The sequence below is a fragment of the Panicum virgatum genome, chromosome 2K (assembly GCF_016808335.1).
Source record: "Panicum virgatum strain AP13 chromosome 2K, P.virgatum_v5, whole genome shotgun sequence".
Taxonomy (NCBI): Eukaryota; Viridiplantae; Streptophyta; class Magnoliopsida; order Poales; family Poaceae; genus Panicum; species Panicum virgatum.
This window is the reverse complement of record NC_053137.1, coordinates 12761559-12902246: the sequence shown is the minus strand read 5'-3', so window position 1 is coordinate 12902246 and position 140688 is coordinate 12761559. Positions and strand designations below refer to the sequence as shown.

The window sequence follows — 140688 nt, the reverse complement described above, 5'->3', positions numbered from 1 at the left end:
AGACATGATTATCATTACTCACATAATAGATGTGTTTGTGTCATCACCGCCGTGTGCACACCATCGATGAATCCAACTAGCTCATGAACTCCGCCATGGCACAACCACGCAGGGAGGCCATGGCGGCTAGGGGCGGCCTAAGCCATCTCCTAGACAACTTCGAAGACTTGCGGCGGCCGTCATCTCCCTCCGATCTTGGCCCTAGGTTTTTGTCGAGTTCTGGGTGGATGGATGCCTCGAGTTGAATAAGGTGTGAGCTATTTATGAGCCGAGGAAGCCACCGGTCGAAGGGGAGGCCGAACCGCCTCGGAAACGGGCTAGGCCGGCCGGCCTACCCTCTTTCGGGTGCGCCTCGGTCTCATCTTTTGCCTGTAGACTCCTTGCATCTTCTAGAGTTTATGTCCTTCACGATTGCACCCCTTTGGACGTCGTTATCTTGGAGATATCTTCGAGGAAAGAATAGGATAGGGAATCCTTCCTTAAATCTTCATTTGGTTTGCTTAATTCCGAAGTATCTTGATCTCATCTTGTGGGTTTGGTCCTTTGGGCTCTCTTGGAGGATGGATGTGTATGAATGGGCTTTGAATCAACATGGGCTTTGGTCCTTCCTTTGGGCTTTGGCCTTCGTCTTTCTCCGTGTTAGCGCTCGATCACGGGCCTCGTCATTTCATGCTCCAAAATAGGCCAAAAACCTGCAAAAACGAAGTTCCTCCAAAATATATGTGCAAATGTGAAAATGACCAATAATTAGGCCAGGGTTAGGATGGTTAGTGATTTTGATATTACATTCATGCCATTATCAAGGATAAACATGGGATAAAATGGGTACTTAAGAAGCGCCAACATTCCCCCATGCTTAAACCTTGCTCGTCCTCGAGTAAGTCCAAGAGCTTTGCTTATAAAGAAATCAGCGTTGCCCCTCAATGTCTTCTCTACACTTAGTGATACATAACAAGACATATTGCTCTCTCAAGTATTTAGCATTTAAGTTCATATTGTGACCGGCTATTTTTTCATTATGGAAGATAGACTAACAATTAAAGAACAAGCCACAATAATAAATAAATGAAATGCTCTCAAACTTAAGCAAACTTCAAACCTTTATCTTGTTTCATCGTGAAGAGTTTTCAAAAGAATGTATATCAAACATAAGTGAGGTTCTCTTGCAAAAGATCATGGAAACACTCATCTCATCAAGTCGCTCAAGCCTACATTAGATTGTCTTCAACCTATTCTACTCATATATAAAAGTGGAAGGCTTATGTGGAGCTTGGTAGGTAAAAACAATCCTAGCAAAATATTATACTTAAAATATCATCAAACTAAGAGAGAGATCTAATGGAATTACCTTGACTAGTCAAAAAGGCCATTGGAAAATAATGTTGGAGAGGGAGAAAGATGAAATACACATATTTAGATAGGTGGACATGTGCAAGTGGCAAATGGATGATCCCGAGACACAAATGAAGTTCTCGTTATCGGATTGCACATGGTTGGAAGATTTGAGTATGGAATAATTCTTCAAAGTAACTTGGAAAATTAATGAAGCCAAAAAGAGCTAAGGAACATTTTATTCTTCTCTTTTTTTTCTTTCATTTTTCTTTTATTTTCTCCTTTTTTTCATTTTTCTATTTTTCTCTTTCTTTCTTTCTTTTTTTCTTTTTGCTCCTTAGAACTTTTGATAACATAGAATATTTACCCAGCCATCCCCCCATGCTTGAACGAATGCTCGTCCTCGAGTATGAAAAGTGGGAGAACCAACTAGCTAGGGTAAGTATCTCAAATTCACCTTCTTCTTCGTAGAACCGCTTGAATCTCCGGGGAGCCTTGTCTCCCAAAACTTTTCTTTATATGGTGCCCTTGATTCTTTTGATTCCGTCGAAATGATAATCCATACTCAAATTGGGTTGTGGTCAAGGAGGTAATCACAAAAAGATATTTTTGGTTTAGGGTGGATATCCAGCGAGGTTTGTAAAATTCCCGAAGTAGAAACTCACAATGCATGGATAAATAGGCTAGCAAAAAGAAGGTTACACAAAAAAAACGGAATGACCAGTTTCTTAGTCTCATACCAAAGAAATCAATCTTAATCTAATTCATCAAAATATAAGTTTGCAATCTAAAGGTTTCATCATGAAAGAATATGTATGTATAGGCTTTGGTAGGCAGAACTTTACAAAAGATTCACAAATGTAGATAGCATATGAATTAAGTTTTCAAATTAAACAACACAAGGTATAAGGTCATCGGTAGACTTAAATCAAAGAGCAACATAGAATACGTGGGTCTAGAATTTAGTCATTTAACCTCCACAAATAAAAGAGCCGGTATTTAATCATTTTAATTCCATTTAATTGAGAGCAAATGGTCAAGTCATATACAACATAGCGTAGGTAAAACAAAGCAGCAACTTTCATCATTTTTCCATAAGCAAAAGGCATTGCCAAAATATATCAATGTGGTGAGCACAATTATGGTGATCCTACAAAAACAAAACTAGGTTGTCCTCCTAGAAGCCATGTGATAGGTTCAGAGATATATACAAAGGTTGCATCTATGGTTGAATGCATATATGTACAAGCATTTAGAAAAAGAGAGAGTTGAGGAAGAATTACCGTCCTTCTCGATGATCGTAATGAAGTGTAGCGTGGCCTCCCCCATACTTAAGCATTATGCTAAGCATAGAAGAAAAATCATGAGCATCTTGTGGCAACCGTGATTATCTTACACCATGAGATCTTTCTTCCTTGTCCACGAAATTCTCCCCCATGCTTAGCATGATGCAAGGCGTGAAAGTAGAAGATGGACCATCTTGCAATTCTTGAAGTCCTTCCCTCATGTGTATGAAAATCATCTTCAATGTGTCTTCACCTTTGTTGCCTTAATTTCCTTCAAGTTCTTCTTGTACTAAGTCATGGTCCCAATCATTGCTTCACGTCGTCGCCGCCTCCTTCAATTCCTCGTTTTTCCATTGCTGCCTCATCTTCACGAATTTTTCTTTCAATTTCCAGAACAGAACATGTACTGAAACATTGCTCCATTGCGAAGTGCACGAATTTTCCTTTCCAATGAGTCCTCATTCGCCCAAAATTGATTCCGAACAAGAGAGTTATGTCCATTTCATCCCAGCGCTGCAATCTGTCCCGACGAATTTCAGAACGCGCAACGTCCAATGTTCTTGCCATATCTCCTTGTACGGGTCATCAAATTCATTGATCTTGGATGCGTTGGAATAGGAATTTCATGGAGCTTCTGAATATCAACTTTTTCTTCCTTGTATGTCTATGTCCATGTGTAAAATTTGATAAAACAGCGGGGCTTGCTCTCGAACTTTGGAGATGTTGACGAATTTGATTTCTTCTTTGATCACGAATTCATGGGAACACTTTGTCATGCCTACAAAACAATCAAGTGCACACGCTACCCCCGGGGTGACGGTCAGGAGTAGAGACAAATGCCAACAGACCAACCATCCCTAGAATCTCAACTTGTGGGATAGCTAGCTTAGCGAAATCTGATGAGTGTACGTGTGTGCAAGTGTAAATGCAGATGAAAGGAAGATATATAAATAATGACAATGTTTGCACCAAGTTCTAAACACCATGTTTACAATTAGGTTGCTTAATTTTTTATATAGCCATAAAGATATAACCGAGGTCAAAACACCATGTTCATTTCAAGGTTAAAAATTCTTCATGACGCAAGAAAGGTAAAGCGCATTACAAAGCTTATAAATCAAGCTAAAGCAACATGAGAACAAAATGGATTGCTATCTTGGTCAAAAGAGCTTAATGATGGAGGTCCACAAACAAATTTAAACACCACGTTTACACAAGATTGCAAAAGGTAAATGCTATCATGATAAGCATTACATGGATATGAAAGCATACATCAATAAGATTGAGACCAAGCTAGCAAAATGAGGGCATGAACAATGAAATGGATGCAAAGTGTAAATGCAAAGTTAGCAAAAACAAGTGTTAGCAAGGTTGAAAGAACCTTTCGATGTTGTTCGACAACTAGATTATCCAAAAATAATTGCTAAGAGTGACAAAAAGCCTCCGCGACACTTCATAAGAAGTGAGGCTTTTGTCAATGAAAAGATTATTTATCGAAAAGGACCAAGCAATCGAGCTAACAAGGTTTTAGAAGTAGGTTTATGGGTTTCCTATATCTTTGGTTTAAAACAAAAATTTTGAAGAGAGAGTGTTGGGTATAGAAATTCTATCTAAGGTGGTTTTAAAAAAATTAGAGAGAAACAAAAGTTAGATTTTTTTTGAATGAAAAACATAACCTATGATTTTAGGATTGCTCTATGAGTGGTTTTCCTAAGGGTTTTAGGATCTCAAAAGTGAGGCTAGTCAATGTTTTTAGAAAAAAGTTTTTTTATGCAACATGCAATACAATGCAAGGGTGAGACGAACAACATGGTATGCAATGCAACACGGGGTGGGTGAACAAAATGATATGACATGATGAGGTGGTCTAAAATAAAACAAAAAGTTAGCCTAAGTTAACTAGCCAGAAGTTTAGAATCAAAGAGTGGTGCAAAGCTTCAAAAATCTCTCTAAAAAGACTCAAAACACTAATAGGCACACAAAAAGGTCTACAAGTTTCCCAAGATCAAATAACAAAGTGCTCCCTCAATAACATTTAGAATGAACAACATGAAGTTGTGGTTTTTGTTAGAGCAATGGTACAATGTTACTTGATATTCCGATTAAAGAGTACAATGTAGACGGTCATATTAATATATATAAAATAAAAGATCGGGTTGCCTCCCGCAAAGCGCTTCATTGAAAGTCATAGATCTCAACTTTCTTACCTTCAAATTGATGCGAAGCCATGGTCTTTCATGCAAGAGGTGAAGGTGTTCCATGCAGCTCTTATTCCAATCAATCACGCTTAATGGAAAACTTGCCCAATCGTCTCTCACATCATCGTCGCCTCCTTCTTTGTTGTCCTTCATCGCTACCTTTCTTTTCACATTTTTCCTCTCTGTCCAGATTGGGAGTTGCGCCAACCAATTGATCCAATGCAAGGTGCATGAAATCTTATTTCTAACAAGTCTTCATTTGCCCAAAACGCATTCCAATTGAGGGAGTTATGCCCCTTTTTCTCTGTCACTGCAATCTGCCCCGTGCTGATTTCAGCACGTGCATCTCCGATGTTTGAGACATAGCTCCTCCCGTGGGTCTTCAATTGTATCGAGCATGGATGCGTTGAACCGAGGACTTGATGGAGATCCTGAATATTCAACTTTCTTGCATTGTAAATTTTTGGACTTGTGCACAAAATTGATGAGGCTTAGCGACGTCCGTTCTTGAAACTTGAAGATGTTGATGATGGTGTTCAAAATTTTGGGCACGGTTTCCCTCCTCATCATTTGAGTTTCATGTCCTGCATGGTTAGTGAAATTCGGGGCTTCTCCCGACATGTGCTCTTTTAGGGTCATAAGCTTGACCAAGCGCAAAACAAGATCGAGATTTGCAATTATTTGTAAACATATGCAACATAATCATATCCTCAATTAAATTTCATCAACAAGGCATGGTGTAATTAAATGCAGCATGTGTTTCTTGCATAGTCCGGAGCTCATTATTAGGCAGAGGTTCTTTAAGCATGAAATCAACATTCTCAAGAAAGTCTAGCCTATCATCATGAAAAGAACAAGGCATAGAATTTAAACTTTCATTCCGACTATCGGTTCGAGCATGAGATTTTTAAAGATTATCAACAAAACCAATAGAAGTTTGAGAATTCAATGTATACCTTAGCCTCGGACCTTTTTCATACTCATTGGAGTCATGGTGCTTTGTGCGAGATGTCATCTTGATGCACTCTTTGTGGTCCATCGTGGTTTGCTTCTCACGTCTCCATGTGTTGAATGTTGCACTCTTGTAATCCGTCGTGGTTTGTTTGCAACATCTTCGTTTGTCGAAGGTCGACCGCTTGTGCCTTCATTTGCCAATGTCATTGGGGTTCTTCCTCTTCTCCAAGCCTCTGAATTTTATCATGTATGCTTGATGAAAGCATCGCCCAAGCTCCCCTTCATTGTTGTCATCGTCATCTTCTCTATCTTGTTCTCATCGCGTTGCTCCTGCCTCTTCTTCGTGGAATATCTCCTGTATGCTCAAGAGAACATATACCAAAATATAGATCTATTGAAATGTTTATGAAATTACCTTTCGAACGAGTGGTCATTCATCTTAAACCGAGTCCAAATGAGGGAGTTATGCCCATTTCACTTTTGGCGCTGCGTGCTGTCCAGAAATTTTCAGAGTGCACAACCTTCAATGTTTTGGCCATACCCGCTTGTAGGAATCTCCGATTGACTTGGTTCTTGATTCGTTGGAATGGGAACTTCATGGAGCTTTTGAATATCCAAAAATATGCTGCTATTTGCTTCTGAGGTCGAGCTGGACATTGATGAGAACAATATCTTCTTGTGAATTCATCCGAAGATGTCAATGATCTTGATCATGTGGTCTTTGGAGCATAGTGTCGTGCGTCCCTAGGCTTCAAGGTCATCACCATTGATTACCAGCATATTACGGCTTCAATGATGTGTCTTCTCTATTGTTCTTGCTGTACCCAAGGTGTCGGGATTGGAAGATGCTCATGTGCTTCGTGTTGATGATCCGAACGGTTTCCTTCCTTGATAGCATCACTCGATTAGAAGTATATCGAGCATCCCACTCGAGAAGATAGGTGGTGTTGTGGTTCTTCTAATCTTGTTACCTCCAGCTTTGGTCAACTTCAAATCATCATCTTTTGCGTACACAGTCTTCCAATCATCCTTTGACATCGTCATCACCTTCTTCGTCGGTTGCTACTGCCTCTGTCCTCATTGAATTCCTCTTCATCCAGTGCAGAACATATACCAAACTTCTACTCCATTGCAAGGTGCATCAAATTATCTTTCCAACAAGTGGTCATTCGCCCCAATTGGACTCCGGATAAAGAAGTTATGCTTGTTTTATTACGGCCCAGCAATCTGTCCAGATGGATTTCAGAACGCGCAGCATTGAAAGATTTTACCATAACTCTTCACACCGATCTCCAAAGTTGACGGTTCTTGATCCGTTGGAAAGAAGACTTGATGTAGCTTCAAAATAATCTATTATTTTCTCATGGTACTTCTCTGATCTTAGACGAAAAACTCATCACAATAGTAACACTTCATAGATGATGATGATCGCATGATTTTCTTCGCGGGCATACTTCATACCTATTGCTTGAACAAACAATTCTTCCCAAAATCATTAGTCTTTAAAATTAATTGACACAGCGGTGTACCTTATTTATCATCTTTTGCTTTGGGGAGTGGGGACTCGATAGCGGATGCTGGGCCACTAACAAAAGTTAGCACCTACCACTAAAGAGCGAATCTTGATGTCATTGCGGTCATGTCGATGTGGACGTTGTCGATGTTCCATGTCGAGGCTCCTCGATCATCTTGTTGCCGATTATTGGAATTTGTTGAAGTGGATTATGGAATTCTCGTAGTCCAAGTTTGGTGTCTAGCTTTTTCGACCTGCTTTTAAGGACACAAACAAGAAAACAAGGGTATATGCAATAATAAAAATTAGGGTTAGTCCAAAAAACTAGATAGATCGCCCTAGGGTTCGAGTTGCCGATCCCCGGCAACGGCGCCAGAAAAGCTTGTTGACGCTCCTTAGTGTCCCAATTTATGTACCGCAAGCGCACAGAACGTGGTAGCTTTTCCCTTAGAGTACTTCCCCAAGGTTTATCAATCCGTGGATCGACAAAGAACTATCTAAGGTTTTCCATCTAATCTAACGGATCTATCCTAACATGAAGCATGAATTGCACATATAGAGTAAACCTTTGATAGATATGAGTGTTGTGTAAAGGTTGATCTCATCCATGAACATAGGCGTAACCATAGCAAAACCAAAGACATGACTAGGCCTATCGTCATCTAGTTGTAGTTCATGCTAACGAGCAAATAAATCATGCATCTCAATCAATAGCATCCTTAAATCAAAACCTCCAATCCAACCCCTCGGGAACCCCTCTACTCAGGCCATGCCCTGTCACGACGCTCCCTTTGGACAAAAGCACCCCGAAGCACGCTAGACGTGTCGAACCCCCTTGGGTAGATCCGGTATGAACTCCTAGCCACCATAGCTACAAGAACACCCCATGCAATCTATCTCGAGAATAGATCTAGGAATAAGCGCACTCAAGGCAAGAACAAAATCAAAAAGGAGAGACATGATCGCTAATAGATTCGGAAGACATGATTATCATTACTCACATAATAGATGTGTTTGGGTCATCACCGCCATGTGCACACCATCGATGAATCCAACTAGCTCATGAACTCCACCATGGCACAACCACACAGCGAGGCCATGGCGGCTAGGGGCGGCCTAAGCCATCTCTTGGAGGATGGATGTGTATGAATGAGCTTTGAATCAACATGGGCTTTGGTCCTTCCTTTGGGCTTTGGCCTTCGTCTTTCTCCGTGTTAGCGCTCGATCACGGGCCTCGTCATTTCATGCTCCAAAATAGGCCAAAAACCTGCAAAAACGAAGTTCCTCCAAAATATATGTGCAAATGTGAAAATGACCAATAATTAGGCCGGGGTTAGGACGGTTAGTGATTTTGATATTACATTCATGCCATTATCAAGGATAAACAAGGGATAAAATGGGTACTTAAGGAGCGCCGACACTCGGCGCTCCTCCAATTAAAAAAACTAGACTTAAGCATCAAATAAAGGGTCTGAAAAGAATAAAACTAAAAGAAAAACTTTGCTTTCTTGACGGCCCAGAAACTAATGCAGCCCATGGCCCATGCGCGCGCTGCTTCCTTGCATCCCAAGCCGCAATCTGGGCCAGGGCCGGGAAACCTTTCCCACACATGGGCCAAAACCAGCTTGAAACTGCCTGGGCAGCCGTTGGCCATTAGATGAGATCCGATGGCTTCCTTTGATTTTTGCCGGATCAAAAACTCGGCGTTGGCCGGTTCACCACAAAACCCTAGTTCATTTTCTCTTCTCCCTCCTTTCTTTCCGCCGCATCAGACGGAGCGGCGGCGGCCGGTTCGGCTCACCGGGGAAGGAGATGGTGCGGCGCCGCCGCCAGCCCCCTCGCCGGCGCGCGCGCTCGCCCGTGTGGGAGCGTGCCGCCATCGAGCGGCCTGGCGGCGGTGCCCTGAGCCCGCACGCCCACCGCGGCGAGCCGCCGGGAGTAGCGGTCTGGCTCTCTGACCCGCACACGGTGGTGGTATGCCGGCAAGCCGACGCTTTGGGGTGGCTCGCCCGCACGGCAACGGCCGACGGTGGTGCGTTCCGGCGAGGAACATGTAAGTCCCCCCCGGATCTAGGGTTAGGGTTTGACTCTCTTTGATTTGATTCGAAATCTTTCTATCTCCTTCTCTAGTTCTTTCCCCTACTAGATCTACACTTAGATCTAGGCGACTGATACTAGTATTAGACTCAATTGGATCGACTAGGGTAGATCAGTGGGTATTCTTGACTAACTTGGATAAACAAGAAGTTCTTGATACAACTATGCGAGAGAGATAGAGGGGCGGGAGTACACAGACCAGTTGCCGAAGAGCTGGATGCCTCGGCGTTGTGGGCCATGACGGAGTCGTGGACGACGCTGGAGTCGGGGACGATGATGCAGAGGCGAAGACACGTGACGAATACGTCTGTGTATGGGCGGCGACGAGATCCAGAAGGGGCTGCGGCTTCCCGTTGCTGGCAGTGCTCCCTCAGATCGGGTTGGGGCTAGGTCTGTAGGTGGGGTTGTGGTGGCGACGATGAACCTCGTGTCTCGCACCCGGCCCCCCACCTAACGTTATATGGCACTGTGCAACGGGGGCCCACCCACCATGATTTAGCAGGGCGCCCCCGATCAGGGCGCAAATCAAGAGTTGACCCAGCCATTGGACTGGGTCCGAGATCAAATCCTAACAACCACCACCACCAGTTCCGGGCAAGTTCATGTGTCCTCCTGCACATCAAGATAATTATGGCAAGGTTGCTGGTTTGTACACCTACTATTCCACTCTCAACAGAATGTTCAAGAAGAAAATTTATATGAGAGTTGGAGACAAAAAAAACTGTGGTGAGAGAAACTTGCTTGCAAGAATGAAAGAAGGAGCTAGCAGATTCAATTTCTTTGCTTTTGTTTGGGATGAGATGAAGGATATATCTTGTAGCCCTCTGAAAATTCAGTAAGGGTGAGGGATGATAGTGAAACTTCATATGTGCGAGAGGGAATATAGTAGTGTTTTATTAAGTCGTATGCCAAAAATATGATGAGGGAATAATGTCTTTGATATCCTCTCGCAAACCCCTATAGGTAAAGTAGAAGATATGTCATATTATATGTTTTGATCGAGTATCTACTTTAAAAATTATATTAACCTCGATGAGGAAACATGATGCCAGTTTAGACCCAGCAGTGATCCATGAATCCGGAGTTTGATAAACTTGTCCATTTTTCTCCCCACAATTGTGGCTTTATATATTCTTAGCTAAGGATGGCTGAAGCCGTAACAAACCAGACACCTGTGTGAAAGATGAGAACGTACTGCATGCAAGGCCGGCCTGTGTGAAAGCTTAAAGCTAACAAGCCAAACGCCTTTGGTTATTTCTTTTTTCTCATTCAAGATTGTCTCTGGATCGGAGGCACGAGAGGAACACCCACACACACACTATCGATCTCTCTCTCGTGATAAAAAAAACAGCTTTAATCATGCATGCACGTTTCTGAAGCCTTGCTTGCGTTTAGTCTCAGGTATTATTCTATATAGCTGGCAAGGTACGAAAGATTTCCTAGACAGCTTGTCGTATAGAAAAGCTATACGCAAGTGTACGTGTATGCACTTATATATAAACAAAATCAGTGCCTCAACGCTGATGAAACAGTGCATATGCCTGCCTGACTGCTAGGAGATAACCATGGATTCATCTGCTGACCGTGATGAGGAAATCAAATTTATGTGCAAACTAGTTGGAGCTTTAGGTTAAGATTCTTAAGTTGCCTAATTCACCTCTTCCCCCTCCCAGTCTGTGAGCATCTGATTCGTTTCAGTCTGTCTAGAGAGGAGATCGTCGTCGTCCCTGGCAATGGCACGGCGGCGGCAGCGGCCGAGCCGTGCTACCACCTCACCGTGGCATCTCGCCTCCTGGTTGACGACGGCGCTAGCGGAGGCCGCAATTGCGTCTCCCAGCTCCTGACCCTCACTGCTAGAAAACGGGGCATTCGTCCTTGCACGTTAGTACCGGTCGCACTTTCGACCGGTACTAACGGCGCCTTTTTGTACCAGTCAAAAAAATCGGAACCTCTTAGTACCGGCTCGTGGCTCCAGCCAGTACTAAAGAGCCGGCACAGACATCGGTGCGCAACGTCTAAGAGCCATTTAGTACCGGCTGGAGACACGAGCCGGTACTAAATGGCTCCGAGGAAATTTAGTATCGGCTGGTGGCTCCAGCCGGTACTAAATGAGAGATTTAGTACCGGCTGGTGTCTTCAGCCGGTACTAACTTGCCCACTATAAATCAGCTCGCCTTCTTTCTCTCCGAGCCTGAGCCAACCATTTCTTCACCGAGCTCGGGGTGCTTCCATGGCGTGAGAGAGGAGGTGCTGCCCATTTTTTCAATTTTTGTGGGGATTTCACTCATCCAAGTGTGTCAAAGGTTTGCAACTTCATCCTCTCTTGTTTGATGGTCTTTATTCTTTGTTTAATGCTCCATATGTAGAGAAATTTAGAATTTTAAGAAAGAGTGAGTATGAGCTTGATTTTTTTGATTTATACATTGTTTTCAGATGTATAGAAGTGATAAATTGAACATAGAGAAGATTTATTAGATAGTTTGAATATGCCTAATTTCTAATGTTTTTTTTCAATTATTTTCAAATGTCATGGTTAGTTTGTTAGTTTGTTTCCTTTTAGGTAGATAATTTTTTGATTTGTAAATTAGTTTTATTCAGTACTTTACATGTATTATGATGACATTAATTTTATTCATTAATTAATTTAGTTTAGTATTTGAACTGACATTAGAAATAAATGTTTATTTGTTAATGCGACTTTTACGTCGATTATTTTGACACTCTAATGATGTATATATTCGGGCTCATATTGGAAACCATCGAGAAGTTTAAAAAATCTTTGTTTTCATTATGGTTTACAATTTATGTTTTCATTTTAATTCTAATAATTTGTTTATTTTTTAGAATTATTTGATTAGTGTACTGAAATTAGTTTTGTAGTGTAATCTATATTTATTAATTTGGACTTTTATTTATCATGTTATTTAGTTTAAGCATGTTATGTGATGGATATTCGGACCTTTTGTATTTCAATGTTAAATTTGTGGAAATGGCAATTGTATTTCATTATGTTATGTGCCAATTGATATGAATACAAGTAAAATAATATTGTTACTTAATACAAAGTTGTAGATCGATGGACCGATAATGGATGTACGGCGACCGGTGCACCATGGTGTGGATTAATGGTCTAAAGTCTTTTCTTGATGCAGCGGAGGCCCACAAGTCATCGAAAGGTTTCATGTGTTGTCCATGCCGCCTTTGTCAAAATAAAAAGGAATACTCTAAGAGAAGCACTCTACACGCCCACATTTATGAAAAAGGTTTCATGGATAACTATACTCTTTGGACCAAGCACGGTGAACCTGGAGTTGTGATGCAAGACGGTGAAGGAGATGATGATGATAATATTGCAGACTAGGCTCACTTATATGAAGCGGGAGCCTTTGAAGGTGAACTCATGGACGATGCTGAAGAAATGGACGAGGCTGGAGAAAATGCAGAAGAAGACCAACCACCTGACGAATTAGGTCAGGTTCTAGTGGATTCACAAAGAGACAGTGAAACTTTGAAGGAGTCAAAGAAGTTTGAGAAGATGTTGGAGGATCACAAAAAATTATTGTATCCAGATTGCAAGCAAAGACTGAAAAAGTTGGGTACGACACTTGAAATGTGCAGTGGAAGGCAGCCAATGGTGTCACCGATAAGGGATTTGAGGAGCTATTAGGAATCGTAAAGAGCATGCTTCCAGAGGGGAATGAACTGCCCTCTACAACATACGAAGCAAAGAAGGTTGTTTGCCCTCTTGGATTGGAGGTTCAGAAAATTCACGCATGTCCTAACAACTGTATTCTCTATCGTGATGAATATGAGAAACTGGATGCTTGTCCTGTCTGTGATGCGAAATAGTACAAGATCAGGCAAAATGATCCTGGTGATGTCGACAGGGAGCCCGTTAAAAAAAGTTCCCGCAAAGGTGATTTGGTATTTCCCAATAATACCACGTTTGAAGCGCCTTTTCAGAAATAAGGACCATGCTAAGTTGATGTGGTGGCAAAAAGAAGAGCGTAAGCAAGATCAGATGCTGAGACACCCCGCTGATGGGTCCCAGTGGAGAAATGTGGATAGAGAATTTCCAGATTTTGATATGGACCCAAGGAACATAAGGTTTGGTTTAAGTACGGATGGAATGAATCCTTTCGGCGAGTGGGGCAGCAGTCATAGTATATGGCCTGTGACCCTATGTATATTTAACCTTCCTTCTTGGCTATGCATGAAGCGGAAGTACATATTGATGCCGGTGCTTATTCAAGACCCGAAACAACCTGGCATTGACATTGACGTGTACCTAAGACCGCTGGTTGATGAACTTTTACTGTTGTGGAAGAATGAATGTGTACGTGTGTGGGATGAGTACAAACAGGAGAATTTTGACCTCCGAGCATTGCTTTTCGTAAACATCAATGATTGGCATGCACTTAGTAATCTCTCCGGTTAGTCGAATAAGGGGTACCAGGCGTGCACCCATTGCCTTGATGAAACTGATAGCTTTTATTTGAAAAATTGTCGGAAGGTCGTATATATGGGTCATCGTCGATTCCTGCCCCTAAACCACCCCTTGAGAAAGAAAGGGAAGCATTTCAAAGGGGAACTAGAAACTCGTGCTAAGCCTATGTTCCGTGACAGAAAACGTGTTTACTCGATGATAAAGGATGTTCGTGTAGTGTTTGGAAAGGGCCGTGGCAGCCAACAAATTTCGAATGATGAAAGCAGACGTGCTCCAATGTGGAAGAAGAAGTCAATATTGTGGGGAGCTACCTTACTGGGAAGTCCTGGAGGTACGCAATGCAATTGATATGATGCACTTGACAAAGAATCTTTGCGTGAACCTGCTAGGTTTCCTGGGTACGTATGGGCAGGCAAAAGATACCTTAGAAGTAAGACGTGATCTAAAAGAAATGAAACAACGAGAAGACATTAGTCCCGAAAAGAGAGAGAAAGGACAACACTACTTGCACCCTGATAGTTACACTCTCGGCAAATAGGAGAAGTAAAGTTTGTTTGATTGCTTGAATAGTATGAAGTACCGTCTGGGTACTCCTCGAATATACAAGGAAGAATAAATATGAAAGAGAAAAAGTTCATAAACTTAAAGTCTCATGACTGCCACGTCCTAATGATGCAATTGCTTCCGGTTGCGCTAAGGGGTATTCTACCAGAGAATGTCAGATTGGCGATTGTTAAGCTATGTGCCTTCCTCAATGAAATTTCGCAAAAGGCTATCGATCCAAATAAACTCACAAAGCTACAAAATGACGTGGTCCAATGTCTTGTTAGCTTTGAGATGGTGTTTCCACCTTCGTTCTTTAATATTACGACACATCTCCTGGTTCATATTGTGAAAGAGATAAACATTCTAGGCCCTGTATTCCTGCACAATATGTTCCCTTTGGAGAGGTACATGATAGTCCTAAAGAAATACGTTCGCAACCGGTCTAACCCAGAGGGAAGTATCGCTAAGGGCTATGGAACAGAGGAGGTCATTGAGTTTTGTGTTGACTTTATTGATGATCTAAGTCCAATTGGAGTTCCCACGTCACGCCATGAGGGGAGACTGAAGGGAAAGGGTACACTAGGGAAGAAATCTAATATGCAAATCCCCGAAAGTGAAATCCGAAAAGCAAACTTCACCGTTTTACAGAATTCAACTCTCATGGCTCCATATATGGACGAGCACATGAATATTGTACGTTTCGAAAACCCACAGAAGTCTGAGGCCTGGATTACACGTCATCACATAGATAGCTTTGATGTTTGGCTCAGACGAAAACTCATGGGTGACAGAACAATTGATGAACAACTTCACTGGCTGGCTAGGAGACCATCGATGATCACAGTAATGCAATACCAAGGGTACGAGATGAATGGATATACATTTTACACAAGAGGCCAAGACGAAAAGAGCACGAACCAAAATAGCAGTGTGCGTATTGATGCAATAGGCAATGATGGGAATAAAGACAGCTACTTTGGTGTCATTGAGGAGATATGTGAGCTTGACTATGGGCCTTTGAAGATTCCTTTGTTTCGGTGCCAATGAGTGAAACGAGCAGGAGGCGGCGTAACAACAGAACAGTACGGGATGACAATAGTGGACTTTAAAAAAGTTGGATATAAAGACAAACCATTCGTCCTCGCCAAGGATGTCGCGCAGGTGTTCTATGTGAAGGACATGTCTAGCAAACCTAAGAAAAATCAAGGCAAATCCGACGACGAGCCAAAACGCCACATAGTTCTTCCAGGAAAAAGAAAAATTATTGGAGTTGAAGACATTTCGGATAAGTCAGAAGACTTTGATCAGTTTGATGACCGTCCTCCATTCTCTGTCGATGTTGACACCAGCATCCTGTTATCCAAAGATGACGCTCCTTACTTACGTCGCAATCACGATCAAGGCACTTTTGTAAAAAGAAAAGTTATCAATGTTCCATTAAATAATGATGTGTAATCATTATGATGTACTTTAATGTTCATGTGATCAAATGATTTATGTAATATATTTGCAAGGACAAACTCACAAATTTTATTTACACTAGGTATATGTAATCGTTTTCGACTAAAGATGATGAAATTAAGTGCGTAAATGTATATTCAAATTAACAAAATGATAAAAATTACAAAAAATTTAATTAAATTATTTAAGTTACTACTTACGGAACACATTTCAAATTATTTTTTTTGACTCAAATAATTTATGTAATATTTATGTAATATGTTTGAAACAACTTCAATGAAATAACTTATATGTAAACACAATTGAAACCCATATTGAAAAAATATTGGACTCAATATGATAAATTAAGTGTATAAACAGTAAATATATCTAGTTTTATCCTTTTATTTAATTTATTGAACTTAAAATAAAGTTAAATGAATTGAAAACTATAATTAATTTAGTATCAATATTTTAAATTTAGTAAAAAAACTAACATGGAAATTTAACATAGTGACCTAAACTACAAAAATATAATTTTGCATGGTGAAAACAACATATATTTGTATTTACAATTAATTTATTACACATAAACATCACTTTATGGCCACAATGAAAACATTTTTGGCTCTTCAGTACCGGGCCGTGTCAATGCCCGGTACTAAATGGCCACAATGAAAATTTCCCGCCAGATGGGCCGATTTAATACCGGTCGTAGACACGGCCCGGTACTAAATGTGTATATTTATTACCGGGCCCTGTCTACGACCGGTATTAAACTGCACCGAAGCCAGTTTAGTACCGGTTGTAGACAAGGCCCGGTACTAAACTGGCGACTCTATATAAACCAACACTTGGGGAATTTCGATCTCCAGTTCGTTGTTCTTGTTGCGCCGCCGCTCCTCCTCCTCCGCGCCGTCGCCGTCGCTCCGCCTCCGCGCCGCTCCACCTCGGCTCCATTGGCATTGGTCCCCCTCCTCCTCGGCACCCCGGATCTGCCGCCTCTCCCCTCCGGTCCTCGCGCGCCGCCGCCCCCCGGCCTCCTCGACGTCTGCACCCAGGCCTCCTCGGCGCCGCCCTCATCCTCTCGTGCAGGCATCGCCTCGGCGCACCGGATCCGCCGCTGCTACCCGCCGGGCTCGTGCGGGTGTCGCCCCCGACCGCCATCCTCGTCGCCGTCGCCCCGGCCGCCACGCCCTCCTCCTCCGCGTGTCTCCGCCTCCACATCCGCGCCACCTGCCGGCTGCCGCGCCGTCCTCATCCCGCACGCGCCCCCACCTCCGGCTCGCTCGATCCGCACCACCGCCAGCCACCACGCCGAGCGTCGCGCGCATAAGCCCTTAGGTGACGTCAGCACACCAGGGCTGACGCCATTTTTTTCATTTTTAGATATATGTATTAAACGGTAGAAAAAATTAGAAAAACAGTAGAAAAAACATAAAAAAATGGTAGAAAAATTTATGATGGACAATTTGTTAGAAAAATAGTATTGTTAGAAAAATTGACAAAAATTTAGAAAACCTTAGAAATCTCAAGTAATTCTATAAATTTTGATATAAACTTAGAAATAGTTAGTAATTCTATAAATGGTAGAAAAATTGACGAAAATAGTATTGTTAGAAATTTTGTTATTTATGTACAAAATAGTTAGTAACTATAAATTGGGAATATTTTGTTAAAAATTCTATAAATTACAGAACATTTGTAGGAATTGGTGAAAATAGTAGAAAAATAGTAGATTTTTGGTCAGGTGGCACATTGTATACAATTGGAGGACACTTTGTGCGAATTAGATTGTTGATTGTTTCCATGAATATTGTAAACTTCATGTCTTTGAATCTTGACAGTTATTGTATGAGTTGTTTTATATGTGTTGACTTATGTGGTATTGTAGAAAATTATAAGAAATTAGAACATTTTGTAAGAAATACTATAAACTATTTAATACTTGTTTAAATTGTTATCTATTTAAAATAAATTAGAAAATTGTAGAAATGGTCGAGTAAATTAGAAAAAATGGTAGAATAAATTAGCAAAATGGTAGGATAATTTAGAAAAATAGTAAAAAATGGTAGAAATAAGAATATTTTGCAAGAAATACTATAAATTGTTTAATACTTGTTTAAATGGTAGATACATTAGAAAATTCAAGAAATGTTAGAATATTTTTTTCATGAAATTGTAGAGAATTGTGAGGCACATTGTATAGAATTTCATGGCGCATTGGATATTGTAAGCTTTATGTATATGTATCTTGATATTTATTGTAATAAATGTTGTATTATATGAATTTGTTGCATACCGAACAAATGTTATTTCACGTAGACATCAAAATGGAACCTTTTCGGCGTGAGGACGATGACTCATTCCTTGAAGAAATAATTTGTCAAAGCAGAGAAGATATCGAGTATGATGGCAGCCAGTATTTGAACGATACTGGTGAAGGCGATGCTGACCAGTCAGAGCAAATGATTGCGCAAGACGATACAGCCGAAGTTAGTATTGAAATTCGTACATACATATATATGTTCTACTTCATGATGAATTCTGTTCCTGAAAAACTTCAACGTGTATGAAATATCTATTTCTCCAGGCATCCGAATCGAGGAAGCTGAAACGGAAACGAGGCTCAAAGAAAAGGATGGAGGGGCATACCACCATCACCTCATTGTACCCGGATGGTGAACCAAAGTCTCCCAAGGGTGCTAAGACAACAGTCGTCAATCAATGCAGGTATTATGTGCGTGAGAATATCCCCATCAGCTTCGAGTTATGGAAGAAAAGCAAAGCCACCGACAATTACAATGACATCGTCCCAGACACAGAAAAGGAAATGTTATGGGCAGATGTGAAACGACACTTCAGTGTTCCGGAGGAGCACGAACAACTATTTAAGGATTGGGTCATGAAGAAGATGGGTATTGCGTTTTAGACGTTCAAGAAAAACTTGAACAAAGACTACGTTAAAAAGGGCCTCACCCTAGACTTTGAGAAGGACTTCAAGAAACAACATCCTTACTGGGATGCATTTGTGCAATACAAATCATCCGAGGACAGCGAACAGCAAACAACACAAGCCAAAGAGAATGCAAGCAAGAAAAAACACTTCCATCATCTTGGCCAGGGAGGTTACAAGGCGGATATTCCGAAGTGGCAGAAGATGGAAGAGGACCTCATTGCAAGAGGAATCCTACCGGCAACCTTCAACTGGCCACTGCGAGCAAAATATTACTTTTATGCTCACGGAGGCACATTGAACATGGAAGATGGCTCGTTTGTCACTAGCGACGCCATAAGAGAAGCGGCCAACAAGCTCGATGACACACTCAAGGCCATGTCAGAAGGCAGTTTTTAAACCTGATAGAGAGAAAGACGAGCTGACGTACGCTCTCGGGACACCCAAACATACGGGACGTGTCCGAGGCATGGGCGTAGTTCCATGAAAGCATGGCTTCAGTGGCGACATAGATACATATCGAAGTCGACAGAGAAAAAAGCTGAAGCCGCAGAGAAGTTGCATGCCCTAAAAGAACGGGTTGCTTCGATCAAAGGTGCAATTGCAGCTAACCAGCAGCAATAACCAGAAGCCAGTTCAATGGTTTAGTTGGAGACTAGCCCCGTCGGCTCGCAGCGTCGTAGCAGCGTCTCTTCAACGGAACACTCAACCGCAGATCGAGAGGAAACAGTTGCGGAACATTACCCCATGGACGACATCGCCGTGAGGACCCCTGTGAGCTTCTATATCAGCTCAGGAAAAAACTAAAAGTAGTCACTCACGGGGTTGCTGAAGTCCCTGTTTAAGGCGGGACAATCCATGACATGGCAATCCCAGAAGGATATGCTAGAGTCATGGTTGACCGTGTCGAGAAAGGATGGGAAGACCTCGACCTCGAGATCCCTGGAGGCGATGGAGAAGAGGAGTTAGGACAGGCCCTCCACAGTTGGATCTGTTGGAAGAAACAATATATACGAATTGCAAGTAGGGATCCTAGCCCGTCTCCGAGGTCACCAGCTGCTCAAGGGTCTCCGAGGCCCATTGTGGATCCACCGTCACCGCCCGCAGCCCAGGACCCCAGCGTTAGTCCATCGCCGTCACAGGCCGCTTCCGGGGAGCCGAGTGTTAGTCCGCCTCCGCCACCTCCTCGCCTCGCAAAGAAGAAGGAATCTGCTTGGGTGCCGCCACCGCCACCTCCAAGGACGAAGAAGACCCAAGAACGAAAGAAGAAAGAGAAGCCCCCGCTAGAGAAGTTAGGTCACGAAATGACTGATGAGGAATTGACTGCTTGGGTGCAAGAAGACGTGCGCAAGCAGTTGAAGCCAAAGAAGCCTCCGCCAAAGGAACCAGTGGATCCAGCAGCGAAGAAATTCTTTATATCCATGATGTGCCAACCAAAGCAAAAAAAATTGATGTCAGACTACGACCGCTCGATTACAAAATCATGGGAGAAGAAGAGTAATCGGAGGTACAACCAAGTCCCCCAGCTTAGCGAACAACCCAAATAAAGGGTACCCGATCTCAAGGTCCTTTCAAAAGAGAATGCGGCACTTGCAGAGTTTGTGGCTGAAACCGGGCTCACAAAAGCTCAGCTAGAAGAGAAAGAAAAAGTCCCAGTTCATGAAGGAGCAGACAGAAAACCATTTGTACCGGGACAACCTCTTATGTGGCCAGAGTTGATAGACATGCTACCAACGAGAATGCGTGAGTTGCATAACTGGTACTTGAAATATTCTTCAGAGGGAAATATTATGTTCGCTGCTCGGATTAAAGATAACCATTTTCATCGGGGGATGGACGATGTATGGATTGAACTTGTAAATCTATGGGATCTATACCATCAAGATGCTCTAGACAAGTCCCTCCTCAGTACATTCTGCATGTAAGTGTTTTCTCTCTCATTTCTATACTCTCTAGCTATACTAAGTCTGTGGTTTCTCATCCCATCCTCATATTTCTAATTGAGTAGGATGAAGGTGCAAGAATGCCGAAAAAAGGGGATCTACAACATCGGCTTCATTGATCCACATGTCGTAAATGAAGAGTCGGTACGCAAATAGCCAAATCGCACCACGAATATTATATTCACAGTCATGGATAGGCAGCATGCTTGCACATTCATTCTATTGCCGTACAACTTCAAGTGAGTCATTTAACCTTTTACATCACTTCAATTTATCGTAAAAATTTAAGCGAGTCCTTTAATTAACTTCTTTTCATCACTTCAATTTCAACAGCTTCCACTGGATCTTGCTCTCTATCGAGACCGATCGGTCCCGAGTTGTGGTGTTCGACTCCTTGCGGAAACCAAAAGAAGAGTATCAATCTCTCATAGACATCCTTCAAAAAGCATGGGCTCGGTTTATCCGTAATCACATAGGAGTCGCGACACCGCCTTCTGATCTTTATATCAAAACTGACTTTCCGGTATGTATACATACCGCGCATCTAATGTGATTTCATTAAACGTCATGAATATTTCATAACTCACATCTATATATAGGCCCTGTTTGTTTCCCCCCGAAGCGTCCCGGACCTCGCGTACCTAGTAAGCGAGCGATTTTTCCCTCACTGCCCCCTCTCACCCTCAGCCCTCTCCTCTTGACGCCACTGCCGTGCACTACTTCTCCGCTGCCCCTCTCCTTCTCCGCCGCCCCTATCCTTGCGCCGCCTCTGCTCGAGCTCCGGTGCCTACTCCGTGCCCCTGCCCATGACTTTGGATCTGCGACGCCGTCGAGCAGAGCCGCGCCGCCATCCCTGAGCAGAGCTACGCCATCGCCCTCTTTCCCCTGACTGGAGCAACACCGCCGGCCCCTGACTCCCGCCCCTATCCTCTCCGATGTGGAGCAGTACCGCTGCCGGCCCTTCCGTCCCCCAACCAAGCAAGCAAGCTTCAAGCTTGGTGAATGCTTGTCTTGTTGCTTGTCTGCGGGTGCCATGTTTAATTTGTGCTCATTGCTTCTTGTCTTGTTGCCTCTGTTCTAGTAGTTTAGTTCGGTGCTTGCCTTGGTTCTACTGTAATTCATGAAAATTTGGACATGATGTTTCCTTTCTCATTTCTAACGGTGTGAATTATAATTTGTAATATAATTATATGGTCAAAATATTAAAAAATATATAAGAAGTATTGAATTATGTTTGTATTCCGTACAAAATAATATCATCAGCCTCAAGAGCATTTCAGACATTTTACTACTCAACTTAGATAATCGACTCAGAATAATCAGAGTTGTCAAACACTCAGCTTATTTAGATAGTCGATTCTTCAGACAGCAGACTTATCTCAGAATCTTGCTTCTCAGAAAAGCAAGATCCAGAAAAGCGGAAACAAACAGGGCCGTAGTGTTTCAGACAGAATTAAGGAACCAACCTATGTGGTTACTATGTATGTGAGCACATACAGGGTTTTTGCTCCTCCACCAAGAGGATGACACAGCACCAATTCGATGTACGTGTTACATTAATATATAATAATTTCTTTCATTTAATTCCATGGAGGTACTAATAGAAAATTTTGATATTTGCACTTGACATATTTGGTGTATGAAGGAGGACCTCATCCAACCGGAAAGAATAAGGGCAATTCAAGAATCACTCTGTGGATTCCTGCTAGATGAGGTCATAAATCGAAAAGGAGAATTTTATTCAGATCAAAGGATAAGCGTGGGTCGACTTGACAGAAACAACCGCGGGGGCGGCGGCGACGATGACTAGTATTATTCTCCTTTTTGGATACTTGTCGGAAAAAAACTAATCATTATGGCTACTTGTAAATATTTTTGTACTCCAAATTACTAGTATAAGTACTTGTAATTAATGAAGTGTATATCAATATAATATGTATATATAATTGCTTTTGTTTTGCACGAACAATATATATGAATGCTAGATACGAATGCAAATACGCAAATGGCTACAAAATACGAATACTAATTAACTAAAACTAAAATAATAAGAGGAGAAACACAATTAAAAAGAACAAACCAAAATAACACTTAGTACCGGTTGGTTCGGTATTAAACTGCCTGCCACGTCGCAGACGTGGCGAGGCAGACGTCGCAGATGTTGGTTTTACCAACCGGTACTAAACTGCGCATTTTTGTACCGGTCAGCCCAGCCGGTACTAAACGCAGGCGCGTTTAGTACCGATGGGGCGGTACCGGTTCTCCTGCATTTAGTACCGATGGGGCGGTACCAGTCGGAGGACTAGTACAAATCGGGTTCCCCACCGGTACTAAAGGTCTCTTTTCTTGCTGTGCCTGTCCAGCTCGCCGTACGTTCTACACTTGTACTTTGCGGCGTCCCAGAACTTGGCGCACGGCGCGGGGTCCATTCTACGACGTTCGGACGCGGCGTTCGCCGCGTGCTTCGACGAGGCGATGGGCTCGGACAGCCGCTTCGTGTCGGAGTCTCGGAGATCGTCGTCCGCGAGTACGGCGAGGTGCTGGCCTGGGTGACGTCCCTGGTGGACGTCGGAGGCCACAACGGGACGACGGCGAGGGCCATCGCCAGGGCATTCCCTCACGTGAGGTGCTCGGTGGTGGAGCTACGTACCCCGCGTGGTGGACGCCATGCCGTCTGATGGCACGGTTGAGTTCGTTGCACAGGCGACATGAGGGAGTTCATCCCTCCGACCCTCCGGCTGATGCTGTGTTATTTAAGGTACGGATAATAGTACTACTTCTATCCTAGTTCTTTATAGACTTTCTTTAAATCAAACCTTTTAAACTTTGACTATGGATAAAAAATATAAAGATTGGCAACATAAAATGGTATTAGTTTATTCATAATGAAATCAACTATCATAACATGTAACTTTTTTTATTTAAAAATAATTATTAAAGATATTATTGGTTAAAGTTGAAAATGTTTGACTTTGACCAATTTTAAAAGTTGCTATATTTTGGGAGAGAGGTAGTACTTAGTAATGAAAGATTATAGTTATTTATTAAGGTACACGTACTGGGAGAGTCTAAATTTTCATGCATAACTAAAACTTTTATTACTTTCTGTTTACTTTTTTTTGGTTTTTTGGCAAAACATGTTTTGAATCTATAGATTAATGTTTTTTCGGAACACAGACACTAGCAATCATATCCTCCATAGTAATTCAGACATTATATACTTTTTAAGTCACATATGCAATTGTACTTTTAGGTCTCTAAGACAAGAAATTTTCCATTGATTGATGATTAGCTAAGTTCTTTTTTAATTATTATTTTTACATTATATAGGTTTATTTTATAGCAATTTATGCCACATAACCCAGACATTATGATGTCTAATGATAGGTGATTATGTACTTATGTGATTAGTGAACTTAGTTCCCAATCTTAAAACAGTCCAAGGATGCTTTTTCTACTCTAGAACCAAAGGGGAAGGTAATAATCACAGAAGTTGTCCTAGGATGTCCGTCTAAACAAACACTGGAAGCCCAACTTTTGATGGATCTATGCATGATGGTGGTATTAGAAGGCAAAGAGAGAGCGGAGGAGACATGGCACAAGATTTTCCTAGATGCAGGGTTCACTCAGTACAAGATTACTCCCATCTCGGGAACGACCCGGTCACTCATTGAGTTCTTTCCATAGCTGGTCTGCTGATATGACCATATCGCCTATCAAGAGTACTGAAGGCCAACCCTTATGCATTGCACCACATATTGATCTTTTTTTTACTATCAAGCCTTTGCATTGTAATAAAAGATTTGTAATATCAATAATTTGCAATTATATTAATGTTTTCCTTTGAGGATTGGAGTGAGAATATTAAGTTAATATGGTTGCCACCACCCTAACAAGTCTGTAATAATATGTTGTTACAAGTCTATACTTGGTTACATGCTCTGCCCTTGCTTTTTTTTTTTTGAAATTGTGGCAGAAGAAAATGGCCACCGAGATTAGGCAAGTTGTACCATATTTGTGAGCATCTTGCACATTATGAATTTGGGGTGTGTTTGAATATGATGGATTGCCTTCTGAAAATTTGAATTTAATTGTTTGAATTGAAGCCAGAGGTTGCATCCTCCAAAATCTCCGCGTCCAAGAGCTGAGCAAAAGGTTGCATTTGGAATTTTTATCCGTACTGAAGGAGAGGGAGAGAGCAAGAATGGGAAGGGGAGAAGGATGAAGGAGCGGATTTCTAATTCCACACATTCTCTTAGAGTGATTGCCCCGAAATGCGTCGTCAAGAGACTACAAAAGAATAAGCTTGCAAACTTGTTAGTCTTAAAAATCACAAACCATAGGATGAGCTTCTCTAAATGTGTGCATTTAGTGTCTGAATCACCAAGCAAATGTATGCATATTGTTTTTGACAACAGTGGAAGCTTACCCTATAGCTTGTGTTCATGGTACACAAATGAAATACATACCTTATGCAGTCTATGTACCATGAAAGCAAACTATGTGTCACTTTCTACACACTTATCAAACCATATAGGTTGCTCATGGGTTAGAGTGGAAGACACAAGCAAACCCACCATATGTAAGAAACACTAGGAGATGCAACACATGCAAACATCCTAGACAAAGCAATGGACGAGCTACATGGCCTAATGGGGCCATGTTCCTTACAATTTCCTCAACCTTGAGTTTCCTAGGCTTCATACTGAGCTGCCACCACCACCAGTTCCGGGCAAGTTCATGCGTCCTCCTGCACTTCAAGATAATTATGGCAAGATTGCTGGTTTGTACACCTACTATTCCACTCTCAACAGAATGTTCAAGAAGAAAATTGACATGAGAGTTGGAGACAAAAAAAAAACTGTGGTGAGAGAAACTTGCTTGCAAGGATGAAAGAAGGAGCTAGCAGATTCAATGTCTTTGCTTTTTTTTGGGATGAGATCAAGGATATATCTTGTAGCCCTCTGAAAATTCAGCAAGGTTGAGTGATGATAGTGGAACTTCATATGTGCAAGAGGGAATATAGTAGTGTTTTAAGTCGTATGCCAAAAATATCGATGTCTTTGATATCCTCTCGCAAACCCCTATAGGTAAAGTAGAAGATATATGTCATATTATACGTTTTGATCGAGTATCCCCTTTAAAAATTAACCTCGATGAGGAAATATGATGCCAGTTTAGACCCAGCAGTGATCCATGAATCCGGAGTTTGCTAAACTTGTCCATTTTTCTCCCCACAATTGTGGTTTTATGTATTCTTAGCAAAGGATGGCTGAAGCCGTAACAAATCAGACACCTGTCACCTGTGTGAAAGATGAGAACGTATGCATGCAAGGCCTGTGTGAAAGCTTAAAGCTAACAAGCCAAACGCCTTTGGTTATTTCTTTTTTCTCATTCAAGATTGTCTCTGGATCGGAGGCACGAGAGGAACACACACACAACACACACACTATCGATCTCTCTCTCGTGATAAAAAAAAAGCTTTAATCATGCATGCACGTTTCTGAAGCCTTGCTTGCGTTTAGTCTCAGGTATTATTCTATATAGCTGGCAAGGTACGAAAGATTTCCTAGACAGCTTGTCGTATAGAAAAGCTATACGCAAGTGTACATGTATATAAAATCAGTGTTGTCCGTGGCCTCAACGCTGATAAAACAGTGCATATGCCTGCCTGCCTGCCTGCCTTCGCCTGACTGCCAGGAGATAACCATGGATTCATCTGCTGACCGCGATGAGGAAAACAACCCGCAGCTGCAGGCGATCAGCCTGCCGGAAGAGTGTCTCAACATCGTCATTCTGTGCACCGCCTTTATTTACAAGGCCATGAATGCCCTTGGAACGCTTGCGACTATCTGGGCGACCGTAGTCCTGCTCGGTGGATTCTCCACCCTTGTCAAGGAGCAGGACTTTTGGTATGTCACCGTCATCGCCTTCGTCCAATCGATCGGGTACGTATATGCATACGCACACACAGACACATGTTTACATACCCTGGGGTTGTTAATTATATAGTACAGAATTAGTAGTTATTGTACGTTTTCGTTCTCTTCTGGAACACGCTCTGCCGTGTTAAGTTCTCTTCTGAGAATTGCACAATTTCCAAGTTATTATTTATCTCCAAGGCGAGAACTAAGATTTGTGCGCCATGTGAAATTATTGCTGGAACATATTTTAATTATTATCAAGTATAAACTGTACATTAATTTGACATGCACAAAGTGGCAACACGAACATGATTTTTTTATGTTAAGTTGTTATAAAGTTCAAATCCAATGCATCAAGTCATGAGTCAGGTACACTACTACAAAACATGCACATAATCCATGGCGGTCACCGCCAAATAATTAAACGTGCGTTAATTGATAAGCGGGAAAAGCCTATCACTGAGGATGGAAACGTATCGGATACTGGAAACAGATTCGGATGTCTCGGATATCTGTCTTCATGTTTCCTTCCAAGGATCGGATACTCATGGATCTTACCTATCACCATCAGGTTTTAAAACCAACCGACACTGATGTATAGTTATCATTGTCGGGTTGCTAAATACCAAGGCAGTGATTTCTACCCAAAATTATTATTCAAACCTTATCCTCTCACTTTTGCCTTTCCATCCCAAACTTATCATCGATAATTCTGTCCCCTCGCTCTAACTCTCCCTTCCGTTGTCTATCCCACCCTCTCCTTGTCTCTCCCCCTCCCATCTCTTTGGTCCTCACTCCTCCCGGTATGGAGCGTGGGCGGTTGCCCTGGCCCCATGGCGCTCCAGGCTCCTTCTCCTACCGCAAGACAACATCTATGTATGGGCGCAAGATGCAGAAGCTGAGCTGAGTGTGGTGACTGCATGCACGGGCGCCTTCCTCTCTTCGGCATGGGGCGTAGCCATGGTCGGAGTGTGGTGTTTTAATTTTCTCTCCTTTTTTATAAAAAACTAGAAGCATACACCGGCCCGCACGTTGCCGCGTAATGATTTGGAACAAAATTACTTACACAAAGGGACAACTAAATGCATGTTAGTGGATGATGCGCCTTTCTGTTATGTAGATCATAATTGCGATTAGTTGATAATTTCTATACATACATCTGATAGTGGACTAGTGAGGTGGATAGCTTGCATGTTGAGATTAAACTTTAATAGAGTTTAGAATTATAAGATAAGATATATAAATATAAATATAGATGGCAGGTATATATCACTATCGAGTAAGCAACGAACTAACAGGTATATATCACTATCGAGTAAGCAACGAACTAACAGTCAAAGGCTAAGGCTAACAATATTGATTATCCGCCGCCAGATCAAAATCTGGCAGTAAAATCTGGTTGGTGGATCCAACAACGATTACTTGGTTTTAGGGAGTGGTACCAGCAAGTGGATTAGGATTTTTCAGAATTTTATTTGCTTTCTCCAAAAACTAGATCAATGGGTACTTTAGTGTCACGGGGCTCAAGTGGTGGCAGATGGCAATAGCTAGGTGGCGCTTGATGATGGGTTTGCTGTCTGAATCTTGTGGAAAGGAAAGTGGGAAACACAAGTATAATTGAGGACTGTGAGTAGACTGAATGATGAGGAGATGGAGGAGAGATGAGAGGAAAGAGGAAAGAAGTAGGCTAACTTTACAACCAACTTATATATAGGAACTAAGACAGTTTGTGAGAGAGAAAACTGAGTCCTAAGTGAGGCCACTAGTATATGAGTGGGCTCATAGGTGAGCTGCAAATGGACATGCAGCCAGCTGAAGGCTATATTCATTAGTCTTGCTCTTAGGCATACTTCTAGAGAATTCTGTATTAGTATCGGTCAGGAACCCCTATTTAGTACTGGGTGCCCAACCGGTACCAGTTGTTTGGTACTAAATGAGATGCCATTTTGTACCGGCCAGAATGCCCGGGGCCGCACACGTAAATTTTTTTACGCGTAAATGCGTGTGCGCGGTCACGAGGATTCAAACCACCTCCGGCCTCATGCGTAGCTTCCGTACCATCCCACCTACACATCACATGTGATTGAGTGGGAGATGCTTTTCTTTTGAAGTAACCCATGGAGGACCGTTTAATACCGGCCCAAGACACCGATCGGTACTAAATGGATACTTAGTACCAGTCGATGTTATTGGCTGGTACTAATAAATGGTCGTGCCATTTTAGTACTAGGTCGAAACATCAACCTGTACTAAAAGGTGACTTTTAGTACCAAATGATGTTATGACCCGATACTAAAATGATTTCGGAGGCTTTCAAATTTGAATCCGGTACTAAAAATGGCTTCGTACCAATTTTACCGGACCAAATTATGACCGGTACTAATTTGCAGTCATTTTTCTTGTAGTGGCAAGTGGGCCATAGCCATTCCATGAGAGCATGATGCTAGGTGCCTAGCGATGATGCCGTGGTAGTTGATACCGGATAAAATCAATTTAACTCCTTAAACTATTGGTAGTTGTCTACCTTAACTTCTCACTTATAAAATCATGTATTTTACCACTTAAGTAATTAAATTGTCTAAACAACCTCTTAAGACGATTTCGAAAGTGGTTTTGCTGAAATGCTAAAAAGTCTACATAACCCCAAACATATATTCCTTTCTCGGCTTGTGTGCACTAGGAACCTCTAGTGCGAACCAAACAAGGCCATGGGATTGGGATGAAAAGAGAGAGAGAGGAGGCGGGTGCCGGGTGGGACCTTGCAAAACGAAAGGATAAGGCGTGCTGCTGGAAAATTTTGGGTCTCATCCCGCCCGCTGACGGCGTATACTCCCCCCTTGTTTTGCGTCGCTGTTTCCCTAGTGGAGAAGCTTACGCTCGGGAAAACATGAATTCCCCGAGGGTAATATCCTTTCCCAAGTGTTTATTTAGCACTCGGCGAACTCCCCGAGTGTTTTTAGTATAACACTCAGGATAATTTTCTACACTCGAGAGCTTTGCTGATTCTGGTAGTACGCACTTGCTAAGACTACCTAAGATTATATATAACCCTCGATATATATGTTAGGGGGTTATATAGATTCTTTAATATGCCATGTCAGTAAAACCACCTTCAAACTACATCAGGGTGTTATTCAGATGGGTTTCAGTAGACGACCACCAATAATTGAGGGATTAAGTAGACTCTTTTCATTTCCAATAGGTGTTTGTTAAGCTAAAATCTTTCTAATAGGTGAAGATTTAAACCCGTGGCCTCCTTGTCATCACTGCACTAGAAACTCATTTACGAGCACATATAGGATGTCATCTTTTATCAAAATTTAGTAATGTCGTATTGATTGTTTTTTCTACTAAATAAATTCAAATGAAAAAAGTTTTAAATTTTGTCAAGTACTGCAAAATCTTTATTTGAGATTGTTTAAAAAATTCGAAGATCTGAATATCCAAATATGTAAACCTAAAACAAATATTTGAGACTATAAATAATTTCAAATAAAAAATTTATCAACAACAAACTTGTATATCTGGTTGACCCCTACAACTTTGGTGTTAACCATATGATCATTCAAGGTTGTTTGAAAATTCTAAATTTTGAATTTCAAATTTTAAGAAATTAAAACATATATTTGGGACATCAAACAATTCCAAATAAAAAGTTTTGCAACTACAAAGTTGTAGATTATATTGAGAACTTTAACTTTGGTATAAACCATGTCAACATCCAAGGTAATTTAAAGATGTAAATTTTAAATCTAATAAGTTGGACGAAAAATTATTAGTGGCAGAAATTTTGCCTCTTTATTATTATAGGTATAGATATGCTGCTACCGTTGATTCGGTACACCCGAGAGCTCGGAGTTGGTCATAAAAGCATATGCTAGGTTTTTTTAACTGTCATCATCGGAGGATTAAATCCTCACCTGAATATGTATTGATATATCATGGTATAACCACATCAACAACCTCATTTTTAGGAAAAACGAGATTTTGGAAAATCAGATTAAAACCAACACAGCAGCCCCCTACAGGGGGTCTCTTCCAACATGGAAAGCGGGGCAAAGACGGATAAGATCAAACACAAGAATAAGAAGCATTTAAGACGCCTTTTTTATCATTTTGATAGAGGGGATGGATAAAGTGGGGAAAACAGAATCACATTTTTCAATCAAAAAGGTGGGTTCCTTCTTCATCTCAATATATAAAGAAAGAATCATCTTGAAAACGCTCCTAACCCTTCGTAGGGCCGTGTATGTCGGTGTTTTTACCGCCAACCTATCTAGGAATACCCCAAGGTAGGAGATTGTTTGGTGGGATCGTCGAGATCTGGAACTTGAAGGTAAACGTGAAGACATATAAGACACAAATTTAGATAGATTAGGGCCGCCAGAGTATTGTAATAACCTACATCCTGTTTGGGGTTTTGTATATTGCACCCTGCGTTTTGGTGTTGTGTTGCCTGTTGGCTGCTCTGTTGAGCCTGCCGATCTAGGTACCCGTGCCCTCCTTTATATACTCCAGGGGTGGGATATTAAACGGTTACAAGGTAGGAGTTCTAGTAGGATTACAAGAGGATTACAGAGAAATCCTAGTAGGAGTCCGACTTCTTTCTTTCTTCCGGATACCCGGAGATCTATCTCTGACAATGTATAGTAAGTTATCCGAATCTGCCCGGAGCAAGCCCCCTTAGAGGCAAATGAAGTTTAACCTGGTCCTATTACAATGTTGGCTTTGGTAGGATTCTGGGAGGCTACGAAGATCCGGGGCATCAGATTTTCATGCGCGCACCACAAGCACTGAATAAGGGCAGCAAGACCGCAGATCGCGAGCGGCAACGTAGCTGGTGGAGGCGGAGAAAGACCCAACCTCAGCTTCACCAAGACGGAGGCATAATAAGAAGAAGGTTAAGTACTATGAGGATGAGCAAGCAAGAACGACTCAAAAGGAAGCAAGAGGAGGACAGGTGGAGGTTGAACATGTTGTACGAGTGTCAGACATTATTCGGGATGGCCATCTATGTCGTCCTGCGGCTGTGCCAAGTCGCGGCCGTGACCATCTGCATGGTCTTGTCCTTGAAGCGTCTCCGGAAGCAAGACTACGTGGAACCCCAGCAGCTTCAGCAAGGCGACCACCGGAACATCAGCCAGTCCCTCAACATTTTCTACGGCCTGGTTGTTGCCCAGGGGATCATCTTCATCTGCATGCTGCTCAACGTGCTGGTGTTTGGCCTCAAGATGGTGGCCCTGAAGCAGTACAGGCTATTTGGGCCCTCGGGCCACCGGATCCTCAACCGTTACGAGAAGGAGAACTACCTGGAGTTCATCACCGGGAATGTTCGCGCCACCCTCAACACGGACCTGATCACCTTTGCCAACAACCTGGCGGTTTCCAACTCGGTGGATGACCAGCTAGATGGCGTTCGGGCCATGGACCGCATCCTCAGGGCAGTCAGGTACAGAAACCTGACCCTTCTGAGGCTTCGAGCTTCCCTCGATGATGACACTTTGAAGAAGCTGGTCAGCATGTTGGGCTTCGTCAGGACCACAGAGGAGCAAGATATCAGAGGCCACGCTGCAAGAGTAGTGCTGAAACTCACCCCAGACCTTCTGGTGCAGAAGTTCCCTGAAGTCCTCTATCTCATATCTTCTTCCTTGCTCACCAGCACATCATCTAACAAGATGGATGCCGACCTACTCTGGTTCGGTCTCCGGATTCTCGACAAGCTCACGGACAACCCGGAAAACTGTAGGCAGGCAAGAGGCGACGATGGTGACCTACTACTGCTGAAGATTATAGGCCTCATCACCAACCTTTGCGGTCATGGCGGCACGAGCAACACAATTTCCAACTCTTGGATTGAACAAGAGATTATTCCTATACTTGAGAAAGAAGACGACTTTCCTCCTCATTTCCTACAGAAGATTGACCATGAGATTATTCTTGGCATGTCACTCAATATCTTGAGCAAGCTGCTGGCCGCTTCACCGGTTACTGGTGCTGCGGTATTTATGAGGGAAAGCTCATCACAAGATTTTCACTTCCTGACCAACTCTGGGATGATCTGGAATCATTTCGAAGCAACAAGAGTGATATCGTGCTTAGCAGTGCATGAGGCAGCTAGGGAAGAAGTTGGCAAGTTGCCTGACATCATTAAGAATCTGAAGGACTGTCTACTTTCCAAGGCTTCATACCTGAATCTCAGTAAAGTGGCTGCAAAGTTGTTGCTTCTGGAGTACACCGCCAGCGACCACCTGGACCAGCTTAAGCTGTTCATTCACGAAAATAATATCTTACTACATGATCAAAGCTTTTCATTACCAGTGTCAGCCTTCATACAAGAACTTCATATGCATGAACATTCGACAACGATGCAAGGCGTGGTACAAGGCCTTGATCTGGAAGATGTACTTTCAGCGTCACCGGTGAATCACTCGGAAGAAGCTGCTAAAGCATTAATTCTGCTGACTACAGAGTGCGAAAACAATGTCGAAGCTTTCCTACAAGAAATCAGTCCACAAGAGTTAGAGAAGATAGTGAAGGTGCTTTCTTCTTCTGAAGGAGAGAAAGATAAGAGAAAGATGATGGCCTACTTTGAAGGACGTAATCTAGACAAGGAAACATTGTGCATCATCAGACAAATAATCTGTGCAGAGGGTGAAGAACCCAAAAGAAGTATGCATGCAAAACTCCTGCAGAATTTGCGTGCCTATTCTGGAACAAAAAATTTTAATCAGCACATGCAAGTAATTGACCAAGCGCTGCCAATGGTAATTTTTCTTGACTCATTCTTTGGATGCAGTCTACTCTATTTATTGTGTTTGCATCAGCTCACTACGTTGCTCATCATAATTTTTTTTTACCGCAACCACTTCCATTGACTAAACTAATTTGGAAACAATAACATGTCTCTCTGAAACTTGGACTAGGTTGTCAAAGCAATCTCCGATGAAGTGTTGAGATTGGAGGATCAATCATCTACTAATGAAAATCTTTCCCATGTAAGAGAATGACAGTTGTTTCTTTGATTCTTTCCATTTGGTATTTTCTACTTCATTTTTAGTTAACATCGCACTGCACATTTTTTTCTTTCTTTGGACATATATAGGAAAATAACCTGTGGGTTAAAGAAGGCAAAGTAATAGAGAGCTTTATGGGACTCGCGGTGCAGATTTGTTTTTCCCAGAATGCAATTGATTTTGCCACAACACTGGATGATGCCAATGTTGCTGCAGACACATTGGTCAAGAGGCTGAAAAAGATATTGGAACTGTACAAGTGCCCAACTATTGATTTTCCACGCATAAGGAGATCCACACTTGAACTACTGACTTGGATAGTAGAATACAACAGCAAGAACATAGAAATACTCCTGCAGTGTGGTGTGTATGAGCAACTGAATGAAGTGGCAAAGACTGCCAGAAAACTTGAGAGCTTCAAGTTGTTTCATAGTGGTGTCGGAGTTCCTACTAAGCCTAGTATCTCATGCATCTCTTCCCTTGCAACTGAATTACGGCAACAGCTTCAATGCAGCCCCAGTTTCAAAGAAAGGTACTATTTTTGCCCGACCACATTTAGATTCCTCCTTTAGAATCCATTGTTTTCATCTTAATTTTGTCATCACTCTTCCAATTGTCATCACTCGTTTTTTGGTTGTTGCAGATCCTGCTGCTATAGAGAACGTTCAAGGACCATATCAGTTTTAATTGATTAAAGTCACACCCTTGGATTGTTTTCTGTCATGAACATCATCATCCTCTTCACTTATGCCACAATGTAATTTCGAGTCTGCGAGGTTGTATTTTTGTTTGGATTGTCTATTTGAATGGTTGTGCTTTTAAAGCGAGAGTCAGGGTTGTTAAAATAATTGCCGTGGGTACCATAACCACGGTACGGTATACTACAAGGTTGCGCAAGTGTGTCATGCATATGCGGTGCTTGTATAAGTTTTGTTTGTACCACATCTATCAGGTGTCCAAAATACTTCAGTAAGTATGGTGTTATATTGCATAAAAAGCATGATATTGAACAACTAGTACCCTTGTATAATCTGTTCTTTGTTTTTGCAAAATCTAATTCTACATCTGGATGCTGCAGCTTCTATTAGAGAATAAGAAACTGTAAAAGAAAAACTCTATGGTCATTGAGATGGAACTTTGACCGTAACTTATTATAACTTTAGGTTAATGTTATTGCACCCCTTGTGATTCAACCGTAGAGGGTTTAAAGAATCCAATATCGCGCATGAACAGTGGTAATGGAATATCAAATCATTATGTGACTTGTCCTGTGTTAGAATCTGATACCCCTATTTATGCACAGCAGCCCTCAGATATTTGAAAGAATATTGCGCGTATGACACAAGCTTGCACCCATATCAGGAACAATAATGTACTTGAATCACGTAGAAAATTCTAGATGACTTGAACAACCATAGGGGGCATGACGGAAATGAACCATCCTGAACTCGAATCCCTCTCGTGTTCCTCTTCTAGCTGCTGTTCTTCCTCCCTTCCCTGCTGATTTCTCCCTTTCTACCCTATAATCCTAAGCGGGATTCTTACACTCTAGGACCCAAGTATTGCCCATTTACGGGAAAATAAACTTTTGCAGACATGAGGAGATTATACAGAGCTTAAAGAATCTTAACACGCGGACCTACATGCTAGCGCAAAGCATTGCTGAGCCAGCCCAGGCAGCACAACAGGCGGCTCAGGGAGATTAACAGTGCCTTCAATTCTTCATAGTTTTCGGCGGCAAGAATGACGAGTACTCCGTACTTTGTGTGGAGACAGGCTTTCTTTAATTTTTGGAGTAGTATAGTAGGGTTCATAGCAAGGAGTAAAAAAAAATGATAGGAAAGGGAGATGCAGGAAAGCAAATGATTGGAAAAAATATAGGACATTTGTAAGAACGTGTGTAAAAAAAGAAAAAGAAATGACGAGGGCTTGGAACATTTCGCACTTGAACTATAAGCCCAGTCTAGACCCAGCCCAACTCATGTTTGAGCCCGTGTGCCCAACTCATGTAAAGCCATGGATATTTCCCAAAGCTCCGGCGACAGACTAGACTTATCCGAAGCTCGGTTTGCCGTCGGAAAGACTATGCATCACTCGTGCTACAAATTTTGTATCTATCGTCTGAAAGAGCAAAGTAGTCTCGGTGGAGCGAATCGGCCCAATATAGAAATTATAGTTCTGACATACTAGCTGGGCGCCAATCGTGATTACATACGTGAGCTAGGCAATATGCAACTAGCGACCTATTAGCCGCAGCAGCATGTGGCCACTGGCCACGTGATTAACACACATAGTGTTTGCTACCCAAAAGCTGAGGTGTATCTTTTTATTACTGTTTTTCTTTTCTTTCGTCTATTTCTTTTGGGTTCTAATTTTCCTTTTTTTCTTTTTTCTTTCTATTTTATTTTTCTTTTTCCTTTGTATATTAACTTCTTTTAGTTGAACACAGTAGCTCATGTGGTGCTGGATGATGGAATTTTTGTTACTAACGTTGTGGGTCCAATACAACCTGCTAGGTTGCTAGGGGGTTTGCTTCCTAATGTTTCTATTAGCGGACTAGTGAGTAGCTAGGATGGCAGAGAGACGGTATAACTTTTTGTACTATATATTCATACCACTAGATTTTTATGTACAATTTTCTTTCCATCGTTATTTTCTTTTTCTCATTCTATTATTTTATTCTAAGCCTACATTTATAAAAAATTATGTCTTTTTCTCCATTTATTTATACTTATTTTTCTTTTGTATTCTTATCTTAATTTATCCTTTTTCTTTTAAACTAGTTTTTACTTTTTTCTTCTCGTGTATTCTTATTCTATTCTATATTTTCTTTCTTTGATTTTATTCCATTTTTTTACCTATTCTTCTTATATTTATTTGATATGTTTCTATTGCTCTCTGTCATAATATAAAAGTTCGAGGCGTATAATTTATTTGTTCACTATGTAGATTAAATTGTTCTGCCATATTAGCTCATTTGTTCGTGATGTTTAATATTTTGTTCATTCTACATTATTATTTGTTTGTTATGTGTAAAAAATTTGTTCGTAAAAATAATTATTTGTTCGTGTTGTTAAATTATTTGTTCCTAGTATTCGAAACTAATTATTTAGTATTAAAGAAAATGATTTTTTAAAAAAATATTGTGCAAATATAGGCAAGTGTGGTTTTGTTTTGAAGATATTGTCATGAAAAAGATAATGATGAAATCCAAATTTAATATAGATGCTCGGTTTAATATTTATAGTTTTTTTTATTTCTCAAATCTGTGTGCATGTGGCTGACGTGAGTATTATCTTTTCCTGCATGCATGTATCCTTTGATTAGCTGGCAATATCCTCATCACAATAGTTAAATTATCTAATAGGCCGACCTAAATCAATACTCTACAAAATAATTACCGTTGTAGCCTTTTCAGGTGATGGGTTGTGAAACTATCACCCATGCGCGTTGCCGCCACCCCAGCTGCATCTCCCCGCCTCGCCGGCGGCGGAGAGCTCAGCACGCGCCGCCCGCACCCTCGGGGGCGCTCGCCGCCATCCTGCGCTCGCGCGTCATCGCGTGCCTCCGCGCGGAAGAGTAAGAACCGCCGATAACGCACGCTAATAGCTCGCTATTGTCCGCTATTAGCTTTTTAAGAGATCTCCCGCTACGCTATACAATATTTGTCCGCTATAGGGGTTTTTTATAGGATTTAGTGATAATAAATGTCCGCTACTTCCGCTAAAGATGTAGCCAAAAGAAATAAAGAATCAATATAACTAGGGTGGACTATAGACAAAGCATCACGGGCACAGTTAGGCAGTCAAGAGACGTGTTGAGTCTATTTTAGAATGTTAGACCAATGATGCTTCTAATTTTATATGTATTATGGACGTATGGCTATGAAAAATTTGCTGAAATTGGTTGCATTACTGATGTTATTGGCCACATTATGCATATTTTTTTTGCAAACCGCTAAATGGATAGCTCCGCTATAGCTTTCGCTATAGCTCTTTTAGCTTTTTGGAAGGGCTTCCGCTAAACGTCTTAGCCCGCGATTTTATACCTTGATGTTGCGTTTTGTCTAATCATGTGTACCATATTTTTGCACGAAATTTGCTTAATGTCCATATTACTCATGATTATTTTTTGTGTCTGAACTTGCAAGCTGTATAGTTATATTCTTGTGTTTGACCGCAGTAAACTATACAAGCATCACTATATTTGTAGTTGAAGTGATAGCCAGTAGTCAAACTCTGTTACAGCTGTCCTGTACCACAATCATTTTAATTCTAAAGCACATAGGCAAGCAATTCATAATCCTTGCCACTTTTTCACCTACTGATGTTCTTCTAATTAGGTTGGCACGGTCTTAAATGCTGCTGATGCAAGGAAAGCCATAGGAGCTGGTGCACAGTTTCTGATGAGTCCTGGCACAGTCATGGTAAGTGATCACTCTGTTGGCAATGAGAGCTGGCGCACAGTTTCTGATGTGTCCTGTCACGTTTGTAATATCACTTCATTTTCTCTTAATCATGTGCCTGCTTTCCATGTTCTGCTCTTTAACATCATTAATTGTGCTGATTGATTCATGCACATTGTACTTTTTTAATGTGGTTAGCTAACATCATGAATTTTTACTAGATGCTTATTGAATTCATGCACCTATTCTGTATTTTAGTGCACTTCTTCAAGGTCATAAGCTGTAACTAGATATTGATTATTCATGCACATTGTACTTCTTTAACACATTTCATTAACATCATCAGTTCTAACTTGATTCTGATTAATTTGCGCACACTGTATTCTTAGGAAATACTCCATGATCTTGAAGAAAGAAAGTAAGGTTCTATACATCCCTGGAGTGCTGACACCAACTGAAGTATGTATCACATGACAACTGTCAACTTCCATAGAATTGGAGTATAGCAGTCCTGTGTTGCGTCAAGTTTTTTTTTCACTGACATATTTTTATCTGATACAGGTTTTATCTGCCTGTAGTGCTGGTGCAGAAGTTGTTAAGGTTTGATAACTGCACATTTCTTCTCATAGGCATGTTTACCTTGTAGATTCGAGAGATTTAGCAGAAAATTAACCAAACATGACTGTGAATGAGCCTTTTCATCATATGGTTTACACAAATCAATTTAATCTGCTAATTGGTTTCCTAATAAAGTAGTAGGTACTTTAATGTTTGTATTTACTGGTCATCTGACATTAGTTAGTTTGTGTTCTAATTTTATAAGGTGTATCCAGTGTCAGCGATGGGTGGTGAGGTGTACATGTCTGCTCTGAAGAAACCATTTCCTCATGTACCGATGGTTGCTTCTCAAGGAATCCAAATAGGTAAGAAGCCTTGTTCAGCATTTACATCTCCAGTGATGCCTAGATAAACAATTCTGTTCAGTATCAAATGAAACATCGACAGCTGAATGGAGTAAATACACATTCCATAGCAACATCTAAGGATGTCATTTGGATTATTCACAGTTTAGTTAGCACGAAGGAATTGTTTTCCAATATTGGTTTTTGATTGAAATTGAAGTATGAGCCATTCCAATTTGATGATGTTATGCCTGTCTTAGGTTCAATCAAGGGGTATGTGGAGGCAGGGGCATCCGCAGTGGTGTTGTCTGATGCCATTTTTGACAAAGAATTGATGAGGAAGGGAAATTTCAGAACTTGCAAGTCTAGCCACATTTGAGGCGTTGCAGTCCATAAAGTGAGACACATCTGACAATGCATAGCAGATTTGTGGCCTAGAATGTGAGGCACATATCCTTTGGCTAGCCATTGCGCTATATGATCTTCTCCGGTGGAGCACATATCAGGCCCTAACACTGCCAACGAAATGGAAATCAATGAATACCGCCCTTTTGCAGAAGAAGTGATTCCATCTCCCAAATACAGCCATATAGAAGTAGTACCGCTGTGTGCTTGTAACAGTGCAGCAAAATTGTGCTCGATGAACAAGGATCTTCACTGCTAGCAGAAGCGTGTTCGTTCTCAGTCCAGATCAGAAGTGTGAAGAGCAGGGGCGGATACAGGAGGGGGGCTAGGGGGGCTCAAGCCCCCCCTAAGCTCCCCTAATTACACGTAAAACATTGTAGCAAGACCTCCAAATCACCATTAAATCTTCACACAAATCAACATCTCTATTGTTTCAGCCCCCTCTTGCCTCCAATCCTACATCCGCCACTGGTGAAGAGTGTTGTGATGTCAAGAAGCCAACCACACATTCAGCTGCGGTGGAATCACCACAATTCATACAAGAACAGAGGCAAATGAGAGGGAGATTAAGGTTTCTTGTGCTGCCCCGAGATGATCAATGATCAGGGTGCCTGAACCCATGCTCTGTGCAAGACTGCCAGTAGGCCTACTTCTCTCGAGCAAAATGGATATCACATGTTGATGAACAGATTTGGATTTTTTTATGTAATTATACTGGTGCAAACAGTACTTTTTTTAGCTGCCTAAACAATGAATTTGAGCCTGTCAGACAGGGAGAAAGAAAAATGCCACCCAAAAGCACTGCGATTTTTTAGAATTATATTGCAATTAACATGTCTAATGGATCCAATAGAAAAAATTATGACATACTTTAAGCACGAAACATGACCATTCTTTCGGATATGGGCAATTTAAACTTTTTATTTTGGGTAGAAATGTTTAAACATTTTGCATAGATCTTTTCCTTAAATAATAGTTGCAATTTAGGGACAAGCACGGACTTCATCTCGTATCTATTTTTTTCTCGTCTTTGTTTTTTCCTATATTTTTTTTATGGGTCCTATATGCATTACTAGTAGGGTGCACGTGCGGCACGCACGTGTTCAAAGAACAATGTTGCGAAAAAAATAACCACACTAAATTTTAGCTACCACAAACATTTTTAGAAACTATATTCGGTGACAACAAGTAACGAGGTCTCAGTAGTGGTGAAAATAGATAAAATATTCAAAATATGGAAAAAGCATATAATTATAAAAAAAATAGGTAAATGATATGTATAAGGTAGTAACAAGCACGTAGAAAAATGTTTTTTTAAAAATAATTTCATTACAAGAAATGACTACTAAAGAAATTAACCTTGTTTATTGATACTGGACCAATCACTCTATATAAACTAAATGGACTTTTGCAAATATTCCTTAGTTTTTATATTCCTAAAAGACTCGAGCTGCTAGTTATGTACTCGCGCATATATTTTGCTGTAGAATTTTAATCTTCAGAACTTGAGCGTGGTACATCATATAACTCTGTTTAGCTCCTCAGCTCGAGCCACAACCGCAAATTTGATGCCATCATGCAAGACAATATCTGTGTGTATGCTAATCTAACATCTGCAATAAAAAACTATAAGTGTTGATGACGTAGCATGAATATTTTTTTAACAAATATCAATAATCAATAATAATACTAAATCACCATCTAGTGCTGACCCTATAGGTATCCTCCAGCATTGATCAAAGAGATTGAAGTTTGTTCAGATGCCGCCAAACATCCAGTAAGTGTATGGTTTGAAAAAAAAATACATATTGCATATATGTACGAGTAAACAAATAAATGATTAATATTTGATAAAATTGTACTCGTCAGCAATGAAATTAGTTGCCATAATAATATGGTCCTGGGTGTCCGCTCGATGAATAGTTTACATCTCTCATCTTCATAATGGGTACAAGGTGCTAGGGCTCTATGATACATGAAGAGTATTGTGTTATAGAAAAGTAAAAATTATGATATCAGTGGAAAAAACAAAAAACCAACTTGGTATCCTTATTCTATTGTTCCACACAGATTAAGCAACCTGTAATCCGCTGGACCAATCTAAATTACTACAGATACAACATCGACCATCAAGCTGTGCCATAGCAGATTTATAGATATAGAAAAGAATGACAGTGGGGTTATTTTTAAGTGGCCTGTTAGCAACACCTGAATACAGAGGAGGGGGATGGTAACTAAAATCCTTAAGCTTTCAAAATCTTGTACAATTATCTCCACATATCATCAAAATCTCAAAAAAAAAATTGAATTTTTCTAGTAGGGTGCAGCACACACGTGTTACTAAAAACTTAGTAAAGAATAATTTTATATTTATCAAGCGTCTTCAAAAACTATAAATAGGCATAAGTTATTATTAAACACACAAAGCTATGCATTTATTATTTAAGTGCTAATGCTACGAGTTAAAAAAATAAATATATTTAAGTGCAGCATCACATAATTCTATTCAAAAAAAATAAACAATTATTACATAATCAATAACTAATCAAAAGAACTTATCAAAAGCATACAAACAAGCAGCATGCATTGAATTCTTCCAGAAATTTCCCATTTGTTACCATGAGGTAAAATTTTAATTTTTATGCCATAATTAGCAGACAGTAAGTTGAATAGTGATATGCAAAATGCTTTTAAGAAAAAGGTAAGAAAAACTATGTGAGTGCACAACAAAATATCCATAAAAAATATAGGTAACTTTGATCAATTTAAACTGCTATTATAAATGGGTCTAGTTATCAATCTTTGATCCAGGTGGTTGCACTATCAGAGTGCAAACCAGCCATGGATGGTCAATTTAAACTGCTATTTATAAATGGGTCTAGTTATCCATTACTTGTAGCAATGGATAAGGAACAGATCTCGCAGCGTGTGTTTCTCTCGGCATGGCCAGACATGTTCAGCTGTTGCAAAGAAATTCATGATCCGCAAAAGAACATTGGAGTTATATAAGAAATTCATGATCCGCAAAAGAACATTGGAGTTATATGAGCATCGATGATTAGGCCTTGTCTTAGTTATTACATCAGATCAGAGGCATATATTTAAATATTTATTTATAATCGCCTCCCTTCTAATAGGCCTTGGAAGCAAAACATGTCATTATGCAATCAAAAGTAGAGATACAACTAATATCTAGCTCACAGATGGTCACTCCCATAAGAGAATGCACCTGGCCTACTCTGCCAAAGCATTATTATGATATTTTCTAAGAGACCCATGTAGCACATAGCAAGAAGCAACCTGGATCTTTGCTTGGCTCTATTCTTATCCAGTAGCACACTGCTTACTGCTACCATCTTCTATCTCGATCAAGCAGAAACCAGGAAAAAACTTTACCTTAAGTTTTTTCTTCTATAAAATCTGATCCACTCAAAGCTGTATACCCTCAACCTTAGGTTTCTTTCATTTCCAGCAGCACAACAGATAGCTATTGTTCATAGCCTAAAAAAAACTGATGAGTTAATCAAATGTTATGGGAAATATCTCGTCAGCCTTGTTTACTTCCTCCTTCTCCTTCCACTCCCTTTGCATCCATCTCTTTGTCCCAAGCGAGAACTCCATCTGGGGAATGGAAATGAAAAATGAAACAAGGTGTTACTTTGCGCCCAAAACCCATCCAAAAACCTGCACCCAAAACCTCACCTTGTTCCTGTACCGGGACGATGAGCTTGAGGATGGCATCGGGCTCTGAGCTCTCCAGCAGCTTGGGATCAAACTTGCCGAAGTATTCATGAACTCATTTGGTGCTATCCATGCACATCAAGTGAGTGTAAACTACTACATGTGCTAAAATGTGTAGTAGTATTTATCTGGTTGGAGAAGATATGGAGAAATTTCAGTACAACCGCAATTGTTTGTAAGAGACAACAAAGTGTTGTTGAATAAAAAATACTTTGGCCATACCACAATAGTTTGATGCCTGTGCTAATGCTATGGCAACGTTCCGTAATAAATGAAATCAAACAACCAACTGGTTAGGTGCCAAGTTGGATTAGACATTGCAAAAGTCATTACATATTTATGGTTCAGGAAAAAAAAAGTAATTCTCTTTTTGTCAACTTGAGCAAATAGTGTAATGCTCGTGCTAACGCTACGAGTATCATTTTAAGTAACGAAAAGTGCTAAAAGCTGTGGGCATCACTTTTCAATAGTTCCACTTAATTTCTGAACAAAGTCTAATATGTACCTTGTCGAAGAGGAGAAGGTTTATAAAGAATAATCAAGCAAAGGTTCAGAAGGATATATATATATATATATATATATATATATATATATATATATATATATATATATATATATATATATATCAACAAGCTCTGAATTTTTAGGTAAAAATAATATTTCTAAGTGTCATAGTTGAATGTTTAGAGTGATCTCTGGGTAAAAATAGGTATGTATGAAGCATGAAAATAAAGCGCAACAAATTAACAGTGCTTATGGAGAGTATTAGTAACCTTTGTAAAAGGGTGTTTGTTTTCTTCTTTGTTGGAGTAGTAATCAACCGAAAGCATCAACTGCAAGTGATGTTTCAAATTAACGTATTCAGAAATGAGCAGTAATAACTGAGATGGTAAATTTAAATGTACCAAAAAATCTAACACAATTCATTCTTCATTGTTTTTAGTCTCATGGACTCATGGTTCATTAGGCATCTCATCGAATGGCTGGAGGGCTGCTCCCATCCGTGCTGGGTGTGCTTCTCTGCCGCATCGTCACAGGGCTAGCTGCATTGGCACAAGAGCCTAAACACATCAGCTAGCTGCAGCCTGCATACCCAAGTTCAGTGAGGCACATCACAGGGCTGTTGGCAATGACATCGACACCACAACAAATAGCTCAATTGTGCACAAAGCACTACCTATGGTTGATTTGCGGTGGTTGCATGTACAAAGCTTATGCTATGGTACTGTCCCAAGCAATCATTCAGACATGGTTTCCATTGCAGCCTGGCAGGTGATATATCATGTTTTAGGTTACAAACTGAACACACAAGTCAACTGATACTAAAATGCATTAGTACTGGAATTTCAGTTGCATTGCAATAAACATCAGGATTTGTCCCTAATCAGCTAAAAAAATAGAAGAACCAAGTGATTTCCCACATCAAGGTTTCATATGATTGTCTGAAATTGTCATCTGATTGGAAGGGTTGCAAAGCACAGAAGTACTTTAGGCACAATTGACAACACAAATTGGAGCGTCCAATTCTGTAAAAAATTAATGAGGGAAAATGCAAGCAAGAAACATTTGGATCTCTCATCTCGATATTAGCACAGTGAGCGATGTCTGTGAATATTAAAAAGGAAGTACTATTTGGCTTGATTCATGGAGATGCAGTTTACCTCTAATTAAGCACCTGGTTGATGAGAATGTGTTGCCATAGCAAGGAAACACAGATGGGCAGATGCTGACTGAGTAGCTGAAGCATCACCGATCTCAGCTGCCGTCTGCATAGATCAGCTCCACTGCACTGGGCAGCGGAAGAAGTAGATCCAAGGGAGAGCAAGGGCCATAGAATTGAGGAAACAGAGTATTAACCTTCCGGTGTGGAACCGGAAAGGGCTTCGACAGCACAATAGAGGAATATGCAAAAACATGCAAGTTGTATGGTAGAATTATAAAACAGATTACTTATCAACCGGGCAACAACATTTTATTCAAATATGGTAGTGTCCAATCAATATATTAAGTTGGAAACATAAAAGTAATTTCGGAAACCTGATACTTCTAGAGGCAGAGTAATTTGAAAGCACATATGAAATATCTAAACATATGTAGAGTAGGCTATGAAACTAAGCATAGTAACCTATTTTTTTTATTTTTACACAACGATCGCTAGTGAGTAAACAAATGAAACTATTATGAGCCAAAATTATCAAGGATATACCTCCAATTGTCTGGTATGTGAAGCACTGACCAAATGTACACCTTTTAGCCACTACAAATGGATCCCCGGCAAAATAAAAATAATTTTGGCTGGGAGAAAATGATAGAAGCAAAAAAAAGACTGCAAAATTACTGCCCAGATTTGGTCTGGAAAAAAGTGCATGCTATTTAATATGAAACGGCTATCCCTATAGATTTTAGGATGGTAGTGCTACCACTATTTTATCTGAGTAGATGGCTAAGCATACCTTAGAAAGATAGAGTGATATTCAGCATCTTCCATGTAAGTTCCAAACTGATCCTAACCTGTAAAAAATCCAAAAGGTAAGAAGATAATTAGAGAATGCAATATGAACATACATTAGCTTGTCTGAAATGGTACCATACTCTAGCAATCTCATGGGCAAACCAACCTTGAAATTAATCATCTCCCAGATAAGCAAATTCTTACAGAAATTGAGCATAGATGATAATTTCAAGCATATGTTTTAGTCCCTCCTATTTTCTACTGGTGGAATACGGTAACAAGCTGAAATATTCAGTATCATTCGAATACTCAAAGAAAATGTATCTAGAACTCTATTAAACTTAATATTAAACACCAAATAAAGTGAAGCACCATCCTGGTTTGTGCCATACTGAATTCAGAAGCCATACAGATCAACTTTGAAATAATTTGTACATCCAAATTAATTCAACAAAATTCAGAAACACCTGATGAGATTTACCCAGTAAACACCTGATGAGACTTCCTGCATGTCAACCCTTCAAATCACGGATAGAGGGCAGCTGAGCCACTAACCTTTTTAGTTTCATCTTTTCTCTTCGGAAGAAGAAATCCCATCCAACAAGATAACACACCTCTTCTGAAAAAACTTGACCTATGACTCAGTGACTACGAGAAGACAAGCTGAACGAATCCCTCAATGTCCCCGAGCAGGTACCCAAGTCAGGAAGCAACAAAGCGAATATATAGTTAGAGGATATTAATATTCAGAATTAAAACCACTTCCATCCAAAAAGCACTTTTGGCAAATTCAGGAACTGATATAGCACGCGAACTCCAATAAGCACACACAAAGCAAAAGCTCTTCATCACATATGTCACATCTGGCTTCTGCAAGTAAGCGCAATCTATCGGGAGACGCAATAATCAGCCAACCGAAGTATAGATCCGAAATCACTAGCATTATGAGTAATTTAAGATTCATATGACTGATTGAATAAAAGTCATTGTGTGTCGGATAAATAGCTTATCTTAACCGTACTGTAGATGGAACAAATTGGTCAAGACCTGGCACTTGCGGTGACCTGCTCGATGTCCCTCCATCATTGTAGCACTGTTCACAGCAACAACAACAAAATGGTCATGGCACTCTGAAAATTGTACAGGAAAATGTGGGTGTGCTATGACACTCTTGAATTCTTGTGCTTCTACCAATCCTGTACCAAGATTTATGGAAGTGATATAAAATTAAAGGATCGCCAAACAAAGAACAAAGAAGTAAGGAGTAACATAGCACATTGTCATATTATCGAACACCTAGCAGGCATGCAAAAGGCAGCCGGCCTCCTGATAAACAAGATGGAGGCACAATCGGAAAGTCAGTCCTCACCGGCAGCAGAAGTTGAATGGCAGGCGGCAAGGACGGGGTCTTGCAGACCTCCGGATCGGCGACCGAGCTGGGCCACCTTGGAGGGCGTGAAGTGGAGGGGCGTCGCTGCCTTGTAGAGGGCCACCAATGTGTTTTTTTCTTATAATTAATCTTTCCTTACTATCTTGTTTGCTGTATCTTGTTGCAGTTCTTGGAAGCTTTCTTGCAGCACTGAACAAATTTATTGCTGATCGTTATTCTTGGAATCACACAGTATCTGATTACCATGTGTATGATGAGTTCTTTAGGGTGAGCATACACTCCCACCTTCCTTAAAAGATACTCAAATCCTGCAGTTACTTTTCTTCAGTTAGTCACATTTTCATTTCAGTTTAGTCCAACGGGGGAGTTCTAACTTTTTTTTTATATAAAAAATTCTATCCAGATATGGGACTGTTCTCGTGAAAGAGGTGAGTCCTGGTGCTACTTATTTTTATTTCATTTGGAATTACACTTCTTGGCCTCTTAAATATACAATTCACCATATGAAATTGGGCATTGCTTTGATACTCTGCAGCAATGTTCTTACGGCGTTAAGGCGAGTTGTGGCGAGTCACCACCGCCTAGCCGCCTAGGCGGGCTAAGGCGACGCCTAGGCGGGCCAAAATAGGGGAGCGCCTTGTCGCCTAGGCGATGCCATAAGAACATTGCTCTGCAGCTAATTATCTTGTCCACGAGTTTTTCACAACTCATTATTTCCAAGATGGTATACAGCCTATCCCCGGTGCTCGATACGCTCTCGAAAATCTTTCTTCATTCTGTAGCTTGTCTGTAGTAACGTAAGTCCTTCCCAATAATTTGATTTAAAAGACTTAATCAATTTTCCTTGTCTTATATGAGTTAGCCTAATGGGATCCTATTTTGCAAAGATCTCGGCAGGTTGCAATTAAGAATCACACATTAGAGTGGATCAAGAAGTATTATCCAGGCCTATTTGAGCAAATCCATTTCGGGAACCATTTTGCTTTGGAGGGCAAGTCAAGACCAAAATCAGAGATTTGCAGGTAAGACACTGGCTCACTGAGGGAGGATGCTTTCTCAATCATATTAGAGATCAGAGATTTGCAGGTAAGACACTGGCTCACTGAGGGAGGATGCTTTCTCAATCATATTAGAGATTGTAGTAACATTATAACCTGGCTCCACATACCCTAAATGCACAGCAGTGGTTAGAACTGCGGCAGGCTTGTCTTTTTTTTGCATGTCTGTTTTAGATTATTTCTGAGGCAACATGCCTCAGCAGTATTTCGCATATCTTGTCTGCCGAGAACTGTTTCAAGTGGTAGTTTTTCTGTTTCTATTTATAAGACTAACTTGTTTGCCATTGCAATTCCTCCTTGCAGATCTTTTGGCGCTCAGGTTTTAATAGATGACAACCCAAGATATGCTATGGAGTGCGCTAATGATGGCATGAGGGTGCTGCTATTCGATTATGATAACTCATACCCTTGGTGCAAGACTGGTGACCACTGGTGACCAAGGTCCACAACTGGAAAGAAGTGCAGGAGAAACTTCTTTCTTGGGTAGTACCTGAGAGCTGACATTCTTCTCCAGTGTGAGAAGAACCGCTTAAGATCAGCAAGGGCTTCCTATTTCTTGATTTATCAAGAAACGTGTTAGGGGTGAATAGAACTTTATTTTTGATACACAAAGCTGTCAGCGCAGGCTAGGGCATTTCATATCTTTGCTAAGGGACTGGCGAGTGAACATTGTTTCATTGCCACATGCTGGTCAAGGCAAACCAGTTTTAACATTGTCCTAGGTCTAATCAAGGCATAGACGCTTCTATTGGCAGAAATTAGATTTGTTCTTTTTCATCCATATGCCCTAAGGTGGGTGTAGTATGTATATATTGACATTGCCATATGGTAAGATGAATTTAGATGCTAATAATGGATCATTCACATGCCGTTCAGATGAATGCATTGAAGGTAGTAGGTATAAGGTCGATGAATGATTCCTTTATGTTGAGTAGGTATAAGGTCGATGGAGCAATATTTCATTGTTGGTCAGGTAAGTATTATACAGGTAGTCGTTTTTTGTTTGATTTGCATCACCAAATGCAACTGTATCGTTGCACTGCACTATATCAGTAAATAGCTTGCGTATTTCATATATATCATTTGTGTCTTAGAAGTTGGCCGGTTACCATAACATATATCATCTTTTTGTTTGGTTGGGTGATTATATTGTTTTTTTAATGTCTGAAATGCACCTGTAGCGTTCGCACGGGGCACACTTACCAGTACCTATTGAAGTACTAGCGCTGTGTGCTTGTAACAATGCACTAAAATTGTGCTCTCCGAACAAGGATCTTCACAGCAGCAGAAGCGTGTTTGTTCTCGGTCCAGATCAGAAGCGTGAAGAGTCTGTTGTGATGCCAAGAAGCCAACCACACATTCAGCTGCGGTGGAATCACCACAATTCATACAAGAACAGAGGCAAATGAAAGGGAGACTGCAAGGTTTCTTGTGCTGCCCCGAGATGATCAGGGTTACTGAACGGTTGAACCCGTGTTCTGTGCCAGACTCTGCCAGCAGGCCTACTTCTCTCGAGCAAAATGGACATCACATGTTGATGAACAGATTTGGATTTTTTTTATGTAATTATAGTGGTGCAAACATTACTCTTTTTTAGCTGCCAAAACAATGACTATGAGCTTGCTCAAAAAAAAAAAAACAATGACTTCACGCCTCCTGAGTTTGGGGTGTGAATGAGCACCAACCTGTCAGACAGGGAGAAAGGAAAATGCCACCCAAAAGAACTGCGATTTTGTAGAATTATATTGCAATTAACATGTCTAATGGATTCAAGAGAAAAATTTATGACATACTTTAAACACAAAACATGACTATTCTTTCGGCTATGCGCAATCTAAACTTTTTAATTTGGGTAGAATGTTTAAACAATTTGCACATATTTTTCCTTTAAATAAATTTGCATTTTAGGGCTAGGCATGGACTTCCTCTCATATCTAACTCTTTTTTCTCGCCATCTCACGTGTTACTCATGTTCAGGGTAAGGGTTTAGAACGCTAAAAGCCTAAAACCCTAGTGGGGGTAAAACCGGAAAAAGCCGCAGCATCTCCTCCCTCCCCTCCCCTCCCCTTCCCCGCGCCGCCCATCATCGGCACCTCACCGCCGGCGACGGGAGGACGCGGCGAACCCCGGATAGCATCGCGCGGCGTCAACTCGGCCTTCTCCCCGCTCTCACCGGTACGTACCGGCGCGGAGGGGCGGTCCTCCCTGACCGGATTGATGTCGTAACCCTAGCTTGCTCCGGCGGGTTATTCTGCCAAATCTCTACTTTGCTGTGATTCGGAGCGTTGATTTAGTCGGGGGTTTGATTGTAGCTAACTTAAATCTTCCATTCCTGCATCGACTAGGTTCTTCTGCTTGACCTCGCAAGATCATTCTGCGCAAGGTGCCTGATCCCCCGCCCAGCGATAGGGAATGTAAGATGATTGTATAGCAAGGCCGATTTTTGTTATCACAATTTTAGTTTGGGATCCAAGTCTCCAATTTTCAGCATTGGTTGCTTTTGTCAGGTTGAAGACTGCTTCTTTGAGATTGTTGCGAGATGGGGGTTTCCGGCAATCTTCCCAAGTACTCCTGGCTGGGTATTCTGAAATGGTTGACCCTTTGATGCGGAGGTTTTGCTCCATGCCCATTGAGAGCCTCACAAGCAGCGAAGTTGATGGTGATGCCTCGTATCAGGATGCTGCTGATCAGCCTCATGACGACTCTGATTGTGGTAGTGAGCACAGTCATGGCATCAGGGCAGTGAGGAAACAAGGCAAGTATCAAGGACCCAAGAAGAAACATGGACCTTCTAAGAGGGGCCGCCGTGGAAAGAAATCGCCAGGAGGTGATGGACCTTCTCGGGAGGGCTTTCATCATGAAATGAGATTTCCAGGCAGGGAAGGACCTTTTCAGAGAGGCCGCCATCATGAAAAGAAATTGCCAGACACGCCTGTCCAACCTTTTCTTTTCCAGATGGTATTGGATACTCCTATGAGTACTCTTATAACTGTACTTGACACATGGGTGCGAGCCGGTAACTGTCTGGAAAGAAGCGAAGTCTTGTTGGTTTTGTTCCATCTGAGGAAGCAGAGACTGTATAGCAAGGCTTTGAAGGTACCTTTCCTTTTTCTGTCTGCTGGGTTGTATTGCATTAAACTTGTTTTTTTAGTGAAATGCATTCAGGTTTACAGCTATTGGTTAGTCCAGTAGTCTGCAGAGTTTAGTCTGGCTTACCATTTCCATTAGCCCCCATATCTAACAGCTTTGATCTAATATTCTTGACAAATTTTACTCTTTCCGTTTCTCCCTTTGTTTAATATGTTCCACTTAGTATTCTTGGCATGGTTTTCCTACTAGGGTGTTTGTCCATTGTGGAGTGTAGAACTATACTTCTCTCTATTTTCTAAGAATCATATGAAGCTGAAATTTCTCAAGTTTTGTCTGAAATTTCTCAAGTTTTGTCTGTGCCATTCTTGTTTCTAATCTTTGTATCTAGCAAATTATTAACGCACCCAGTAAAAGCTGAAACAAAGATGGTATTTGTTTATTAACTCATGAGCATGAATTTCATGAGTAACAAGTTTTGGATTTGATTCCTTAATCATCTTTTGAAACATTTGTCTTGACTTGCGGAAGTGTGACATCTTCAAATAAACCTGTACTCTGGATTCTTCTTGTCTTCTCATTTTCGACATGCTGTCCTCTGGGACCTTGGTACTGAATAGTATAATTGTTTATTTTGAGAATCTGGTGGATACAAGTAACGATTGTAACGATTAACCATCATGCTATCGAGGATCTGGGAAATTTTGACCCGCATCTATCTATGAACCCCCCTTCCCAACCATTCTTTATAATTGTTAAGTTTTCCAGAGGCAACTAATATTCAAATTTCTTAGTCTTTTTATGTTTGGATTCAATTTGACATTACTCATTTACAGCTTTAGCTGGAATGATCCCCTGTACTTGCTATTTATTATAGAAAACATGAGCTTTCTTTTGAGTACAGAATTACAAGCCATCGTTGGAACAGGCAACTTGCCTGAAAGTGTAAAACAAGTTTCATATTTCACATAGAGATATGAAGAAAGGATGAACATTAAGTTGCCGTACAGCCACTGTCATTGTTTTTATGTAGAATAAAATATGGCCTTGATTCCTTGCTTTTTGGTGACTGTATTCTTCAAAGGTAGCAGTTGAACAGATCAATAATTCAAACATATTCAATTGGTGTTTAGTATCATTTTTTCTCTTTTCCGTTGCAATGTTACAAAGAAGGGATACTGCACAGAGGGAGCAAGGGGTTAAGTTATTTCCTGTTCTCATTTCTTCTTCGGTTATGGCTTGTTAAATGAGCCAGACTAGGCTTGTAAAGCCTCTGGCAGCATGTGTTCCTTTTGCTTTTGTATTCTATTTTATATATCATATTGTATTTGTTTATGTGGAAGGGCGGGCCTGGTGCAGCGGTAGAGCCTACCGTCTGTAACCGGAAGGTCCCGGGTTCGAGCCCCAGTCTCTACACATTTGTGTGGGTAAGGCTTGAGGCTTAAAGACAACCCTTCTCCAGACCCCGCACAGTGCGGGAACCCTACGGCACTGGGTACGCCCTTTTTTATTGTATTTGTTTATGTACTTTTTGATAGTAGAGATAAACTTATCAGGACATTTTTTATTATAATCATAACCCTCCCTTTTTTATGCGAGTGAAGCATTTTTTTCATGTGGAGATACACTTACTATTCCTCACAGTATTCTGCGCCAGGAGCACTTCGGCTACACAATGTTTTGACCTATAGTATTACCTATGTTTAGGACAATTTTACTACCTTTGCTTTAGTTCATTGATGAATTATTATGTATGATTTCTGGATCGTTGCATGCATGTATTCTATTTTTCTAATCTACACGTTCATCTGGCACATGCCACCTTTGCATATTTTAAATCTGTAGATCTAGATAGCAGAATTGCACCTATATTTTGATGATTTATTTCTGAATATATCTGCAGTTCATGGATTGGATCGAAAGAAGAAAACTACTAAATTTTGAAGATCGTGATTATGCTTGCCATCTTGATTTGATAGCACGGAACCAGGGTTTTGAAGCTGCTCAAAAGTACATTGAGAGGGTCCCTACACCCTTCAGGAATGAGGTGCTCTATGAAACTCTACTTGTTAACTGTGTATGTCAGGATGATGTCCGGAACGCACAGCAAGTCTTCAACGAAATAAGGGAACTCTCTTTACCTTTAACTGTTTCTGCTTGCAACCAAATGATATTGCTGTACAAGAGGGTTGCTCGTAGTAAGGTAGTTGACATTCTCACTTTGATGGAAAAAGAAAATATAAAGTTTTCTCATTTTACATACAAGCTCCTGATTGACATGAAAGGGCGGGCAAATGACCCATTAGGCATGGAGTCGGTCTTAAATATTATGAAGGACAATGGTCTTGAGCCAGATTTTGCCACACAGACAATGGTTGCTAAATTCTACATATCTTGGGGCCTCATGGAGAAAGCAGAAGAGGTTATAAGGGCTATGGAAGTATCTGTAAAGGATAGTCGTAATGCCACCAGGTCTCTTCTTGACCTCTATGCTATTCTTGGCAGGCCAGATGATGTAGAGAGAATATGGAACTCATACACCACCCCGAAGTTGGAGGACTTCTTGGCTGCTATTGAGGCATGGAGTAAACTTGGACGTATCAAACAAGCGGAAGAGACCTTTGAAGCGCTGGTAAAAACATCACCAAAGCTCACCTCCAAGTACTTAAATGCCATGCTGAACGTGTATGCAGAACACAAACTTCTGGCCAAGGGCAAAGAGTTTCTAGAAAGGATGCATTTGGATGGTTGTCCAATCAGCCCTCTAACCTGGGATGCAATTGTTAAGCTCTATGCAAATTCAGGTGAGTTAGCGAAAGCGGACTCATTTCTGGCGAATGTGACAGAAGAGAATCCTGACAGAAATCCCCTCTTTGGTTCATACACTACCTTACTGAGGGCCTATGCAAAAAAGGGCGACATACATAACTCCGAGAAAATATTTGATAGGCTAAAGCAGATCAGGTACCCAGGGAGGAAGCCGCCTTATTATTTGTTACTTGCAGCCTATGCCAGTGCCCATGTTACACCGTACGGGTTCAGAGAAAGGATGAAAGCTGACAAGGTGCGCCTGACCAAGACTGGTATAGAATGTTTGAGGCGTCTCGATGGCTTGCAAACGATAGAGTATTAGAGTGTTTTTGGTTTCCTTTTCATCCCTTTGCCATGGACCACCCCTGCCCGAAGAGGTGGCCTGAAGCTGTGTAGGATAGAAGAATCTATTACCAGGCTGCTGCTGTCTTTCCAGCATGGAATTAATTTGGAATCTGTTGTCCTAGGATGCTTGGTTTGGGAAGATTATCAAAGTTTTAGGCGAGTTGCTATTTTTGGATTACAAAAATGGAGATCTTCAGTTTGGGATTGGATTCTAGATCTTGTCCTTTTGTAACATGAATCTCAAGGCCTGCAATATAAGCTATACTCCCTCCATCCATTTTTGATTGATATATTTTCAAATGGCACAATGATAAGTGTGCTTATCAATCTACTATCCTTTACTGAGGGAGACTTCTCGTTTTACGCAACGTAGCTCACATTGAAAACCGACGGACCAATCAAATTGCGAAGAGGAAGCGAAATGAGTTATTGCTTTGGGGAAACTCCAAGGTGGAGACTAAATACATCAGTCAAATTTGGATTTCTCAATTTTGATAATATATCTATTAAAATTGGATGGAGGGAGTATTTATTTATAAAATACTGTGCGGTCGCACACGCTCACATATATGTACACTCTCTTCCCTATGAAGCACACACGCAATCCACAAAGTTGTTTATGATAAGATTGTTATGTACAACTTTTCAGAAAAAAAATTCCCCCCTCTGTCGATGATTCCTGGCCGTATCACAGCAGCAGCATCACATACCAAAATACAAAAGGTTTTTTTAGTAGGTTCAGACCTGATAACTGGCTGCATTATTAGTTTGTTACCAACCTGGCAACATGACATGAAGCCGCAGTCCATGACGAACGAGGCTGCTGGATCAATGCTGATTTCCTGCATTGTTGATGAGCCAGTTGAACAGCAAGGTCGGCAGCATGGCGATGCAGCTGGCGAAACCCATCCCCGCGGCGGCTCTGAACCCCGCGCAGGGCAGCGCTGCGCATAGCTTGAGATCGCCGCCGACCATCGTGGCCACGCCGGAGGCTGCAGATGCCGCGAAGAAGCTCAGTGCTGCGGCGACCTGCATGCGTAGATTTACTTGGGACGATGATGAACAGCAGATCTACATTTACCTGGGATGATGAACAATAGATTTACATTTACTTACTCGGTCGCCGGTGATCGCAGCAATTCCGGCGATCCAGTGGTGGTTCTCTAGAGGCCATTGGCCTGACAGCAGCGTGTAAACGTTCAGAAGCGCCAGCGGCACCGTCCAGACGCATTGCAACGTAGATGTTGCAGCGAGGAAACTGTTCAGCCAAATAAACGGTTGGTCAGTTTTTTCTTCATGGTGATAGTTTTTTTTTTTGTTGAAAAGTTCATGGTGTGAGTTTCAAAGAAAAGAAAAGGAATTTATAGATAGTGATTGTTAGTGATGAGCAGTGAGTGACAGTTTGCATGATGGGAAAAAGAAGGCAGCTCCAAGGACGAGAAGCGGAGCAGGAAACGAACCAGAGAGCAGGGTGCGAGGAGAAAGCGCCGGTGGTGGCCGTGGTGGCAAGCGCGGCAAGGGCGCACATGAGCTGCCCGATGCGAAGGCCGAGGCTGCCGGCGGTGGCCGTCCTAGCCCACGGCAGCGCTTGCGGTTGCGGCATGGCCTCGACGACCTCCATCTCCATGGTGTTGTAGCCGCTAAGAGCAACTCCAGCAATATCTCTATTTGAACCCTTGCTCAACAAATAGGGAGCGAGTGTAAAAAAAATTGACTCCAACATACAGGGTCGGCAGAGGCCGAGCTAGAGGCATATAGAAGGGGGGTGCGGCACTTCATAACACATGTATAAAATTAAGACAAATATGGTAAAAATTTAGAGATTATAAGTGTATGAAAATTTTGTAGGTGGAGCCGCACCCACAATCCTCAACGTAGCTCCGCCTCGTCGCCTGTTCCTCTCCCTCACATGTAATACACACTGAATGAATTGATACAAGTAAGGCGATGTGTTAGAGAACGCATGCACATAAGTAAAGGAAACAACATTTTATAAATATAACTGATCATCCAGCAAAGATCAAGGCTTTAGTAAAAGAGGCAGACCAAAAGGCCAGCATCCTAGTTACTTGTATCTAAAAACAGAAGGGCGGCACATATCAGTTGTTGCTAATTGATCACTTATCATTTTACAAATAATCAAGATATATGTCTGGACACGTAAGAGACTACAAATCAATCGCTACACATGACTTCATAACAAAATTAAGATAGATGATTCTTATCTATCAACTAATTACAAGTCATCCTAGGGCATCACACTACTAGTCAAAAGCAGTAGAAATATCTCTTTTGGATTCACAATCCTCATGAACCTATAAAACTGTTGTTAATTAAATGGTAACTCTCATAAACAAATCAGGAGAGAGAGAGAGAGATATGAAAAATTGGGATACCGATCAGTATGTAGATCAAACAGAAGGAACTACGTACATACAAAGCGAGGAGCCTGAGCTTTGGGTGACTGCGTGCACGTACGCACACGTGTTTCGCTCACCTTTTTAAGAGAACAAGAACATGGAGGATGAGAGGGAAGAGGGAGACTGGGAGGGGGTATTTGTAGGCTATAGCGGGCGGCCACCTAACCAACCCTCGCTCACTTTATCAATATGAATTCCTTCTATTTCCAAAAAAAAACAGATAACTATATTCATAATGCAAACAGTTTTCATTTTAAATGCTGGCTAAACATGGTAACCAAGGTCAATATCATCCAACGTTATTAGGGCAATATACACTTTTATTTGACTGAAAGATCATACGTCGATGTGCATCGTCGCAACTAGCAAGTTTGTCGCAAAGAGCTGGTTTGCGTCTCTCTCATCTGCATTGGACCAATGGCATGCTATGGCTGACTTGTCCTTGTTGGAGAAGCCCAACTGCAAATCCCGCCTCCACCAGCTAATTAATTAATGGTCTCAGCACAGAGTGATATACATGCATCACAATCCACTAACGCTCCTCTTTCTTCCCCGTCACAAAAACTCTAACAATCTTGCTCTCAATCTTCTTTCTACTAGCTATTTTCTCTCTCAAACTTTTGTAGATACGTACCCTTCACTGCACGTGGCTTTCTTCCCCGCCATTGTTGCTAGTACCTAGACGTCACTGCTTGGCCTTCAGACATATCCGAGACTCCACCTTTCATGGAAAGTTAACCAGTCTGGAGCGGTGGAGGAAAGGAAAGGGAAAGGAAAGGACTGTATGTGTTGGCACAATCTTAATTGTGCTGTGAATTTCTTTTTAACTTGTCTTGTTGATGCGGGTTCTTTTTCTTTTTGTGGAATTTACAGGACACTGCACATGATGCGACAAGTTTAGGGAAAATAGGCTTCAATACGAAGATTTTACTTACATTTGGTGACATATATTGTAATGTGATGCCCCTTGGCCACTGGTGATCAACTGCGAAGTGAGATCAAGCACAAGGACACCGGATTCAATTGGGGAGGGCGATGAACCCTAAACCCCTTCTCTGTTTGGGAGTATTTTCGTAAAGCAAAAGTCTGATCCACATGTTATAACTTGGCACAGTACATAGCACTCGCCTGTCACTGACCCATGGGGTCCTCAACGCAATACATTACAGAATAAGCAAAATGTACTACACCATTACGCCACCGCCATGACATTTGCCCCCGCTGGAACACTTGCTTGTCCCCAAGCAAGGGCATCATGAAACTTCATCTTGGTCACGTAGAAATCTTCCCAGGATGCTGAAGTAGCAGTCACATGCGTTCACTTGATGAGAACCTGCAGCACCGCCCGACTCCCCTTCCTGACGAGGTGTCTGTCCAGGATAGCTTCCGGCACGATGTCTTCGGTATCCAAGTGTAGCTGAGGAGGAAGAACCGCGAAGACAGGAGTATGATATGGTACAAAAGCTTTCAACTGCGACACATGAAAAGTTGGGTGAATCAAAGAAGGAGGAAGATCCAGCTTGTATGCCGTGGAGCCAATGCGCTCCAACACTGTATATGGGCCGAAATACTTCATAGCTAGATTTGGAAAAGGACAAGGACCACGCATATGGTTGCAATTTCAATAGAACTCTGTCGCCCACCTGGAACACCACGTCTGAACGATCAGCAACTTGTTTCATACGATTCTCAGCCCTAAACAATTGTTCTTTCAGAATGTCCAAATGAGTGTCCCTGTCTTTCATAAACTCTATCATTGACTGGTGATCAGCTGTCGGGGTAGGAGAAATCCCCAGATCCGGCTCATAACCATATAAAAGCTTTAAAGGGTGAACACCCTAAAGCAGTGTGGAAATTTGTGTTGTACCAAAATTCTGCTTGTGCAAATTAACTAGGAGTGTCATTTCTTAGGAGCATCACCCACTGCACAATGCAAATACATCTCCAAACACTGATTCACACGCTCGGTCTATCCATCGGTTTGTGGATAGGAAGCTGTACTGAACCACAGTTGTACTCCGACTAACTTGAAAAGTTCAGTCCACACGCTACTTGTAAAGATCTTATCACGGACACTGTAATTTACACCCCATCACATAGCACCCGAGCCACTGTAATAGCAGAGAAATGATGTTTCAAGGAGAAGAAGTGTGCATACTTTGTCAGCCGGTCGACCACTACTAGGATCATAGAAAAACCATCTGACTTGGGCAAATGTGACATCCGGCCCAATTTGAATGTGTCCCAGTTGTGGCCCATGAGTGCTGTGTGCACATATTTAGTACCACCTTGCTAGTTGAGCAAGGGTGGAGCCAACTTATAAGTCTTTGTCCTCTAGCCATAGCACCTTCGGGTTGACCCTTTTACGCGAAGCGAGGACGAAAGCGTAAGTGAGGTGCTATGTGTAAGCGGGCTCGCCCCTCGGAAGGGCTGGGTTGTGCGGTGTTGGGGGCGGGGTGTTACAAATGGTATCAGAGCCGACCCTCGCAGTTACACTTACGGGTCAGTGTGCGGGCATATGGCGTCGGCACTGGACGTGCGGGTGTGCCCCAAGGGGGAACATTCCTGGACATTTGCCCAGTGTGGGTGAGTTGGACCTACGAGAACGTCGGGTTCTTTGGGGGGGTGTGACATCCGGCCCAATTTGGATGTGACACAGTTGTGATCCGTGAGTGCTGTGTGCACATATTTAGTACCATCTTGCTAGTTGAGCAAGGATTGAGCCAACTTATAAGCCTTTGTCCTCTAGCCATAGCACCTTTGGGTTGACCCTTTTACATGAATCGAGGACGAAAGCGTAAGTGAGGTGCTATGTGTAAACGGACTCGCCCCTCGGAAGGGCTAGGTTGTGCGGTGCTGGGGGCGGGGTGTTATAGCAAACCTTCTATGAAGTCGAGAGATATGTCTAGCCAAACATCCTTGGGAATAGGCAAAGGTTGAAGTAGCCCTGCAGGTTTAGTAGTCAAATGTTTTGCTTGCTGGCAAACAGAATATTGCTGGATGAAAGTTTCCACGTGATGCTTGATGCCTTTCCAATAAAACATTCTTTTGACTCGCTGATAAGTTGCCTTCTGACCAAAATGGCCCCCCATTGCACTAGAGTGTAATGCTGAAATGATCTTATCTGCAAACCAAAGTTATTGCCCACCCATATCCAGTCTTTGAATCTGATGACACCCTACTTCAAAGAATAGCCCTGTGAATCAGGAGTACGGACAGCCAATCGAAATGCTATTGGTTGTCCCTTCTGCACAAGAGCTACACACTAGTGACATCGGCACAAAGACCATCATGTTGTAGGAGGGTGATCCATCCAAGATAGCCCTGATTGGCACAGGGCTGGGTGACAAATAGGATTGAAAACACGCTCATCAATTTTCTTAGGGCTAACCAAGATATATCCATGTGGAAACCAGTGAATATACCAAGTGTGCCCAAGGAACTGATCGAGCATTCCTTAAACATCGATCCCAAGGCCACTCCGAAGAAGTAATGATTATGTCGATTCGCTCCTAACAAGTGGTAGGCCATCAAGAAGGAAATAGCAAAACTACTCACAACTGGCTTCATCAAAGAAGTTTACCATCCAAAGTGGCTAGCTAATTCTCCAGTTTGCTCAACACATCTCCAATGGCTACGCTAGTTCCTAGGCTCAGGGGTTGGGCATCAATAACTACTCGACGTGGCTTCTACGACTTTCCTGGCTTATAGGCATGAGGGTTAGACACCACAAAACTACTCGGAAGATGGCTTAATTACCTGAAGAATGAAGGTGTAAATATTCTACAAAATTCTACAATGCATGCGCATTCTTTTGGATCCTTTTTTTTCAAATGTGGGATTTGGATTCAAAGCTCGGAGGCTGTGGGATACATTGTCATCAGCAATTTTTTTAATCTATTTGGAAGACAAAAGAAAGAAGATTCAAACTCAAGATGGATCCTCAGCTTGATTCTTCGATTCATCCTAAGGGTCGAGGCCTACTCTATATGGGGTGCGATTTTTGTTGCAACCCATATATGAAGATGATTTTTTGAAGATTTGAAAATCTACTTGGGCAAAAGCACCATGCATTCTCGAAGCAGCCATGAAGGTATTCGGAAGATATATTCATGATGAAGCTCTCGAAGATGACTCCAAAAGCTACCTGCAAGGAAGGAAAAAGTTAGTCCCCTATTAGGACCAACTTTATAATCTCACTAGGACTCCTACCTTGTAACCACCAGATCTAGTGATCTCCCACCAAACAATGTCCTACCTTGGGTATCGCTAGGTAGGCTGACGGTAAAAATACCAACAAATGCGGAGGTCCTCTTCCTTAGCATCGATGATGCGGTCAAGGCCAAGGCGCACGATGTAGTGGCATGTCGATGAGCTGGTGGTGCCGGTGCATAAGGGATCAGGGGAGCAGGCGGCGCTAATTTTGCGGGAAGGGGAGCGGGCGGTGCTGGTGCCAGAGGGACTGAGGGGGAGCGGTGGCGCCTATGTGAGAGTGGGAGCAGGTGGCGCTACAGTGTTGGAGGGACCGAGGAGGACCGTGCAGAGGGGGTTGGATAAAGCTCATATGGGGTAGGGGTATGTGCATCATTTCATATCGAGATTTTATGCTCAAAAGAGATGACAGAAACATTCCAGTGAATGAAATCTAATGGACTAGTATTTTCGGGTAACATTTGCATTTTTCTGTGGTATTTTATGGGGACGAACACTTTCAGTGATATTTTACGGAAGTTGTGATCTTTCGATGCTACAGAACCAATTTTTTCCTTAGAATTATTGAGTCCCAATGGCACCATCATATTTTGCTATGATGATTAGTTTCTGATTTTTCAATAGTTCTGATAATTCTAAGCACAAAAATTATGAAACTAAATTTCTAGCCTAAATTATATTAATGAAACTAAGGCCATGTTTGGCAGGGCTCCAAAAAGAGCTCCAGCTTCGGCTCCATGCGGAGCCCTACCAAACAGGGTGGAGCACCGCGGCTCTGGGGATGGAGCCCCAAAATTTCCACTCTCTGGAGCGGAACGGCGGAGATGGAGCCACAAATTGTGGCTCCATGCGGCTCTGTGGAGCTTCTCTCATCCCTTGGACCGCCTTGCCCTCGCCAGGGCCCAAGAGGAGGAGGTGCTGACGGACGCCGCACAGGCGGAGGCCGGTGGCGGCGAGGAGGCGCAATGAGGCGGGGCAGAGGAGGCGCAATGAGGTGAGGAAGGTGGGCGATTGGATAAGGAGGAGAGGAGGAAAAAAGAAAAGGAAGAGAAAAAGAAAAGGAGAGGGAAAAAGGAAAAGAAAGAAAAGAAAAAAGGAAATAAAAAAGAAGAAATGGTAAAAGAAATATATATAGGAAATGTCAATTTAGACATTTCACAACCTCAATCCAATAGTGAAGCCATTTTGCCAAACGTTTTCTAAAACGGCTCCAGCTCCACCAGAGAAGCTGCTCCACCAGAAAAGCTGAAGCCAAAGCCGTTTTTAGAGGAGCCGGAGCTCTACCAAACAGACCCTAAATGATTCTAGCTCTCTGGTTGGAGTGATTGTTAGCATCATGTGTAAAAGTATGTAATTATATGATAATAGAAGGAACTCATTTATAGAAACCTATCACGCATAGAAGGAAACCAGAAGTTTATACTATTTATAAGTATGGCTGACCTATCTATGATTAATAGTTACCTTTTAAGATCTTAACAAAGAAGGCATACATTGTTAACATGTCACAAAATTAGAAGAATATCAATCACTACTCATTGTGGAATGACTCGAGTATCTATGATCAATAGTTACCATTTATAATGCTAGGCTCCACCTCTATAGATATAGATGGGTGTCCATATCATGCATCCAGAACAGAAACTCTTCCAACATCACAAAGCATTGCATTGATAATATTCCTACATGGGGAACACAAAGCACATTGATGCACTAGTGCTGCTTCTGATTCTTCTCCTCGGATACTATGCAGTACATGCACAACGTAAGTGAAACTACAAAAATATTGCTTACATTTATTCCCAAAATGCATTTATGATGCATTTATGTGCAGGCTTATGCTAGATAGGAAAAAGTTTTCCTCTTCACCTTTAAAAATATGGCACAGTGCATGGTTGGTTTCTTGTATGATCTTTGCGTGTGCCTAATGTTTTATTCTTTATCTTTTGTAAATAGGCAGAGGCATGGATGAATTAGATGGCCACCACAAACCTATAATTCCATCGGGGATATGCTATGAACAAAAACATCCATGCATAGGTCCGTGCTGGTGCTGTTTAGGAGATGACTACAAGTGCTACTCTACACAGGATGAATGCAAAGGAAACTGCACTGAAATATAAGTTACAATTGTAGAACATTTTCATATTAGGAAACATTATAATAATAATGAGTGTAAACATGATGATGAAAAATTAACCCAGCATAATATGAGGATACTACTGAAATGTCTTTGGGTAAGTATCTGAAAATCTGGAAGCACTAGCAGGGGTGTGCATGCCACTAGGCACACTAGCCTCAATAAAGGATGTCTCCTCCCATGCTTTGCTTGTTCCTTCTTCATCATTTCCTAATGTTCCATTTTTCTTCTTCGACTTTCCATTAATTTTATTCTCTTTTGATAACTTTTTTGTCCATGCATTCTCTTTGACGGAGCTCCATAATACCAACTCTGATCCCCCATTGCCATCCGATGGCGTCATCATTGGCATCATGGCCTCCTGCCACATTCATATTGACCATGACACCTAAAACAGATTTTCCAATGAGAAAATATAAAATTGTGAGGAATATGCAAAAAAACACCCATGAGGTTTTTCTATAAACCTCCATATAAATAATTTTGTTAGTTTCACATATGTAAATTTCACTTGTGTTTGTATCCCCTTAGCTGCATTGACCATCTACATATTACTTGTACAGATCTTCTATATGGATCATCTAAATGTTGATCTTTTAAGTGATAGTACCCGATATCAGACCCTCTACTAAAGCCTTATTTTGGGGAGGCCTCCAAATCTCTTTTCTCCGCCCTCTATTCCTGGATGATCTCTAGGGAGCCCCATATCCATAGACAAACAGGTCCCACCCTTTAGATTAAAAGGAGAGGGTGGAATTTAGAGGCCATTGCTGAAGTTGAGGTTAAAAAAACTAGCACTCAAAAAATAGAGAGAACCCTTAATCAGAAAATAGAGGGTCTAATTTAAGTGCCTTTGCTGGAGTATGTACCATTGGCACAGTCGGCGTGCATTTGGGAGAATTTGAAAATAATAAAAATTTGCAAGTATGAGAACCTAACAAAATCACATGGAGGTGAGTTTTTCCAGAACGGGCGAACCCCAAATTTCATTACCCAATGAGCAACCAAATTATAGATTTTGGTGTGATCGTTTCAATTTGGGGTGTACTGCTAAAAGTACAAAGCGACAGCACTCAGGGCTGCAAAAAATACTCGAACGCACTGCAAGTTTCTGCTAGCACATAAAAACGAGAAATAGAAGTCGCCACTGGGAGCTAAACTGGACTTTGTAAACAGCAACCTGGCCACTTCGGTTAGTACTGGATCAGGTTGCCTCTTCCTTCGCCACGAGCGTAGACTAGTGAGTGGAACTCCAGATTCGCCGTCTTAAGGATCTCTGCTTCAAGAAGTACACGGTCTTCCAGCGTCTGGAGACCTGGCCGGTAAGTTAAAACGGAACAAGCAAGACAGATCCTTCAGTCAGTAAACGAACAATTTTATTTCTGAATGATATGTTATTTGGAAACATATTAAGTGTAAACCAACTTCTTCGTGCAAATCGTGCAAACTTCAATCTGTACCACCGGATCAATATCCAAGGGGCATGAGGATTGAGTAATTGTACAATTAACCGTCCATCTCTAATCACACTTTTGCAAAGGACACTATTAACAATTAACAGCTCATCTCTTTTACAATTAATAATGTTGCTACACTATTAAACGCGAGGACACGCGCAGTTCTGGTTGCCGTCCGTGCAAATCCGGCCGCCGCACGCGAGGATCTTGCCACCGGCCAAGGTGACGCCCCAACCGTGGAGTGGCATGCTCCGCCCAAGCGCCGGGGGCGCAACACTGTCAGGGGCTCGAGATCGGGCCTAGGAGAGGACAGATTTAGGCACCAGAGCTCTATGGACGACTGCTCCGGGGCAGAGCCCAGTGAGGCTAGGGGCATGGACCGAGGCGGGGGAATGGTGGGGTGGCGAAGAGGCCCCGGCGCTGTCGTCCTGGCATCCGCAGGGGTGCCCCGGCGGCGGCGAGGGGCGGGGATGGGAGGCAACCTACCCGCCCACGCGCCATACCCGCCTCCTTGATTGCAGCGTTTTCCGTGATTTCAGCGTCTTCCGTGATTGCTTCCCTCCCACCGTGGCGCTGCTCCCCTTCCTTCCCCTCCTTCCTGCCTCGCTGCGCCGGCCCTCCTCACTCCCCCCTCCCCCACTGCGGACCCCTCCTCCCTCCCCTGCGCGGAGCGGCAGCGGGGCTGGCGCGGGGCTTGCTGCAGCGGCAGCAGGGCCGATGCGGGCGTGGGGCGATGGTGGGGCCTTGTTTTCTCCTTCCCTCCTCCTCCTCTCTCTCTCTCTCTCTCTCTCTCAACAACGGCGGGCGCTCGGTGTCGTCTGCTGGCCCCGCATGCGGCCACCACGCCGGATCCGCGCGGGTGGTGGGAGCGCACGGCGGGGCGGCCCGGAGGTGGCGGTGGCGAGGCCAAGCGGCCGCGGCTGCGCGGAGGTGGAGGCGGAGGCACGGCGCGCAGCGGGGCGAAGGCGCAGCGTGCGGCGGCCAGGCTGCCGCGGCGCACCGTCCACAAGAAAGCGCATCGCGCCGAGATGCGTCAGCCGGGGATGGCGGCGGCACGGCTCGCCGTGACCTCATCTGAGGCAGCGGCTTCATCAGCTCATGGCCTGTCTGCTTCCTCCTCGACCGCGGCTACACTGTCCACACCACCGTCAATAACATCGTTGACATGCCCCCTCTCTCCTCCAAGCGCCAGATGCAATGGTACGAGATGATCTCTTGTTCTTGACGGATTTTCTCCCCCTTGCAGATGATGAGGACTTCTACGAAGCACTTGCTGGCCCTGATCTACTCGACCCTGCTTCCGGCCGGTCGGCGATTGACGGCGCCCACGGCAAGCTCAGCAAAGACGATATCATCAATAAAGGTGTTCCAAGCATAGCCAGCTGTTGTTTCAAAGAGAGTCAGGTGCTATTTTAGTTTCCCTAATCAAAATATTTGTTTCTCTGTATTGATGCATATACATATTAATTGATTTGGTATTAGAATGCAAGAAGTATCTGAAAAAGAAACAAAACATGATTTTCAATACTCTATATGGCATTTATTTTTTTTCGTGTCTTTATAGTGCTCACAATTTTTTCTATCTAATCTACAAGCACCAGGGATCTGAGAAAATGCCTTTGCACTCACTGCTCACAAAGCAATGGCAGATGTCCAAGTGCAGAGAAGTCTATGACCATGGACATGCTATCTCAGTCTCACCAGGTACAAAGAGAACCATGACAACTTGACGGCCAGCCCTATGGGCAGATGCAATCTCTATCTGCCAGTGCCAGGTACGGATTCGATCTACCTGTTGGTAAATTCACAATTTCCCTGAATTTTCTTACAGAAGTTTGTTTCTTCAGATATGTGGCATAACGATGCCATCATTTATTCCTGACATCAAAAATGGGCTTTTATAATCCATATTTTTGCTTACTATGAGAAGAAGGTATGACCAAATGTATTGATCTGTTGAAAGCAAACCATGTTCATCGGCAAGTTGCTTGGATATACTGATTCTCATGGGAACCAATGCATTTAGGTCTTATCATTATTTACAAAGGATTGTGCTGATATAGGATTATCTACTACTATTTACAAAGTACAAACTAATTGTTCATACCTTCAGAGGCTTCCAGGTTCAGCCATGGTCATCATGAGTACAAGCTGCTGAGAGCAACATCCGTATGGAGCATTACAGGTTCTGTGAATTGTGCTAATAAATAATGGGTTAACAAGCATGCCGTGGTAATCATGGGTCAAGCTGCTGAGAGCAACAACCATATGGAGCATTGCAGGTTCTGTGAATTGTGCTAATAAATAATTTGTTAACAAGCTGACCGTGTTCAGTATTGAGTTCATCCACCTATTTGTTCTTGCTGCCATTCTAAGAAGATTTGGAGAGGAAGGCTGTTTGTGGTTCCTGCTATTCCAAGAAGAGGTGGAGAGGAAGGCTGAGGTGCTCGAGAAGAAAATCTTTCTATTTTGGGGCCATGTAAAACACAAAATCAAGTTAGCATAAATTATTGGGGGCTTATGGTTCCTTTTTTTGACTAATTTCAGGTTTTCACACTGATAGCAGCAGGTTTGACTAATTTCAGGTTTGATTTGATTATTCTATTCTCTTCTCGACTTAATGAATGCTTTGATATTTTCCACTAATTAAAGGTGGGTTGTGATTGATCCAGGAAGAGTATTAGTGATGGGGTTAAATACTAAGACCTTAGCTAAGTTGTCTCTATATAAATGGAGGGTTTTTTTTCCTTTGGGTGTTTTTTCATTCATTGAGTTTAGCTTTTTTATTGTTGTATGTACCCAACTGAATGCCATACATGAGCTCCTGTATGTCTGTTCTAAGAGATTTACCTGATAATACTATATGCCAATATTAAGTTATTTTGGGTACAGTCAAGGACACAGTTCAAATGCTTGCATGGTAGAGCTGACGAGTTCAGGCAATATGGCTACAACGCAGTTCTTATGCAATCTGATTCTGTCAAGTATGCTTTTATGCAACATGTGATATTTTTTTTCTTCTTCTGCGGTCATTTGTGGAGAGTTTATCTAAAAGGCTGAAGCATGGACTTCACAAACCGCTTAATGCAAGATCAAAGTATCTAAATGCCTTTTCAGTATGCTTTATTCTGTTTTGATTATCTGACATATTGTCCCTCAAAATTTGATAGCAATCGAGGACAAGGGCACCTAGGTTTGCAGATCAGCTATGTTGCTGCTAGGTATGTGAGGCTTTAATACAGATTGACATTTTTAAGTATGCTTCTTTGTCCCTTTTTCATTTGCCTCATTGCTGACTGCATTTATGTGAAGCTTAATTAACATTTGCGACCTTCCACTATGGCACAGCCTGAGGAGAATGTTGACTTCTGCCTTGTTCGGCTGGCTGGCTGGCTGGATGGCTGGCTGATTTGGCGTGAAAGGAAAACACTGCTGGTTGGCTGGCTGGCTGGCTGGCTGACTGATTTGGCGTGAGAGGAAAATACTGTTGAGACTGGCTGAATCTCCCAGCCGAACAAGGCGATGTGTCTGATAGCTGGAGTTATGCTTTGCGACGTGTCAGATCTGTACAGCCGTCAACACCTGCCAACACGCTGTGCACACCATCTTATGTTTTGCAGTTCGACATATCAATTATTTAAAACCCGTGTATCAAATCAATACCACGCTTTCTATTTTCCCCTTTCTAATAAGCAATTGTTTTCTATTTCCCCCCATCTAATAAGCAATTGCTTGAATCCATGGTTCTAAATAAATTCTTGTTTATAAGCTTTTTATAAATTTAAAGTTTTTATAAATCACGTGTGTTTTGCATGTACGTCTCTACTAGAAATCTCTTGATTTTAAAACATGTGCGTGCCGCACTGGGCACTACTAACCTTAATAGAAACCCGTGGAAATAATATGTAGGTATGTTTTAAAATTCTTGACTTGCAGTTAGTATTTTTTCCAATAAAAAATTCATTATGCTTCTAGACATTCTCGAACCATTATACCCTTCTGATTTGAACAAGAATCAAGAAGATTATAGAGCAAATTAAGACCTTGTTTGTTTCCAAGGTTTTTTTAAGTCTCTGTCACATTAAAAGAAATTTTACTATTTTAGAGTATCAAATAAACTTTGTTTATAAATTCTTTTTGACAGTTAAGTACTAATTCGCGAGACGAATCTAATGAGTCTAATTAATTCATAATTTGCTACAGTGATGCTACAGTAACCATCCGGTGATCATGGATTAATATACCTTATTAGATTCGTCTCGCAGTTTAGCTCTAGAGTTTTGCAGTTAGTTTTATAATTAATTTTTATTTAATACTTCTAAATATTAAAAAAATTTTTGATATAATATAGACTAAAATTTAGCTTCTGAAACCAAACAAAACTCCCATCTCCCGAAAAAGAATCGATAAAGGTACATTTTGGCCCGGACGAATTTCATACCAACCCGAAGCCCAAATCAGTAAAATCACACCACACCCGTAAAGCCCAAACCACTCGACTCTTGCACGGCGGCACAGCGCGGCGTCCGCTCCTGCTCCTCCATCCCGGGCGAGCCGAGTCAAATCCGAAGCCACACAGCGAGAGGAAATGGCGGCGGCGGCGCTCCGTCCGGCGATCCTCCGCCGCATCCGCCTCTCCCCCTCCCCGGCGCTCCCCCTCGCCGCCGCGGCGTCCCACCCGCACGCCCTGGCGCGGTGGCTCGCGCGGCCCATGTCCTCCCACGACGCGCACCTCACCCGCGAGGAGGTCGTCGACCGCGTCCTCGACGTCCTCAAGAGCCACCCCAAGGTGGATCCCTCCAAGGTAGCACCGCCGCCCCTCCCCCGCCGAGTCCGCGTCTCGGCGGCGCCGGATCCCTCCCCCAAAGGTTCCTTAACCCTAGGTCGTGGCAGGTGACTCCCGAGGCGCACTTCGAGAAGGATCTGGGGCTGGACAGCCTGGACACCGTCGAGGTGGTGATGGCCATCGAGGAGGAGTTCAAGCTCGAGATCCCGGACAAGGAGGCCGACAAGATCGACTCGCTCCCGCTCGCCATCGAGTACGTCGCCAACCACCCCATGGCCGGCTGAGCCTCAGCTCGCCGGAGGTGAGGTCTCTTGGTTTTTTTTTTTCCCGAGGGCAAATAATTGGCCGGAGCGGCTGAGGAAAGCGCGTCCCTGGCGCTCCGCATTGCTTCGCGGGCGGACGATGATGTCGAAATGGAACATTAACATTTTGTTTCTCAGACGATGCAATGTTAGATTGCTGTTTTCGGTGTGTGTTATATCTAAACGGTGTTGTTGACAAACTAGTTTGGTCGGTTACGAGCCTGCCTATTGTTCCACTATCTGATTGTTCAAATTGGGTTCATAATAGTTTATTACGCTTATGTACCAGTTTTCTTCCATCTGTTCTTTTGAAACAACACAGAATTTGTTGTCGGTGCCTTGAGATTCAGTACCAGACTCTGCAGGTTCACATGCCTCTTGTAGGTTTTTGTTGTCGGTTCTGTTAGTTCTTGGTACTAACCAAGCTTTGTGTACACACGACACGACCTCTGTCCTGGCTTTCCTACTTGAGTTCACCCTGACTAATTTAGCACAAATTGACTTGGGAGTTGTTGACTGAAAATCTATTGTATTCTGCTGAATTTAATGGAAATATTTGTGCCATGCACATCTTTCATGTCTTCCAAATAGTAACAGAACGTTTGTAGCACCTTGTCGTTGACTTACTTTGTTTCTGTGCATGATGTCTTGGTTTGTATTGCTTGAGGATAAAGTGTCATGTGTTTTTTGGTTTGTACACCCTCCATTCCCCTATGTTTATCCATTTTATTCCCAGTTGCTGCTTCATAGTGCTTGATCATTGAAGTAAACAAGAGTATAGTAGTTAACAAGTTTGCCTATAAACCATCAGTTTCTTGCTGAAACCAAATGCTCCCACCCTTTGCCACATTAAATCAGCCTGATTTAGAATGAAACTGATCATATTTCGATGTTACTTGGTGTTGATCCGTAAACTAGCATTTTCGTGTCTACTGAGAGTCACCACTGAGAACCTCGGTACATTTTCTACACAATGTGGTGCCCCTTTTCATGTATAGCTGACCAAGCCATATCCTTTGTTTCTCTTAGTCCTGCTCACCCTGTCTACATCTATGCGAGCCTTTCACTGAGACTTTGGGGTATTAATTTTCCCATTATTGAAGGTGTTTCGTTTTAGCTGAATTTTTCTTTTTTCTGAAAATCTATTTTTTGCTGTTGCAACCTTCTGATTAGTAGGAATCGTGCAGTCTAGAATTATTTGCTGCTATGTATGACTTATTCCCATCTGACTGTTTACTCTAAAATAATGCTTAGCCACAAGTTATTTTTACTTTTTAGACACATACAGGACTGCCAAATGTTGGTTCAGTATTTGCAATATTCTGGAACAGTTGCTTGTTTTCAGTTTCTCTTGTGGTTGCCCGTGTAGTATGTGTGATCCCGATGTGATGAGTTTATTTGTATCAGCTAAGACGGAACTGGGTTGCCTGTTTAGGTAGTGTGCAATAGTAGCTGAGAAATAAGATCCAAGTGTTGTGTAGCAGGACCTTCAGACATCTATAAGCATGCTATATAACTGTGACCTATGGCAGGCATTGACTTCTTGATGGGTGACACTGTCAAACAAAAAAAATTGAAAAGTAGTTGAACAAAATATTAATTTGTTAGCTCCAAATGTCAACTAACCTTGTTGAAAAGCTCCCCTGAGTGATTTTTGCATTTCTTTTGTTAGTATCTGCTGCCTATGCAAACTGCACTTGGACGTCTTTGTTGTCATGAGAAACTTATATGTTCTAATGGCTTCTCACATCACACCACTATCATGATCGGTGCCATGTAATCATAGCATGAATTGGATGAATCTTGGAATTGAGAAACTTTGCCTTGATCCATTCTATGTGCATCTGTTGTGGTGCTGAGTGCTTTTTGCAGTTCCAATGTGTCAGCCACAACTAGGGATGTAAAGCAGGTAGATTAGATAAATATATTTTTATTTAATCTTGTAATTATCCAGTTTCGTCGAGTTGGACAAAACTGTCTGGTTCTGGTTGAAACTAAAAGCCCTTACCTTCTACACTGCAAAATCACCTTGTTTTGGGATGTAACTGTTTGTATTTAGTGTGGACTGACGTTCAATACCAAGGCTAGCTTTCTAGTTAACTCAGAGGTCACCACTGAGGCGCTGAGGTCCTGGAACCCTGTCTAAACAATGTCGTGCGACTCACGCCCCACTTTTGAGCATGGCTGAGCAGGCAATGTCCGTACTTTTTGTGAGTGGTACTCTTTCTATCTACATGACTACATCTGGATAAGGTTTTGATTGAGATCTTGTGGTAGCTGCCTAGATGGCCACATTATATTTTTTTTGAGGGAGATGGCCACATTATATTGCTATGCCACTTCACAGGAATCCCTATAGGCTTTTGTTTTGTTTAACCCCCGTCACCCAACTACGTTGGTTTTATGCATCTCAATTGTAACATTTGAAACATGCTAGGTATTCACAATCTGAATCCAAAACATTCTGAATCCAAAACATTACCAAATATAGCTACTACATATGGGGCAGCATCTTTTTTATTTGGGATATATTTGGCAACTGGTGAAGGGGAGCTTTCTTAAGGTGAGTTCCTTTGGCTAGCAATCTAGTTTGTCTGCTGTTGTAACCTCCAGATTATATACAACCGATACAGCCTAGAATGTGGTGTTATGAAATCTGTGATATTTTCTGGCAAATTAAATAGCATTGGCAATTACAGTTTCATACAAAATTTTGGGATCCTTGTTTCTGTGATTGTGCTTGTTCGGGTAGTCTGCTGTAGTAGCTGGGAGATGAGATCGCAGTTTGTTGTGTGGCTTGGACCTTCAGGCAGTCATTGGCATGTTTTTGAGAGAAACTAGCAAAGTTCTGAATATAGAAGTTGATTTGCAAAAGTTCAAATTTTCACGAGGGACCATCTTGAAAGCTCTCATTAATCATGGTAGCATCGTATTAAGTGTGTTACCACGTGCAAACCGCCTGTGGGTGACACTACTGGACTCAGATTCGGTGACGTGCGGTTGGCATGTCAAGGCGTGACATCTCGCTGATCCGGGCCGCTCCAAACCAATCGAACGGCTCCCGGTCGTCTGCCGCGCACACGCCGTTTTCACCCGCCAACAGGCCTGACGGCGTCAATCCTGCGCATCCCCCTAGGCTCGCGCTCGACCTCCGCAGTGCGAGCTGTGAGGCAGGCCCGTTGCCGCGAGTGGGGGAGGCGGGCAGCCGCCGCGCGTGTGAAGGCAGGCGTGCCGCCCCTGCCGCGCGGGCAGCCGTGAGTGGAGATGCAGCAGGCTGCCGGACCCGTCGCCGGCGAGCGCCTCCGAAGTGCCGAGGTCTTGCGGACCAAGGAGGAAGACGAGCGGAGCAGCTGGTGGCTGACCAAGGAGGAAGACGAGCGGAGCAGCTGGTGGCCTACATCCGGGCGCACGGGGAAGGCTCCTGGCGCGCGCTGGCCAAGGCCGCCGGGTTGCTGCGCTGCGGCAAGAGCTGCCGCTGCGCTGGATGAACTACCTCCGCCCCGATCTGGCAACTACACCAACGACGAGGACGAGCTCATCATCTGCCTCCACGCCCTCCTCGGCAACAAGTACGTACTAGCATGCCTCCAGGCTCTGCTCTGTGTGTGCTCTGGTTCGTCCTTTTGCATGGCGCCTGGCTAACGTGCCTGCCCCTGCGCTCCTCACGCACAGGCGTGGTCTCTCATCGCCGGCCAGCTCCCGGGCCGCACCGACAACGAGATCAAGAACTACTGAAACTGGTACATCAAATGCAAGCTCCTCGCCCGCATCATCGACCCGCAGACGCACCGCCCGGTCGGCCGAGACTCCGTTCCCGTCGCCACGCACCCTGACTCCTGCGGCCGCGCTGCCACTGCACCCCGCATCCGCCCCCCGCTGCTCCGGCAGCCGCCAAGTTCACCGCGGCGGAGTCCTTGGACGACGGCGGCGGCCGCAGCACGACCTCGCCATGGCGTTCCTCGTCGCGAGGCTGTCCGCACGACCTCAGCGCCGCGGAGGCGCTCGCCGGCGACGGGCCCGGTAGCCTGCTGCATCTCCGCTCGTGGCGGCCCGACGGCAGGGGCGGCGCGCCTGCCTCCACACGCGTGGCGGCTGCCCGCCTCCCCACTCGCGGCGACGGGCCTGCCTCCCAGCTCGCACGATGGCCGGGCGACAGAGCCCCCTCGCCTCTCCTGCGCAAGATTCGGCGAGTGCGGCGGCAGGGGCGACGACGCCCGGACGCGCGGGCGCGAGCCCGGGATGTGCAGGATTGGGCGCCGTCAGGGGCGGATTCTATTCGTCGCGCGCGCTGTTAGATAAAAGCTGTCGCAGAAGACCGTGGAGGGAGCCGTGCAGGCCTAATTTTGCATGCGCACGTCATTGGCCGGTTGCTTTTTGTTTCTTCTTTCATTTCATTCGCTGGCATCGCTGGCAGGCAGAAGCTAGCAGTCAGTGTTGTCCCGCGAGGAAGCGTTGATTCAGTGATTCTCGTACAAACAGGATTCAACTAAACAACGTAGTTTATAAAATATAATTATCCAAATCAGATTTCTATCTTAGCATTATATTTCTTACAATGAGATCTTCAAAATAAAAGTATACTTAACAATACTTTGATGATATTGCTCTAAAATATTTTTATTTATTCCAGAACAAGTATTTTATTATTGGAACATTTTATTTTGTTCAGAAACATTTTGAAAAGTTCTAATGGAACATTCTAAAATGTTCCAAAACAAATTCCTCATGAATATTTTTAAAAGTTCAAAACTTTTTTCTGAACATTTCTAGCAATTATCCAGAACATTGTGAATTGTTCTCAAATATGTTTTTCACTCGACACTTTGAAATGTTTACAAACTTGTTCGGAAACTTTTCGAATGTTTAGGAATATTTCGAAAAGTTCTATGGAACATTCTGAAATGTTTCCAAACAAATTCTTCAGGAACATTTTTAAAAGTTCAAAACTTTTTTCTGAACATTTCTGGCAATTATTTATTCGAAGTGTTTAACAATATTTATTCAGAACTTTACTTGTGTAAACATTCCGAAGTGTTTAACAACATTTGTTGAGAACTTTTTTACAAATATTTTTTATAACACTCTAAAATGTTTCAAAAACAAATGTGAAATTGTTTTGAAACAATTTTGAAATGTTTTTAAACTATTCCAAAATTTTTAACAACATTTATTCAAAACTTTTTCTTGTAAACATTTTTTCCAAAACACTCCGAAATGTTCCCAATAATCTGAAATTTATTGTATTCAATCGAATCTGAAATTTTTTACCAGTTTCTTCGGACCAATTTGAATTTTTCTTTGCAACATTCAGAAATTTGTAAAGTATTTAATATTTGAAAAAAATAAACCAATCGCAGGCCCAACATTGTGCGTCCAGCTAATGGGCCGGGCCCAATTTTCCGCGTCCGCTTCCCCCGAGCGCGCGCGCACCCGCCTGGACCCTTCTGCGATGCGATCGATTTGAAGTCGCATAAGGCGACAAATAGACGCCCCCGCCATCAGGTCTGTTAGTGTATGAAAACGGCGCGCGTGCGGCGGATGACCGGGAGCCGTTGGATTGGTTTGGAGCGGCCCGGATCAGCGATATGTCGCGCCTTGACATGCCAACCACATGTCACCGAATCGGAGTCCGACACGACTCCCCTAGCCCTTGTCGAAAATTTTGCATTCTTATATTGCCACTACCATGATTGGTAGCATGTGATGGGCTAATGATAGGATGCACTGGGGTGCATCTTGGAGCTGAGAATTCGCCTTGTCCCATGAGAATCGGTTGTGGTGCCAACTGCTCATGCTACCTGATATAGTGGCAGTGGAGGTTTCCGAGTTGCACACCAAACGAGCACGCAGATCTCAATATGGTTGACGCATAGAGCCACAGCTTCTCCATCAACCAATATCAAGTAAACCAGGGTCCCGAAGCTGCAGCCATCGTATCTTTATCATCAGGCATCATTAGTTACACGCACACTTATCGCAACACATGAAAAACATTATATAGTTCAAGAAGAATTTTACAATGCTTTGAGAAGCGTTGGGAGGTATTTCTTGTGTCTATGATTTGTGGGCCCATATGACGAAAGGTATTGTGAGGCGTCGGGAGGCGTTGGTTGTGTCTATGGTCGGTGAGCCCATAGACCCGTAACGCCTCTCAATACCTCCCAATACCTCTAAAATTTAAAGGATTAAAAATTCATGGTGATTCCTTTTTTTAGTTTTCTTTTTCAATCAAGGGTAAAAGGGTACATTCACAATTACTAAAAATAATGATTTGAGATGATAATAAGGGAGTATGATTATTCGCATTAGCGTTCTTCCTCACCGGCGATTTGGGGGCGACCTCCTGCGCCTCCCCCACATCCACCGAGCCGGTTCTTCCTCACCGGCGATTTGGCGGCGACCTCCTGCGCCCCCACATCCACCGCGCGCTCGCGACCTCTCCCCGCCGTCACGCCGGACTCCGGCATCCCCGCCGCGCCTCCTCGCCGATTTCGCATCGGCCCTCAACGTGCAAGATCCCGTGCGCTGCGGCCAAGGTCAAGGTAACTGCAAGTTCCCGCTTACCTTACTTCCCTGAACCGGATTAGAGCATGATTAATATATGGATTTATTCACCAATAGCATCTTGCGTTAGGGAGGAGATGAGCACATGATCAAAATGGCTATTTTAATTTGTCATAATAAGGTTTATGGCCATCTGAAAGTTCTAAATGCCACCTGAAATTTCACATGGCACGGACAGTGACTTGCACATGAGGCCTCGGATGCCTACATACCCATAGACTTAAACTGATTCAGTCTGTAATACTGAAAGTGCTACATACCCATAGGCTATACTGAATCATTTTATCTAGTGAATTAGTTGATATCTAGTGAATTAGTTGATATCCCATTAACTTTCAGTGTAAGGCATTAAGCTCACGATAGACAATTAACTACACTTTAACACAGATTGTGTGAACAGTCAAATAATGTAATTTTATGGTTGCTGCCATATGTAGATTCAGAATTGTTTGGTTAGTAGTTGCCTGATTCAAAAGTAGGGAATCTTTTTTTAGAACCTGAATACATACTGCTGGATAAGGGCAATTTGATCTGCCTTCAAGCAAAGTCAAGTTCTTTTGTATATGCTATAATGGCATCTTCCTAGAATTAATGTTAAGTGAATCATCTAGTATATCTAGAAGATCAGGCAACATTTATATAAATGTGCAGATCAACAAGTAGTACTAGATAAATGACTGGTTACTTATAAAATAAAAGACCTTGAACATTTGGTGAATACGAAGAAAGGGAATAAGAATATTCAGTTTGACCTTGGAGACTTAGAAAATAAGATGCTTATTGATCTTATTATGGTTTGTTAATCCATAGGTGTCATGTATCGTAGCAACGACATGCAACAAGTTTGGAGATCCCTAGAAGAGGTGGAAGAGCTGGTTAGCAAACAGAAGGCAAACCGCCACGAAATGCTCAGTATTAATATGTTTTGTTTTACGACCTGTATTCATACAACCATGTGTATGCATATCAGCCTGTGTGTAGTAATCATTTTTATGTGCCAATTTAGTTTCATACAAGCAAATTTTTTTATCTAATCTGATAAGTCAGTTTCATTGATAAGCCGATTTGAAATCTGTAGTTGCAAGTGTGAGTTTTTTAGATGTCATATCTTAGTTTATATTGCATAGATGTTTTGGCTCAAAGAGTGTCCGCATGTAGACGCTGGCTGACATTTACATCTAAATGCTTTGCAGGTGACTGATACATCACAATTGTGAAGGACGTCCAAGAGCAATGCAGATGCCTTTACTTCTGGCCCTCTGCGTCAAGAACAACTTTATTTTTAATTTGCTTTCTAAACTGTAATGAATTCTAGCTATGTCAGTTGCAATCTTTAGTTGTAATTTTGGGATATGCTATTTAATTTTGGGAGTTGCAATCTTCAGCTAGCACTATTATTGAAAACTGGAAGTAGGTTTTGCTTTGTTTCAAGCGTCTCTATAGAGATGGTTAAATCTATGCTGGTTTAATTTTGGTACATGTCTCTGACGAAGCTTTATACATGTGTTGACTTTTGGTTGAGTTTGGTTACGGTATTTGATTCCTTTTAGCGTGCGCAGTATTAACTTTGCATCTATAGAAAAGAGGAATCTATGTGCACTACATCTGTATATGCATGCAACTATGCAAGTTGTTGGCATGATGTGTTTCGTAGCTCGTACCTGCAAAGGTTTCATACGCATGGTCCATACCAACAGAATATAGATGTTGCAGGCTTCGTCTTTGATCTCACCGATTCACAAGTGGCTTTCTGGTGGAATAGTGTAGGTTCTCAATTTGCATTTTTGAATGAAGACTTGCGTCACAAGGGAACCGACGCAAATGCCCGTGCGTTGCTGTGGGTAAAACAAAATCCATGTACTCATAACATGACAAGTTATTTTTCTATTTCAACATAGCTTGCGGTGCTCAATTAAAGATCGTGCCCCACTAAGCATAGATTGATTCAGACTGAATCATTCAGACACAAAATCAAGTGATCGTGCCCCACTAAGCATAGATGAATGTGCTGGTGAACCACCACCGCTGACCAATCTATACTGGATTGATGACGGAGCAGGTTTGTACACCTTTTAGGTCATGTTTAGTTCCCACTCCGTAAACACAAAAACGCAAAATTTTGCGAAGAAATCTTACTAATTTGAAGTACTAAATGAAGCCTATTTATAAAATTTTTGCATAGATGGGCTGTAAATCGCGAGACGAATCTAATGAGCCTACTTAATCCATAATTTGCAATAGCGATTCTACAGTAATCATCCGCTAATTATTGATTAATCATAGATTAATTAGCATAATTAGGTTCGTCTCGCGATTTACAATACATCTGTGCAAAAAATTTATAAATAAACTTCATTTAGTACTTCAAATTAGCAAGATTCCGTCGAAAAAAAAATTTGCGTTTACAGGGGAGGGAACTAAACACGGCCTTAGCTAGCAAATAATGATCAAGCAGGCAAGCATAGTGATTGTAGGCTCAATTTCCGATGCTAAACAGAACAACAGATCATCAAAAAATTTAGCCTCTATTTTTGCTGCTGTCTAGAGCAACTGATCAAGAACCATGTATATTGGTATTGCCTACCAGATAACACATGCAGGACAGCAGCAAAAATAGAAGTCAACAATCACTATGCTGTCGACCGCGACTCGGGCGAGAGCAGCGCGGTGGGATGCAGCGACGGCCGGCAGCGACGCGGGCGACAGCAGCGCGGCGGGAGGCAGCGATGCGGGCGATGGCGGCGCGGCACGGCGGACGCGGCAGGGAACGCGGATGCGGCCGAGACCGACTGCGCTGCGGACGGAGGCGGGGGGGGGGGGGGGGGGGGGGGGGATTTTGGGGGGGTCAATTACTATTTTACCCTTCATCAATTAAAATCAATTAAAACCAATACAAAAGGGAGACATTGTGAGGTATTGGAAGGCATTGGAAAGTATTTCCAAGCATTGTAAAAGGGCTCATAGTTCAAATGTTGAATTTTTGAACCTCACTCAACCATCAGCGCTCGCGGTAAATACGTTGCTCCACATCGCGTTACTAACCATTTTGGAACATAACCAACATTATACGCTTTAGGATTTCACCTAAATAATCAAAGTTGCCAAACTTATTCTCTAGAAAAAATGATTTTCTGAAGGGATCTGTCGGTACCCTGCAACTGGGGTATCCACTCCTACTATGCCAAGACTCGCGTAGTTATCCGTAACTACGTCCTAAGGAGCTGAGCAGCCGGACCCCCTGGGGTCCGACTCCATCTCACCGGACCAACGGTCCCGGACCCGCTTCCCGCTCGGGGACGGGTTCGGTGTCACCACGTGTCCCAGAGATGGAAATGCTCAGCACCTGTGGCCGCGGACCTGGACCCCCGCAGGTGGGTCCGGGACATCCACGTGCCATCCGGACTCCCGGAGATGGGTCCGGGACCTCCACGTGACTATCCGGACCACCGTGAGCTCTCGGCTCAGCTAGCTGCTCGGGAGGGGTCCGGAGCCGTCACGTGTCACCCAGACGCGGGCGCGGGCGCAATCCTTCCGCTGGAAGCTCCTTCACCCACCCGCATTAAGTGCGAGTGGTTGAAGCGGGCTCTGCTGCCTCTGGGCACGGGGCAACTTTTGTCAGTCCACACTGTGGATCGCCAGTTACCGAGGCGGCTCGTCAATTACCAAGGCAAGCATTAAAGACTCAGCCCCGCGCGCATGGGCGACGAGTCATGATGACCAGCTACTGACTGGAACAACAGTGCACGCTGCTACAGTGACTGAGTCGGTAGTTCAGCGCTTCATCATGACCTCGACCCACGGCTGCAGAGGCTAGACTCTACTCTGACAGGACAGCTCAAGACCATTCCTGGTCAGAAGCTACGCACGGAAGCCGACGACAAGATCTCCAGATCTGAGGCATTGAAGGCCAAAGTGTAGTTTATAATACATCGCCGGGTCCACATGTCGGGGCCCCGCTCAGTGTACATGCTCCCCTTTGACATATAAAAGGGAGAGCACGCCCGCTAGAACACATATACACACAGGGCAAGGCTGAGGCCAGGCAAGCGAAGGCAGACACAACACAGTTCGGATTCACTCCGAACAATCCCGTTCTCAACCTCTTGAGAGCACAGGCAATACAACACACAGTGGACGTAGGGTATTACGCTCCGGCGGCCCGAACCACTCTAAACCTGCTGTGTTCATCGTGTTCTTGCATCTAGATAGGACTAATCCTAGCTACCCCCGAGTACTCGCCCTCTGGGTTTAGGCGGGTGCACTACGCGCACCCGGCTGTGGGTTTGCACACCACGACAGGATCCAACTCGAACGCGGACGAAGCTGGCGATGCGTGCTTCGGTGCTTGTCGTCGTGGAGCAGCGGTGGCGACATCACTCGGGAAGAAATAGTGGCATGGAGCTCGAGTTGGTCGGATCCGGCTCATGGCGGCCACACAGTGAATCAGCTCACGCCTGCCAACTGCCATGAATTAGCTCCGCCATGTTTGTTCTACTGCAACCAACCAACAATATTTTTCTCGTACCAAATCAGTATTAATCAGCCAATAATATTAATCTCTCGCAACAAATCAGTCCAACCACGGTCAGCCGAAGTGGGCTCTTCTCCGTTGCCTGGGAGGCTTAGGTTTGCTCCAACGGCTCACCCTAAACCGCCCCCACCCTACGTAGGGGGGCTTTGGGGGGAACGAGCGCTCCAACGGCTCCCCCCACAGCTCCCCCTATATGTGGGGGGAGTTGAAACTCCCCCCACATATAGAGTGAGTTCCAACTCCCCCTATATCTTTAATCACACCGTTTCTTCTCGATATTAATCCCGTTTGAGCCCCGTAACATAAAGATAATGTGTATTATGACAGTACAAATACTGTATGATTTTTTTAAAATTCAAAAACGTTAAATAAATAGTTAGTTAATGAGTGATAGTATATAGGGGGAATAGATATCGGGGGAATGGTTGGAGAGAATGAGTTATAGGGGGAAGAATCTTTTGGAGGGAGGTAGTAAAATATAGTAAATAGTACGTTTGGGGGGAGTTGGATGGGGGAATGGTTGGAGATAGCCTTAGCACCCGGCAATGGGGTGGAGGCGTTGGAGCACGACGGACGAGTCATGCACGTCTCGAAACAGTGGCAGAAACAGCCACATGCAGAAAATAACTATTGATCGAGCGGTGAGAGTTTCCCATTACCAAAATTTTTATTGATGCTCTCGAATCGGAACTTGAAGGCTTTTGAAAAGTGAGTAGGGGTATGGGGAGGTTTTATAGATGCTAGACACGGATGGAAGGTACGACGTACATGGTTTAAAATGAAAAATATAAATATATGGCGGAGGGTGAAATGGCCTTTGGTTCCATTCCAGTTTCCTAGCACACACAAGCCGAGAAAAGAATCTCGCATGCATGAAGTGCTAAATAAAATCTATTTACAAAATTTTTTCAGAGATGGGTGTAACTTTTCGCGATGAACCTAATGACGGTAATTAATCGATGATTGGATACAGTGATGCTACAATAACTATTATCTAATCACACGGTTAAAGACCTCATTAGATTTTTCAGGGCTCCTAACGTGGGAGTTATGGAGTTGGTTTTATAAATTGGCTTTGTTTGACACCGTAATTAACGGTCAAAATGTTACTAATCCTAGTGTGCTACTATTCCTAACGTGACTCAAACGGGGCCATGGGCAAGTTCATTAGAATAAAAGAATTCCCTTGATAATTACCCAAGAGCTTGTGAATAAGACGCTCATTAGTAAGGAGCAAATCAGGCGGTAAATTCCTGTTCTCGAGGAGCCACCTAGTCCACTTTTTTTTTAAAAAAAAGAACAACTAGTTCTAGTTCGTGCCAATTATTTTGACGATATTGGTATAAGAAACAAATTTGTACACGTTGTTGCATTCGCGACGAACAACTTGGTCGGATGCTCACTTTTGGTTGGGCTGGAGCGGAACTGGCTGGGCCGATCAACCCAACCGTTCGGCTGCACAAGCCCAGCCGAACGGCTGATCAGCTCACGTGGATGCCGCAGCCCCCAGTTCCCATCCAGCAGGCTTTTTTGTTGTTGGTGTCATTTACTTCAATTTCCAGCAGGCTGAATCAGCCAGTTTGAACCGACTAGAAATTTCTGATGGTCCTGTAGCGGCTGAATGGCTGGCGCCTCCAGCCCAGCCAAAAACCACCATCCGAACAGGCTGAAAAACCGGTCGGTGCTGCGGCGCCACACGCCACGGAAAAAAAGAACCGAATTAGACCGGTCGGTGATTCAGCGTAGAATTTTATTTTTCTTTCATCAAATCAAAAGAAAGAAAAGATTTTCAGCGTGGATCATCGCTTGGACCAATCCCAGCCATCCGTTCCGGATCCTGCAGCAACCAGGAAGCACTCCCCCTCTTCCTCCCCACTACCATCCCCGCCAGCCGGCACGAAGCGCGGCGTTAATATCTCCACCCCTCCCGGCTCCTCCCCTCCCCCCATCCTCCTCCTCAGGTCTTCCCCCTCCTCCCCCGATCCCCAAATCCTCCGGATTTCGCACTCAGCCGCGGCGCAGGTGAGCCCCCCCGATCCCCCGCCTCCCCCCTCCCCCTCCCGGCGGATCCAGATCTGAGACCGCCGCGCCCTCAGATCTCCCTTCCCCCCGATCTCCTCTCCTCTCTCCGGCGGCCTCGCGCGGTCGGGGGCTCCAGCAGATCTCCGCTCGCCGCGGGGCCGGGCCGGTCTGGATCCGCGGCGGCGTCCCCTGGATCGCGATCCGTTCGCTCGGTAGGGTTTGTTCGTTCGGGATCTGACGCCCGGGAATGGCCGCGCGTGCAGGTGGTGAAGGGAGGCAGAGAGGGGAAACATGGGGCTCGCGTTCGGGAAGCTCTTCAGCCGGCTCTTCGCCAAGAAGGAGATGCGGATCCTCATGGTCGGCCTCGACGCCGCCGGTAAAACCACCATCCTCTACAAGCTCAAGCTCGGCGAGATCGTCACCACCATCCCCACCATCGGTGAGCCACTCGCACAAGCCTCCTCTCCCTTCCCTTGTCCACGCTTGATCGGAGTTTCGGATCGTGTGATGCAATTCGGCTGTGGAGGGAATGCCTTGTTACCGTTTCTATGCGGACGGTTCCATTCCACGCGTGAATGATGGATCTGATGGATCCGTATTCGATGTGAAACAATGAGGCCTTGACAGGTTTAGAAAGACCGTTTGGCACAATGTTCCCAGTTCCCACTATGTTTGAATTGAATCCCAGCATATGCATATCTGATTTTACCTGTGCACACGCTGCCGCACCAGATTTGATGCAACACATGCGTTTTACGTTGGCCTATTTGGCTGCAAGATCCATTTGTTTCTAATGAACATGATTCCTTTTTTTCTTTAATGTCACCATCAAGCATTCATGATTTTTTTATGTATTAAAATTGTTTCCTGTCTCCAGGACCTCCGTCTCCTTTCAAAATGTTGAAATGCATGTGAGATGGGCAATTGTGGACCTCTAGTAGAATAGGGCTTCTTGAACTCCTATCGATTAAAATAGCAATGAAGTCCTTGCTTTCTTCATTTATCCATTGGTATCCACTTGAAAATTGTACTGTCTTCTTATGGCATGGTGATGACTTTATTTACTGTCTGCTCTTGAGAAGTACGATTTTGATCTTTTTTGGACTTAACGTGTGCTCATTAGACATTTATTACACTGAAAAAGCCAAAATGAACCCCCCAAATAACTTGGGAAGCTTGGTGGAAACAACAATGGCCTCAGCGCTTGTAATTCAATTGTTTGATGCAGGGATATTTTCTTTTTTCTGTTCATCAAAGAGTTTCATACAGTATTTTGTAGGTTAACAGGCATGATGTTGTCTATATTGCAATTTTGTCTGTGCTTATTCTTTGATAAAATATCTGTGATGTTTAATTCTTCTGTCTTGTATCTTACGAGTGAGTTGGCTTTTAAAATGCAGGTTTCAATGTTGAGACCGTTGAGTACAAGAACATTAGCTTCACCGTCTGGGATGTCGGGGGTCAGGACAAGGTATTATTATGTCCAACATCAATTTTTACTGTACTATATTTCTTTTCTTGAATATGTAAGAGAGCTGCATATCATTTTATTAAAGAAGGATTGAAAAGATACATAAAAGAACAGGCAGAGCATGTCTGAAGCTCAGACACAACACACCAGAGAACACACACAACCGAACAAGATTTTGTACTTGTGCTTTACTTGTTTTTCCTGCCCAGCATTATTTTTCATTGTGGCATTAATTTCTTAGTTTGTGATATGAGTGTTTATAACCTTACGCTGAAGTATGTAGATTTTGTTCTCACATGTTGACTGTATGCATTTTTCTGTAAACAGATCAGACCCCTCTGGAGGCATTACTTCCAGAACACACAGGGTCTTATCTTTGTTGTGGACAGCAACGACCGTGACCGTGTTGTTGAAGCCAGAGATGAGCTCCACAGGATGCTGAACGAGGTAAACCTTTCGAGCATCTCCAACAGATTACTCATCCCTCTCCCCAATACCAAAAAGTTGATGTTTTGGTGATTGGAGGTGCTCCAACAGATTACCAATCCAATCCCCATTACCTAAAAAAATTTGGTAATCACCAAAACACACCTCCTTCTCACCTAAATGAAGGGGATTTTCCCTCTACCCTATTTTTGGTGATTTGATTTTGGTAATCTGCTGCAGCAACCATTATCAAAAACACAAAAGTAGCTTTTGGTAATGGAGAGAGAGTATGTTTTGGGTATGGTGTATGAATAATCTGTTGGAGATGCTCTAAGATTTGATGTGGTATGACATTTGATTGACAACAGAATTCTTTACTGATGAGTAGCTACCATTTTTGAGCAAATTATTCTGAGAAATGGAATGCTAGTTGCTTTGCTTTATCATATATTTGTCTTTGTCCTTATTTTAACTTCCATGCAACATTTCTCTGCAAAAATAAGCCAGAAAATATTATATATTTATTTTGGAGATCCTTATTTTCTTCCTTAACATTCTGTTTGGAAAATCTATTAGAAGTTAGTTGCACTTTGCAAAATCCAACACTTTTGTGGCTATGCATTAATTGGAATCCATTTTGTATTATGATGGCAGGATGAGCTACGTGATGCTGTGCTGCTTGTTTTCGCCAACAAGCAAGATCTTCCCAACGCTATGAATGCTGCTGAGATCACCGACAAGCTTGGATTACACTCCCTGCGCCAGCGACACTGGTAAGCAATAAATGATTATCTGCTTAAGTACATTTGCACCTAGGGAAGCTGCTACTACTATGAATTCATATTGACATGCAACCAGGTCTAGTTGTGACTTGTGAATCCTTCATATTGACATGCAATCAGGTCTAGTTGTGAATCCTTTGGTTCTTACCGTGTTCCTGCTAACAGGTACATCCAGAGCACTTGTGCCACAACTGGTGAGGGTCTGTATGAGGGCCTGGACTGGCTGTCCAGCAACATTGCTAGCAAGGTATACATTGATAAATGATGTGATTGCCTCTCAGTTACAATTGTACTACTTTGTGATCAATCTGGAGATAATTCCTATATTTGGCCATTTTGTCTGAAATTCCAGTTCTGACTCCTGTATTGACCTAATTCATTTTCTCTTGTTTTCTTATCTGTAGGCTTGAGGCATTGCTTTGGATATCAACTGCGAACTGACTAGGAGCTCCGGATGTATCATGGAAACTTAGGACAGAATCGCCTCTGCAACCTGTTAGGTGTCTTCTGCCGGCACGATATATTTTTTGTTTGGAATATGTAATGATGTCACTATCGAATGTTTGTTCTACCCTACTCTACTGTTGGATGTTCTTTGGACTTATTCATTTTGCCCAAGGATTGGAGTTCCAATATCATGATACTTCGGGAACTTATTATATATTGCATTCCTATACCTGATTTGTAGTAGCCAAGGAACTCCCATATCATGTTGCATGTGAATGTAGATCTGGATTCCTCTGAGATCTGGTTCAACAGTCAAAATTATTCCATCCTGAAGTTAAGGTGTGCTCTTAGAAACATGTATCCCTGATCCAGATGTAAAATTTATGGTTGCCGATTACTGTACGTTTTAGTATCACTTTCTTTTGAACCCTTAGGTATCTAAAATAGTTGGATTAGAAGGCGACATGAAAGCTTTGCTTTACAGCGGTAAAATGGGCTTGAAGTAGACGTCAGATCACTCCTGGATGCAGCTGAAAGCCACGCATGAGTATGGTCAGACAAACGATGATTATGATGACAGGCTAAAATTCGAGTTGCTATAAAACTTGTCATGCTGCTGAGCAGGACAATACCAAATTCTGTTCCAACAAATTTAGGGACGAGTTCACCATTTGCAACATCAGAATTCAGTTTGCAAGACTGCATTACACAAATGCTCATACAGCAATACACTTGTCAGCTTACCTGTCATTTCTTCCACTATACACACAGCAATGCACATCAAGCGAGCCAAAGCTTCACCTAGTAGTAGTACCGGACAGGAGAGAAGAATAATGGCGCCCATCAGCCTTTGAAAAACTCTGCGAAAAGCTGACTTCAATTCACTGATCTAAAAACTCTCTCTTCTAAGGGAGCGTTTAGTTCCCAAAATCAAAAAAATTTGGGTGTCTCGTCGTTGTTTGACCAGATGTCGGGAGGGCTTTTCGAACACTAATTAAAAAACTAATTTCAGAACTCACTTGGAAACCGCGAGACGAATATTTTGAGGCATTTGACCGCATCATTAGCACATGTGGGTTACTGTAGCACTTATGACTAATCATGCCCTAATTTGGCTCAAAAGATTCGTCTCGTCGTGTACATCCAAACTGTGTAATTAGTTTTATTATTTAATTACATTTAGTGCTTCATACATGTGTTTTAAAGGGGAGGTGAAAATTTTTGGGTGAAAATTTTTGGGAACTAAACGGGGCCTAATCATCAAGATGATACAAGTTAACTGGTGACACACTCATCATAGAAACTATTAGGAAATCTCGATTTAAAACGAAAGACAAAAAAAAAAACACTACCAAGATGACTCAAAGAAAATAGAGCAAACTCTAACTAAATCTTTTTTTAATTAAATCAGCAACGGTTAGCAAACAAAAGCAAGATTCAAAATTAAATAAAGCTAACTAAGCATGCAAAGGATTAAAATCTAGTGAGAACTAAACTAACTAAAACTATCTAATTAAGCAATCAAATTAACCGGTTTAAAATAAATAAGCAGCAAATTAGTGCACGAGAGAAGGAAATAAAGAAACAAGAAAGGCTCGTTGTGCTTGGCCTGCCTCGCTCAAGTGTGGTTGGGCACGTCTTTTTTATTTTTGTATTTTTCAAAAAAAAATTACAGAAATATATTTTTGGTTTTAGATTTTACAGTTCTATACCCCTACCGCCCAGCAGGGGGGCGGCAGGGACTTATATGTAAATAATTTTTTTTTGCGCAGAGGTCCTTGGCGGGAGCCTGCCGCCCCCCTGCCAGGCGGCAGGCCCCCGCCGCCAACTGGTTTGGCGGCAGGGGGCCTGCCGCCCGGCAGGGGGGCGGCAGGCTCCCACCCCAAATATAAAACTCCGCCCCTTCCCTCTGCGTCCTCATTTTCTGCCCACGAGATCCAGAGAGGGGAGAGGGAGAGAGGAGGGGTGAGGGAGGTAATTCCACCGGCGAAGCCCTGCCGGATTTTGGATCCGAACTGCAGGTAACCAATATTTCTCAACTTTCTCATTGAATTTGTTTGTATGTTTAATTCTATGATTAGTATTTTTTATTATTGCAAGCACTTAGGGTTCGAATTAGTGGTTATAATTGAAGCCATAGTATATTTCCTCTTGTTGGCATTGTTGAGTTCATAATGTATGGATGTATAAGGTATTTTCGGGAGCGATACGCATCAGCCGCTCCCTTACTTAATGATCCAGGAGTGCATTTTTGCAGAAGGGTCAATGAATACATGGAGAAAAAAATTGAAAAGGCTCGATTTCACTCAGTCATATCGATGGGCACAAAGGAGCAAAGATTTGAGGTATCATGCAGGGACAGGACCGGACAGGGTGTCCGCAGACAAAGAGTAATTCAAAAAGTTTTGATAACCATTGACGGGAGGGTGTTCTGCCGATGTCAGAAGCCAAAGGTGCATCACTTACTATGCTCCCATGTCATCGCGGCTTGTTCTGTATCTGTGTTAGATGCTGCGTCCTATGTTTCTTAATATTTCACAAAAGAAGCTGCAACACAGACTTGGTGTCATGAGATATACGGTATCGGCATTCTAGGCCCATTCACTCAAAAAAATCCCCATCCAATTCTCATCCCTGATGCAGCTACGAAGCGGGACATAGGCCGACGGCAGACACGTCGGATCCGAAACGTAATGACGAGTCCGAGGCTGGAAAGAAGAAAAAACGTTGCAACTTGTGTGGAGCGGACGGTCACACTTACAAGAACTGCCCACAGCTTTTAGTACCCACTGCTGCTGCCGAGGCTGGACCTTCGGGGAATCCGACGGATGGATCGGCTCCACCTACAAGAATTCACCGCATCTAGTTGTGCACGTAACAGCTTGCAATGTATTTGTGTGTATGAAACTAAATATATTATGCATTTGTCTCGAATTTGGTTGTAACGAATAAAACCTTCAATGTACTATGTTATGTGGTATTTTGTTTAACGTTCTATTTATATTTCGTTTATTGTATCTTATGTGGTATTGTATCATAAATATAATCATTACAATCAAACATAGCAAGGCCCCGTTTGGTTGCGCGGTGTAAAATTTTTGAAAAAGCATCTTTCTACATTTGAAGTACTAAACATAGACTAATCACAAAAATAATTACATAACTCGTCTATAAATCGCGAGACGAATCTAATGAGACTAATTAATCCGTCATTAGAGGTTGTTTACTGTAGCATTACTGTATCAATTTAGCATCTAATTACAGCCTAGCTAGGTTCATTAGATTCGTCTCGCGATTTACAGGCAGCAGTCGCAATGCGTTTTTTATTTCGTCTAGATTTAAGTCTCCATGTAGGTGCCGAAATTTTTTTTGGAATTTGGAATTTCGCATCTAAACACGGGCCAAACATATAAGTATTGCAATTAAAGGTACAGGCGTCCCGTCACAATTTACATCACAATCTAAAATTGATGTCCATCATATGTTACAGATCATGTCATGAAATCATCTAAATCGTCATCCCAGTTGACAGATGGTGGTGCAGCATTACTTGACGAACCTCTCGACTTTCCTTTTCTCTCTTTTCTGGTTCTAGGTTCATGTACAGGGGCAGGAACATCAGGTGTTCAAGGCCATGATTTGGGGGGCATGAAGTCATCCATATCGTCGTCCCAGTTAACACAACTAGGTGCTCGAGGTGGTGCAGCATGACTTGACGAACCTCCGGTCATCTATTCTTGCGGAGGCCGAGAACTATCACCCGAAGATCTTTTCCACCTCCTTCGTCTAGTTTGCGGCATAATTTCACCGAAGATACATACCAATTTACGGAAATTTGGTATCGATTTGTTAATCAACTCCGTGTCCTCGGGGTAATCGTAGCATATAATTACACAAAAATTTTACTATTTCGTAAATATGGATTACAAATAACAGACGTGATTAGAACTAAATAAGAGTTACCTTAATGTGCATCTCATACACCTCTGGCCGCATCCATATCTTACAAGTAGTTTGTAAGAATCCAATAACATAAGGATGATTCGCTAGTTCACATACCCTCGTCTCTCCCTCTCCGGGTCTCGTGGGCAGAAAATGAGGGCGCAGAGGGAAGGGGCGGAGTTTTATATTTGGGGTGGGAGCCTGCCGCCCGGACAGAAGGCACACGCGGATCAGCCAGATTAGCTAGTCACTCACGGGCTGAAGTGTTGTGTAGGCCAAAAAACTTCATGGGCTGTCCAATACGACTTGGCCTCCAGCCCAAGGTGGCCTTCTTCTTCCTCCTGCTGCCTAACGGACGGAGGAATCGCCGCTACAACCTCAATTCATCGCTCCAGCCGGCTAGAACTCCATGGACGGATGCGCAAGGGGGCTTCTTTGTAGGTGGGACAGGTGGCCCATCCTGCCATATGAGGAGCTCCGCCTCTTGGTGTAGCCACGTAGGGCAGGGGGCTCCGGCCCCCTACCCCTAGGCTGCGGCGCCCGGCGCACGTTTTATTTCCGGCCTCGTTGGCAGCAAAGTTCGACGTCATTGTCAGTCTGCCTGCATGTGCTAACTTGATCACTAAGACGCAGGTTCCTATGGGCGGGAGGAGTGGTGGTTCGACAATTGATGGAGGGCTGGATGCTCAATTAATGTTTCTGGCCCTGTTTGGTTCTCTAGCACAATTTGTGCTAGAGAACTTTGACCAATAATTATTAGTATTAAATGAAGTCAGTTTGCAAAACTAATTCCACAACCCCTGCGCTATTTCGCAAGACGAATCTAACGAGGCCTTTGACCGCACGATTAGACGATAGTTACTGTAGCATCACTGTACCCAATTATGGATTAATTACCGTCATTAGATTCGTCGCAAAAAGTTACACCCATCCCTAAAAAAGTTTTGCAAATAAACTTTGTTTAGTACTCCATGCATGGAAAAAAAATTTGTGCTAGGGATTAGCACAAAGCAACCAAACAAGGCCTCTATCTAGCTCTGATGTTTACTGCTAAATGTATGGTGGTTTGGCCGACAGTAAATCGGATCATTCCCATAAATTAAAGATCCCTTACGGAGTTTGTTGAACAAAGAATGAACAGTTTCCCTAAAAAAATCCCTTACGGTAGCCAATATCACAACTGGGTGACAAAACATCGGCAATGCAGAATTTTATTACAGCGACAGAAAAGCTAGGGCCATTTGTAAATTAGTCATTTTTTTGACGGCTCCTACTGCGAGCCAACTCGTCCACCTGGCTCCGGCTGGTGCTCGCGTGAGGCCTACGCCACGCAACCGAACCGACCCACCAGAGCGCGCGAACAAAAACCCCAGGCGCGCCGCCTCGCCCCCCATCCTCCCTCCCATCTGATCAAATCCCCCACCGCGAGAGCTCTCGATCCCCGCGCGCCCATCCCGATCCCGATCCCCACCGCAACTCCGCGCGCGCTTCGCGATCTCGATCCGCCTCCCGCAAGTGCTCCTCCCCGTTCCTTCTCCCCCGATCCACCCATGCCCCTCGATCTGGCTCCTTCCACTCCCGCGGCGGCGGTGGCGGCGGCGGAGGAGGAGGAGGAGGAGGTGGAGGTGGAGGCGGAGGCGGAGGCGGAGCGGCCGTGGCCGCCGCCGATTCGGATGAAGCTGGCGCCCTACGCCATGTACCGCGTGTTCGGCGCGGGCCCGGCCGGCGAGAAGCTCGGCTGCGCCTACGTGGCGCTCCACTTCGCGCTCTACGCCGCCAGGGCGCTCGCCCTCTCGCCGGTCGCCGAGCGGGCCGCGTTCTGGTCCCCCGTCCACGCCGCGCTCCAGTGCCTCTGCTACGCCGCCACGGCGCTCGTCGCCTGCGCCTTCATCCGCTGGTACATGGCCGTCGACGGGGTCTACGTCGTCGAGTTCGATCCGCCGCCGGAGCTGCTGGCGGCGGGTTCGAGTACGACGCCGCCGGCGGAGGAGCAGCCCCCGTCCCCGCCTCCTCCGGCGATGGACATGTGCTAGGTTTGGATTAGCCCCGTGCGGTATGTGTTCGCTTGCCTGAATTGCGTTTTCTAAATTCTAACCCCATTGCAGGTTGTGATTTCCTTGCTCGAGGTACGTGCCCTCCCCCAGACCTGTCTTTGATTCGACATTTGTCACTGCATAACGTCTTGGATTGTCGTATTGCTTGATTGTGCTGCTACTGGCATTAGCTTTTTCATGTGCAATTGGTTTTCTGTAACTGAGATTTGAGAAGACCTGGATTTTAGGTTCGGCATATAGTTATCTGCATTGTAGATGGCGATTATTAGATGGTCTGGCACATATTGCTTTGCCTATGGTAGATTGGATGAGTTTGTTTCCATTTAGTGTAGTATCTCGCCAAGAAAATGACGTGAAGCATGACCAGTGTGCTGTTTTGGGCTGTAGGGGTATTCTGTTTTTATTCTTGCAAGTTTTGTTTGGTCAAAATATACTAGCTGGTTCCTTAATGCTTGCTTGCTTAGTTTTTGTTGACACATAGCAATTATGATTATCTTTATTTTTTTTGTGAAATACAATCTTGTCATAATTCATTGCACGGGCATGAAACAGTAGTCATGATTATCATCATTTGCTAGCCATTGCTTTTCTAACCCATGTTTGAAGGTTATGCTTACTGCAGATTTGATCTCCTTAATTTTTCCAGGTATGTGTACGTCCCTTATCTACTCCAGTTATGATTTTGTTCTTCTTAATTGCACAAATACTGTACTAGGTTTTCATATGCAATACATCTCCTGTAATTGATTGGATTTATAATAGATATGTTCAACTCAACATGTCAATTATACTAGTTTGGAGATTACTATACGAGTTGGGAGATTACCTTTGTCTGAAAAGGCTCTCAGTCCAAAATGTTTTAGGCCCTCTAGAGTAACTAGATTTATTTGGATCTGGAATGGCAATTAGATGTTATGGCACCATTGTCTTTGTCTCTGGTAGATTCAATCAAGTCTAGTTCCCTGGTAGCTGAGGAACACACATATGTGAATAGCAGGTGCAGACAGTACTTATTTTCCCAAAAAAAATTCAACAGATCCTGAGTTTGTTGGGGCTTGGTACTTAGGTTGATCACTTCACTCACTGTCTTATACTTAAAAAGTTGCTTACTAAGACATGTTTGCTCTGTTTCTCATTCATGCAGGGACTTCGCCTTTGCAGTGCACCAGAGGTGACGATCTGTCTTGACCAGCTAAGGCGAGTGCACTATTGAAGTTGAAGTTAATCCTGGAACATATCAAGTGATGATCGCCATTGCAGTGCAACAGAGGTGACGATCTGGCTTCACCAGCTAAGGCGAGGGCACTATGAAGTTGAAGCCAATCCTGGAACATATCAAGTGATGATCACCATGCAGTGCAACAGAGGTGACGATCTGGCCTCACCAGCTAAGGCGAGTGCACTACGAAGTCATGAAGCCAAGTCTGGAATGTATCAAGTGATGACTTACTGCATGATTCAGACACCAGCGAAGTCAAGTCAGCACGGCGGCGTTGAGTTTTTTCTTTTAAAGGGTGGAATCAACGAAGCGGGCTGGCGAAGAAATGGGACGATGGAAGGACTCCAGTGGGCTGCAAACAAAGGGGGAGTCACATGTGAATGTGAAGATGCAATCACATGAGGTGGCAGTGGATTTCATCCAGTGGCAGAGGACAAAATCCAATTGAGTATGGCGAAATCCAATACACGGCGTCTTCTTCCTTCCTCTGAGCTCAGATTGGAAGCACAGGAGTACAAGATGACTGCAGCCATGAGCCATGGCACCAATTCATGGCCGAATGAAGTTATCGCCATACCAGGTCCGCCACCCCTGATTTCATCACGTGTAAAGCAGTCTGAATGTGAAGGTGTAATGAGATCACTGCCCTTGAATATTATTCGAATAGAGTTGTTGAGTTGTACCTTTCTATAAATACTAATGTGCTAATTTTGGCAGAATTTTTTCAATAGCAGACTTTTCAGTCTTGAATGAAAGAAAATTTGGTTGAATACAACTGTTGATCATAAAATGTTAAACTTTTGTCCAAATTTCAACCGGAACGTGGATAAATTCTGTGCTTTTGCTAGTCACTGAAAAAAAAAATAAAAGTTGAAATCACAAACGTGACTGTTTTTATCTCACCTGAGGTCCTGAGCCACTTATCTCTATTAAGACTAAAATTCTGAATTCCTGGTGATGAACCACAAGAAACACCAAGATGTACAAATAATATTCAGATTGCTGCGCTCACGGCCATCACCATCCATACCATTGCGAACTTCATTTTTGGGGGTAAAATATTGCAATGTTCTACGATAAACAAAGTGATAACGACATAGATATGGTTCCACAACACAAAAATTGCAAAAAGAGAAAAAAAAAACAGTTCCTAAACAATGATATTAAATATCAGTTCGAACTAAAACCTTGTAAAGTTTTAGCAAGGCTTTCAACTAGATCAAACATTTAAATTAAACTAAAAGCAAGCGAACGAAGTAAACCTAAATATTGAGATTACCCTTCCTATCTAGAATCAGGAGAGGGGATCTCTCTCTCTCTGAGCCATTGAATCTAGATGAGAGCTTATCGCTCATATGCTAGTATTATAGCATGATCCATACCATCTGCTCTTCGTAGAACGGCCCAGAGACCTTCTGCCACTTCAAGCCTCAAGGAGCAGCATGATCAATACCATCATACGGACCAGGGACCTCCTTGGGTGTGGCCATAGGCATGTCAAAATCAGGGGAAGTTCTGCTTATGTGCTCATCCCCAATTGCTGCATCCGCACCGGGGATTTCCGCGTCAACGACCTGATGAACTTCTTCGCCCTGCTGCAGTTGCAATGGCGATGCAAGCATGTCCTCAAACTGTTGCTTCAGCTCAGCTTCAGCGACGTCATTGACAAGCTCATCACCGTGCTGTTCTGGTTCGGTCACAGGCTTCTCCCCGTCACCAGCTCTACTTCGTAGCCAACGACTCGGATCGGCCGAGGCACGTCCCGGCCGCCGGCTGCTCGCGACAGCGCCAGGGGCACCGTGACGCCATTATCGAACCTGGATGCCGGCGGTGCCGACGCCGCCGCTACGATACTTGCTGCCGCCGGCGCGGCGAGCCCATTGGCGCCGGCCGCAGCTGGCAGTGCCAACGCCGCCGCGGCTCCGGTCGCCGCACCCAGTGCGGCTGCAGTGCTCCAGAGCGGCGCGGCGCCGTTGACGCCGGCCATGGGGAACGCCACCGCCATGGCGTGGCTCGTGGGGCAGTTCGTTGGCACGACGGGGACGGAGGAGCCACTGGGACGCGCCGTGACGTTGGGCTTCTTGGCCTTGTCGGCCCTGGTAGCACTCTGCTTCCGCTTCCCCTCCAGCTTCCTCGTGCTTGAAGACGACGCCCCGAGGTTGCTGGACTGGCCGCCCATTGCTTCTCCTGCATAAACAGATGATGATTCACAGATTCAGATAGCAATATATAGATCAATCTTCGATTTGGAAGAAAAGTGCATGCAAGTGACTTGCACATGTCCAAAGTCCAAACTCCAAAGGGCAAATAAGACTTTTATGTCTGAATTATTTCTTGGACTCTGAAACAATTCCATACAAGTGACTTCCCCGGGCGCTTGCTCGGCTCCTCCGATCCATGGCACCGGCGTTTGAACCAGCAGAGGAGGCCGGTGCCGAGCCGTGGATCGGAGGAGCTGGATCGCCTGCATAGACAAACGGCGCACATCAAGGGCAGGGCTGCACCGAGGGCGCTTTGTAGCCTCCTACACCGACTTTTTCCCCAACAACAAAAAAAACTTGATGCATCTACAAAGGCCATGGGTGTAGATCTAAACCAAACAAGCCTACAAATGATACAATCATCACAAAATAATTGTTAACAGGTCCACCCAACTTTAACTCCAGTCTAACACCATTTCATATTCAACATGGCGTGATTATAAGATCTATGAGCAGAAGGCCATGAGATTGCATACCTTCAAAGTGGACCAATCAAGCTTACACCGCTGACCTTGAAGAACAAAGCCCTTGCTGAGAACAAAATGCCGCGAGACGAATATATATAGGAAGGCGGGGAGGAATAAAATTGGAAATGGACAACCATTCTAATACCATTTTATTGGAACGTATTCAATGACCGAATCTCTAAGATTTAGTCGGCTCTTAATATCTCTGTAGCTGCATTTATAGACATAATCTGTAAACGATTTACCCGGGAACGACTGCTATATATATATTAATTGACAATTGGTACGCTATCTCCAGTGCCACAACGGTAAAATTTTCCACGGCATGCTAATAGGGCCGATGACGAGGCAGCCATGAAAATTTATCTCCACTGGTTGATAAGGTCAATAGCACAATATATCACTGTTAATCCGAATAATATTAGCAGACAAATATGATATTTTGGTGAAATTTAACTGAAATTAGGGGGGGAATCAAATTTGACACAAATTTTATTAAACTTCACAAAGTATTGTGGTTATCTAATTAGACTTGTCAATATGACCTATAGTTGCCGATAATAAGTGATATGCTGCTAATAGAATGAACAATGACCACGACTAATAAAATCACCACAACCTTTGGGAAAACTTGTCTTTTCTGAAGGTTATTTGCAGGTGGATGGTGGCTTATTTTCCATAGAATTTATCAAATATCCACACTACTTCTAGTGTAATTTGAGTATGTCCTAACGATGAAAAAATTAACCAACAAAATAATATTCACATAGAAATCTAAAACAACTGACAATGAATTCCCAATAAGAAAAACTCATAACAAATGCACTACACCATGACCACTTAATAGTATAACTCTCAAGAAAAGTATGAAAAGTACATAACTGTTGGTGCTCAAATGTCAATTCTTTCTTCTACTCCACTTGCATTAGTGTCTATACTTTGGAAACATATAGAATTATGGGGCGCTTAATTTATGTATAAAATAATTCCCAAAGGTATGTGGCACACCATATCTTGGTATGGCAAACATATGAGCATGTTCCTAAGCCACCTCAACTAAAGGCATGCCAAATGTTTAAGTTTGAAAAACACACTGAAGGGTTCATTTTTAAAATATTTTGTAAAATATATTTTAAAAAAGGGTACCTTTTAGGAAGCATCACATTATCACATAAAGGGGTGCTTGTGAATTAAACACCACGCAAGTAATGGTGATTTCCAAAAAGAGCCTTGAAACATCCATTAAACAGATTGGCCTTTGATATATGGGATAACCTTGGCATCTATCATGAGCTGTTACCCGTTGAAGATACAATGTGCAAATGTAGGACAAAAAGTATGAGTAATTCACGTCAGCTTCTTTACTTGCACCTTGTGTTTTGAGAGGAAAGTTAGAAATGGTGCAAGTTCAGGCACCAAATGGAGGAGTGTCTACCAGGTAAATATATTGTTTTGGTCCAGACTCTAGGCTACAAGTTTTGTTTCTTAGTAATGTTGTACAAGTACTCCAACGATGGTTGAGGTCTATACTGCAATGAGCCAATGACCACAATACTTGAAGAGGGATCGGTAAGGTGATACTGCCCTCTACCTGTTCTGCCTTCTAATCCAAGTCTCTAGGTATGTCTCTAAATTAAATGAGATGGTTTGTCTATAAGACAAGCTTGTTGGACTTGGTTTTAGTGAATCGTCACACTTGCACATTACCCAAATTGTAAAGACTAGTGTCAATTGGCTGGGCCAATAACTTTGGTTATTGGGTAACCCAATCCTGACTCGGTGCTTCTAATCTTGATTGAGGGAATGGACGGCGCTTGGCAAGCTGAGATCCTCATGCGTGCGGTGGCGGCATGTTGCAAGGACTGGGACATCTTCCATGTGGTTCACCACAGTGTGGAAGCCACACTCGTGGCCGATAAAGATGATGCGTCTTGCGAGTTCTTCACGCAGCCACCCGCGAGGAGAAGCTCCGCCTCCTCTTTGACATATGTCCGACAGGGAGAAAGGCAACCTTTATCATCTCCAACGGTCCAACCATCTCTACGAACGTCCCAGTTAAATTGCAGACCTACTTGTGTTTTTAGGATTTAGTTCGCACAAAAACATCAAGTAATTTACGATGAAAATGCATGGAACATTCAGTGACTCGCGCGCTTGCCCGTTGCCCCAGCCCATAGTGCTAGGTCTAAAGCAGAACCTGTTTTTGAAGTGGAATTATTGCAGTAATAGCATAGTCGAGTAGTTTTTTTGGTAACCTTGTCCTTGTGATTGTTTTTGGGCCGACCAATTGCTTTAGACTCCTCGGGACTGGGTTGAGCACTGGTTGACCCAAAACTAACCCACTTGCTGGAATACGTCTCGATGTTGCTGTACTACCATTGATTCATGTGCCAAGACATGATTCAGTTAGTAAAAGATCAATAATTCCAATGGGACATGTACAAACTAGTTCATGGAACACTTTTTAGCCAAAACAGGAAAAAACAAAAGGGTGTACTGTACACAAATAGAGATGACTGCTCATTATATCAGTGAGGATAAGAAGGGGCAGATGCACAATATGAATTCTAATTGTTCAGATTGTATACATGGGCTACCCCTGAAGGAGATAAAAAAAATTGGTGCAGGAGGGCTGCAGCACCCTCAGGGCATCCAGGCCCCTAATTTGCGCCACTTGTCTAGGCAGATGATCCAGCATCTCGTCTCCTTTTGCCAGAGCCAGCACAACATTATTTTGGTGGAGAGGTACTGGACGTTGTGGAGCGGTAAGATCGGCGGACAACTTGCCCATACTAGCCCAACCTTATTTTGGTGGAAGGGATTCAATGAGTGAATTTCTAAGATTTAGTCCATTCTCTTAGTATGATATCTCATATATAGCTGTGGCATCTGTAATTGGTCCACCCCCAAATGGTTGACATATCAAATGGCGATGCATCCAGCGCGGCAGCGCCACAATGGTAATTTTTGCCATGAATGTTCATATGGATGAGAGGTGCAAAAAAGAAAAGTCAGCCTATTTTGCGCACTAGGAGCAGGCTAGCTCTTTCAGCCATGAAAAGTTATCTCAGCAAGCAAATTTGATCCTTTTGGTGAAATTGAGGAAAAAATATTCAAATTTGGTTATGTGTTGTGACAGTGAAATAATAAGGATATAGTCCATTTTTGCCCATCCAACTCTTGCCTCGGTTTGGTTTTAGCCATCAAACTCCAAAACCAGGTATCTTCGACCACTGAACTATCAAAACCGTTCACATTTGACCATACGGCTGTTTTGGTGGCCAGTTTCGCTGACGTGGACGCCGCGTGGCAGTGGGGCCCACTTGTTAGCGTTACAACCCCTCTCACTTCTCTCTATCTCCCTCTTTCTCTCTCCTATCTCATCTCCTTCCTCCTCTCTCCTTCCTGCTCGCCGGCGCGGCCTCCCCCGGCGTCCTGCCTCCCTCCCTCCCTCCCCTGAGCGACGCGATGACCCCGTCCTCGGAGGCGTGGTCAGCTGGCGGCGGCAGGCTCAGCGCCCTCCGCCTATCCTCCGCGGCCAGCATCGCGGCGCCGAGGACGGCGAAGCTGAGCGGCGCATCGCGGTGAGGCGCGGCGAGGCAAGCCGCGGGGCCACGCTGGCCCTTCGCTTGCTCCCTCGGCCGGTGGCCTGCGGGGCACGGGCGCGGAGGCCGACGCGGGCGGGCGGGGAGGACGGGGTCCTTGGCGGCATGGGCGCCCAGCCACGGCGTGTGGCGCCACACGAGGCGGCCGTCGCAGCCGGCGCGGACCTTGCCGCCGCCGATGGCGAGCTCCATGTACCACATGTCCGGGGACATGCGCCAGAGCACAAACCCGCCCTGCTCCGCGGTGCTCCCATGACGCCCTGCTCCCCAGCCCTCTTCTTGAACGCCTCCTTCCTCCTGTCGAACATGCCGGCGCCGCCGCCCCCTGTTGCAGCAGGCGCCGCCGCCGGGGCATAGGAGGAAGGAGGGAGCGGCGGTGGGGGCCGCCGGGGCAGGGGGTGCGGCGGCGGTGGGGAGGAAGGAGGAAGCAGCGGGAGGGGGCTGCCGGGGCAGGGGAGCTGCGGCGGCGGTGCCCAGGGGAGGTGCGGCGGCGGTGGGTTTTGTCTGTTCGAGGATGAGCACCGCCGCTGGCTCGCCTCCACGCTACCGCGGACCACTCCTGCGACACGAAGCACGCCCCGCCTTGCTCCGCCGGGAAGGGCACCGCTGCCGGAGCCGCCATGACCGCCGAGCAAAGGGACCGGGAGAGAGGAGAGAGAGGGGGGAGAAAAGAAAGAGAAATAGGAGAGAGAGGATGGATGACAAGTGGGCCCACTGCCACGCGGCGTCCACATCAGCGAAACCGACCACCAAAACAGCCAGATGGCCAAATGTGAACAGTTTTGATAGTTCAGTGGTCGAAGATACCCGGTTTTGGAGTTCGATTGTCAAAACCAAACAGAGGCAAGAGTTGGATGGCCATAAATGGACTTTATCCAAATAATAATTGCGTTCTTCTCTTGTTAAACTTAGACTCTTGTATTTCTGCCATTAGTTTTTCATTGAACTTGATGGATCTCTACATTTTTCACTAGGAAATCATAAACTTTTAGCTTATCATATTTTCTATTCAAGTATGTACTCACTCATGAGCGAAAAAGTTACTAGAAACGAAAGTGTTACAACCACATCACACGAAAGAATGTGACCTTGTCTCCAATTCAAATATTGGTTTCATCGTACTATAGAGACGACATGCAAAATGTTGATAGAAACAAAATGAGCAAGGACACCTACTTCTCCAAACCGATAAGGGAGAAGGGCGTTTAAAATATGAAAATAGCAGGGGTCTCACGGTGAAAAATTTAAGGGGGTAATAAGGTTTTCATGGTCATCATAGGACCATGGCAGTGGCGGATCTAGGAGGAGGAGGCTGTGTACTGGATCCGCCCCTGGACCATCGCTATAGAAGGCCTGCATCCGCCTTTGCTTTGTGGGGGTAGCAGCTAAGCATCTCCGTTTCTCTCACGCAGCTTTGCAAATCCTCAAGGGCCTCCATCGTGATCCGCAGCGACTCGCACCGCATTTCCTCTCTGGCAATTAAAAGATAAGAACAAAGATACTGTAGAAAAAAGGAGACAAGAGCAGCCAATGGATGCAGCTGATAAAAGACCATTTCACGTGTATGATATTAGGGAACATATCAGGTGCAAACTAATATCTCCGTGCAAACTTCAATCTGGACCATCGAATCAACCTCCAAGGGGAGGGGCGCAGAGGGTGGGAGGGGGGATTTGGAAAAGTATAATTACTCAATCCAAGGACGGGTCCAGACAAATGATAGCTCAATCCAAGGACGGGTCCAGACAAATGATAGCCCAAAAGTTGGAACTCCAATGGATGTAAAGTCTTTCAATTGTGCATGCCAAGCAAAACGTTGAGTGTTAGAGATACACCCCAAATTCTGTTCCAACAAATTCCAATCTTTTTAACTCGTCATTTGCATGCATAAGACATCCAAATTTCAGTTTCAGACGACTCCAAATTCCAGCGTGCATTGTCTCTCTACCTTTCTCTCATATAGCTCGTACGCAGCCTTGTTGCTAGCACAAGCTGTAGCTGCACAAACAAATCGAAGCAGCAGACAAAAAAGCAAAACAAGGATGGCGTCGAGCAGCCACCTCCTCCTCGGCGCCGCCGTCCTGCTCTCCCTCCTCGCCGCCGCCGCCGCCAGCGCCGCGACCTACTGCGTGCCGGGGCTGGCCATCCCGCACAACCCGCTGCCGAGCTGCCGGACCTACGTGACCAGCCGGACCTGCGGCCTCGGGCCGCGCCTCCCGCTGCCGGTGATGCGGCGGCGGTGCTGGCGGAGATCGCCGCCTACTGCCGGTGCGCGGCGCTGAGCGTCCTGATGGACGGCGTGATCGCGCCGGGCGGGCAGCTGGAGGGCCGCCTGCCGGGCCTGCCGGGCTGCCCGCGCGAGGTGCAGAGGCGCTTCGCCGCCACCCTCGTCACGGAGGCGGAGTGCAACCTGACCACCATCGTCGGCGCCCCCGAGTGCCCCTGGCTTCTCGGCGAGGAAACCATGCCCTCCAAGTAATTAACCGAGAAGAGCACCATCTCGATCGCACTGTTTCGCAAATAATTTAGGGTTCGAGATGCGCTTGTTGCTGTAGCTCGATCGATCATGGCCAAATAAGCACCGCATAGAGATGCATATATTTGCGTCGTGAATGTATGCATCGGCAGATAGATCGATGCGGCACAATAAAGGGATCATGATTTGGTCTCTCCATCGTACTACACAATCACTTATGAGGTATACTATTTTTTTTACGAGCGGGTGACGACATCACCTGCCCCTGACATCATCACCTCCCTTAAAAATATTTTTATATTTAATTCTAGAAATTTATTTAAATCTTTAAATACAACAGAACAAATAAAAAAAAGTGACATTTCTACACTACGGTTGTTATGACTATAGAAACAGAAAAAATATGCCAAGTATATTTTAGTGTATATAAAAGGTTAATATTTTGGAAACCTCAAAGTATCTAAAACAAGCCGATAGTATCTATATCCAAAGACATTAGGAATTGGTCAGGTCCACAAATCACAGTGAACAAGATCAAAATTACCAGTAGCACGCGAGTTTGATGACTGAAAAGTCAAACAAGTGTGGCGACCGAGCTGATGGCAAAGCGAACTAGGTTGTGTTACAAAAGGGAATGACCGAAGCTATTTTCGCTAAGACCCCATGACCGGGGTGACCAAGACGGCGATGCCACAGTGCGGGAGCGGAGGTGGCGGCAAAGGTGAGAGCCGGTTGAAGCTGCAGTGGATATAGCCAACCGAAGCTATTGCACTTGATGAGCACATTCTGAGATGCCAGATCCTTCACAGAGCAATAGTTATCGGAAGTGAACTGGTATACGAAAATAACATTCTTAATAAGTTTAGGAGAAACAAGAACATTATTAAGAGACAAATGACCAGGAAGGGATGTAGCGCCAGTGGCCGGGAAGCAAAATAAAGCTATCACCGACAACAATTGACGAAGGAAATGGGTACCGCGGAGGTAAAACATGTGAAAGAGTTGAAGAATTGGAGGTTATGTGAGAGGTAGCACCTGACTCGAAGTACCAATCCGTCTGAAAAAATATTTCTTTTTCTTGAGAGGATTCTGAGAAAATTTTCCTGGCCCAGAAATCTAGCGCAGCCTAAATTTAGGCCAGTTATCAAGACCCCATCATATATGTCCATAGCAGGTGAAAGACATGAATAAACTCCCAAGTATGCCTACCCAATTCTATGAACGGTCCATCGCAAATGTAATTGTAGCATAGGTTTATATCACACTGTGACAGGCTGCATTCATAAACTCATTTTTCTTAAACACATATAAATCTGTTAGTTTCATGCTACTAACAGAAATACTGCTATTCCTAAATATCAGCAAATCACTACGAAGTAAAGCTGCACAGTGAGATAAAAACAAAATTATCACTACTAAGACCAGATATAACCACCACCAAGAAACTTTCACACGAACACCTAAGTTTGTGAAGAGCTACAAAGCATCCATTCTTGTTCCCGGATCACCTGAAGAGGCCAGATCCAGCGCTGCAGAAATTGAAAATAAATTCCGGAAATAATATTAGCTTACTGAGAAGTTGATTTGCTCTAAACCGCCACAAAGGACCAATAAGTTTTTGAAAGGCTAACAAAACAGGAAAACAAGTAAACAATGCTAACTTAATTATTATCCACATATCCACTGTTTAACAGCCACACTTGATAATTATGAGAAGATGGACTCCTGACTGAAGAAAAAACACCTATTGAAAGTGATCGGGTGCTTTAGCCTAAGGGGGAAGGGGTGAATTAGGCACTCTAAAACCTTAACCTATGGCTCCAACTAGTTTGCACAAAAACTAAAACTAAAACAATCTATCTAGATGTGCAACTATGGTTCTTCTAGTATGAAACCCTCATCCCAAAAAAAGTTTTGCAACCTATAGTCAATCCTAGCAAGATACCACACTAAGAAAGTAAAGTCACACAAGTTGCAATATGAAATGCGGAAGCTTAAAGAGGAAGGAATGAGAGAAAGCAAACTCTCGACATGAGGATTTATCCCGTGGTTCGGATTGCCACAAAGGCGCCAGGCGCCCCTACATCCACGTTGTTGAAGCACTCACGAAGAGTATCGCTTTCCGGCAATCAAGTCTCTTCCGTGAACACAATCACGGTCACCTTGATTCCGCTTTCCACTAAGGGAGCTTGCCCACGAAGGAGGGGTCTGTTGGAAATATGCCCTAGAGGCAATCATATTTCCTTGTATTCATGGTTAATAAAGTGTACCTTGAATATTCATGAATGACAACTTGTATTGATTAATGTTTATGTGAAGTATTTGTGAAACTCTATATTTGTATGAATATTCTAAAATATTTCTAGTCGGAGTTCATGTGAGGACACACATGAATATTAGACTAGCACATGTATTAGTTGATTGACTATGTTTCACAAGTCATGGACATGGGGATGTCAAACTAATAATGTTGGCTCATGTGAGACATGAGACTGAACTGACCCAACACGAGATGATGACTTCTCATTACACAATATGTACGCTGTGTCCTAAGACCTGAGATCGTCGTATGTACTCAAGATGTGAACCGACTTACTTAGGAGCCATCAAACGCTACACCGTAACAGGGTAGTCATAAAGGTGGCTTTCGGGTCTGTCAAGAAGCATGCTGTAAGACACAGTCGGTCAAGATGAGATTTGCCCCTCTCTACAAGAGAGAGATATCTCTGGCCCCTCGAGTGATTCTGATCAGGAAATGCATGGCCATGCTGGGGTTAAGAGTTAACCAATTATTCCGAATCATAGGATCGAGAAAGAGTGGTCGGCTTTAAACTAGACTAAATATCGTGAGGCAAAGGGAACAACATGTATATGATATTGTGGCGGCTCGTCTGATATGACCTTTGTGTGCGTATAGGAGTTGACATGTTTTGCTAGAGGCCACTGTCTACTATTGGGCTGACTAAGAGTACTCGGGCCATGTCTATTCGCATATGAGCCCATAGGGTCACACACTTAAGGGAAAGAAGCCTGATAAGGATGAGATCCGAATTAGACTGGGCTTAGGTGGACTAATGAGCCTTTTCGGCCCAAAAAGGAGGCGCCCAAGGTGGGGCCCAAGGCAGCCCACCTAAGGGGCTATATAAACAGAGGGAGGGGGCGCCTAAAAACCCTAGCCCTTTTACTACTCATGGGTACTGTTCAGGTGAACAGTAATGCCGTCGTGAACAGTAACTACGCCGCGCTACAGTGCCACCCCTCCTTCCCGCCCAAGCCCTAGGTCGCCTTTGCGAACCTAGCAGCCCGGATCGCGACGCTTCTTCCCGTACGTGTGGATACCTTATATGTGCTGCATCTGCTGCACAAGGACGAGCCGAACGAGAGGAGATTCTCGCAACTGCACTACCGGCTTCCATCTGCACTACACCGATGTGCTACAAAAGTTCCGCAACCGTGCGTCTAGTGGTAAGCCCGTGATCTATAACTGCAGTAATCCTGGTTTATGTGGTAGAAAAATATTATTTTTGCTACCCCATATTCCTACAGGGTCTCCGTCCCTAGCACAATGTTGTCGACGCTGCTCCACACCAAGCCGGAGGGTCGTTGACGTGCCAGCGAGCCACCATTGCTCCAAGGGGCCAGCACATCGAGATACAAGTGTGGTTCACTCTAGAACCAAAACACAAGGCAACAACACCTTGCTCTCTCACTCACTTAGGAGCTAACTAGCACTAACACTCACAAAGCTTGTGATAAGGACTAAAGATTTGATCACTATACTCTTGGATGACTTTGAGGTGTTCTTGGGTGTATCTGTGGTGTCTTGGAACTCCAATAAGCATCAAATGGCCGGGGGAACACATATATATAGGCCTCAAACTTGAACTAGCCGTTTGGAGCCGTTGGACACTTTTCTGCGTAGGCGTCAGAATTTTCGGTGCAAGGGCATTGGTTCTTCCGGTCACACTGAGCTCCGAAGTAGCCGTTGGCTTCTCTGACACACTCGCAGAAACTCCAGGGACTATCGGTTAAACTGATGCTAGGGCGTCGGTTCTTCCGGTGGTACATGATCTTTTCGTAGCCGTTGCACTTGATCATTTCTTGCTGACGTCATTGCACCGACGCTTGCTCCGATGGGGCATCGGTTCTTCCGGTGCTGAAGGCTTGGCTGCTGTGCATTTGACATCGTCTCTGGACAATAGTACGTTGATTGCACCGATGCCTCTAAGTGACCCGTCGGTTAAACCGGTGCCTAAGAGCTGTGTTGACTTGATTCCATCTGGCACCAAAACTTGCACCGATGCTTGGGCGTCGGTCTATCCGATAACCATCGGATGCACCGATGGTGCATCGTCAGTTTAACCGGTGCAGCTGATTCTGCTTTCTTTTGTCTAATTTGTCGCGGCGATCTTTTGGATGCTTCAAATATCCATGGGACTTTGGCATCTCTACGCTGGATTGGACTTCATATCTTGATGGTGGATTGGACATATCATCTCGACGATGAATTGAACATTGTGTCTTGACGGTAGTTTGGACATTTTGAATTACATCCATGGGACCTAAAAACTCCTACAAATGTGATCTCACAAACTTATTAGTCTCATTGATTATGTTGTCACTCAATCACCAAAATCACAAACAATGGCCTAAATACGGCCATGTTCCTTACACCCATCTTTCTGTAACACAGGTAAGCATCCAAATTCCATGAGTAGCAAAACACAAACAAAGTTTGGAGTCCTGTCCAGTAGCAAAACACAGCCCACCATCCTCCGTTTCCATGAGGACAATGCCCTTGGCTGCCCAAATCGTACTCCAGGATCCTGGTGTTCCGCTGGTAGTTGAAGTACAGCGCATTCCCCACAAGGATGCCGTCGCCATGCACTCATGACTCATGATCCGTCGCCACACACCTTGCTCGGAAGAGCACGTAGGGGCGGACGTGCGCCTCTCCCCCAGTCCCGTCCGTGGCCGCGACGACACGAGGAACAGAGGAAGGGACCCTGGCGGCAGCCGAGGTGATCGCAGCCCGCCGCCGCGCGCAGCTACACCGGGCTCCAGGCGAAGGGCAGGAACCTCGGATGGGCGGGCTCCGCAGGCCGTCCGCGGCGGAGGAGTCCCACACGGCGAGCGAGCGCCGTCTCCCTGGGCTCGTGCTGCGCGGCCATGTCGAGGACGAGCGCGCGCCAGGTGTGGCGGACGACGCGCCGGGGTGGGTGGAAGGAGGCCGGGACCAAGCCCGCGCCGGACTCGTGACTGTAGAGGAAGCCGAGCATCGGGTGCGCGGGCCGGGTGTGGAGCTCGCGGATCCTGCGGCGGAAGCTGGGGCCCGAGATGAGGCGGCACCAGCGCTTGCAGACGAGCGCCGCGCGCGCGGACAATGCTCGCGGGGTCATCCGGCCGGGGGCACGCGGAGGAGGAACTACTCGATGAGCTCTTCCATTAGGGCCAAGGCTGCCGCCGCCGCCGGCGGATCCACGGCCGGACCTCGGCGGGCGGCGGCGCAAGGGTTTTGTCGGGGATTGGGGAAATGGGGAAGAGTTCGAGCGTAGAGGGGTTCTGACGAGTGGGGCCACGACAGCAGTGAGAGCGGGGCTCTTCCCCTAAATAAGTATTTGCACAAAAACTCGAAATTGGATGGTGATTATTATTTATTTATTAATAATCATGATCTGAATATTTGCGGATAGCACCCTATCTGATAAGTGATAATTGCCTCAGGGCCTCACGCTCCTTCTGATGTTTCATGGCACCGCCGCCGTCCAGCAATGGCCGGCCAGTGCAGCAACCTCGGGGCGTCGTCTTCCAGCACGAGGAACGGAGGAAGCTGGAGGGGAATCGCAAGCAGAGTGCTACAAGGGCCGACAAGGCCAAGAAGCCCAAAGTCACGGCGCGTCCCAGTGGCTCGGTGGCGTGGCGACGACGGCGACGGTGCCGCGCCGCGCCGCTCTGGAGCACTACAGGTCTACAGCTGCACTGGGTGCGGCGACCGAAGCCGCGCGGCGTTGTTGGCACTGCCAGCTGCGGCCGGCGCCAATGAGCCCGGCGCAGCAAGGTGCATCGTCACGGCGGCGTCGGCACCGCCGGCATCCAGGTTCGACAAATGGCGTCACGTCACGGCCGGTGTCCCTGGAGCTGTCGCGAGCACCCGGCGGTCGCGAGCTGCGCCTGCGCCACTGCCACCGAGAACGCCAGGGGCATCGAGCAGGGCGCGTCAACCTCACTGGAGCTTCCGTGGCCGCGCCTGCTGCCGGTGGCGGCGGTCAGGTACGGTGGTCGCGGCAGCCGAGCCAGAGCAGCGGCAAGAACAGCACAGCGACGGCGGCGTCCACGGTGGCGCTGTGGCCGCTGATGGTCTGCCTGACGGTGGCCCTCGGTAGCCTGTCAACTTCCCTGGTGACGACGGCGCGTGCACCCCTCGGCGACGACGACGTTCACCAGGTGGCAGCCGAGCTAGATCTGCAGCCGGGCCAGAGCAACACAGTGGCATGTGTGTCAATGACCTCGCCGCCACAGCTGGCAGTCCAAATCAAGAGTGGATGGCAGCGGTCAAGTTAAAATACTCGTATGCGCGAGACGCTCTCGTCTAGATCGGGTGGCTCAGAAATCCTTTCTAGTAATTCTATACAGGCGGCCAAATCTGAACGTTTTGGTTTACTTAATCACTTTTAAGGTTTAGTTTGGATTTTTAAGCTGGTTGACAGTTTGGTTCAGAACTTGAGATGTCAGGTTTAATTTCAGTATCTAGGCTGGTTGACAATTTGGTTCAGAACATGAGATGGTTTTAGGTTGAACTATTATTTCTCATTGTTTTAAAAGCTTGTGCTATGATTCTTTTGGAATTTTGGCTTTGCGAAACTATATTTATGTTGTTTTCTGAGAATTTTTTTCATTGCACATTGCTTGCATGCTCCTCAGCATAAGTTCACGGTGGAGTCTTTGTATGCAAAAATAACTGCTGGAAGGAGAACATAGACCAGGAATGTAATTACTTCTAAATGGTAAAGTGCCAACAAAATCAGGTGCTTCTTGTGGTTGATCAGCAGAAATTCAGAATTCTCTTCATACTAGAGATAAGTTCACGGTGGAGTTCAGGTGAGATAGAACAGTTATGCTTGTGATTTCAGTTTGTAATCCTTTTCAGTAACTAGAGAAAACACAGAATTTATCAAAATTCCAATTGAATTTTGGATAAAGGTACATTTTATGAACAACAGTTGTATTTAACCAAAATTTCCAGGTCCGGAAAGTCTGCTATTGACAAAAATTCTGCCAAAATTGGCACCTTAGTGTCCATAGGACGGTACAACTCAACAACTCTATTGGAAGAATATTCAAGGGCAGTGATCTCATTACATCTTCACATTCAGACTGCTTTACATGTGATGAAATCATGGGTGGAGAACCCAGTATGGCGAGGTATGGCGCTCGCCATACCTTGATTCGGCCATGAATGGCGGAGTGGGTGTCATGGCTCATGGCTACAGTCATCTTGTACTCTTGTGCTTCCGATCTGAGCTCAGAGGAAGGAATAAGAAGCCGTGTATTGGATTTTGCCACACTCAATTCGATTTTGTCCTCGGCCACTGGATGAAATCCACTGCCTCCTCATGTGATTTGCATCTTCACTTTCACACGTGACTCCTCCTTTGTTTGCTGTCCACCGGAGTCCTTTCATCATCCCATTTCTTCACCAGCCCGCTTCATTGATGCCGCCCTTTAAAAGAAAAACCTCAACGCTGTCGTGCCAGCTTGACTTAACTGGTGTCTTAATCACACAGTACATCATCACTTGATACGTTCCAGGCTTGGCTTCACGACTTCGTAGTGCACTCGCCTTAGCTGGTGAGGCCAGATCGTCATCTCTGTTACACTGCAATGGCGATCATCCTTGATATGTTCCAGGATTGGCTTCAACTTGATAGTGCGCTCGCCTTAACTGGTGAAGCCAGATCGTCACCTCTGGTGCACTGCTTAGGCGAAGACCCTGCATGAATAGAAACAGAGCAAACATGTCTTAGTAAGCAACTTTTTAAGCTATAAGACAGTGAGTAAAGTGATCAACCGAAGTACCAAGCCCCAACAGTAACTCAGAATCTGTTGACAAAATTTTGGGAAAATAAGTACTGTCGGCACCTGCTGTTCACAAATGTGTGTTCCACAGCTACCAGGGAACTAAACTAAATGGAACTAAACTTGATTGAATCTAGCAGAGGCAAAGGCAATTCTGCCAAAATATCTAATTGCCATTCCAGATCTGAATAAATCTAGTTACTCTAGAGGGCCTAAAATATTTTGGACTTGAGACAGCCTTTTCAGTCTAACATAACCTCCCAACTAGTATAATTGACAAGTAGAGTTCCACATATCTGTATAAGTCCAATCAATCACAGGAGATGTATTGCATATGAAAACCTAGTACAGTATTTGTGAAATTAAGAAGAACAAAATCATAACTGGAGCACATAAGGGAAATGTACATACCTGGAAGGCTGGAACAAAGGAGTCTAAATCTGCAGTAAGCATAAACTTCAAACATGGGTTAGAAAAACAATGGCTAGCAAAACATGATAATCATGACTACTGTTTCATGCCCGTGCAAGGAATTATGACAAGAATGTATTTCACAAAAAATAAAGATAATCATAACTGCTACCTGTCAACAAAACTTGAGCAAGTAAGCATTAAGAAACCAAATATAGTGAGATGGTCTACATTATTGTTACTTGTAACTTTCCACAGTATGACACCACACCCATGCCACAGAGTGACCCAAGATGTTATTTTACCATTAGATGAATTTAACAGTTTAGTAAGGCAATCTGGAAAAGAAAATTTTCTGGTGTGGTTTGCTGGCTAACATTTTGTTAAAACTATTTCTTCTGAAAATTAAGAATGATTTCAGCTTTGTGTGTCAGCAGGTTGTGATTATGGTAATTCAGTATATTTTGACCAAAAAATTTTTGCATGAACAAAAACAGAATATCCCTACAGCCCAAAACAGCACACTGGTGATGTTTCACGTCCTTTTCTTAGCGAGATACTACACTAAATGTAAACAAACTCATCCAATCTACCATAGGCAAAGCAATATGTGCCAGACCATCTAACAATTGCCATCTACAGTGGAGATAACTATATGCCGAACCTAAAATCCAGGTCTTTCAGATCTCAGTTACAGAAAACCAAAGCCCATGAAAAAGCTAATGCCAGTAGCAGCACAATTAAGCAATACGACAATCCAAGACGTTATGCAGTAACAAATGTCGAGTCAATGTTAGTGCAAAGCAAGATTCTGACAGCTGACAAGTTATTGGTCAGGCAATGGCCCTGCAATCCGAGCTGCTCACTGTGTAATCAGGAGCAAGAAACAGCAGCACACTTAATCCTACACTGCAACTTCGCTCAGCAAGTCTGGAGTCAAATGGAAGGGTGGACAGGGAACCTAGTTCGACAGCCAGCACAGGGAATTCAGATCACCGAATGGTGGGAGAAGGAGCTAGCTCAATTGCCAAAGAAGACAAGGAAATTAAAAGCAGCCTTGATGATTTATGCCGCATGGAATATTTGGAAAGAGAGGAATCGCCGGGTGTTTAATCAGAAGTATGGCACACCACAGGAGGTCTTGCAGGAAGTAAAGCGCGAAGTCAATGATAGGAAGCAAGCCTGCGGGGGCCCAGAGTTATCGGTCTCGTTTAATGTTTAAGTTTGTTTTCCTAGAGTTTGAGTTCATCTCATTTCATGTAATATCGAACTTGTAGGAACTCGAATTTGCTTCTCCTATCTTAAATGACAAAGCAGTGCTCCTGCAAATTTTTCAAAAAAAAAAAATGTCGAGTCAAAGACAGGTCAGGGGGAGGGCACGTACCTCGAGAAGGGAAATCACAACCTGCAATGGGGTTAGAAAACGCAATTCAGGCAAGGGAACACATACCGCACGGGGCTAGTCCAAACCTAACACATGTCCATCGCCGGAGGAGGCGGGGACGGGGGCTGCACCTGCTCCGCCGCCGCCGCCACCGCACCCACCGCCAGCAGCTCCGGCGGCGGATCGAACTCGACGACATAGACCCCGTCGACGGCCATGTACCAGCGGATGAAGGCGCACGCGACGAGCGCCGTGGCGGCGTAGCAGAGGCACTGGAGCGCGGCGTGGACGGGGGACCAGAACGCGGCCCGCTCGGCGACCGGCGAGAGGGCGAGCGCCCTGGCGGCGTAGAGCGCGAAGTGGAGCGCCACGTAGGCGCAGCCGAGCTTCTCCCCGGCCGGGCCCGCGCTGAACACGCGGTACATGGCGTAGGGCGCGAGCTTCATCCTGATCGGCGGCGGCCACGGCCGCTCCACCTCCACCACCTCCGCCGCCGCCGCGGCGGGAGTGGAAGGAGCCAGATCGGGAAGCATGGATGGATCGGGGGAGAAGGAAAGCGGAGGAGCACTTGCGGGAGGCGGATCGAGATCGCGAAGCGCGCAAGGAGTTGCGGTGGGGGGGATCGAGATCGGGATGGGTGCGCGGGGATCGAAAGCTCTCGTGGGGGGATTTGATTTGCTGGGGGAGGGGGAGGCGGCGCCGCCTGGGCCTGGGGTTTTTGTTCGCGCGCTCTGGTCTGGTGGTGGTGGGTCCGTTCGGTTGCGTCGCGTAGGCCTCACGCGCGCGCCAGCCGGAGCCAGCCAGCTAGGTGGACGAGTTGGCTCGCAGTCGGAGCCGTCAAAAAAATGACCAATTTACAAATTTCCCTAGCTTTTTTGTCGCTGTAATAAATTTCTGTATTACCAATTTTTTGTCACCGAATTTGTGTGAGATTGGAGTCGCAAAAAAAAAAGAGTTGTGTGAGATTGGCTACCGTAATCTGGCCAAAATTCCATGGGAGATTGCCCACTGTAATTTATCACCAAAATTTGGCAGAAAATCGATAAAGATTCTATTCATCAATATGCTATAAGCTGTTGGTGAATAGAGAGTTGGATCGCAACAATATGGAGGAACAGACCCTGCATTCCGAGAGCGAGTCCAAACAAAAACTAATTCTTTTCATCAAACTGGTGCCCAACCAACCACAAATTCACAGCTCGCCCAACCCATGCACAACTCAGATTCTCTTGGGGAAAATCTGGCATGAACAGTATCAGAGCCGTTTAATCAGGTAAAAGCAACACCATTCGATGTTTGGCTAAAGTTATCGTTAAAGTTCCAAACCACAAAAGAACAAACAGTGAAAGAGAGTATGCAGATTCATTCAGACATTACAGGACCTTACAACCACAACATCAAATTCGGTAACCGAGGCCCTGGAGCATTCTTCTTAGTACTGCCCTGGAGCATTAGTTAACAAGCTATCAAGCTAGAGAGATCAAACTAATCAATCGGCAACTTACGATGTTAAGCTCTCGCGACGCAGCTCAGCCAAGACACTTTGAAACTGCAGTTCAGCTCCGGCACATGCTTCCTCAACGCCGTTGTCAGCTGCATTCAGTCTTGATAACTCTTCATCTTCATGCTCTCTCCTTAGCTATCTTATGCGTTTCCCAGCGAGCACGCCCAAGTTCCTCCTCAAGCCTAGCCATAGCTTGTTCCTTCTTGTCAAGTTGCTCATCAATTCGGGATAGACAAGCTGCCTTCTCCAGCAACTGTGCTTTCAGTTGGTCTTTTTCTGTGAGGTAACTAGTATGATCAGATTTGATTTGGATCAGTTTAACCAGGCTACACCGCAAAAACTGAACATCAAATCCATGTTCCTCCAGATGGCAAAGCGTAGTGATCTTCTCTTTAAATGATGCAATGTTATCTGCTATGCTTGATTCGCTTATATCCTTCACTGTGCTGGCAAATGTGGTCATCAGACCTATACAAATTCCTTCACGCAATGCTGGCGAAAATTCCATAAGTGGACGAAAATGTGGTTGCTGCGGTACCTTCTTAAACACATCCCATGCATCAAATATAGCCCATACAGGTGATCTCTTAACAAAAGGAACCTGATAATCAGAGATTTGAGAGAATCTCCCAGAAAAGGAGGAGGTCCTCGATTGTATGCTGTCCGTGATAAACTCTGAGCTCTTGGCATTCTGTGGACGTAGCATGCTTGACCTCTCATCCACTTTGCTCCCATCCTGTTGAACTAGATGATCAAGAGATAGGATAGGTATCTCTGTAAGAGGGTTGCTTTTTTTCACTTGTGTAGCAGCAGTGTCTATGCACACTACATTTCTGTTCGCTTGACAAACCCTGTTGATCATAGGAGACAGCTCTTTATCCAACAGACCAGAACCTTCCTTTGTAGCCACTGCAGATTGTACAACATTTGTCAAATTTAATAAACCATCACAACGGTGAATCAATGTAAGAGGAGCTACTTACATTTCTTAAAGTTAACACCTTCAGTATCTCCGCTACTTGTCCCTCCTGACACCTTCACATTGATAAAAAGATTGAATATAAAATATGAAAAGGAGACGATTAAATAGCTAGTCACAAAACTTTTCAATCAGAAGAATGTACCTGTTGAGTCAAAGCACAAACAATTTCTTTACCAGTTGAATTATTGTTTTCCTTCAACTGAATTTGCACCTGCAAAAATAGTAACATGGACAAGTGGTGTAAGTAGGATGCATGCAACTTACTTTAATTCATTAGTCCATGAAGGGAACTCACATTATTAGAGGCATCAATTTTCCCCTGAGCTTTTGCTTTAGGGTGTATTGCCCCCATTTTGTTCTTGGAAATGCCTTTCTTCACCCTGACTGCCTTGATAAAGAACGGTCTTTCCTGTATCTGCTGGTTTCTAAGAGATGAAGTGTTTTGTTTTCTTACTTCTGGAATGGACGACATATCACAGGCCTCATCAACATTTCTTTCACAGATAGGTGTATTAAGCTGACCAATGGAAGGCACAACCTCGGATAGGGCATCTCGACTACACTCTATTTCGCCAATAAGACCTGGTACAGATTCCTCTAAAGGTGCTGGATTTCCTGAGGAAGCACAAAGAAACCCATTCTTTTCAGATAGCAGAGGACACGGATTTGGGGAATGATTACTTGCCTCTGGAGGCGTTGAATGTCCTGAGGAAGCACAAAGAATCCTATTCATTGACACTGAACTGGTAGTCAGTGCCTTGTGTGGAAACATGGAAAGACCATTCTTTTCAGATAACGGAAGGCATGAATTCGGACAATGATCACTTGCCAGAGACTTGCACAATGCACATAGAGAAGCATCCATCACAGATACTGGAGCATGTTCTTTCCTTAACTTTTTGGTTGTTGGAGATTCAGGAATACTACTGTGTTCATCATCACTAGATGTGGCATCACCAGGTGAGCTTGAACATTTCCAAGATGTAGATTGTTGCATCAAGTTAACCTGTATCTGCATAATTGAAAGAAATACTAAGAATGGATCATGCAAATTCAGTTGTAGAATAAGATGAAAAGTTGAAAATTTTAGAGGAACCAATGCATTGTACCGTATGCATCCAAGTTTGTATCGGTACCAGTTGAATGCCCTTTGCATTAACTCTTACAGTATGGGCATCATCCTCACAATGTGAATTGCAGAGCTAGGAAACACAGCTACTAAAAATGCATTCACCGTATTACCTTGTCGTATTACCTTGTCACCCGGATTTGTCCATCACTTGCCGTTCCAAATGTACAGTGGCCTCAGCTGGTGTGCCGCCTTGGTTAGCAACTGCTCCGCCTCCTCGCCATGGACACTGACCTCATACTCACAGCCCTCCCTAACAACCCTGCACACCACTCCCTGTGACCATGCCCCATTGTAGTACACCTCCACCACGGTGTCAGGACAAAGACATGCCTTGCTCTCCCATGGGCGATGGTACTCGGCCGGTCTGATGTACCCCCAATGCCGGTACGCCGCCGCCTTCCCCCCGCCCACCTGATCATCCAGGTACTCCACGACGTAGCTCAGCCTGTCGAACCTTGGCCACCGTCGCGGGGAACCAGGAGTCGCCGTACGCACCCCGTTCCCTCAGCAATTCGACCTTCTCCCCGGCCTTGTAGACCCTGACGGCACGCCTCGGCTGGACGGCGATCACGGCCCGCAACAGGACCCACTCGCCGCCGACGTAATCGCGGCGGGGGCGGACGAGGTGTGGGGGGAAAGGGAGGACCTCGCGGGTGATGGGGAACGCGACGGTGACGGGGGAGCTGGGGTCGGCGGGCATGGGCGCGACGACGATGCCCGACAACCAGCCGTTGTCGTCGAACGCCTCGACGAAGTCATGTAGGAGGAAGCGCGGCGGCGGCGCAGGGGTCGATGGAGGCGGGGGCCGCGGGCGGACGTAGGAGGGGGCGACGGAGTCGGGGCCGCCCTGGGCTTCGAGGTGTGAGTAGGTCACGGTGTACCTCGCCGGGGACCAGAAGCTGGCGCCGGGGTCGAATCCGACGACGGTGGCCTCGTACCAAGAGCCGTAGAAACCCTCGTCGTCGATGCGGACCTCAACCTCGGTTCCGTGCGGCAGCGGGTTCGAATCCTGGGCGGGGGGGTGCGGGGAGGGTGTCGGCCGGCCTTTCTTGCGGCTCCGGCGCCGGCCCGAGAGCGCCGGCGAGCGGCCGGCGGGCATGGGGGTGGGGTTTTCTGAGGCGGGGGGTTCTGGAAGGTCGAGCGGCCGACTGGAGGGTGAACGAGCGTTCAGTGGCGGTGGGAGTGGATTAATGCTGCCGACAAACTAATATCACAAAAGCACTCCTGTAGAAAAGTAAAATTACATTTCAGGCCTTGTTTAGTTCGCCAAATTTTTTTAGATTTCAACAACGTAGCACTTTCATTGTTACTTGACAATTAATATTCAATTATAGACTAATTAGGTTTAAAAGATTCGTCTCGTGCTAATTAGTTAGACTGTGTAATTAATTATTTTTTCAACTACATTTAGTGTTTCATGACTATGTCTAAAAAGTTAATGTGACGAGTACTGGGCCTCAGTTACTCCCTAGCGATATTTTTTTTTTGTTTCTAAAGGGATAAACTGGTGTATAATAGGATACAGAAGTAGGAGTGGTCTTAATTTCAGCTTGAGTTAAGCTAGAGATCAACGGACAACAATATGGCCGGTGAACCTGATCCAACTCTTCTGAAAATGCCCGGTCCAACCCAACCACGTGTCAGGTTATATGGTCGGACTGAGATTTGCTGCCTGCCAACAAAACCTGGCTGGTCCCAGGTGTCCACGGCTTCTGAATTCCAGATTTTTGCTTTCCCTCCTGCTAAGTGCCAAACAGAAGGTTTCTCGATGGACAGTAATCGGGAAAAATCTTGTATTCCGGCGGGCGTAGTGTTTTGCACTCTACATTTTACACAAGAGAAGAGCACGCAGCAATGGCGTCCTCCGCGGCACCAATTGTGGGTCATAGCCATGTTAACCAAAAAAAATCTCGCTTGGCCCAATCATAAAACATGTCGTTTAATTTTTAGTTTTAACCCTTCTTCATGGGCCCTGAATTAGGTCACTGATATGAAGGTAGGGAATGCAACTGGGAGGCTCATTATCTTACCAAGCATGCTCGTACTCTTGCACCTGGTCGTCATCTTTGGGCTTGGTGATCCTCCTACATTTTTGGATGTAAACATTTTGAATCACAGTTAATAGATTTTCTACCTTCCACTCAAAAAAAAAAGAAAAAGAAAACCCGGGGCGCCGCGTTGCCGCGCCACCCTTGAGATGACCATCGGTGACCAATGTTTATATCAATATTGATGACGTGCTGGGTTCACGAGCATTACAATTTGAGCCAGCTTAGATCATGGAATCACATGTACATACATCGGCACCAAGACAACCTGTTAGCAAGTGTGATAAAGAGATAAAGTCTAACAAAGCAGTAGCAATATTCATAGTTGCCGCGCAAAGTGGAAGAATGCAATGCGTCTGCCTGTAAGTAAGCTGATTGTCTATGTCTTCTGATATATAAGTTAATAAAATAGTTAGTGTGAACTAAGTAAGAAAACATATAGCTAGTTTTTCATTTTACATAAGAGAAATTCAGAATGGAAACATTCATTTCTCAATTTGTTTTTGGTGATATGCTAGCAAGTATCCTTCATCCTGAGAGATGCTACAAGCAGGAGGGTGTGGAGCACTAACTGTCATGGCTGCGCCGCACCCTATGGTCCTCCTCCTCCATGGAGGAGGCTGAAGGGTGGCGCCTCACCAACTCCAGGAGCTCACATGCTGAGAGAAGCAATGTAAGGGTGTTACCAGGTTGATACTTAAATACCTGTATCTGCAACAAATGATTTCCATCCAATATGCAGTGCCTTCCCAGCAACTCTAGATTATGAACTGTCCAAAAAGAGATTTGATTGTGATAATTCAGAATCAATGTTGTAAAGAAAAGGATGCAGTACAAAAATATGAGATACTCGAGTGAACAGAAGATACTTCAGCATTAGTATAACTGCAATAGCATTATGTTTAGATTTGAATAAAGAACTGATTTTTGATGGGCAGTCATAGAGATTAATGAGGGGATAGGCAGTATGATATTATGAACTATGTTGGTGCTAGCTGTAACATAGTGATGAAAAGCACGTGCAGAGAAATTGAATGAATCTCAACATGGAGCTATGGAGTCTAATTGATCATTTTTTTTTGAACGAACAAGCACAGACCGTGCTTATTTCTATTAATAAAGAAGGGTACACGGACGAGAAACCACGGAAGGTTCCTCTAAAAGAAACAAAAATACAGGAACAAAAGACTATACAAAGGGCGGCTCAGGCCAGCCATTATCCACCAACGAAGCTTGCCAGTTGTCTGGCTCCCGCGATTCCCCACGCCCTTGCTTCCTCCTTAATTTTCCCCAGCAGCGCTAAAGTCGAAGCTTCGCACCGATCGAAGGTTCTTGCGTTCCTTTCCTTCCAAATCTCCTAATTTACCAGCAGGAGTGATTTAATAGCCTTTTTCGGACTGTTCCGAAGCTTTCCCATGAAGTGCCACCACTCATTGACCGAGTGCGTGATGTCCCACAGACTTGGGTGCAGCTGCTGACAGTGTAAAATTTATCATTTAAATAAAGAACAAAGAGGAAAGTATCATCAATGCCCAAAAGTCTGATCACTATTGATATGCCCGTGTACTCAGGTAGTAGCACAGGTCACGTGTGAAACAACAATCAGAGTGGAAGCTGCTAGTACTGGACAATTTAGAACCACAAGCCAATTGCAGTGGGAACTGTTGCTGAATATCTTTGTGCAAATTAACTAAAATGTGAAATCAAGAAACATGTACATCACATTCATAATCTGCTGAGGCAATTACTAATTTGATTCACCAAATGTCTTAAATAATTCAGAATTTATAGGATTAATTCATGTGTCCATTTATAGTCACAGATATTCTATTGAATCAAAGAAATTAATTCATTTTTGTGCCAAGTATCAAGTTAAGAGGAATGATGGCTCCGCTTTAAGATTTAAGCGGACTGACTAAAATTTTGAGGAAAACATAGCTTGGTAGACAAATGATCCGCTCGTACTCCATGGTCTGATAACATTGAGGTGTGCATATGGACCATCAGATTGTAAATAAGGCAAGAATCAGATCAGTGTAGCATAAGTAACTCTATCTCTAGGTGAAATTTTAATTGTGTAAATAGTATCAAAGAAATGAGCCTTCTTTTGCATAACCAATGCTATCCTACAAGGCTGAAGCATTCAAGCATTTTAACAAAAACGTTGGAAGCATGGTGCTGTCAGTAACAAAGAACCAAACAAACAAACCTGCTAGGGAGGAGAAGCGGTCATGGGACTTGCAGGTCGCAGCCAACGGGTGGGAGAGGCAACGTCTGGGGCGGTTCTGGCAAGGTGACATAAGGGGAGGTGAAGGACAGCGACCAAATGGATGCACATCCAAGACATATTGTTTCATACTCTTAGAGCATCTCCAAAAGTTTGCCATATTTTACTTGGCATATCTTGTATTTTGCCAACTTCTAAAAAGATATGTCAAGTAAAAAAAAACTTATCTCCAATAGTTTGGCATAATTCACTTGCCAAATCTAGATCTAACTTACATCAGGAACCCTAAGAGAGAAACAAAATTATATTTATGCCCTTCCACCTCTTGAAAACTTAAATCAGGAACCCTTCTCTGTTATTTATTTCTTTTTTCACCCTCCCACCTGAGAGCATCTCCAAGAGTTTGGCAATTTTTACTTGGCAAATCTTGTGATTTGCCAACTCCCTAAAATATATACCAAGTAAAAAAAGAGATCATCTCCAACAGTTTGGCATAATTCACTCCCCAAAATTAAAGTTTTAGCTATTTAAATGCAATTGACGGAAAGGATAAAAGAAAAACACTTTTGCAAAGTGAATACAAAACTTTTAGCAAATTAACCAAGCCCATATATGTAAATCCTTTATCTCTAGGCTTTTTACATCAAGACCCAGCAAAAAGTTCCAGTCTTGGACTTTTGCCCTTCCTCTTCCTAGGCGACGGACGAACCGCTGCAGTCCGCCATCGCCATGGCCGCGCCCCAATAGGGCCGCCGCCGCTCGCAGGCAAGAATCACCACCGCTCGCAGGGAAGAATCACCACCGGTGCGCGAGCGATGAGGACGCCGCGACGAGGACACCGCCCAGCCCCGCCGTCCCGCCCCGCCGCAGTCCGCCGTCGTTGGTTGCTGCGCCCTACAGAGCCGTTGCTAGTTCGCCGTCGCCATGGCCGCACCCCAACCGGCCGCCGCCGCTCGCGGGCAGGAGCTACCCTGCTTCCTCCGGCCGAATCGGCCTGATCTCCACCAACGCCGCGACCAGGACACCGCCCAGCCCCGCCGCACTCCCCACCCGCCGCCTAGCCCCGCCGCAGTCCGCCGTCGCTGGCTGCTGCGCCTTACAGCGCTGCTGCTAGTTCACCGTCGCCATGGCCGCGCCCCAACCGGCTGCCGCCGCTTGCGGGCAGAAGCTACCCTGCTTCCTCCGGCCGAAACGGCCTGATCCCCGCCGACGCCGCAACGAGGGCACAGCCCAACCCCGCCACACTCCCCTACTCGCCGCCCAGCCCCGCCGCGGCCGCTGGCGCCGTCCCACATCGAGCAGGAGAAGACGACGGGGAGGCGCGGGAGAAGACGACAGGAGACGCGCCCGGGAGAAGGAGCGCGTGCCGTGCGTTGATGCGGAGTCGGATACGCGCGCGTATATTTGCGCGCTGAGGAGCTCTTTTTACCAACTTGTTAAAATTTACCAAGTGATATGGCAAACTGTTGGAGACAGATTTTGTGTGTTTTTCCAAAAAAACAAGGATGGCAACTTAGTTTGGCAAACTCTTGGAGATGCCCTGACTATAAACCACGATGCCAACCGCGCGCCGCGCGCGTATATTTACGCGCTGGAGGCTGGTTTTTCCGAAGTTGTCAAAAATTGCCAAGTCTTTTGCCAAACTGTTGGAGAAGTATTTTTAACGTTTTTGCCAAAAATCAAAGATGGCAACTCGATTTGCCAAACTGCTGGAGATGCTCTTACATCTTGTTTGTCATCAAATTCCATCCCTCAAGCTACCTGCAAATTTGCAATATATCAGATCTTGCAATGAGGAAGAGGGAAATAGATATGCATCATATTTTTTTCATTTCCACAATACATTCCGTATTGAAAGACAGTTTTCTGCAATACCTTCCAGGCATGGATTTCTCGCCTTTTCCTTGCATATCCAAAATCACCATTGAAATTATCATTGGAGCAGTGTGACCCAAATTTCAAAAACAGATTAGCAGTTTTACAATTATGCAATGAAGCAGAGCAAAGTAAATTACAACATTCATTTAACTAAAAATAACAGTTTCTGCTGATAAACTATGTAACATATCCATCTTCATGTTTAAAGACACTTTATTTTTCACATGAAGAATCTGAAACCACAAATTGGACTCAATTCAAAGGTTCTAGTAGTAGCTCATAGCTCTTGACAAGATCCAGGACTTTTTCTTTCTAGAATTACTCCAATGGATATTTGAATCCGAGACACACTTATTAGAACAGGCCACAAGTTGTCATCAAAACACAAACTCAGCTATCAATTGGCATATATAAAAGAAGAACTATTAGCTATAGCTAATATGATACAGTTGTTCCTTGGGTTTTATGGAAATGTAGAAGTATATGTCGTCTTTCAACATCAGGCCAGGGTCCGATATCATACTACTCTGGGGTGATTTACCATTTTACTCGGAAGACAGCCAGCATACCATTCTTTCATGCAAATCTAGTTGGGTCACAGTCCCTTGCAACAATACTCCAGGAACCTGGTGGAAGCTACTCACTACTGAAGTCTAAGAGATCAATATAGATGAGAAATTGAAGATTTATGGGCTCTGAATCTTGAAGACCTGGAGTGCCAAGACCTATACTATCTGCTGAATTGTGGAAGTTTTTGGAGCTACTCACTACTGAAGTTTATATAGTTCTCTCAACAGCACTGCAAAGTGCTAAAGTAGACCCAAGCCATCAGTATCCAGCTCAGTTCTTGCTTAAGTCTCCCATTAAATTTTTCAGCAGCATACATATTAGACTTTGGCTCTATTTTTGATGTTACTGTATGCCTGCAATTTGAAACCGTTTCATAATATGCACATTTTGCAACATTTGGAAGATAATTTCATTCCCTAAGAATAAATAACTATGCAGGACCAAAGAAACAGATTTCACAGAATATAATTGCTCGCAAGAACAGCCACAAGAAAAGAAGGCTTCTAGAAGACAATTATCATTCCGGAAACGCAAAAGGTAGATTTGAAGCATATAACATCAGCGTCGGGCAAGCGGTCATTGAGGTGTTGTTTGGTTCCAGGGACTTTTTTTAAGTCCCTGGAACTTTTTAGTATTTAGAAGTATTAAATAAATGTTAATTATAAAACTAACTGCAGAACTCTGGGGCTAAACTGCGAGACGAATCTAATGAGGTATCTTAATCTATGATTAGCGAATGGTTACTGTAGCATCACTGTAGCCAATCATCGATTAATTAGGCTCATTAGATTCGTCTCGCGAAAAAGCACTCAGCTGTCAAAAAACATTTATAAACAGATTTTATTTAATACTATAAAATAGTAAGATTCCTTTTGATGTGATAGAGACTTTTGAAAAAAGTCCCGGAGCCAAACAAGCCCTCATACAACTAGCATTCAAAAAGATACATCACATCAACATCTGAGCACTCTTGCAGTATTAATTAGACCACAAGGCATGAGATAGAAATATAGAATACATTCCAAGCACGGACACAGGAAGACTCTCTCTCCTGAGTCGTCTCAGCATAGCCGGTCCCAAGCCCGGATAAAGGAGGAGAGTTGCGTTAGGTTTTGGCAAACCAGCATAAAAATAGCCACTCTAATGGATTTGAAACCCACAAGAAACTCGTTGGGGGCGTAACCCTCTTAGCGACGCGCTACATCGGAACCCGGGTGTGGTGATAAATGGGCAAGGGCCGGGTCGCCATCCCCCCAAGGGCGCGTCGTATCATGACCTGGGTACGATGATAAGTGAGCAAGGGTCGGGTCGTCACCTGAATGGCGCGCTACATCTACGCCCGGGTGTAGTGAAAAATGAGCAAGGGTCTTCGCACTTCCCTCGACGGGTGCGAAGGGTAAGGAAGCTAGCCGAGCCAATTAGGATTCGTATAGGTAGCTGGAACGTAGGGTCCCTAACGGGTAAGTTGCGAGAGCTAGTTGATGTAGCAATTAGGAGGCGTGTAAATATTCTATGCGTTCAGGAGACTAAATAGAAGGGCCAGAAGGCGAAAGAGGTTGAGGATACTGGCTTCAAGCTTTGGTACACGGGAGCAACTCCGGGTAGGAATGGTGTAGGCATCTTGATTGATAGGAGCCTTAAGGATGGAGTCGTAGAGGTTAGAAGGCAAGGCGACCGGATTATCCTAATCCGGTTGGTAGTTGGAGATTCGGTTTTGAATGTGATCAGTGCCTATGCCCCTCAGGTAGGCCTTAGTGAGAGCACCAAGATGCAGTTCTGGGAAAATCTAGATAGCATGGTTAGTACCGTGCCTACCAACGAGAAACTCTTCATAGGAGGAGATCTCAACGGCCATGTGGGTGCGACTAATGTAGGGTTCGAGCGAGTGCACGGGGGTTTTGGGTACGGTAGCAGGAGACAAGAGGGGGAGGATGTGTTGAACTTCGCGTTAGCCTACGACTTGTTGATAGCGAATACCGTGTTTAAGAAGAGGGAATCCCATCTTGTGACGTTTCGTAGTGGACAACACTCGAGCCAGATCGACTTTATCCTTGCTAGGAGGGAGGATAGACGTGATTGCTTAGATTGTAAGGTGATACCTGGGGAGTGTGTTGTCCCTCAACACAAGCTTGTGGTGGCGGACTTTTGTCTTCGGGTACGTGTCCACCGGGACAAACGTGCCAAGATTGCAAGAACAAAGTGGTGGAAGCTTAGAGGGGAAGCGGCACAAGCGTTTAAGGAAAGGATGCTAGGTGAGGGGCCTTGGGAAGAAGGAGAAGACGCAGATGACATGTGGCTAAAGATGACAACATGTGTTCGGAAGGTGGCCTCAGAGGTGTTTGGCGTGAGTAGGGGAGGCAAACAGGAGGGGAAAGACACCTGGTGGTGGAATGATGAGGTGCAAAGGGCTATTAAGGTGAAGAAGGAGTGTTTCAAGCGCCTCCACCTTGACAAGAGTGCAGCCAACATCGAGGGCTATAAATTAGCGAAGAGGGTTGCAAAGCGAGCTGTGAATGTAGCAAAGGGTAAGGCGTATGATGATCTGTATCAGCGGCTAGGCACGAAAGAAGGGGAGAAGGACATTTATAGGATGGCTAGGATCCGCGAGCGGAAGACAAGGGACATCAACCAAATCAAATGCATTAAGGATGGGACAGATCGACTGCTAGTGAAGGATGATGAGATCATGGATAGATGGAGAGAGTACTTCGACAAGTTGTTTAATGGGGAGAGTGAGGGCCCTACCCTTGAGTTAGATGACTCTTTTGACGATACCAACAGACGTTTTGTGAGGAGAATTCAGGAGGTAGAGATCGGGGAGGCTTTGAAGAGGATGAAGGGAGGTAAATCGATGGGCCCTGATGGTATCCCCATTGAGGTGTGGAGATGCCTAGGAGATAGAGCAATAGTATGGTTAACTAAGTTTTTTAATCTCATTTTTCGGTCAAACAAGATGCCGGAAGAATGGAGTAGAAGTATATTAGTACCTATCTTCAAAAACAAGGGTGATGTTCAAAGTTGTACTAACTACCGTGGGATTAAGCTGATGAGCCATACGATGAAGCTTTGGGAGAGGGTTATCGAGCATCGCCTAAGAAGAGTGACAAGTGTAACCCACAACCAATTTGGGTTCATGCTTGGAAGGTCAACCATGGAGGCGATTTTCTTAATACGACAATTGATGGAGAGATATAGGGAACAGAAGAAGGACTTGCACATGGTCTTCATTGACCTTGAGAAGGCATATGACAAAGTACCGAGAAATGTCATGTGGTGGGCCTTGGAGAAGCACAAAGTCCCAACTAAGTACATTACCCTCATTAAGGATATGTACAAGGATGCGACGATGTTTGTCCGGACATGTGATGGCAACACCACTGACTTTCCTATTAACATAGGCCTACACCAGGGGTCAGCATTGAGCCCTTATTTATTTGCTTTAGTGATGGATGAGGTCACAAGGGATATACAAGGTGAGATCCCTTGGTGTATGCTCTTTGCTGATGATGTGGTGCTAGTTGACGAGAGTAGGGCAGGGGTTAATAGGAAGTTAGAGCTGTGGAGACGCACGTTAGAGTCGAAAGGGTTCAGACTTAGTAGGACCAAGACCGAGTACATGATGTGCGATTTCAGCGCGACCAGGCATGAGGGGGGAGACGTTAGTCTAGATGGACAAGTGGTGGTCCAGAAGGATACTTTTCGGTATTTAGGATCGGTGCTATAAAAGGATGGCGACATTGATGAAGATGTTAGGCATAGAATTTCAGCTGGCTGGTTGAAATGGCGGCAAGCTTCTGGCATCCTTTGTGACAAGAGGGTGCCACAAAAGCTAAAAGGCAAATTTTATAGGACAACAATTCGTCCGCAATGCTATACGGTGCTGAATGTTGGCCTACAAAAGGCGACATGTCCAGCAACTGAGTGTAGCAGAGATGCGGATGTTGCGGTGGTTTTGCGGGCACACAAGGAGGGATAGAGTCCGGAACAAAGTTATTCGGGATAGGGTCGGAGTGGCACCAATTGAGGAGAAACTTACCCAGCATCGGCTGAGATGGTTTGGACATGTCCAACGAAGGCCTCCTGAGGCGCCGGTGCGTAATGGGGTTCTTGAGTGGGTCGATAATGTAAAGAGGGGTAGAGGTAGACCTAAACTGACGTGGGATGAGTCGGTTAAGAGAGACCTTAAGGATTGGAATATCTCTAAAGAGATAGCTTTGGATAGGAGCGCTTGGAGACTAGCTATCAATGTGCCTGAACCTTGAACTTATTTCTTTCGGGTTTCATCTCTAGCCTACCCCAATTTGCTTGGGAAAAAAGGCTATGATGTTGTTGTTGATGTTGTATTCCAAGCACGGACACACTATGCAACAAATTACATGAATGGATCAGCAAGCTTGCAGAATTAATTAGACCAAAAGCATAAGAGAAATACATCAAAGCAGAAACAGAACATTTCACCTAAGTTCACTACAACCTAACCAAGTCGCTAGCTGCTCCATGGTTAGAGCATACACTTTCAGAGCTTATTTGCAAGCGCCTGTGACTCCAAGAAATAGGGGACATAAGGAGCAATTCTCACACCCAAGTTGTCATGTTCAAAAGTGGCAATAACACTCACTTCCTTGCGGTCCATGTCATAAGCTATTAGTCGGTTCAGGGGTTGAAGAATGAAAACTACATTGCAATCTTGATGAATGGCCACAACCAAGAAGTCCGACGTGCTGCCTGTGCAACTCTTTTTTCCAGAGAGCTTCAGAAAGCTCACAGTGTCCTTCAACCGCCATTCTTGTCTATCATAATCCTGAAGGACCCAGATAGACAGGTCGTATCTCCGTTTACAGTCATGAGCATCAACTTCATTGTTGATGTAATGCAGACGCCCTTGGGAATGACTAATATAACCATTATAGTTCCAACGCCTCCCCTCTGCAGCAGCTGGTATTGTGATCATCCTTTGAGTCTTTCCTTGTACATCCAGAGCAACTATCTGATCATGATGCAAACTAGAAGGTAACAAATGTAGGATACCATTGAAAAAGGCATGCTTAGAGCTCCAATAAGATAGATAGCACTGAGTGCACCATCCTTCCAATTGTCCTTGTTCATTCCAGTTGAGTTGGCTATGACTCCATGTCCCAATCTCAGATGAGTATGCACACACTGACAACACAAACACCTGATCGTCCCCTGGCTCTGCCTCATCCAAACCCTCTTTCTGGAAGTGAATCAAGTGAAAATGAGAGGAGACAGCCGGATCGAAAGCCAAAAAAAGGTATACCAACCTAAACAATCTATTAGTGGTAGACAGCAGCTGCAGGTGGGCACAGTCTGCCACTGCTTTGTGGCCGGGTTGCACACTATGTAACCCAATACATCAAGTGAGTTCGACTTTCGGACATGTTCGAAGAGGAGCCCATTGCACGTGAGTTCGACTTCCGGACATGTTCGAAGAGGAGCCCATTGCAGGAATCCGAGAATAAGAGGTGCTCAATCTCGGGCCGCTTCGTCAGGAAAGAGGAGCTAGGGTCGATGTCGAGAGGCACGGATCTCGGCAAAAGGTTGATGAAATCGAAATCTTCCACGGTGCTATCTGAGTTGTCTGTGAAGAAAAACCCTTCCAAGGTTTGGGGGAGCTTCTTGCGATTGAGGGGGTCGTCGATGAGGTCGCGCCAGGCCTTGGCGACGCACTTGAATCGGTACACAGACCTGGCGGGGAGACGCGCTAGGATCTCCACCATGGCGTCGTAGGGGAGGCCAGCCGGCGCGCTCCGCCTGGGCCCTGGGGCAATCCATGCGGCCGAAAACGATCTGCGAAGCAGGGGGGTCGAGCTGAAGATGCGCGCACGCGAGAGAGAGAAAAAAAATCGGTAGACGGAGAGGAGGAGGGAGCTTACCGGCCGCCGGAGATGGTCGTGGCCGCCGGCACCGGCGCCGAGGAAGAAGGGGAAGCGAGATCGGGCGAGGGATCCGGTGGATCTCCAAACCCTAGCTCCCTCTGTGGCTGCGTATTGCGACTGCAATCTTACAGGAGCTTTTACATGTATATTATTACAAAAATTTGCCCCGACGTACATACCATTAAAAAATTCGAAAACACCTATGTACCATCGTGTTTTTTTATTTTGACCTCCATACAATTCCATCCACCATCCGTTAGGAGTTAACAGATTTGGAGCTCTGACATGTGAGCCTAATTTAATAAATTGACTATTTTGCCCTCCCAATCTCTCCCTCATGCACTTGATAGCAGGACCCACACGCCACGGCCCTCCCGTCGGGGCCGCGCGCCGCCGCCGCGCCATGGCCCGCCGTCGGGGCCGCGCGTCGACCTCGGCTGCGGTGAGAACGACAGCCATGGCAGCGAGGGCCAGGAGGAGGAAGCCCGCGTCGCGAAAGAAGCTGGCGCGGTGGACGGCGACCCCCTGGGCGCTACCTCGGAGGGCGACAACGCCGAGCACGGCGGCGCCGCCGCCAGGGACGAGCCGCGGCGAGGCCCGCTGGGGTGGGGCGGGGCGCGGCCAGAGCGGGCACCGCACGGCGAGGGCAGCCGTGGGGAGGTCCACCTGGGCGGGGCGCAGCGCGGCCCCGGCGAGGTCAGCACATCGAGGGCGGCCGCGGCGAGGGGGCGCGGCCAGGGCGGGCGCCGCGCGGCGCGGGCGGCCGCGGCGGGGCCTGCCGGGGCGGGCCGCCGCGCGGCGAGGGCCGCCGGGGCGGGTGTAAGGATCACCGGGGTGTCCGACCCTAGAGGGGAGGGGTGAATAGGGTCGCTAATTCGCATTCTAATCTAGGGCTCAAACTACTTACATAAGATAAACCTAACACGTCTTACACATGCTAGTTATGACTAAGGTTTATCTATACTACTCTCTACTTACCCCAAAAGACTTACAACCTATAGCCAATCCTAATCAAACTAACTAGGAAAGTAAATGCACGCAAGATAGAGTAAATGCGGAAACGTAATACGGTAAGTAAAGAGATAAGGGAGAGAATATGCAAACTCCCGTGAAGACACCAACACACACGATTTAACGTGGTTCGGTTAGTACACTAATTCCCTCCCTACGTCTACGGTCACTTGTCCAACAAGAACAAGTGTGATGCCGAGTCTCTTTGCTTGATCACGTTTTGCGTTCGCCACCAAGGCTTCCGACAAGCAAAGGCTAAGTGACGCCAAGTCACCAAGACAAGGTCACCGCCACCGTCTCTCTCGAAGCGTCACCAACGCCACCGTCTTCACTATCGGAGCTTCTCACCAAGAGGGGTCTCCTTCCCCGCACAAAGTGTCGTTGCCACTCCACACCAAGTCGGAGGGTCACACGACGATTACAATGATTGCTTGCCGCAGCAAGGCTTCTCTCAAGCTTGCTCTCTCAAGAGCTAAGCCTAATCAAGCACTAAGCACTCTCACAAGTGTGCTTAAGCTTATATGATATACAATGAAGCTTTATGGTGGTTGGAGATGATCTTCAAGTGTAGTAGACTTCTCTATCTCTCCAGCACACTCCAAATGAGGTGTAGGGTGGGATATATATAGCCCAACCCTCCAAAACTAGCCGTTAAGAAAAGCTGACAGATTTCCTTAGCACCGGTTAATCCGACGCTCAGGAAAATCGTCATCGCCGGTTTAACCGGTGAGTGCATTTTCCCAGCCGACTAGCTGTTACTGCTCCAACGGCTACTTGATCAATTGCACCGACGCTCTTGAATTCATCGTTGGTTTAACCGGTGTATGTAAGATCAGGAACCCCAAAAACGGAGTCTCTGGACAACTGCACCGACGCTTGTCTTCAGGCATCGTCGGATCAACCGACGCAAAACCCTAGCCTCAGCTTCTGGGTTTATTGCACCGACGCCTTCACTCTGCTCCTCGTCGGTTCATCCGGTGCACTCTGCTAACTGAGTCTTCTCTGAGCCCATTGCACCGGTGAGTGTAATTTGCCTCACGCCGGTTTAACCGGTGAGTGCAAATTACCTCTGTCTTGGTCCTTTCGACCTAATTTCTTCAGGGTTTTGTATCTTTTCGTCCCTTGGACCTATAAGCTTGATAGTGATCATCTTAACACATATATTAGTCCAAGTGTTGTGTGTGTCATCAATCGCCAAAACATTATATTGAAATATGGCATGAAAGGTCATTTTCTCTACAATCTCTCCCTTTTTGGTGATTGATGACAACACAACCAAAGCAAGCAAGATGAATTGCAAGAATAAGAAATTGGTACCAAATTGAAAAATTAGAAACTACTTAGCTTGCTCGGATAACATTTCAATGCTTATTTTAAAGGGAAAATTCGATTCATGCCACCACAACTCCGTGAAATTGGGTTTCACGTTCAAAATCATGCCACTCAATGGCATCGATTTCAACATGAAATCAAAAATCGTGAAATTGTAGTGGCATGGATCTAGCTGACCCTATTTTAAAAGGCACCGGCATTTGATAAGTCCATAGGACAAAATGCTTCCGGCTTGATAGCAATTGTGAAACAATGGCTTGTGGCCAATGTAAGACAATTGTGTGGTTTGAACCATATGAGCAATGAAAAAATTTTGTACCTTAGTCCACGGGATCATCAAATTGTACTTCTCCCCCATATTGACTAAGTACCTCCCTCTATCACCATGCATCCTTTTGCATTGCATTTTCCATTCCTCCCCCTTGCTAATGGCATCATTTACTCCAAACTATTTGCTTGCTTTTAGGGTACATTTCTCCCCCTTTGTCATCAAACATCTAAAAACTTCATAACCACTAACAGCAAGGAGCATTAGTAGCAAAAGGAATTTACTAGTGATAGAGTGTTATACCCACTAAATTTGGCATATCTCCCTTTGTTTAAACAAGCTCCCCCTTTTTCAAAGCTTGTGGCACTTCTCATCTTAACACCAATTGTGATGCCAATTGTGACCTGTAGGGGTAGTGTTCAAAAGAAATTTGAACTCATAGAGATAGCTCTAGGTGACTACAACAAATAGCACTTGTAAAGCATATTAGTCACATAAACGTAAGTTATAGAGTTAACTCCCCCTAAATGTGTGCATTAGTGTTTGAATCACTTTAAACAAATGTATACACTTAAAATTCACATAATGGGGATTTAACTTCATAACTTGCTAATCAAGACATCATAAGCAAGCAATTGATATCAAAAGCATTTTTACCACGAATATGAGAGATATCAAATTGCAAGAAATCCTATGAAAGACATATGCCATGTGAGAGAATCAATTAAGATCATGTAGGTTACAACAAGATATGAATAAGGTATGGATAACCTACCATGTGAAATTTCTAGGAAGACATATCAAATGAAAGATACCAATAGTAAAGATAAGATCATGCAATCCTAGAGAGGCATTGAGCTACAATGATGCTTGAAGGATATCAAATGAATTGAGATCATCCTTTTACCTTGCTCATTACCTCATATGTAGGGGAGGAGAATTTGGGTCACTAATCTTTAATCCATAACTTGGCTTTAATTCAACTTTACATGATGCATCTCTACTCATGCATCCCAAACCTTGCCAAGCCTCCAAATTCCCCGGAGTGCTTGTTTGGCGCCTAAGTTTTAGGGATCCAAACCTTTTGAGAGCCATTCATGGTATGAATAATATCCTTGGCCACCCAAATAGGCCGGTTCCATCCATATGTTCTCCACCCCATGACATGAGCTACCACCTTGCCATTCTTCTTCTTTTCAAGTATGTAGTGGTTGCTCTTTTGCTTGTTCTTGTAGGTGGGCTTGGTGTACATGTATGACGCCTTCAAGTTTGGAGATGTGTTTTTCTTGATCTCCTTAGCCTTCTTGTGTCCCTTCTTGCTCTTGTTCAAGTTCTTGGGCTTGCCGTTTTCTTTGCCCTTTGCTTCGCCCTCTTTCTCTTTGCATTGGTAGGACTTGTGGCCTTCTTTGCAACACTTGAAGCAAGTCACGGTTTCTCCCTTCTCAAGCTTCTTCACGCCCGTGAGAGGGTTATCATGAGAAGGTTGGGCTTGCTCTTGAGTGTACTTTTCTTTGAGCCGCCTCAAGTCCGCCATTGGCCTTTCTACCTCTTGTTTGAGCTTATCATTTTCCTTAGCAATGAGATCATCACATGTTTCTACAATCACATTCTCATTGCAAGGGGTTAGATCACAAGTGGTAGACGCATCTACCTTGACAATGGGAATAGCACAAGGAATATTGCAAGGAAATGATTTATCCGATGATGATTCACTTTTAGATTCAAAGCTCTCATATTTTATTTTAAGTTCTTTATGCTCATTGTCTAACAAATTAAATTTATTTAGCAAGTTCTCATATCTTGAGACAAATGAAGCATGAAGTTTTTCTTTAGCCTTGAGAGCTTTGATTTCTTTATTTTGTTTAGTGAGATGTTCTTGTTGATTATAAAGAAGTGTCATCATCTCACTAGTTTCATCAGTTTCAACATCGGATTGATCATTGGAGGAGGAGTCATCACTTACATCGTTATTACCTAGTGCCATAAGACACATGGGCGGTGGTGATGTCCTCCGAGGGCGACGAGTGGTGGAGCTCTTGAAATTTTTATTGTTCTTTTTACTTGAACTTTCACCACTTTTTTTGGGCTTGTAGATGGCGGAGAGAGCTTGGGGTCTTGACTTGTTCTTTTTCTTCGCCATCTTCTCCATCCCAACCGCACTCCCTCTAATGAGTGTTTTGTACCCAAGGTCATAGAGCTCATGTACATGCTCGGAAATCTTGCGGTGGTGGTATAGCACAGCCCTTGGATATTCTTCATCACTTGAACTTGATTCATCATCACTATCTTTCTCATCCTCTTCTTCTTATTCACTTGAGCTTGATGAGCCTTGTCGCCTTGGTTGGTGCTTGCATGAGTGCTTGGCGGCGAGACTCTTGTGGCTTGAAAAAGAGGTGGACTATTGCTCCTTCTTCTTTGTCATCCCCATACTATACTCATGGGCGATGATTTGATTGATGACTTGGTTGGGTATAATCTTAACCAAGTCTTCTTTTTGCAAGAGAGCATTGATGATGTCATAATCGAGCTTGTGAAGACTTCCTCATCTTTAACTTGATTGAGACCTAAGGCATTGATTTCATTGACAAGAGTATTTAATCGTGAATACATGTCATAAGCATTTTCATTGGGAAGTTGCTTAAATCTACTCAGCTCCTCGCCGAGAATATGATATTTTTGATTGGCAACATCCTTTGTGCCCTCATGATTCTCGACAATTTGCTTCCATAGCTTATAAACATTTTCATTAGCAAATACACGATTAAACACACTATCACATAGAGAAGACAATAGAATTGATTTTGCAATGACATCATATTGTCTCTCGGCCTTAGTCTCATTTTTATTGCCTAATTCGGTGACACGTCAAACATCAAGCCCACGGGCTTGGAGACGTGCTTGCATAAGCACTTTCCATCGAGGAAAACCTGTGCCATCGAAAAACGGAGCCATATCGGTACTCATCCCTTCCCCGGACATGATACTCACTCGACGGTGAAGTCGACGGGTCTCCTACGAGCTTTCTCACAAATTTACCAATGGAATTGACTAATCCTCGTAAGAGGTGTGAGACCAGGCTCTGATACCAACTGTAAAGATCACCGGGGTTTCCGACCCTAGAGGGGGATGGGGTGAATAGGGTCGCTAATTCGCTTTCTAACATAGGGCTCAAACTACTTGCATAAGATAATCCTAAAATGTCCTACACATGCTAGTTATGACTAAAGTTTATCTATACTACTCTCTACTTACCCCAAAAGACTTGCAACCTATAGCCAATTCTAATCAAACTAACTAGGAAAGTGAAGGCACGCAAGATAGAGTAGATGCGGAAACGTAATACGGTAAATAAAGAGTTAAGGGAGAGAATATGCAAACTCCCGTGAAGACACCAAGACACACGATTTAACGTGGTTCGGTTAGGACACCAAGTCCCTCCCTACGTCAACGGTCACTTGTCCAACAAGAACAAGTGTGATGCCGAGTCTCTTCGCTTGATCACATCTTGCGTTCGCCACCAAGGCTTCCGACAAGCAAAGCCTAAGTGACGCTAAGTCACCAAGACAAGGTCACCGCCACCGTCTCTCTCGAAGCGTCACCAACGGCACCGTCTTCACTATCGGAGCTTCTCACCAAGAGGGGTCTCCTTCCCCGCACAAAGTGTCGTTACCGCTCCACACCAAATCGGAGGGTCACACGACGATTACAATGATTGTTTACCGCAGCAAGGCTTCTCTCAAGCTTGCTCTCTCAAGAGCTAAGTCTAATCAAGCACTAAGCACTCTCACAAGTGTGCTTAAGCTTATATGATATACAATGAAGCTTTATGGTGGTTGGAGATGATCTTCAAGTGTAGTAGACTTCTCTATCTCTTCAGCAACTCCAGCACACTCCAAATGAGACGTGGGGTGGGATATATATAGCCCAACCCTCCAAAACTAGCCGTTAAGAAAAGCTGACGGATTCCCTTGCACCGGTTAATCCGACGCTCAGGAAAATCGTCATCGCCGGTTTAACCGGTGAGTGAATTTTCCCAGCCGACTAGCCGTTACTGCTCCAACGGCTACTTGATCAATTGCACCGATGCTTTTGAATTCATCGTCGGTTTAACCGGTGTATGTAAACTCAGGAACCCCAAAAACGGAGTCTCTGTACAACTGCACCGACGCTTGTTTTCAGGCATCGTCAGCTCAACCGACGCAAAACCCTAGCCTCAGCTTCTGGGTTTATTGCACCGACGCCTTCACTCTGCTCCTCATCGGTTCATCCGGTGCGCTCTGCTAACTGAGTCTTCTCTGAGCCCATTGCACCGGTGAGTGTAATTTGCATCACGCCGGTTTAACCGGTGAGTGCAAATTATCTCTGTCTTGGTCCTTTCGACCTGATTTCTTGGGGGTTTTGTATCTTTTCATCCCTTGGACCTATAAGTCTGATAATGATCATCTTAACATATATATTAGTCCAAGTGTTGTGTGTGTCATCAATCGCCAAAATATTATATTGAAATATAGTATGAGGCCATTTTCGCTACAGCGGGGCACCAGTGCGTGCGTGCGTGCGCGGCCGTGGCGGGGTGCCTCGCCGTCGCTAGTGCCGATCCGCGGTGTGGGCGCGCACATGGGCATGACACCAGCGAGGGCGGGCGCGCGCGGCGATGGCGGCCGCGGCGAGGTCCGCCGGGCCGGGGCAGCTTGCACCTGCATGCCATGGAGGATTAACTCGCGAGTCAGGGAGAGAGGAAAAGAACGGTAAGGTAGAAGGAGAGGACAAGTGAGCCCACTCGTCATTCACAGAAGGAGAGAGTTAAGCAATTTTTTGCACCCAAGAGTATAATGGTCTTTTTGCAGGTCCGTTAGCCTCTGTTACCACTCATTCTGTCCAAAATAGTATAGAGGTCAAAACGAAAAAACGCGATAGTATATAGGTATTTCCGAACTTTTTAGTAGTATGAACGTCGGGGCAAACTTTTGTAATAGTATACATGTAAAAAGCCTCCAATTTTAGAGGAGAATGGGGAGGTAGGAGCTCTCGGTCTCTCGTCGGGGGGGGGGGGGGGAGGCGGGGTGCTTTTTCGAAGAGCATGCCTTCGTGGGGATGCGTTTTGCAAAAGTGCAGAACCTTTTTCATTTCTCATACTTTCCTTCGTCCAACATAATTCGTTTTTCATTTCTCATACTTTTTGACAAATTAAATTGTAACTTTTGTGGGTACTCATCCGTGATTCGGTAGTGTCGACCAAATTCGATGGAACAATTTTTGTGATGCTAGCCAATCTTAGTTTGATACGTTTCTGGCCCGATTGATACGTTGGAGAAGCTGGTGTCTGTTCTTTTTTTCAATGGGAATTTGTTATGTATTATCTGAACACATTCTTATTTTAATCTTTTAACTAAAGAAACCAAATCGTATCGTACAACCATTCGAATTGTCTTCTGCAAAATTGTATCCAAACGCGAAAAGCACAACATAAATATGATGTGTTAATTAAAAAAATGATCATGTGAGCTTAGAACATCTCCGGTGCAGATTACTATCTTTTATATTCTATATATTTTCTCTCACATCACTAATAACATTTTTTATTTTTTAGAAGTAAGTGTTGTAGCAGATTACTTAAAATGTAAAATAGAGGGAGGAATCCCTTACATCTGAGAGCAAGAGGAAGGTGCATTTTGGCTATTACCAAAGAATATTTTGGTATTGGTGATGAAATTAGTAATGTGCTTGATCACTTTCCATTATCAAAAAGAAAATTTTTGGTATTAGGAAGAGGAATAAGTAATTTGCTACAGCGTGGCAAGCGTTCTGAGTAATCCTCCAAAAACAAATATAATATTTACAAAAATGAGTAATCTGCTAGAGATGCTCTTACATAAAACGTCGGAATTGTGAGCACACTAATGGAAAGCAATTTGAGTTAACTTCCCTATTTGGATTTTTAAACAATGAACACTCAACACTATTTAAAACACCGCGCGCAGGGCTCCTACACAAGAACGAATGAGTGAGGGTGAAAGGGCCTGTAGCCTAGTGGTTACAAGAGCATCGATAGCATCTGAGATTCTGGGTTTGACTTCCCATGGGAGCGAATATTCTGGGATTTAACAACATTGTGCATTAGTAGGCGACGTTTTCGTCGACAGCAAGGCGCCTGTGGTGACTTCGTCAATCTCGAGAATTTGCCGGCTTAGTTTTCGAAGATGCCCATAGGGGTAGGATTTGCGTACGTGTGTTCATATGAGTGTGAGTATGCGTGCGTTGTGAGTGTCTTAATTGCACTGTACGTGTGTTCCTTTATTCTGGCTGAATATTTATAAAATTATAATAAATTAAAAAGATCATAAAATAGAAAATCAATTTTTGTTGGGCTCCAACATACGATATGGTATACTTTAGTACAAAATTCATTATAAGAAATTATTTAATCTATGACAAAACAAATTTGTCACAAATCGCTGAAAAAACGTCATAAAACAACATCTATGACGATTTCGTGATAATTTCGGATAACGTCATGTATTGAGCGTCACAGATTAAATCGGGTGACGTTTTTTCCGTAATCGTCACAGATTGGCACGATCTATGACGTTTCTAAACCGTCACAAAATGGCCCGAAGTCCACTTAGCCCAGCCCAAGCCCAATATCTATGACGAAAATAAACGTCACAGATAATAGCACGTGTTCAACTATCAATGACATGGACATTGACATGACATCTGATGTGGCAGCTAATGTGGCATCCGCCGTGGCGGCCCACGTGGCTACCACATGGATGCTCACGTGGAGAATGATGTGGCAGCGAGTCAATTTGGGCCCATTTGCATATGGCCCAATTAAATTTCTACTCATGAAAATGCAGAGCCCATTTTACATCTGGGCCATTAAAATACAGCCCGTTTTTCTAATCAATGCATTATTATTTCAGCCCAAATCAAGATATAAACTAGCATACATTCTAATCCAACAACTCATCACATACATACATGATACATCATCAAAGTTTTTCAGTTCAGCATGAAATCAGTGTAACTCTAGTTAATCTAGCACATCTCACAATTCTGAAAAACAAAAAAAGCAGCTTCCAGCAAATATATACACAGAACTACAAATTTTATTTAGCAGAAGCTCAAGTTTTGCATCTCACATGACTTGACTTTTCCAGGCAGTACCATCAACAGGCCAATCTAGTTCAAATTATTGCCTTTGTCCCTGTATAATAGGAACCCACAGAAATATCAGTTACCATAACAAATAAGGCCATAAAATCTGCAGTTACTGCAGTTGCAAGTAAGAAACAATATATTTGCAGTGGAGAAGTAACTACAGTGCTATATTAGGAAAGGTTGGAATTTGAAAACAGAGGCAGAGTAGTCATAGAAAGCAATCTTAATGGTGATCTGACATATAAAAAATCAGGAGACTAGATGATCATACAAATCAATCTTACGGTGCTTTTTTTTCAATGGAGACCAACTGAGCTATAAAGCATAATTAACATGAGAATACATTATATCACTGTAACAGGCCCCGTAAATACATGAGAATGGTAACCTTGTACATAAAATCTATATACGACTTACACTACGTCAATATAAATGATACACTTCTGGGCATAGTAAGACATGCTACCTACACTAGCAAATCTGGGCATAGTAAGACATGCTACCTTCTAGCAGAAGCAAGAAAAGACCTTGGAGTCATCTTGCTTAAAGAACTTCCTGCATTGAAAACCTACAAAGATACAGGCTGATAATAAACTGAGATCAATACTGACAAGAGGTAAGGCTTCACTGTCTTGCACAATCATGAAGGCTTAACTATCTTTTGCATATTGTTTTCCTATCTCATGAAAAGGCAAGATTTCAATTCTTGTTCTATAGGTTCAGTTAGACATTTGAATGAATATCTGACATGCTAATTGTTGAAACAAAGAGGAAAGCCATGCTGGCCAATATTGGCCACAACTTAAATTTGAGTGGACCAGCAAGAAAGAATACCACTGTGTACGACACAATGCTTGCAAATTATAGAACTGATCCGATATAGCATTTGATTATCCACATTTCTTAAATTTCATTCAAGGCTGGCATTTGATTTGACTTGGAAACAATGATAGCTACTCAGGGAAGCATGCTTTCATGCAATAGACATTGAGAACTGACATACAAGGAAATATAACAGAAGAAACAAATAATCCTGGTTAGAGGAAATAATCCTGGTCAGAAAATTCTACAAATTGATATTCCATTACATTTTAGTCCCATAAGCTTGTCAAAAAAATTTCATATGATTCTAATAAAGTGGCACTGTATATTGTTCACAAATTGATACATCTCTCGTATAGTTTCCTATAACTCAATTCAAACTTTGAAGTTTCGTACAACTCAAGTCCTATATTTCTCATATACACCTCAAATTTGGACACAACCTCACCTTTACGTTCTTGTTAACATTTATAGATATATATATGGCCACTTTCTGTGCAAAAAAGTTTTTTTTTTCTATTTTTTAACTAACTAATTAATACACCCTTATGAACTAACTTATAAAATAATTACTTTATATACACCTAATTATATTTTTACATGTACTAGACAACATCTAAGTTGTCATGTAGAAGTTTCAAGAATTTTTGAACAGATTTAGTATTTTCTACTATTTAAATGAATTTCTGCATGCTTATTGAAAGTAAATTACTACTTGAACTACAAGTATCTCAAATAATATCTAAAAAAATCCCAAAAAATATATTTTAAGTGTCTACGTTCTATTATAGCTCATATCTCAAAAATGGAAGAAGATTGTAAATATTTGTTAGGGATAATTCAAACTTCTACATGCAACCTTAATATAAAATAATGATAGTAATATCTAAAACTTCTCCAAAAATTTTGAAAATTTCCATATAATATTTTTATGGATGTTTAAGTTTGAAATAAAAGTTTCATTAGATTGTGCAAAAATTAGGGTACACATTGTTTGCAAAATGATTGGATCTACTTGTAAATATACAAAAGACTTAAAATGTTGAAAGCAAAGACAACGGCTAACGTAGCCCAGTGGTAAGGCGTACTGGTGTCTGCTCCGAAGTCAGGTTCGAACCGCTCTACTTGCGCCGTTTTTCCTTGGCAAAAGTCTATTTTACCTCCTCCAACTATCATCAAAGTTTGGTTTTCCTCCTACAACTATAAAACCGGATATTTCACCTCCCTCAACTTTTTAAACCGTGCATTTTACCTCCCTCGAGCGGTTTTGAAGACTGTTTGCTACAGTAAACATAGTTTTGTCTTTTTCTTTTTTTAAAAAAAATTCAGTTGAATTTTTGAAAAATCATAGTAAATCACAAAAAATTATAAAATAGAAAATTCAATTTTGTTGGACTCCACACGAGTAGATATACGCAGTGAATATATTATATGGTATACTTTAATATAATTTTTTTACTGTAACTTTAGATATATACTTTTATATAATTAATTTATAGCTACAGTTTTCTTCGTCCCATTATGGTGAAATTTTTATGGTGAGCTAATCATTATATGATTGAGCTGTAGTAAAAATTTTATGATTATTAGATCATATTTGACTGATCTATAGATTTATCTATATAAACTAGATAAATCTATAGAAAAATCTAGACGAATCTATAGATAAACCTAGATAAATATATAACTCAGTCATACATGATCTAATAATCATAAGATTTTTACTACAGCTCAATCATATAATGATTAGCCCACCATAAAAATTTCACCATAATGGGACGACGAAAACTGTAGCTATAAATTAATTACAGAAAAGTATATATCTAAAGTTACAGTAAAAAACTTGTACTAAAGTATACCATATAATATATTCACTGCGTATATCTACTCATGTGGAGTCCAATAAAATTAGATTTTCTATTTTATGATTTTTTTTATTTACTATGATTTTTCAAAGATTCAACTGAAATTTTTTAAAAAAAGAAAAAGACAAAACTATGTTTACTGTAGCAAACAGTCTTCGAAACCGCTCGAGGGAGGTAAAATGCATGGTTTGAAAAATTGAGGAAGGTGAAATACCCGGTTTTATAGTTATAGGAGGAAAACCAAACTTTGATGATAGTTGGAGGAGGTAAAATAGACTTTTTCCTTTT

At 43.8% G+C, this 140688-nt stretch overlaps 13 protein-coding genes, 1 long non-coding RNA gene and 3 pseudogenes across 34 annotated transcripts; 11 read left to right on the top strand and 6 right to left on the bottom strand.

Annotated features, from left to right (window-relative positions):
* Positions 1 to 26369: 26369 nt before the first annotated feature.
* On the top strand, positions 26370 to 34665 carry LOC120667357. Its single transcript, XM_039947450.1, has 5 exons — positions 26370 to 26660; positions 31372 to 33400; positions 33560 to 33631; positions 33739 to 34181; positions 34293 to 34665. Exons 1-5 carry the CDS (start codon positions 26422 to 26424, stop codon positions 34342 to 34344), a joined length of 2835 nt encoding a protein of 944 aa, XP_039803384.1. The 5' UTR covers positions 26370 to 26421; the 3' UTR covers positions 34345 to 34665.
* Positions 34666 to 37527: 2862 nt separating this feature from the next.
* On the top strand, positions 37528 to 39658 carry LOC120695116 (annotated as a pseudogene).
* A 2737-nt stretch (positions 39659 to 42395) lies between these two features.
* LOC120667340 lies at positions 42396 to 47002 on the bottom strand. 4 transcript variants are annotated; one of them, XR_005672159.1, is made up of 8 exons: positions 46924 to 47002; positions 45556 to 46750; positions 45309 to 45397; positions 44764 to 44891; positions 44280 to 44367; positions 43876 to 44187; positions 43064 to 43230; positions 42396 to 42982 (listed from the first exon to the last, which is right to left on the bottom strand). It is a non-coding gene; the product is annotated as an uncharacterized LOC120667340 (long non-coding RNA). The 4 variants fall into 4 exon arrangements; XR_005672161.1 differs by lacking the exons at positions 44280 to 44367; positions 45309 to 45397; positions 45556 to 46750; positions 46924 to 47002 and having other exon boundaries at positions 44764 to 45302; XR_005672164.1 differs by lacking the exons at positions 44280 to 44367; positions 45309 to 45397; positions 45556 to 46750; positions 46924 to 47002 and having other exon boundaries at positions 43876 to 44163; positions 44764 to 45302.
* Positions 47003 to 47034: 32 nt separating this feature from the next.
* LOC120667329 lies at positions 47035 to 48883 on the top strand (annotated as a pseudogene).
* Positions 48884 to 49982: 1099 nt separating this feature from the next.
* On the top strand, positions 49983 to 54535 carry LOC120667319 (pentatricopeptide repeat-containing protein At1g80270, mitochondrial-like). The gene is made up of 4 exons (XM_039947427.1): positions 49983 to 50177; positions 50348 to 50416; positions 50510 to 51098; positions 52993 to 54535. Coding segments are annotated over exons 2-4 (1821 nt in total). The 5' UTR covers positions 49983 to 50177; positions 50348 to 50414; the 3' UTR covers positions 54223 to 54535.
* A 538-nt stretch (positions 54536 to 55073) lies between these two features.
* LOC120695115 (CASP-like protein 16) lies at positions 55074 to 55872 on the bottom strand. Its single transcript, XM_039978426.1, has 3 exons — positions 55706 to 55872; positions 55362 to 55503; positions 55074 to 55274 (listed from the first exon to the last, which is right to left on the bottom strand). Exons 1-3 carry the CDS (start codon positions 55870 to 55872, stop codon positions 55074 to 55076), a joined length of 510 nt encoding a protein of 169 aa, XP_039834360.1.
* Positions 55873 to 64632: 8760 nt separating this feature from the next.
* LOC120667279 lies at positions 64633 to 68271 on the top strand. Of its 15 annotated transcripts, XM_039947378.1 has the most exons (6): positions 65217 to 65878; positions 66076 to 66756; positions 66854 to 66917; positions 67022 to 67059; positions 67645 to 67695; positions 67823 to 68271. In XM_039947378.1, exons 2-6 carry the CDS (start codon positions 66713 to 66715, stop codon positions 67881 to 67883), a joined length of 258 nt encoding a protein of 85 aa, XP_039803312.1. In that variant the 5' UTR covers positions 65217 to 65878; positions 66076 to 66712; the 3' UTR covers positions 67884 to 68271. The 15 variants fall into 15 exon arrangements, 2 of the variants coding, with proteins under 2 accessions (XP_039803305.1, XP_039803312.1); XR_005672148.1 differs by lacking the exon at positions 67823 to 68271 and having other exon boundaries at positions 67367 to 67812; XR_005672142.1 differs by having other exon boundaries at positions 65218 to 65878; positions 66076 to 66917; positions 67645 to 67730.
* Positions 68272 to 68962: 691 nt separating this feature from the next.
* On the top strand, positions 68963 to 69863 carry LOC120667268 (acyl carrier protein 1, mitochondrial-like). The gene is made up of 2 exons (XM_039947360.1): positions 68963 to 69278; positions 69368 to 69863. Exons 1-2 carry the CDS (start codon positions 69063 to 69065, stop codon positions 69542 to 69544), a joined length of 393 nt encoding a protein of 130 aa, XP_039803294.1. The 5' UTR covers positions 68963 to 69062; the 3' UTR covers positions 69545 to 69863.
* Positions 69864 to 72758: 2895 nt separating this feature from the next.
* Positions 72759 to 74098, top strand: LOC120667260. The gene is made up of 2 exons (XM_039947350.1): positions 72759 to 73131; positions 73235 to 74098. Exons 1-2 carry the CDS (start codon positions 72827 to 72829, stop codon positions 73584 to 73586), a joined length of 657 nt encoding a protein of 218 aa, XP_039803284.1. The 5' UTR covers positions 72759 to 72826; the 3' UTR covers positions 73587 to 74098.
* Positions 74099 to 75836: 1738 nt separating this feature from the next.
* Positions 75837 to 77603, top strand: LOC120667244. Of its 3 annotated transcripts, none has more exons than XM_039947326.1 (3): positions 75837 to 76104; positions 76937 to 77038; positions 77320 to 77603. In XM_039947326.1, the coding sequence occupies exons 1-3, from the start codon at positions 75855 to 75857 to the stop codon at positions 77325 to 77327; spliced, it is 360 nt and encodes a 119-aa protein (XP_039803260.1). In that variant the 5' UTR covers positions 75837 to 75854; the 3' UTR covers positions 77328 to 77603. The 3 variants fall into 3 exon arrangements, with proteins under 3 accessions (XP_039803260.1, XP_039803266.1, XP_039803272.1); XM_039947332.1 differs by having other exon boundaries at positions 75838 to 76104; positions 76937 to 77016; XM_039947338.1 differs by having other exon boundaries at positions 75839 to 76104; positions 76937 to 77001.
* Positions 77604 to 82523: 4920 nt separating this feature from the next.
* Positions 82524 to 86063, top strand: LOC120667232 (ADP-ribosylation factor 1-like). Its single transcript, XM_039947315.1, has 7 exons — positions 82524 to 82679; positions 82943 to 83118; positions 84080 to 84150; positions 84478 to 84597; positions 85231 to 85349; positions 85524 to 85605; positions 85763 to 86063. Exons 2-7 carry the CDS (start codon positions 82971 to 82973, stop codon positions 85766 to 85768), a joined length of 546 nt encoding a protein of 181 aa, XP_039803249.1. The 5' UTR covers positions 82524 to 82679; positions 82943 to 82970; the 3' UTR covers positions 85769 to 86063.
* Positions 86064 to 91071: 5008 nt separating this feature from the next.
* LOC120667225 lies at positions 91072 to 93795 on the top strand. Its single transcript, XM_039947303.1, has 2 exons — positions 91072 to 92447; positions 92946 to 93795. The coding sequence occupies exon 1, from the start codon at positions 91298 to 91300 to the stop codon at positions 91778 to 91780; it is 483 nt and encodes a 160-aa protein (XP_039803237.1). The 5' UTR covers positions 91072 to 91297; the 3' UTR covers positions 91781 to 92447; positions 92946 to 93795.
* Positions 93796 to 94716: 921 nt separating this feature from the next.
* On the bottom strand, positions 94717 to 99554 carry LOC120695114 (translation initiation factor IF-2-like). Its single transcript, XM_039978425.1, has 2 exons — positions 99188 to 99554; positions 94717 to 95207 (listed from the first exon to the last, which is right to left on the bottom strand). Exons 1-2 carry the CDS (start codon positions 99552 to 99554, stop codon positions 94717 to 94719), a joined length of 858 nt encoding a protein of 285 aa, XP_039834359.1.
* A 1841-nt stretch (positions 99555 to 101395) lies between these two features.
* On the top strand, positions 101396 to 101832 carry LOC120695920 (annotated as a pseudogene).
* A 7164-nt stretch (positions 101833 to 108996) lies between these two features.
* On the bottom strand, positions 108997 to 112450 carry LOC120667213. 2 transcript variants are annotated; one of them, XM_039947292.1, is made up of 3 exons: positions 111665 to 112450; positions 110317 to 111097; positions 108997 to 109819 (listed from the first exon to the last, which is right to left on the bottom strand). In XM_039947292.1, exon 1 carries the CDS (start codon positions 112231 to 112233, stop codon positions 111787 to 111789), a length of 447 nt encoding a protein of 148 aa, XP_039803226.1. In that variant the 5' UTR covers positions 112234 to 112450; the 3' UTR covers positions 108997 to 109819; positions 110317 to 111097; positions 111665 to 111786. The 2 variants fall into 2 exon arrangements, with proteins under 2 accessions (XP_039803226.1, XP_039803216.1); XM_039947282.1 differs by having other exon boundaries at positions 108997 to 111097.
* A 514-nt stretch (positions 112451 to 112964) lies between these two features.
* On the bottom strand, positions 112965 to 116459 carry LOC120667204 (protein AGENET DOMAIN (AGD)-CONTAINING P1). Its single transcript, XM_039947270.1, is given in 6 exon segments — positions 112965 to 114113; positions 114188 to 114239; positions 114329 to 114397; positions 114482 to 115198; positions 115429 to 115769; positions 115771 to 116459. Coding segments are annotated over 2 exon segments (954 nt in total). The 5' UTR covers positions 116418 to 116459; the 3' UTR covers positions 112965 to 114113; positions 114188 to 114239; positions 114329 to 114397; positions 114482 to 115198; positions 115429 to 115462.
* LOC120695113 lies at positions 113323 to 115051 on the bottom strand. The gene is made up of 6 exons (XM_039978424.1): positions 114868 to 115051; positions 114482 to 114801; positions 114329 to 114397; positions 114188 to 114239; positions 114055 to 114113; positions 113323 to 113940 (listed from the first exon to the last, which is right to left on the bottom strand). Exons 1-6 carry the CDS (start codon positions 115049 to 115051, stop codon positions 113323 to 113325), a joined length of 1302 nt encoding a protein of 433 aa, XP_039834358.1.
* Positions 116460 to 140688: the final 24229 nt, after the last annotated feature.

Coding starts and splice junctions, on each gene's coding strand:
- LOC120667357 (XM_039947450.1), top strand. CDS start 26,422: ATGGATTCATCTGCTGACCGCGATGAGGAAAACAACCCGCAGCTGCAG. Junction 26,661..31,371: donor GCCTTCGTCCAATCGATCGG/GTACGTATATGC, acceptor TGGCTTTGGTAG/GATTCTGGGAGGCTACGAAG. Junction 33,632..33,738: donor CTAATGAAAATCTTTCCCAT/GTAAGAGAATGA, acceptor GGACATATATAG/GAAAATAACCTGTGGGTTAA.
- LOC120667319 (XM_039947427.1), top strand. Junction 51,099..52,992: donor TGTATAGCAAGGCTTTGAAG/GTACCTTTCCTT, acceptor ATATATCTGCAG/TTCATGGATTGGATCGAAAG.
- LOC120695115 (XM_039978426.1), bottom strand. CDS start 55,872: ATGGAGATGGAGGTCGTCGAGGCCATGCCGCAACCGCAAGCGCTGCCG. Junction 55,504..55,705: donor TCCTCGCACCCTGCTCTCTG/GTTCGTTTCCTG, acceptor TTGGCTGAACAG/TTTCCTCGCTGCAACATCTA. Junction 55,275..55,361: donor CTGCGATCACCGGCGACCGA/GTAAGTAAATGT, acceptor CTACGCATGCAG/GTCGCCGCAGCACTGAGCTT.
- LOC120667279 (XM_039947371.1), top strand. Junction 65,879..66,069: donor GTTGTTTCAAAGAGAGTCAG/GTGCTATTTTAG, acceptor CTAATCTACAAG/CACCAGGGATCTGAGAAAAT.
- LOC120667268 (XM_039947360.1), top strand. CDS start 69,063: ATGGCGGCGGCGGCGCTCCGTCCGGCGATCCTCCGCCGCATCCGCCTC. Junction 69,279..69,367: donor CCAAGGTGGATCCCTCCAAG/GTAGCACCGCCG, acceptor AGGTCGTGGCAG/GTGACTCCCGAGGCGCACTT.
- LOC120667260 (XM_039947350.1), top strand. CDS start 72,827: ATGCAGCAGGCTGCCGGACCCGTCGCCGGCGAGCGCCTCCGAAGTGCC. Junction 73,132..73,234: donor CACGCCCTCCTCGGCAACAA/GTACGTACTAGC, acceptor CCTCACGCACAG/GCGTGGTCTCTCATCGCCGG.
- LOC120667244 (XM_039947326.1), top strand. CDS start 75,855: ATGATTATTCGCATTAGCGTTCTTCCTCACCGGCGATTTGGGGGCGAC. Junction 76,105..76,936: donor GCGCTGCGGCCAAGGTCAAG/GTAACTGCAAGT, acceptor GTTAATCCATAG/GTGTCATGTATCGTAGCAAC.
- LOC120667232 (XM_039947315.1), top strand. CDS start 82,971: ATGGGGCTCGCGTTCGGGAAGCTCTTCAGCCGGCTCTTCGCCAAGAAG. Junction 84,151..84,477: donor ATGTCGGGGGTCAGGACAAG/GTATTATTATGT, acceptor TTCTGTAAACAG/ATCAGACCCCTCTGGAGGCA. Junction 85,350..85,523: donor TCCCTGCGCCAGCGACACTG/GTAAGCAATAAA, acceptor TCCTGCTAACAG/GTACATCCAGAGCACTTGTG.
- LOC120667225 (XM_039947303.1), top strand. CDS start 91,298: ATGCCCCTCGATCTGGCTCCTTCCACTCCCGCGGCGGCGGTGGCGGCG.
- LOC120695114 (XM_039978425.1), bottom strand. CDS start 99,554: ATGTGGTACATGGAGCTCGCCATCGGCGGCGGCAAGGTCCGCGCCGGC. Junction 95,208..99,187: donor CAGGGGAGGGAGGGAGGGAG/GCAGGACGCCGG, acceptor CTGTTTATGCAG/GAGAAGCAATGGGCGGCCAG.
- LOC120667213 (XM_039947282.1), bottom strand. CDS start 112,233: ATGCTTCCCGATCTGGCTCCTTCCACTCCCGCCGCGGCGGCGGCGGAG.
- LOC120695113 (XM_039978424.1), bottom strand. CDS start 115,051: ATGGATGCTTCTCTATGTGCATTGTGCAAGTCTCTGGCAAGTGATCAT. Junction 114,240..114,328: donor TTTGTGCTTTGACTCAACAG/GTACATTCTTCT, acceptor ATCAATGTGAAG/GTGTCAGGAGGGACAAGTAG. Junction 114,114..114,187: donor AGGTGTTAACTTTAAGAAAT/GTAAGTAGCTCC, acceptor TACAATCTGCAG/TGGCTACAAAGGAAGGTTCT.